Source organism: Ceratosolen solmsi, unplaced genomic scaffold, assembly GCF_000503995.2.
Source record: "Ceratosolen solmsi marchali unplaced genomic scaffold, CerSol_1.0 scaffold4, whole genome shotgun sequence".
Taxonomy (NCBI): Eukaryota; Metazoa; Arthropoda; class Insecta; order Hymenoptera; family Agaonidae; genus Ceratosolen; species Ceratosolen solmsi.
In genome coordinates this window covers 1,084,419-1,226,974 of record NW_011948449.1, presented here as the reverse complement: position 1 = coordinate 1,226,974, position 142,556 = coordinate 1,084,419, and the positions used below count along the sequence as shown (strand labels likewise).

The 142,556-nt window shown below is 25.0% G+C and overlaps 13 protein-coding genes and 1 long non-coding RNA gene across 25 annotated transcripts in view; 7 read left to right on the top strand and 7 right to left on the bottom strand.

The window, feature by feature from the left end:
* LOC105366477 (dual specificity protein phosphatase 12) overlaps window positions 1-16,859 on the bottom strand; it is a 20,298-nt gene extending 3,439 nt beyond the window's left edge. The window contains 6 exon segments of the mRNA XM_011504933.1: window positions 2-90; window positions 264-442; window positions 6,266-6,437; window positions 6,777-6,901; window positions 9,387-9,503; window positions 16,632-16,859. Of these exon segments, the coding sequence (XP_011503235.1) occupies window positions 2-90; window positions 264-442; window positions 6,266-6,437; window positions 6,777-6,901; window positions 9,387-9,503; window positions 16,632-16,652 (703 nt within the window). The 5' untranslated portion in view covers window positions 16,653-16,859.
* Window positions 9,972-12,454, top strand: LOC105366476 (mucin-2-like). The gene is made up of 2 exons (XM_011504932.1): window positions 9,972-10,143; window positions 11,644-12,454. Exons 1-2 carry the CDS (start codon window positions 10,041-10,043, stop codon window positions 12,336-12,338), a joined length of 798 nt encoding a protein of 265 aa, XP_011503234.1. The 5' UTR covers window positions 9,972-10,040; the 3' UTR covers window positions 12,339-12,454.
* Window positions 16,860-43,707: 26,848 nt separating the features above from the next.
* MYPT-75D (Myosin phosphatase targeting subunit 75D) lies at window positions 43,708-52,925 on the top strand. 3 transcript variants are annotated; one of them, XM_011504929.1, is made up of 8 exons: window positions 43,708-44,513; window positions 45,656-45,919; window positions 46,313-46,615; window positions 46,875-47,017; window positions 47,322-47,447; window positions 47,764-48,057; window positions 48,287-48,458; window positions 52,388-52,925. In XM_011504929.1, exons 1-8 carry the CDS (start codon window positions 44,504-44,506, stop codon window positions 52,711-52,713), a joined length of 1,638 nt encoding a protein of 545 aa, XP_011503231.1. In that variant the 5' UTR covers window positions 43,708-44,503; the 3' UTR covers window positions 52,714-52,925. The 3 variants fall into 3 exon arrangements, with proteins under 3 accessions (XP_011503231.1, XP_011503233.1, XP_011503232.1); XM_011504931.1 differs by having other exon boundaries at window positions 43,709-44,453; window positions 45,666-45,919; XM_011504930.1 differs by having other exon boundaries at window positions 43,709-44,453.
* Window positions 52,926-57,935: 5,010 nt separating this feature from the next.
* LOC105366473 (putative adenosylhomocysteinase 2) lies at window positions 57,936-72,035 on the bottom strand. Of its 4 annotated transcripts, XR_913010.1 has the most exons (13): window positions 71,610-72,035; window positions 67,198-67,245; window positions 66,318-66,402; window positions 64,351-64,461; window positions 64,030-64,223; window positions 62,271-62,595; window positions 61,671-61,821; window positions 60,624-60,776; window positions 60,392-60,557; window positions 59,979-60,225; window positions 59,554-59,674; window positions 58,592-58,715; window positions 57,936-58,439 (listed from the first exon to the last, which is right to left on the bottom strand). XR_913010.1 is itself a non-coding variant. In XM_011504928.1 (12 exons), exons 1-12 carry the CDS (start codon window positions 71,697-71,699, stop codon window positions 58,433-58,435), a joined length of 1,698 nt encoding a protein of 565 aa, XP_011503230.1. In that variant the 5' UTR covers window positions 71,700-72,032; the 3' UTR covers window positions 57,936-58,432. The 4 variants fall into 4 exon arrangements, 1 of the variants encoding a protein (XP_011503230.1); XR_913011.1 differs by lacking the exon at window positions 64,351-64,461 and having other exon boundaries at window positions 71,610-72,032; XR_913012.1 differs by lacking the exon at window positions 64,351-64,461 and having other exon boundaries at window positions 64,030-64,211; window positions 71,610-72,032.
* A 3,595-nt stretch (window positions 72,036-75,630) lies between these two features.
* On the bottom strand, window positions 75,631-84,849 carry LOC105366472 (uncharacterized). The gene is made up of 5 exons (XM_011504927.1): window positions 84,418-84,849; window positions 81,875-82,129; window positions 79,222-79,329; window positions 78,515-78,652; window positions 75,631-76,120 (listed from the first exon to the last, which is right to left on the bottom strand). Exons 1-5 carry the CDS (start codon window positions 84,494-84,496, stop codon window positions 75,912-75,914), a joined length of 789 nt encoding a protein of 262 aa, XP_011503229.1. The 5' UTR covers window positions 84,497-84,849; the 3' UTR covers window positions 75,631-75,911.
* Window positions 84,850-88,853: 4,004 nt separating this feature from the next.
* Window positions 88,854-92,759, top strand: Nasp (Nuclear autoantigenic sperm protein). The gene is made up of 5 exons (XM_011504926.1): window positions 88,854-89,101; window positions 90,320-90,624; window positions 90,748-91,057; window positions 91,609-91,828; window positions 92,137-92,759. The coding sequence occupies exons 2-5, from the start codon at window positions 90,320-90,322 to the stop codon at window positions 92,598-92,600; spliced, it is 1,299 nt and encodes a 432-aa protein (XP_011503228.1). The 5' UTR covers window positions 88,854-89,101; the 3' UTR covers window positions 92,601-92,759.
* A 2,234-nt stretch (window positions 92,760-94,993) lies between these two features.
* On the bottom strand, window positions 94,994-101,777 carry rempA (intraflagellar transport protein rempA). Its single transcript, XM_011504925.1, has 15 exons — window positions 101,502-101,777; window positions 101,162-101,409; window positions 100,725-101,043; window positions 100,420-100,639; window positions 100,038-100,331; window positions 99,635-99,843; window positions 99,164-99,540; window positions 98,856-98,988; window positions 98,310-98,591; window positions 97,986-98,189; window positions 97,494-97,780; window positions 97,035-97,407; window positions 96,422-96,692; window positions 95,606-96,140; window positions 94,994-95,361 (listed from the first exon to the last, which is right to left on the bottom strand). Exons 1-15 carry the CDS (start codon window positions 101,763-101,765, stop codon window positions 95,049-95,051), a joined length of 4,329 nt encoding a protein of 1,442 aa, XP_011503227.1. The 5' UTR covers window positions 101,766-101,777; the 3' UTR covers window positions 94,994-95,048.
* Window positions 101,778-102,587: 810 nt separating this feature from the next.
* Window positions 102,588-106,501, bottom strand: LOC105366468 (synaptonemal complex protein 1). Of its 7 annotated transcripts, XM_011504921.1 has the most exons (8): window positions 106,467-106,501; window positions 106,078-106,164; window positions 105,049-105,888; window positions 104,666-104,874; window positions 103,573-103,770; window positions 103,310-103,520; window positions 102,990-103,211; window positions 102,588-102,914 (listed from the first exon to the last, which is right to left on the bottom strand). In XM_011504921.1, exons 4-8 carry the CDS (start codon window positions 104,707-104,709, stop codon window positions 102,744-102,746), a joined length of 846 nt encoding a protein of 281 aa, XP_011503223.1. In that variant the 5' UTR covers window positions 104,710-104,874; window positions 105,049-105,888; window positions 106,078-106,164; window positions 106,467-106,501; the 3' UTR covers window positions 102,588-102,743. The 7 variants fall into 7 exon arrangements, with proteins under 7 accessions (XP_011503223.1, XP_011503222.1, XP_011503224.1 ...); XM_011504920.1 differs by having other exon boundaries at window positions 104,666-105,888; window positions 106,058-106,164; XM_011504922.1 differs by having other exon boundaries at window positions 104,666-105,902.
* Window positions 106,502-106,626: 125 nt separating this feature from the next.
* LOC105366465 (uncharacterized) lies at window positions 106,627-107,352 on the top strand. The gene is made up of 3 exons (XR_913009.1): window positions 106,627-106,799; window positions 106,886-106,940; window positions 107,144-107,352. It is a non-coding gene; the product is annotated as an uncharacterized LOC105366465 (long non-coding RNA).
* A 1-nt stretch (window position 107,353) lies between these two features.
* On the top strand, window positions 107,354-107,800 carry LOC105366500 (hexosaminidase D). The gene is made up of 2 exons (XM_011504957.1): window positions 107,354-107,359; window positions 107,423-107,800. The coding sequence occupies exons 1-2, from the start codon at window positions 107,354-107,356 to the stop codon at window positions 107,798-107,800; spliced, it is 384 nt and encodes a 127-aa protein (XP_011503259.1).
* An 84-nt stretch (window positions 107,801-107,884) lies between these two features.
* Window positions 107,885-112,503, top strand: LOC105366467 (synaptonemal complex protein 1-like). The gene is made up of 7 exons (XM_011504916.1): window positions 107,885-107,914; window positions 107,987-108,182; window positions 108,318-108,632; window positions 111,321-111,518; window positions 111,586-111,781; window positions 111,880-112,101; window positions 112,177-112,503. Exons 2-7 carry the CDS (start codon window positions 107,989-107,991, stop codon window positions 112,345-112,347), a joined length of 1,296 nt encoding a protein of 431 aa, XP_011503218.1. The 5' UTR covers window positions 107,885-107,914; window positions 107,987-107,988; the 3' UTR covers window positions 112,348-112,503.
* On the top strand, window positions 109,426-110,299 carry LOC105366466 (centrosomal protein of 112 kDa). Its single transcript, XM_011504915.1, has 2 exons — window positions 109,426-110,050; window positions 110,225-110,299. The coding sequence occupies exons 1-2, from the start codon at window positions 109,689-109,691 to the stop codon at window positions 110,226-110,228; spliced, it is 366 nt and encodes a 121-aa protein (XP_011503217.1). The 5' UTR covers window positions 109,426-109,688; the 3' UTR covers window positions 110,229-110,299.
* A 1,402-nt stretch (window positions 112,504-113,905) lies between the features above and the next one.
* not (ubiquitin carboxyl-terminal hydrolase nonstop) lies at window positions 113,906-121,450 on the bottom strand. The gene is made up of 7 exons (XM_011504914.1): window positions 120,716-121,450; window positions 118,048-118,180; window positions 117,488-117,703; window positions 116,273-116,699; window positions 115,223-115,657; window positions 114,805-114,954; window positions 113,906-114,716 (listed from the first exon to the last, which is right to left on the bottom strand). The coding sequence occupies exons 1-7, from the start codon at window positions 120,833-120,835 to the stop codon at window positions 114,659-114,661; spliced, it is 1,539 nt and encodes a 512-aa protein (XP_011503216.1). The 5' UTR covers window positions 120,836-121,450; the 3' UTR covers window positions 113,906-114,658.
* A 10,620-nt stretch (window positions 121,451-132,070) lies between these two features.
* On the bottom strand, window positions 132,071-133,687 carry LOC105366463 (protein yellow). Its single transcript, XM_011504913.1, has one exon. The coding sequence runs from the start codon at window positions 133,462-133,464 to the stop codon at window positions 132,151-132,153; it is 1,314 nt and encodes a 437-aa protein (XP_011503215.1). The 5' UTR covers window positions 133,465-133,687; the 3' UTR covers window positions 132,071-132,150.
* Between the last annotated feature and the right edge of the window lie 8,869 nt (window positions 133,688-142,556).

The following is a 142,556-nucleotide window of genomic DNA, read 5'->3' as shown; positions in this document are numbered from 1 at the left end:
GCCGATGGTAGAAGTCGCGGCGTTTGGGGTGGTGTTCGTCCACTTCCTATGCTATTCTGACTATTTGTCGATGACTTCCTTCGTAGATTTCTGCAGATAAAATAGTTTCTCGATCAATCTGAATTACTTTCCTTGGTATCTTTGAAAGTACAGACACTATTGCATATTTACATCCTAGATAATTTTTATATTAATTTTTTATACGAATACAGTCAGCAATTTCTCAAAACACTTTAAACTATGGAAATGGCACAGTAGGTCACCTTTTAGATGATTGACGACATAGGCCGGTGGGACAAGTTCGACCCATAACACATTTGCCCTCACAGACCTCGCGGTTATGCGCGAGACCTTCGTAGCTGATGAGAGTTAGTCGACAAGCCTCACAATCCTGGGCAGATAACGCTAGGCTCGGGTAGCGCTCTCGCAGTCGCCGTCTCTCCTGTATAAAAGCACACTCTTATGTAAAATTAGAATAAATTGTTGATAACTATCTAATACGTTCATAATGAAAGAAGAATTTCACTCTTCTAAGCTGAAATAATTAGTTGTTTTTCTTTTCATAATCATGTATTTTCTATTTTTGGTGTTTTTATTATGTGCGGCATAATATATACTGATGTTACAATGTATAAGCTAATTTTTAATGTATACTTTTAAAGATTTTTGAGACTTTTTTCATAATTAAGGAAGACACCGATTATATAAATTAATAAGATTATTATTTATATTATGTAACAATATTTTTGTGATAGACTTCACAATAAAATCCTAAAAAATAATAAAAATTAAATACATGGTAATAAAAGATAATTGTTCAGTATATGTTCTATTAAATTCTATATTATTATATTATTATAAATTTATATTCAATATAAATTCTATATTATAATATGAATTTTTATAAAAAGAACTTTTTGTAGATAAGTATGAATATAGAAAACTTTTGAGTAAAATATAAACAAATTTAAAAAATAAAATTTTATTCCCATTCAGTATAATTATATATTTTAATAGAATCTTACTTATTTATGTTAATTTTTGTATTACTATAATATAAAACATAATACAGTAAACACTGATTACAATTACTAATTTGTGATATAAATCAATAATAAAACATGCATATATCAAAATAATAAAATATTTTTTCATCTCAATGATTGTTTTAAAAATGAAAATTTGATTATAAAAGTTAAAATTATTCATATATATCATTAAAATATTTATATAATTAATATGTTTTAAGCATAATACAATAGAATCTTTTATGATAGGGTTTAAATATTTTGCATTGTAAAGTTCGCAACATTTAATACAGTTTACGTTTTTTAATAACTCACAATTTAACCATTTTAAATGCTTTACTTAAATGCTTCTATAAAATAATGAAATATAATTTAATATATTTCGAAAAATATAGAATTATCAAAATAATTTAAATTGAAAATAAAACAGTATGCTGAAGCTACTATTGAATTTTATTAAACAATAGTCCTCAGATACATGCATGGTAAATAATGTATACGAATTTTATGAATGGTAAGTGTGTAAATCCTGATTGTTGAGAAAACTATCTATATTAACTCGAGTCTCGTTTAAAAAATACTATTATAGCTAAATAAGAAAAAATATTAAATGGAAATATAAGAACGAGAAATAGATAATAAGATAAATTTATGTCTTATGTGATGGATAAATGATAAATTTTACACAAGAATACATATAGTTTCATATTTCTGTAGAGTTTTTCAAGATTTGAAAATGAAAATTGATTTAATAGAATATTTTAAGTCAAATATTTAAAACATAATCATTTTCATTATGAAGCATATAATTTATAAAATAATGCGGTAATAAATACCGCAGTAATAATTTTCCTTTTAAATACCCACAATATATGATGAACTTTATTTTATAAAATCAAAGAAATTAATTAAGCATATTTTGTTCCAATAAATAGATATTTTATTAAACCCCTTTTTTACAATTATTTGCTTTATTGTAAGGGATATAAAAGAAATATGTCGGTATACATTATTTCGGTATTAACTACAAAACATCATTAAAAAAATTTAATAATATTGAATTGAGTTAAATAGTGTCATTTGAAACAGTTCTGTTGGAAGAATAATATAATAGTAATAAGTTTGAAAGCCAAATTAAAAATAAAATTAAATATATTTACATGAAAATTTGAGATACATTCGAAGAAGAAGAAAAAGTTGAATCTTGATATAAATAACGAAAAAAGACAAAGTACACAAGGAACTAAAGAATGGCAAAATAAATGATGTCGAGTATAGAAAAAAATAATTCTGAAAATATGTAATACCGAACTAAGAATATAAGGAAAAATATAAATCGATTTAAACAAATAAATAGAATTTATAGAAAAAGAGAACTACCAACATATTTTAAGGCTAAAATAAATAAGAATATCGATAAAGTATGTACGGTTATATAATAAAAATCCATTTAATAAATTTGACGATAAGAAAGTATTTTTAATGAATGGAAAAAATAATAAGCCTTATATATTACAAGTTTGATGGTTATTTTGTGCGTCTTTTAATCAGTAAAAAATTAAGAAGGTGAATAGCAAATTTGTTACATTCAAAAAGTTAGTTAAGTGATATGGGAAATATGTTTAACATTTGATTTGAACGAAGAGTGATTGAAAAAAGAAGCTAGAATGTTTTAATGAATTTCATACAATATTAATATGAATATCGGAAAAAAGTCTGTCAGAATAATATACAATTAGAAAGGATACAAACTAATAGGTAGTTATTCAAAACTTATTATTATTATGATTATTATAATATTATTTCAACAAGAAAAAAGTACAATCATAAAAATAAGTTATAGAAATATATTCCGTAATAACAAAATTAATAGAAATAATAAAATATTTTAAAATATTAGTTATTTTAATCATTAAGAAGAGGAATATTTTGCATAGTATGAGAAAAAATAGAAATGGTAAAAGTGCTTATAATTCTATCGCAATTCTAAATCACGTAGAATTCAAAATTGATCTTAAGAACCGATGAACATCATATACAATTTAGCTATACAAGTGGTATAGGCAATGGAATTGATGCTGCTTTATACCGTAGAAGCTGTGTATAATATCCATGTAACGGGCAGTGAGTCGTATAAGTTTGTTTTCTCAAGTTTTTCGATTAGCATAATAAAAGAACTCTATGCTCTAAGCAACGTATAAAAATCGACAATATTTAACCAATGTAATTTTTGATAATTCGTAATTAAAAAAATAAAATATTTTTCAGGCCGATGTCAGTGTTGGTAAATAAAATAATGAAATTGGCAAGTATAGTCATAGAATGAAATTTCGGTAAAAGCCATGATTCTAAGATATGATTTTGCATTCAATTCTAATAAATGATGAGTTTGGTGCATTAAAGAAAATAATAATATATTTATACAACAGCTCATAAATATTAGTCACGTAAATAATCCAGTCTGTTTAACAGATACTTTAAATATAGATTTTTGTAACTTCAACTCTTACAAAAAGAATGAATTATATTTCTAAAAAATTAGGATACACTTAAAAATAATGTGTCAAAAGAATCATTATTAAGAATGACAATAAGTTTACAATACTAACAATTGATTAGATTTAAATTAAAAAGACTTGCTACCAGATAAGGAAATTATAAGTAAAACTTAATGATTTAATTGATAAATAATTTGGTCGAGTTATTCGCACTATGCAATCATATTGATTGATAGATTAAACAGAATAACAATAAAAGAATTATCGAGTTTATTTCATTTAAGATAATCTTGATCAATTAAAAGATTAAATTTACTTCTCAGCTTTTGATTTACGAAACAGTTTTTCTCATCTAAGATTATTCTGGTCGTCCATTAATTATATATCGTTAGTTTCACCTCTTGATTAGAATAAATATTTACGTTACTTAAATATATTTTTAAATAGATGAAAATATTTTATTCAATAGATCAAAATTACTTTTGTGCTTTTAAAAATAAAAATCTTAATAGTATTTACTTGTATAATATTTTTGCAATCATAGAATAATAAATAAAAGTTGAGAAATATTATGTTTTTTACATACAAACAGAATTATTTAGAATTATAAAAATATTCTTAGAAAAATATTCATTTGTACAAAAGAAGAATTATTATTAAGGATGAAAAATTGACAAACAAGTGTTATTTATTGAAACAAGTAACGCAAATATAAAATAAGTTACGTAATATCACATGTTATGTATGTTGTTATGTAATAAATTATATAATAAAATAAATTATGTTAATATCATATGCAAGTTATGTAATATCTTGTAAGTAGTTTGGTACATTGTAGTACAGATCCAAGTTATTACAGTATTATTTTCCTACAAATATACTGCGATGGTGCATTAAGGTCTGTATTTTTTTTAAGATAAAAAAAGAAGTGAAGTGACCTGTAAATATTAACATTGAATCAGAATGCGAATTATAATTTTTAGGCTTTAACTACTTCATTTTTCTTTATTATTATATTTTATTTTTCCTTTATAACATTATTATGACATTAAAATTTAAATAAATTATATGTAACCGTTTCATTTTTAAATACAATCGTATTTGAATTCACATATGTGATATTATTATTCTATTATATTTATTGAATTATATAACTAATTATATTGTCACTGAGAACAAATTGTATTAATTTGTGATTTGTTAACTATGCGAAGGATTAGCATATTTCAAATATAAAACATCTAATGTACTTTTTTTTTTTAACTAATATTCTGTTTTTAAACTAATAATTAAATTAATAATTAATTTAAATTTAATATGATAAAGTTATATATTCAGGCACTAAAAAGTGTATCAGTTTTTATGCAAGAAAAACTAGTAAAAAATATTTTTGTTATTGTATTTTGTAATTATTTTAAGTATATTGGGCTTATATGACTAAATAGTATTAAAAACAAGATGCTATAGTATAAGTATAAATATGTAATTAGTATTTTAATAAATATATGCTACCAATATATATTTTAACAAAAACAACTAAGATTTTGAATGCTTTTTTATTACTAATACTGAGTTTACAAAATTTATACAAATTTATCCTTACATATCTATTGTATTTAAAGGCTATTCAAAATTTCATCGTATTATTTAAAACTTCTTAGAAGTTGTATAAACTTGTAACCGATTGAAGATCACAATTTACATCTTGTGTCTTTGAAAAATGACCTAATGCATGGAATTAAGGAATTAAAATTATTTATTTATTTATTTATTTATAGAGCATGTAAATTTCATCGGAACTTCGTGCATAAATGAAAAAATAAGAGGAGCGAACTAAAATATGACTTAAATAACACAATTTTACAATTGGTAGAAAAATATCAAATTATTTTATTAAATATGGCAATAATTCTAATATATACATTTATTATTCTATTATATTATTCCCCAATAATTATATAAAAATTTTTTTTAATATAATAACTTTTATTTGGTATTATATTTTCATACTTCAGTACATTGTAATAAATGAAAATTTAAATTTCTATAATTATTTTAATTAAAAATTTTGTTTTTATAATAGATTAAAAATTAAAAATACTAGAAAAGGTAAGGAATAATTTTTTAAAAACAAGTTCATAATAGAGTTAATAATAAAATCTTAAGGTTTTAATATACATAAGCATTTTTTGTTTTCAAAAAAATTGATTTTCGTAATGTTGAAAATATTTTTTTTAAAAAATAAAAACTTGATGATAGTAATGAATGAAAATACACGTATGATCTATATTTTAGAATGGTACACGATTCACTTTATTTATTGAGGTTTATAACATTTATTTTACCTATTAAATTATTGGTAAAAAGAAGGGACAAACAAATATATGAATAAGAAAAAAATATGAAATTGACTTAAAAATAAGCAATTAATAAACTTGAAACTAATACTTAAATTTTTAATTTAAATATTTGAGTGATTCTTAATTAGAATGAAGATTTACATTAGAATTATATATAGAAATTTAGATGTAACCCTGTATGCATCCATTATATTTATAATTAAGGAATTGAGTATTAAACACGTGGTTAAAAGAATAAAACAATATTTTACATACGTATTGTTAATCATAAAAATAGACATTCTTTTTTTATTGCAAACTAATTATAGATATATGTGTCAAATACTTTGTTTTATATAAACACTATTTTTTTTAATGAGACAAATGCAAATTATATTACATCTTGGAGTCGATTGGACTCGAAATCTTCCAACTGCTGTTGAAAGCCAATGTTGGGATTGGCAACAGCTCTTCCAACTCTCACCACTTTTAAGGCATCCTTCCACGAGAGATTTGTCGTACTCGTGATATATGCGACGGCTACTGTCACGCTGCGTGACATTCCTGCCAAACTATCGAATCCAACAGATAAACAAGGAAACGAAAAAAAATTATATTATCAAGGGAGTTATCAGATGCCGTTTATAAGTGTATTAAAATATAAAAATTGAAGCACGATAATTAATTTTTTTACTAAGTTATATTGTATAAAGCAGGTTTGTCGCTATGTTAGTCAAAGCATATATGAAAAAACAATTGGAAATTTTGAAATATTAAATTGCTTAAAATGTGTTTTAAAATATTGAGATTTCTATGATTAACTATATCGCATACATTCAAATGATAATTAATAAAACATTAGTAATTGGCGAATTAATTTTATTATGTATTATAAATTTAATTATTTTTACCAATGTATTAGAACGTTTCCACCGCGTAAACGAGCTGAATGTATGAAGTCGTTGCAAACTGAGAAATATTGAGACAGGTTTTGATCTGGCGTATCGGCGGCCATAATACAGAGATAGTGTTTATCCTGGCCATGAAAAAGTATATGTAGATTATGTAATATTATATTTAATCATATTACTTACAAATTAATTAAGGAGTCTTGCAGTCTAATCATTGATATTTGATCGCTTTTATGATAAGGATTTATTCATTCCTCTCGTTTCATAAATCTATCATTGGAAAATGAGAAATAATGTTTATTTATATTTAGCGATGTACGAATAGTATTAATTAATTTAATATCTGAATAATTCTTTAATCAAGAATAGAAAATAATGATTTTAGATATTAAAACACATATTTATCATTTGCCATTCGATCAATGTACTCTTCTATCAAATTTGTTATGATTTTCTCTGTATACCTATATATATATATATATATATATATATATATATATATATATATATATAATAAAGTTCTGATCTAAACATTTGTTTCTCATTGTTATTTTTTCGATTTCATGCAATTTAGTAGCTATACTAATTAGTAAATTTATTAAAATATATGGGTTATTATATTTTATTTTCGAATAAAATGCTTAGTAAAAGTTACAAATTTTAATTTTTTTTCTTTACCTTATCATTGTACGAATTACCTATGAATTATGTCCATTCCGTAAAATACTCGTAAAAAGGGTAGATTGTTATAGATTAGCGTTAGGGAAATGATTTAGTAGCTTGTATTAAATTACTTTTCTTTTAGTTCTGTTAATGTACATAGTAAATAATGACATTGAACATTTTATTTGTTATCTTTATTTTGCTATTAAAAAAAAAACTAATAAGAAATAAGGTGAAATAAATCTGTACTAGAAAAATAATGAACTTAGGAATTCATATTTTCTCTTTAAGCGTTGAACTGAACTTGAGTAAACACTTTTATTGCATAGTAATTCTTCATGTATGCAAATACAATGTTAACGAGGTGTAAAAAAATAAATGATTGAATATTTTTTGATATTTTAAAACGACCTTTATCATATTTTATATATTAAATAATTTTTAAATTAAATATTTTAATATAAAATATTTTATTTATTATTTATTCCTGGGCAAAAAAATTTGATATGAAGACATTTTTTGTGGTAGCATTTCCAATGGATCTTTTTAATAATTTCTAACCAAAAATTTAACGATATATGTTAATCAAAATATTTATTTGTACTTTTAAAGTGTATTGTTCTTTTTTATAAAATCGATTTTATAAATGGAAATTATTTTACAATTTCAATTTAAAAAATAGAATCTTTTGAAAATATATGTTTTTAAATAATGATAAGTTTTTAAAGTAATTTTAATAATTAAATGTAAGCTCTTTAAATGTTTGATTTTCTATCTGATTAATATTGATTTTACAAATACCCATTGTGATTTTAATTAAAGTTTTTATTTTTTTTATTTAATTTAATTTTTATTAATTTAATTTTCAGTTCAAAGATATTGTATTATATATCTAAATGACTAAACTAAAAATATAAACATTTTGATTTGCATTAGAGAATACGTCTCCATTTAATTTTAATTTCATGTTTCCATTCATTGTTTGTCATTTTTAATTACATCCTTATATATACTCATTTACGCTTACATATATGTATTGAAAAAAGTTTAACTAATTCAGCGCTTTTACCAATAATTCGATTTTTATAGAAAATATTTATAAAACTTTGATTACAAAATTTAATTATTAAAAGTAGGAAAATGTCTCATTGAAAATTGGGGAAGTAATTGTTTAATAAATGATTTTGATAAATAAATGTAATCATTTTTCAGACAAAACTTAAGCGCAGAATTTTCGATTGATTAAATATTATATGAATGTATTAAATATTACAAATACTCGCAAGATAAATTAGCAAAATTAATTAAATATCTCTACAAATTGTTTTTAATATTTGTAGCAAAAAAATGTTGTCAACTACAAATAAATTTAACAGCAAGTACGTTATCTTCTGCTACAATTATTGTTTACATTTAGTATTATTTCATTTGTAGATAAGGATAGGATAATCACAAGCGTTCTGATAATCACAGGTCGATACGGTTGGATAAAATCATAAAAATAGTTAAATTGCATTTTACCAGTAAATTTCGATGAATCCGGTTGAATCACGCTTAGGACAACCAGATTTTTTATATTACTTTTTAACATTATATTGTGCAAATCGATATGCTATTGACGGATACGTATTGCTATCTAGATTTTATTAAAAATACCTTTTCATATGATTTCTCGTTTTCTTTATTTACACGTCATCGTTAGTTAAAACTTGTTATTTTCGATCTTCAACTATATTACCCCAGTACTGAATTTGTTATTGAATTCGTAAAAATGGAATATCTTGCATTATAACAAATATTTCGGAATATTCTAACAACGTCAAGCGTGTGTTGAGGTACTAATCAAAGTAAAAAATCTGATTATCCACCCTTATGTATAATGAGAAGCACAAAGTTAAGACGAATAATAGTTATTGAATTGAATTGAAGAGACGTAAAGAAACTTACGGAGTGCAGCTGTCGGGCAGCATCGTGAATTGCGAGGATATGTGTGATCTCGAAGCGTTCGAGCTGGGCCGAGTCCTTGCTGTCTCGATAGTTGCCGACATAGAGACCAGGTAGCACCTGCAAACAGCTTCCGCGTAAAGCCGTAAGGATCCCCGGATGACACTTGCTATCGGGAACGGAAGGGTGAAGGAGAGCTCGTATTGGAGCGGTTAGAAAGAGGGAGGGAGCGTATCATGTGGTGCATACGCGCCCAGTAGAAAAAAGGTCAGACAAAAGCGTAATTGAAATATACATCCAGCGATAAAGTTGTGCTCGCACGGGCACGGCTTTATTGCCCTGCGCTTGTCGTTAGAAATATCAAAAGTCAATTTATCGCTTCTTTTAATGCCTCTCTCACTCGCTCTCCCTCGCGCCACGGATTAATGATCGTTTTATATTACGTATCAATTCCCCCCTTGGTCCCTGTTTCATTTTTCCGTGCCTCTCTCCCCCTGTGGCTCCTGAATCCGCCGCCACCGTGCCCCCTCCTATTCGAGGACTGCCGCCATGACCGCCCCCTGCCCCCTGCAATGATTTACGCGCTTATCGCGGAGCGGAGACGCAGTTCGCACCGGCCTTCTCAAGCACTCGGTCAGCATCTACGAAGCGACGAACATGGGCTCACGTACGCGCCGCCGTTGGCTGATCTTCGCCATCCTCGGCGCCCTCGCAGCCGGCCTCGGTGACGCCACCCCACCACCCTCGTCACCCACTAAAGGTACTCACTGGAAGTACTCGGCCTCCGATTTGGACGCCGGAAATCCGATTGTCGTCACTATGGCTATACAATTGGATCGCATCCTGGGGCGGGATGATGCTTTTGCGCGCTTCTAAACTGTGTCCTCGGCTTCATCGACCCGCCACCAGTGATTTCTCCTCGCGCGATCGCCTCAATAAGGGATGTCTTCTAAACGAAAGTGTACTTGCGTCACAATCATAAATAAAGCATACGAGTGTAACCAGATTTAATACGGTGTCACAAAAAAATTATTTTATAATACAATTTAAGAGATTATTAATGGAGATACACCTATTCAATTGAAGCCGTTAATCAAATGTAAATGGTTGGCGAAAAATATTTGGCGCAAAAACACAGGCATTAATGCTCCCCTCTCCAATGCTTAATTGGCCGGGAACTTTTTTTAACGAGCTTTATTTTTTCTATATTTATCGATTCCGTCTACCATCCGGCTTTAACTTTTAGCTGACGTTTACTCTACGCGCACATATCGAAATTATCGCCGGTTTACTTTCATTAAATACATCCACATCTGTGGCTTCAATAGTATCTCCCCTCCTTTCGGCACTACCCACCTGACTTTTCCATGGATCACTAATTCAAATCTCATTGTTTTATATTTGAAATGAAATTATTACGAATTATTCAACAACTGTACGTTGAAATTTATTGATAAGCAGCAAATCTTTCGTGTGAAATTGAATTAATGATTAAACCTGTAATGTTTAATTACTTTTGGAGAATAAATTGCCGAGTCGATTTTCAATAATCATTTAAATGAACAAAATAAAATGAAAGTAAGAAAAACGCTGGTTACATGAAACACTGTTTTTACGGGCTAATATAATACGTGGGCACGATTTGTGGATGTAGATTCGGATGATCGAAACGAGCTCCAAGAAAAAGACTTTTCAATTTATAATAAATATTGCCCGATTAATTTTTGTAATGAATTAATTTCAAATTATACATATTTGAATGAAATGCAACTAACATTCAATAATAAGTCGAATGAACCGAAGAATCATTGAGTATAATATGTTTACATAATTTGAAATTCTTTAGAATAAATATTCTTATATGAAGTAAATAAATATTAGATATCGAGAATTTGTCCAGCAGTTCTACTCTTAAATTAAATTAAGGTTATGTCTGTTTATAGTAGGCCAAGTCCAAGACTTTGTTTTTAAATTAATATAAACACTTTCACAATATTTTTATGTCAATGTAATATAAGAACATTATTAATAACTCTTCGAATAATTTAAATATTTCAGAGTTCGATATTATTAATAATGAAATAGAATGATCGTTATTAGATCAATATTTTCCTTATTGACCTTCGCACTTTATGAGGTTGCTTAAGAATGCAAAGTACTCAACCGTATTTGGCAACCACGAATGAAAGCCGACGTTTATCTGTTGAAATTATAGCTACTCGAAGAGCTTCAAACTAATGTAGTGTGGATGAATTTGTAGGTAAAAGGACGCAGAATGAAATAGAAACATCAACTATCGCGATCACGTCATTACGAATGTACCACCTGGATCCACCGTCAAGGCGCCGCTTCCTTAGCGCTTCACTACCTTCACCAACGCTGACTGTTGGCACTTTTGATGACACAGAATCAGCAATCGTCCAGGAGCCAACCAAAATATCTCAAATTGAATCCCATCAATTTAATGCCATCAAGGAGGACGATGTTTTCAATTGGCTGCACGGATTGACGCAAGAGCGTAAGCGCCTCTTCCTTGATAAAATCGGCTGTACATCCTGTACTTGTCCACGTAGCTGCACCCGCCGGAAATGTAAGAAGACCGGACACTTAACCCCAGAATCGAGGAACCTTGAACCGCCACCGCCTCCGCCTCCGGAATCTGATATCATCACAACGACTAGTACATCACCCCCACCGCCTCCCACAACAACAACTCCTGAGCCGATGACAACAATCAGGACGACGACCACTAGTACGACTACTACAACGCTTCGACCTACAACAACTACCACCACGACAACAACTGAACTACCACTTAGTAGCTCAAAGTCGACTCCAAAGTTGATCGAACCAATACCAACCCCAAAATTCATCGATTACTCTTCTGTGCCCACCCCCAAGAAAGAGAAGTCCAAATGCCGCAGGAAAAAGAAAGGCGGTAAGGGAGCGAATTAAGGGGTATGGGAACATGACCTCTTCGCCTGTTACTTTTTCGTCTTTCGATTATTGTATAGAGCATCTGCTATTTTAATCGTGCACGCTGATTCTCGAATAAAGGGAAATTTATCTGACTAAGCCTCCTTTTTTCCTCTTTTCGATTCTTCTCTATGTTTTTATCTACATCGTTTATTATATATTTTCTGTGTTTTCCCTTATTTTATTTATATTTTTTTATTTTTCACCATAGTGATAAGCACGATTTAATTTTTAGAAGAATATGACTGATTCAAGACACTTTTATCAACATCAAATTTTCTAGAATCTCTGACGTTGATGTAATGTTAAAATATAAGTGATAGGTTTACGTTTATTTTTGCTTTTAGTTGTACAATGTCCCAAAAAAAATTTCCTTAAGAATCAAATTTATAATAGTTGAATAATTTGTAATTATCAAATTACATTCTGGAAATGGGAGAAAGAGAGAGAGAGAGAGAGAGAGAGAGAGACATATAATTTTCATCTCATTATCTAAAGATAATAATCTAAATATTAACTATGACTTTGTTAATCAGCTATTCACATTTGCATTATTATGTATATATCACGAAAATAGATTCATTTTTATGTGTTAATTATTTTGTAGAATATCTGATATTTCGGTAGTATATTTCAAATTTAAAATAAAAGAAAACTCGAATGATAATGTATAAGTCAAGTATGATTAAATTATTACTACCTTGAATCGCTTTCGTTTTGAAAAGACTGTCTATTAATAACTCATTAAACGATTAAAATTCTGAATAATATTCAGTTTATTGTTTTTATTAAAGCATTTATTTTGTGGACTATAAAATAGAAATTTAATATTTTTTCGCATTGATCTTCACTTGCTCATGCTATCATTAAAATAGGAGACTAATAAAATTGAAAACAAGATACTAAATATTCAACAATCGATTTGTCATTTCTTATGATTAAATTAACTATGTTATTGCTATGATTGGTATTACATCAAAGATTATACACTTGTGTATGTTTTAGCCTTATCGGCAGGGGGGAGGAAGAGAGAATAATACTGATTGAAAAATGGCATTATAAGTTACCTTGTCACGCGGGACAATTGTTTTTAGGTTAATTCTATACGTTCGGCAAAAGGCGCCAATTTTAAAAACAAAGCAAAGTATTTCCAGTTGTGGACGTAATTCTCGATGCGTTATTGCGATAAGAGATGCCACTTGTGGTTAAATTATAGTTATATATATGGATATCAAAAGCTAAATTAAGTGTTTTTCATCGCGGTAATGGCATTTCTTTTTATCTCTTTATCGGAGAGTCGATGGTATATTTGGTAATTTTAAAAATGAATTGCTGATTATTGTTGTTAATTTTTTAATGTTATATAAATTAGTTATTAATTAACTTTAACTTAAATTTCGATTAAATATGAATTTAATTAGAACATAATTTACTCAATAGACCAAACACTGATTTATGACAAGGTTGATATTTTCACATGAACAAACCTTACATAATGTTTAGGTAAAATTTCATATTTAAAGTATAGTTATTCAAATTAGTTATATATAATATGATTTTATTATCGAATATAATAACGATACATTATTTAATTGTCCTTTTATGATAATATTTTATAAAGTATTAAAAATTTTCTTTTTAGCGTAAGGTACGTGCTTTAGTTACATATTATTTTTTTATTATTGGTCAAATAACAATAATAATTTTATCACTTGATAAGATTTATTTCATAATACTATTTTGTAAGTAAATAATTATATTTTTATTTAAATTTTTAATTTATGTATTTATTTATTTTTCTGCGGAAAATTCTTTTACTATTAAATTAAATTTAACATCAAATAAACTTTCGGTGAATTCTAATTATGATGAAAATAAATTATTGTGAACGATGATTAACACATTTGAACTAAACTTAATAGATAGATCCATTAATATAATATTACAGTGTAAAAAAGTATATTTTAATTATAAAGATAAAATAATAAATTTGAATTTCCAAATATTAATGATGAATACGAACTTCATTAGATTATTAATTATATTAGATTATATTAGATTATGTTACTAACTAAAAATATATTTTATTTGGTTTTTATCAAACCAAATTTTAATTACTTTTATTTGAAAGCATTATTCCGGTATTTGATTTTAATTGAAATAACAATGAATAATATAAATACACATATATGTAAATATAAATGTTTACGTATATATATATATATATTCATAATATAAAATCAAACACTACGATCGTGTCAGATTGTAATAGTTTGTGAATAAGTTTTAAGGAATGTATGTACATTATTCTTCTTCTATCGTATACATATCTAAATAAAGTTAAAATTGTCAAGAGCGCATGAATACTATATTAACACCAAACTATTTTATGGTTGATAGATTACTTTTACGTATTTCACAAATAGCAAGAGATACTGTTAAAATGGCTAAGCCTAACATTTGTTCAATTAAAGTACAACCTAGCTATAAATTTTCTACATGAGCAATATCAATCATTCATACAATGTAGATATGAGACTTGAATTAGTGTCATATATGCTTGAATATGGCTTTATGTGAATTAAAATGTATCACATAAGTCATGCATGTATATCTTAAAGTCAAAATTCACTTTCTCAATAATTTAATTTTTTAACATAATTTATTTTTTGTTAATCGTGGTGTATTTATTTTATAGACAGATCTTATTCCTATAATCGTTTTTATTGTATTAAGTGCCTTCGTCCATAAAATCGTTCAAAATCAAAAAAATGGTGAATTACTTTTTTATTGTCATTAATAAATTGAAGAATTGTTTGGAAATACTTCTTCTAAGAAAGTTTTTCAAGGCATTCTTACTTTGAAAATTTGTTACATGGAGTTCATGAAATGAGTTTCAAAGTTGATTATTAATAGTAAATTAGGTCGAGATAGAGTAGGAAACGATATGATATATTAATACCTTAGATACCTTCGTAAATAACGTTAATTACTTTCATAAAATGAACGAATTGAATCCATATAAATTTAAATTTGTCAATGAATTCAATTACCTGAATATTCAATTTCTATATAAAAAAGCAATAGTATGGAATTTCCTTTAATGAATATAAATAATTGAAGTTTAATTTTTTTTATAAATGTCAACTTTACCAGTCATATTTTTGAAATATATACAATTTCATTCTGAAAATACTATTAAAAATTTTTCATCTTACTTTCCTACTGTTTCTTATTTTTTATTTACAATATGCCACTATAAGTATTTCACATTACATTTATAACATGAATGCAAAATTGTTATCAATTATTTTTAATAATATTTCACTAAATTCAGTAATTTCAATTTTTGAATAATTTTTTAAACTGTTTTTCTATTAATGCAATTGAATGAAAAATTTTTTTTTTACATTAATAACAAAAATGTATCGATAATATTGCTATAATCGATCATTTATTTTTATTTTGATCTAGCTAAAAATAAAGCACTTAAATAATAATTTATTATCTAATAAATATTTCTTACTACACTTCCAATGTATTAATGAGAAAAGAAATAAGAAATGAATAAGAAGTTTTACATGTATTAATAACCGTCTGTAATTCTAATTTCACTATTGTTATTATTTTTCAATGTTTTACAATAAACTCTATATATTTTAATAATTTAACATGATTTATATTAATAGATAAATAGTGTATATTGATTAAATAATGTATAATTATAATTATAATTATTATAATTTCATTATAATAGAAATATAATGCAATATATAGAAGTATTTGTATTGATTTGGCGTTTTTAAGTGATTTGTTAATTAATAATTGAAAGACCTTTTATTGAACTGCTTTTGATAAAAAAATTAAAATTAAAGAAATATGAAATGTGGTATTTCATCATAATCAATTACACTTATAAATAATATTCCATTTTAATTAATATAATTATTTAGGTCCTTATTAAAGATAATATTATAGTAATTTGTAAAATATTTCTGTTTTAGTTTTAGTTTACGATTAATGAGAAAAAACTGAGATATGTAATAAAGTTTTATAATTAAAATATTATTTCAATTTTTGAGGTATTACAAGTAATATAATATTACTTTACTTCGTTTAACTCTCTGAATAACAATTTAACAGATAGTATACTCTGTTCATTTTTGGCTGGCAATGTTCCTTATTGAAATATAACAAAATTTTACGAAATTAAGATTTCAGATTAAGATAGACTCTTTCAAGTTAGTTCTTATATGGGTAACGATCTCGTACCTTATTCATGCCATTGCCCATATTGGTTCAGTAAGAATGAGCCTTGTATGTAATCGAGTTGTTTAATCGATTCGCGTGTTTCGACGCCGGCGCCCCGGCGGGGAAAGTTTCCACATTTTCCACACAAGATCTCCTCCTGTCTCTAGCCTCAGCAATGAGCCGCATTCATCTATCGATGACAAATACTAGCTTAGTTATATCTTAGTTTGCTTTTGCTATGCTAGTTTAAGTAATACACTTACTTAGATGATATTATTTCCAGTTAATTATGATTTCCATTGTGCATTAAATAGCTGTGGAATATATAATATTTAAAAGCAGACTTGATATAATAAAGTTTAAAAAATCATATAGTAAAATGGAAATATATTTCATTTAAAAATAAGTTATATCAAATAAAGTATTACTACTAATATTATATAAGTATTAGTACTAATATTATATTAAACGTATAATGCTTTGATGTATTGATTGATTATAAAATAAATATTAAATATTTTAGAAACTACTGATTTGCATAAATTACTAATTATTGTATATTATTATTGCATTATTATTACTTATTACATAATAATCAAATAGTCATGATATTTTGAAATATAATGTGTATAAATATAGAATAAGTTTTAATTTTTGCAAAAAAATTTTTAAATAATTATGAGTAAATTACAGAAATAAGTTTCTTCATGATGAATTGTGTTGAAACACAAGTATATTTATTTGAAAGAACATTTGACATTACTATAGATACATTTAAAGATTACATTAAAAATAGTTATATATATATATATATATATATATATACTATATATATATAGTAATAATTCTATATATATATAGAATTGATATTGATTATAATAAATTATAAAAACAACTTAAGTAGGTTTTTTTCTTAAGGCAGAAAATCTCGACTTAAATATTTGAAAAATACAGAATAGAATTTAAATCTCTATATAAAATGATTCATTCAAAATATAAACTAAAGTGACGAAATACGTTAATATATTTCATAAATAATTTTATAGACTATTTATTAATAAATTTTTTTTTAAATTACAATGATTTTATTTTTACACATATATTATTCATTATTCCATTAAAATTGTTAATTAATTTTTATTTCTAATGTCTCATATTACAAAAATATACAGGCATTAATCATGAAAATCCAAAATATCTATCTTTTAATTAGAAATAAAATGTTTTCTAAAGATTTGTATATATTGTTATGATTAATTTAAAATTATTTATAGAAGTCTAAAATAGAAATAAATTAAAATAATATAAATATTAATAGACTGTAAATGTAAATGATCGTTGATTAAGTTAATTTAGTGCAACTGATATTTCAGGTTATATTTTAGTATAATTATATATATATATATATAAAATATTAAAAAGATAAATTATATTTTTTCATTTATTGAATTAGTTGATAAAAATGATTAGATTTGTTAAAATATTGAATTTTATAATGTAGTGAAGATAAAATTTTTTATTATTTCAGAAATATAGTTAAAGGTAATAACAGAATGGTAATAATCACAAATATAGGTAACAATGGTAATAGCACCAATAACAACAAGAATAATGAAATAAAATGAATGATAACAAAAAGTATAAAAATGTTATACTACGTTTAAAATTAAGATTAAATCAAGTTTTAAAGATATATATTAATTATGTTTTTAGTCAAAATTTAAATTAAAAATATGATTTTCAAAAACAAATAGAAATAAATAATAATTACAATAACTTGTCAAATAAGGTTGATTTGTTTTAGGTTTCAGAAAGGCATTCTTTATAGAGATAACTGAACTAATAAAAACGTATTTTTGAAAAAGAATATTTAGTAAGTATGAATATTTATACAATAAATTAAACCAATATGAATATAATAAAATTGTGAATATATTTGGATTCGGGAAAGAATATCTATAAAAGAAAAGAAAAACAATGAATAATACTCAGTGGATGTGAGATTATGAACGAAATCTTATTCTGACGTATGTAAAAAATTAAAAATCAAACATCGAAGCATACGTTAGAACATTTGGTAGAGAAACAATAGTGTCTATAGTTACATAGATTTCCAATAGATGACGAGCGCTTAGTAGTGCCGATTGAGCTGTAGAGAAAACAAGGCGTTCAAAAGTTTCGTTAAAATTCTCCACTGACAAATACGACCGCCATAAATGACTTACCTTTGCAATTAACTATACAGATTTTTTATTGGCCAGTCACTTCATTGGCATATTTAACCAATTAATTAAACATGTAATTTTTCATTTGCAACTTCTGACTTAGAGATGAAATGCCAGTTCGTACCATTGCATTGTATATATTTTAGACATATTTCGTTTCTTACTACATTCACGTTTTGTTACAATCTACAGTTCAAAAAACTTTTCTGGCTTGTTATCAATGAACCTTGTGTGAACTTTTTAATTTTGTACCATGTAGCCGCGTATGTACACTTTAAAACAACACGAGAATTCACCGAGGGTACATAACTACAATTATTTATGAATTAGTATATTAGTATATACAAACCAACTTAAATAAATATTAATGTTTTTTAATTCCGTATTTAAATTATTTAATATTGTCTTGAAAAATTTATTAATAAATTTTTATACATATAATTTTTTTTTAATACCGTATTACATTTGCTGCTATTATTAAAGTGCGTTTTACATGTTCCAAATCATAACCATATAATAAATGAATAGAATTTAATTTTGTAAATACACGAAAGCCTTTCTATATATTTTTATAACTCATGTAATGTAATACAATAATTCTATGTTAGAAAATAGTTTAAAGCAGTTATCTAATTCTTGATTTATGAGTTTATATCATATTATGCATCTATCCTTCCACTAATCTTTTAAAAGTACCATAAGCGAATTAACTCGAGCCTCCATTAAGCTACATCAACAAATTCAAACAAGTTACTTTGTTACTCATGTTATCCACGCGATAATCGTAATTCGATTCTCTTATGCACTATTGGCATTGTGCGACTAGGAAAATCGTGTAATATTGAAGCTTAGTTTTTATATTGTATGTAAAGTATGATAACAAAATGTTATCATAGAAACTGTTAGAGGAACAGTCAAATAATGAAGTACAGGGCTCATTTATAATATGCTAGTATTGCATCGACCTCGCAATACCATGAGCTTTTCTTTTTATAGAAAATCTGAAGAGATTTCGTGATATAAACGAAGACGACCACATATACAATATTATTAATGAATGGATCGAAAAAAAATATGATACACAATTTATCATTAAGCGATGATTGAATATTTTGAACTTACGTTTGTACGTTTGTTATACAGCTGCGTTATATACTTTTATTTTCTTTTTTCTTTTTATAAATTTATTTTTCTGACAACTTTTATTAAAATATCCGTATAGTTATTTTTATAAAAATTGAATGATTCAAAAACCATTTTGATTGATTTCAACTTATTTGCAAATTGAAAAATTTTTAAACTTGATATTAAATATAGTTTTACAATTAATTATCATATAAAATAATACAATGTATTACGATATATTATTATTTAATATACTTATTTTTTAACATATATAACATTAAATAATTTTGTATAAAAAAATTTCAATTTTATTGTAACTAATCGAAGTTTGTTATAAATAATATATACGCATTATATAATATTACAAATATGAGACTACAAGTTGAAGATTTTATTTATAATTTTTCTTTCTAATCAAATTTTTGAAATGTGAAAAGTACCCATTCATTTTAAAAAATACAATTCAAATTCCTAAGTCACAATAAAAACATGTACAATACTTTTACATTACATACTGAATTGATAATAATTGTATTAAAATAACTTTTGCGTTATATATACAATATTACAAAAATTTTAAGGTCCAGATAAGCTTTCATATTAAAAAGCATTGATTAAGTTTCATATGATATGGTGTCGACTAAAAGTTACTTAAGTTCCATATAAGTATTATGATTAGAGAATTAGATATAATTTTAGAATGGTAAATGCATCTCTATAAATGTACGGAATCAAATTTAATGATTATGGATACACGAATAGAAAATATAAACAAAATAAATTAATAATTTTGTCTAATATATTACAAGATCAGTACAATACAAAAGGTTTAGGAATAAATATTTCAGTTTTGTACTGACATATAGCTAGTGCAGAAAATAACGAAAATCGAGTAAGGTACAATAAATTCGAATATTGGAAAAGAAAAAAAAATCTGTAACTCAATTAAATTATTTGATAGGCTATATTTAGAATCATTATGTATTATTTTATTTTTAAAATAAATTTAAATAGTTTCATTTTTTTATTATAATATACTATAGACCAAGTTTCTGTACTTTTTGCAACTTAATAGAAGTAAAAAATAGAAATATAGGCCCATAAAGATGAATACAAATATAATGAAATTACTTCGAATCTTCAAGTATGTATCAGTCAAATCTATATATTTTAAATTCTAGTCAAATTAAAAATATAATCTTTCATCTTGAATAACAATTATTATATTATTCTATAAATAGACCAGCTTTTAAATAAGCAAATATTAATATTGATAAATATTTGCATAAATATTATTATGAATTTTCAATTTTACATAATTTTTTAATTGGTAAAAAAGTATTGATTAGTTAAAAAAAATAACACTTTCACTATGAAAAATACATTTGCTGGACTAATCATATGGTATTTAATTTAAAAATTAGTAGTGACAGTATTTATGTTTAAAGTTTTCCAAATAATTCAAAGATAATCTTTAATTATACTCTACTTGTGAATCGTGAATTGTTGACACGATTTAATCTATAATACATATATAATCGATTAAAATTTAGAATGATAGATTATTTCTAAATTTGATGATCACTAAGTTGATTTTTATATTTAATCTAATAAATGGTGAAACTTAAAGCAAACAAATCAGTAAAATGAACATATGGACTTAATCCATCGATACGTGAGATGTTTTGGACTGGATGCAAGTTCCTTAGGATTGTAAGTGAGGTCATGTGGCGTGGCAGTTAAAGCAGGCGGCGAACCGTCCAATCGGATGAAACGCTGATCCAATCGGACGCCATTGCATTATCACGATTCGAGGGAAGTCTGAATACCCTTTAGGCTAATGGAAAACCAGTCAGTTTGCTATAAGCCGTCAGAGCACGGAAATCAAGGCATATGAAGCTATAGATCCGGAAATGTTCTTGGCAACGATCACATTGTGACGGTGGTGCTGTATTAGATTTTTTTATTTTTTTGTTATTTAATTAGTTTATTATTTTTCACTTTAAAAATACAACTTACAATATTTATACAAACAGTACCTTGTCATTTCATGGAATAAAGAAAGTAAAAAAGTTTGATAAATGTCTACTTCGAGTCATCTTCATATTTTGCATTTTTAGAATAAAGAATAAATAAAAATTATATTAAATACATTCAAATACAACATTATTTTATAATAGAATGATTTCAATTTGTAATCAAAAAAGGTTGAATTTGCAAAGGATTAACAGTAATCGAAATATAGGAGGAAAGCTAACGGAATCGTATTTATATTTTTAAGAGGAATCAAATTCCTTTGGTCCATAACATTTAAATTATCAACATGATCAGATTTTGTTATTCTTTCAAATTAAGATTTTATTTTCTTCTACCAACTAAACAAATTATTCATATATACCTACATAAAAACGTGTAACTACTCAACATTATCTTTAACGATTTACTAAATAAATATTAATAAAATTAGTAATAGAACGGAAATTAAACTTAATAAATTTATTCAATAGTATTAGTAAATAAATAATAGTTTAAGTTTACCTTTCACGTGCAAAATTTAATTAAAAATTTAAATATGAAAAATTAGTATTTTATCTTCCGTTTTCATGTAAAACTTATAAAAACCTTTTAAAGCAAAACTAATATAATAATAGGATTAAAACTATATTTGATCAATTTTAAATTGAGTTTTCGACTGTATGTATGCTTACTTTACACTTCTGTTGTTATGATTTGTTCTCTACTTTAGGAATAAATATGTGAGAATCGTGTCTTCAATTGAAACATACTATAGTAAATATCTGATTGGGAAAAAAATGAAAAATTTGCATCAGTGGTTAACCCGAATTGAATATAGTCTTTATATTTTTCTTTCATTATCTCAACATATAACAGCTGTTTTTTACGTTATAGTTTACTCAATCTTAGAATATGCATGCCATACTAAAATTTATTTTAATTTGTTTAACATATATAGTTTATATATATAGTTTATTATACATTTTATTATTTTATAATATCCATCGCAAAAATACGAATAAATAATATCGTTTAAAAGTAATAAATGAATAAATAATATTCTAATTATCTACATATTTTTCATTTTATAATCCGAATCATTTTAGTATTTGATCTTATTACAATTACATAATAAAATATGAATATCATAATGATTATATATACAAATTATATAATATAAGGATAAAAATAAAATATCATTACTTCATTCATGCACGTGTTATACTTTATTAAATTTCAAAAATGTATTTTTAAACTTTATATAGGTTGTCTAAATTATAAAATGAAAAATGTAGGATTTGATTAGAATAGTTATTTTAATTTTTTTAACATTCTTAACATTCTTTATTTACATTCAATACATATATATGATAATTGGGATTTCCCATAAGTTATTACTTTCAGATTCCAATAATTAATTTCAATCAGGAATTAATTAGTTTTTTATTTATATCATTTAAAAAATATATATATATAGAATAATACTTCTGCTCATAATAATTATATTTTTTATTAAAGGTTATTTATTAGGCTATTTAATTATATCACAGAAGGTTAATTCAATAAATTATGATTTTAATGTAATTTGATCATCGTTTATTAAACTATAAGATAAATGATGAGACAAATGATGTGTAGAAATTTTAAAAAATAAATTTGAGCATTATTACTTTAAACATTATAATTATTGTAAATTTCATATATTTGTATCATTAACTAAATCCATTTTTTTTAAAATAAATGTTAACTTTCAAACTAAGGTTTTAAATCTTACTCAATTATCTAAATAACTGTATTAGGTTAAAAAATTTATATTTAAAAGCATACATACGTCCATATTATTTATATATAGCCATATTTTTATAAAAATTGAATTTATCAATATTACAAATGTATCAGAAATTATAAAAATTTGTTAGAAATATGAAACTATATTGTAAATTATTAAGCGCGGTGATTAAAACAATTAATATATTATAAAAATTTCAATTTGAATCATTTTTAATTTAAATACATTAATTCTGTAATAATTTTGACCTTTTTCATTTTTTGATATAATTCAAATAATTTTTATAAAAAATATATTATTGCTATAAATAAATTTTCAGTTTTGTTATAATTACAATCTAACAATTTTCAAGCGTATAAAATTAAAAAAAATTATTATGCTATGGTATATATTTATTCATTGATTTATAAATATTGACATGTTAAAATTACTTCTAAATTTTTTATACTAATTGAAAATTATAGTTTCTACACTTTATATTTCATATATATAAACGTAAAGAATATAAAACAAAGAATAAAAGGAACGTAAAAAATTTCTATTTATAAATTATAAAATAAATAAAATAAATAATGTTGCATAATAACGAGACAATAACAGATACAATAGCTGATACGAATCTTCAATTGATTGGTTTTCTTTTTCTAGGAAATATATTTTATAACAATACTTTAAAAATTAATTTTAATAGAAATTTATTTATATAAATTTTCGAAATAAGCTTTTCTAGATCTTAGCAATTTAAAATACTCAATAAATTTTATTTGAAATATTGACGATGATGGTATGTTAATAATTGAATGTATAGATTAATAATATATACTTTAAGTATGAAAAATTTATATACTCAGTGAGTTTATAACTATTATATATATAATTTTTATAAATAAATCTATATTCGATTATATATTTACTTAAACATTATCAAATTTTTTAATTAAGTTATTGTTATGTTTGACGTTGCATAACACAATTATATAAGGAAATAGTTTTTAAAAGCTTAATTTAAATATGAAATTTAAATAAAAAATTTCGATAATCATGTAATTAATAAAATACTGGTCCTATTTAGGTAATAAAAGAAAATTAATATTTTAAATATTGAGTCCTATGAAAGTACTTTTTTAGATTATTATGAAAATCTATAATTTCACTAAATTCTCGATAGTCAGTAAGATGTTTTCTACAAAAAAAGGAAAATAACAATATTTTACAGATTATGATTGCTCACAATGTTTAATATTAAAAAAAATAGTAAATCTACATTTAAATTACTTCTTCCTTTATTTACTATTCACGTCGGCGCACTTTATTTTCATAATCAATTTTGTTATACAGCTGAGATTTAATTTTTTTTAAATGGCATTCATTCGTCAATTTGTTTGCTTTTACTCCTGATAAGGAATTTACATCTCAATGAAAATTGAAATAATGAAGATTAGAACAAATATATATATTTATTTATTCAGGTTTATTTTTTACTTAATCTCATTTCATCACCCCGATGCTCTGGAAGTTTCTTTCGAATGAAAAGGAAATAATGTGCAATATTAATTAAGATATATTATTGCTATTTTCTAAATGTTCATTTTTTATGCTTCATTAACATGTCTGAGTCTACACTATTAAACTAATCACATTACGCTTCTTTCGACGTCACAGAAGCAATCATTAATTTACGGGATTAGAACAATAAATTATGATTAAGAATTACGACATTCGGTCGTTCATGCATACATGAAATCAAATCGCAAAGATTTACCGATGTCAAATGTCCTGATGAAAAAATGACTGGAAACACGGCTTAACAAACTGTCGTTTGTTGCCACTCTATCGAGCTTTGTTTAACTAATTAATTCATCTTTTAAATTCGCTTAATCAAATCAACTATAGACTTCTTGTTTTATTTTAGTTTATAATTCCAATATTTATCATCATTAATTGGGACTATTTCTATTTTAATTCCTAACATATAAATTCAATTAGAAATTAATTCCAAGAAAATGCATTTTGCTCTTAAAATTTTTGTTTCTTTTAATTACATCTTCAGTATATTTTTTGAGTAATTTCATATTATATATTATTTATTTATAAAAAGATAACAAATCTCTGAAGAATTCAATTTTTAGTTATAACGTCTAATTTTCTTTTCATTCTCTACGAATGATTTCAAATGAACATAGAGTTATTCAAATTTTGTATTAATTATTAAATTTTATTGAATTTTATTTTAGGACCTCTTAGATAAAAAAGATATCCGTGAAATACTACCTTCTATATAAAAAAATAACTTTTAAATTCGTAACAGCTTGAAACATTTGAAATTGTTGAAAACAGTTTGAAAATTTTAGTTTTTGCTAAAGTATATAATCTGCATTAAAAAGAATACTGCGTGTTGGAAAGGTAAAACATTCCAACGTAGCGTTAAATGGAGCATACTCCATTTATTTTCGCGCTTCTTTACTTTAAATTATTCTAAAGTTGAATGTTCTTATTTTACCTCTCGCTAAACACATTATTCTATATCTTTTGATTCATATTCAATTGCGAGTTTCACATTCGTACTTCATTAGAAATTTATTGGCAATTTATCAAAGATACAAATTAATTCATATGTATTTATGCTATTATTTATCATCAATAGTCTTTAAAGATCGTACAAGTTTTTATTCTCGTAATTAAGGAACCTAATGGATTCGAAAGTTTACTTGCAGAATTATTTGATCTATAATCGAAAATATTTTTTGTATTTTCTGTACAAAATTTTATAGTATTATTATTTAACTTCTCTATATAATTTCATCATGCTCATTGGCATATATTTATACTTTTCATTTATACTCGATAGAATGAAAACATTATAACGATTTTCCAGCTTTTCCATACTCAAATAGTTTTAAAAATACCTTCACAGAATTATAAATATTAGTTAACATTCACATATATATAAATATTTAAAAATTTGTAAAAGATAAAAAATAATATTTAGTATTTAATAAAAATATTAAATTATGAATTATTTTTTCAATTTATTGTACAATATTTATTATATAAATAACCTAAAAATTATAGTTTATAATAAAACTATATTATATAATTTTTTCTTTTAGTATTTATTATCTTAAATTCTATTTTTTTAATTTGCCAAAAATATTTAAATAAATTTTTAAAAATTTCACATCAATTGTGATAAAGATAAATAATTATTTTAAATCGCATAGCAAATTAAAAATATATTTAGGTATATTATATAACCTTTTTAAAAACAGTATATACTTTTGTTCCGTAGTCTTTAGTTGTATATAATATCATACCAAAGACTAAATTAGTAATAGTTTTCATTCCTCTGCACTTGCATTTATTTTTTTTTTATACTTTTATCTAAAACAAAATATAACAATGATAAACAATTTTCAGTTTACATATAAAATATTTACATATATTGATCTAAATTCGTACTCTTACGTTTATGTGATCTTAGCCCTGTTAATTTAATGCATTATAAATTTAATCGAAGTTGTATAATGTAATTAAAAACTTAAATGTATTCAAATATAAAATGTAAGAGCTTGATATATTGATTAAATTGGTTAATTTGCCTATTAATAGATATCACAATTACCCAACTTGGAATAATACATTAGAAAACAACTAAGATAAAAACAAAATAATTTTTTTATTATTAGATTTAATTGATAGTTACGAAAGAGATTCTAAAGTCGATAAAAAAATTTAGAATATACATAAGTTAAATGAGTGTCGGCATCTCTAAACGTACGAAGATAAAAGGAGAGCAGAAAAATAAAACTAATTGATGATTGATTGGTACAGAATACTGTTATAAATATAAATTATTTTCTTTAAAAGAACGAATAGATTCTTTTTCCTTGTTTTTCCTCTTTTTTTTAAGAGATTTTATTTTCCGTCTCTTTTAAATTTTGAAGATCTAAAGTTTTTAAAGTTTATATAGTTTCATTCTTTTTTATTGAAAAAAATTCTTTTTCTTATGATTACAATGAGTTTTAAATAAGATTGTATCCTTTTTGTGAATAATAAAGCCCTTTATCTTTTATATGTAGTTATTTGAATGTATAATTTGTGATCGAAATTGTATTATACTTAAAAAATGAATTTCGTTTTAAAATAATTTCAGTTGAATATAATTTTTACATTTAAAGTAAGTGACAATCACTAAACACTATGAATAAATTTTCCTTAATAATCTTTTTAACTTTATTATAGTGAGATTACCTACTGTTTAATTACTTTATTTTTATAGAAGAAAATTATTTTTATTTTTAATAATATCTATAATTGATTTAATTAATACAATTTCATCAAATTAAGAAAATTACTGCATTACAATATTTATTATTTCTTAAAGATTTCAATATTTAATTTAATAATTAATAAAAAACTAAATCATAATGACATAATTTATTTTTTATTTTATTATTGTCTTTTACAAAATAGAATAATTGAATATTCATATCAAATGTATACATTTATATATAATTATGTAGAATTTTTATATAAATAGTTCTTTTATTATCAATCGGACAAAATTGAACAAAAATCAAAGATTATTTCAAGGGAAGAACAAAAGGTAAGACTGCTTTATATATATATATGCATATATTCACAAAGCCAGAGTAAAACTTAATCGAACCTATATTGAATAAACAACTTGCGAATGTATATCTAAAATACTCCATTTACAAGTTTAAGCAAAATCATGTATGTATTTATCCACTCTATAATTCAAGGACATCAAGTTTATCGTTTCTTTACATTAGCAACTTACATATATTTACCTCTGTTTTTCTGTTTGATTTCTATTGTATTTTTTTATTTTCTTGATTAATATGAATAAATTTAATATGTAGTTAAGGTGTTTTCAGAAGAAGTGATGCAAAATTTATCTTATCAAAAGAAATTATTTATTTATTTAGTATTAATAAAATGAAGCAGTATATTATTTAAGAATTTAGTAATTAAAAAAAATATATAAATTATTGAGATAGGTAGATAATAATATAGGTATAAATGAAAGATCAAAAGAGTAATTAGTTATGGTTTTTATTTACATATGCCCAATAGATTTAAATAAAAACGTTAATAAAATTAATTAATTTCTTTATAAAAGAAATATATAAAATTATGTTGTAGAATTTAGATCATAATAGTTATATGTTATATTATATGTTATATTATATATGTTATAAATATTATAAATCATATGTTATATTATAAATATATTCGTGATCAATGAGACAATTTATTACGAAATTTGGTCTTAATATGAATAAGCAAATATGTTATAATCTTTACTAATTTTATGAATTTTATTTATTATATTTTTCAAAAGTGATTCGAGTTTTAAAAAGTTTTGTTTTAATTTTAATTTGTCAGTAAATAATTAATTTCGTTTACGTTTATCATTACGTATAGAAAATAATCGTTAATTTAGAAAAACAAAATTTAATATTCAATCTATGGTAATAAAAATTAATTATGTACATATGTATACATGTATGTGTATGTATGAATGCCTATATATGCATATATTAATTTAATGAATTATATTGTTACTAAATGAAAGTTATTTGAACAATATTCAATATATAGTGAAGTCTTGTACTATTAGAGAATTTTCAATTGTTAATTAATTTTAATATTACTATTTGAAATAATCGACTTAAGCCGATACAATTAAAATTTTAAAACATAAAAATAAACGATTAGTTCATATAAAGTTTCTCTAAATTTATTATTTTATCTGAAAATGTATTTAATATTACTACTTCGACTACAATTTAAATTACTACGGTATTCATTGAACTGAACAGTAATATAATATTGAATTAATCGATAAAAATAAATACTATATATTTATGCGAACTTAGATTTGCTTAAAATAATTATATTATATGTTGTTACAAATTTACTAATCGAATAATTATATAAAAAAGATAAATTACAAGATTAATTACATTGTGTCCTAACAAACCGGGTTTTGGATTGGACGCAATTCAGCGTAATATATTAGATGCATATCATAAAATATGATTGATATTGTAATTAACAAAATTCATCAACCAAAGTTGTCCCGTAAATTACTTGTGGGCTATATGCTATTAAAGCGATTACTAGGGCATCTATTAGTTTGAATGAAGAAAAGTATTACAACGAGATGACATCAATCATGCAGATAAAACCTTCGTTACTGCATTATATATTATGGATTTTTTTTTCTTTATACGATCACAAAACTAGCTTATAATAGATATGTTTACTATAGAAATTGATATAATCATGGTTTGTTCATTGATTAATCAAGGCATTGTTCATTTTTAAGAAGCTTAATTTTATTTCTTTTCAAATTTACAAGTGGTCCTTTTATATTTTGTACAATAAAAATTCAATTATTTTTCTATGATAAATAATAATTTCTTATATTATAGTGCCTAATTATTTTAATTTAAAAAATAATAGTTTTATTATAAATGTTATTATTCGATTATTTTTATAAAGTATTAAATGACACATTTTCTAGCCATATATTGTGTATGCATGCACGTGTGTGTGTTAAAAGATATTTAATTTTATTTATTATATATATTCTACTTATCATTCTATAATAATTATTGAAAATAAACAATGATGTCGTAACATAAAAATCACATAAAATAATGGTATTGCAATTAAAATAAACAATTGTAACTGAATAATCATTTGTTTCTCATCATGGTTATCAATACAAGAATCCATAACAAATGAATTCGATTCAATATATTCGGTCATCATACCATCTGATTAATGAAAATTACAGTTTGTCATTAAATTGTAAGTTCATGCCGTCTAAAGATTACCGATTGCCAATACAATAAGCAAGTCATCATCGGTAATTCGCATAGAAAACTGCGATGAAAGATATCGCGGAATGGTCGTTAATCTAATAAGAAGTAAGGTAAAATATAACTTGCCAATCGTACTCGATCGCTGTCAGCTGTAAATATGCAGAATATTTGCTTCATCAGGTAGTGATGCAGTAGTAGAGAAAGAGGCACGAGATATCTAATGTTTCTGTAGTAGAGACACGGATCAGACTTAATTCTTATGATAATTGAGGCCAGTTCGCACGGGTATGCTTACGATGTTAGTGCATGCACATGCACTAGAGTGATTAGTCAAAAGTTGAATAAGGATGTACGAGGGTGTGGGAAGTGCGCAGGCGCCGCTCAATAAGAGCTCTTGAAGCAGCCCTGCTTTAACCTAGAAAATCAAAGGGGAGAGTCGCGCCGGTTGGGCCAACCTATGCTGCATACGCCAATTGCGCCACTTTCTTCGGCTAATCCGAGGCCTAATCATCGAATCAACAACACCCTGTCGATTTTGAGATTCCAGATAAAACTACAGCAATTTGTTTATCTGGTGTTGCAAGTTTTTATACTATTCATTTATGAGATTATTCCTATGTGTATAGTATTTTTTATTCATTCAATCAATGTATCTTATAAGCATGCAATTAACTTTATTTGAATTTCCACGTACTTTTTAATATAACAAACGTTTTTACTTTTATGTCTAAACCTAACTAAGAATGCTTCAAAACTTTTCAATAAAGATATTAGATATTTGATATTATTGGTTTCTTATGTACATGGCTTTATTTAAACAAATTGAAATTGATACTATACCTTAAATATTTTTAATGCAAAGGTTTAATAAAAAATGATATGACAACTTCGTATTTATATTGATAATTAGATTAACATATATATCCTTTTTTTAGAGATTATAAATAAAAATCTATAGTTTAATCATACATATAAATATTAAACTTTTGAATTTAAGTGTGTGGTAAATTTAGTATTTTAATGAAATACTTTTATCTATTCTTTAATTTTTTAATGAATATAAATTATACATTGGTTTTTGTCTAAAAGACTAATGCATTTCATAAAAAAATATATTTTGATTATTATTTAAATATGAATATTTACTTTCTTTATGAGACTAAGTACATTGCTCGTATATTGATCACTCTATTTAAACAAAAAAGAAAGATAGTAATATGTAAGCAACTACTTTCAATTTTTTATATTTTGATTGAATAATTTTTGAAAAAATTAATTAATCATTTTTTTCATTTCAAATAGTAAACGAAACTTTTTATATAATAATATTTCATTAATAATCGTTTAAATAAGTATAAAAATATTAATTTTATTATGTTATAAAATACTCTTTACATTCATTTTTAAATATGTAACAGGTTTAAATATTTGATAAACTTAATTATTTAAATGTAATTTTGTTACCTAATTAACTTGAAACGATTAATATAACAAACTAGTTTCTTAACTAAATATTGTATAACTTTATAATTAAATGTCACATTATTATTGTAAGATTTCTCATTAAAGTAATAATTAAGTGAACAAATCTTACTTAGTATTGGAAAATAAAAATAAATCTTATATTATTAATCACAAGCATTTACAAAGCATTATATATTTAAAGTTAAATAACTTTAAGGCATTATAATTTTTATTGGCTACTTTTATTGAAGTATATTTAGTTTTCGCATAAAAAAATTAATTTTGTTTTTACGAACAACAGTATTTAAAAAAATTTAAAACATGAAATTTTTGTAAATATATTTTTAAATTATTAAAAAAGAAAGGACTTGATAAGAAAAGGAATGTGTATTCAATCTTCTAGCACTTCCTATTATTAAAAACCGCTTAATAAACTTCGAAGGTCGAGTGCGCGCGCCTCTTGCTTTATTTTTATATCCGCTTGTCGACTACCATAAAATTGTCAAATTAGTTTTATAGATCATATTTTATGAACTACACTATTTAGTTCAGAAGATACTGAGCTGCAGATTACATTCTTACTAATTTATTCTTGCAACATATATAATTAAATAATTCTGCGTAATAGTGAAGGATTATAGTTTTCTCTTATCAACGGAGTTTCTATTATGCTTACAATATATTATAACCAAGCACATATGCTCTTATACTATTAAAACAGAATCTTCGTTCAAATCCTCTTTCTCTCTCTTTGGTTTACTTATAAATACTATTTTTTATCTTTTAAAATATCTTTTCTTTTCCCCTTCGACGTCTTACTCAACTAATGAACAAATTTTTACATCCTAAAGAGTTAGCATAATAGATTCACCGTCTGCAATTAATGTTATTTTGAAACAAAAATCAAATGCTGTACTGTAAGTGTATCTTCGATAAATCAAGTGCAGTACAATGTCTTGAATGTTATGTTGCCAAATTAAACACAATAGTTTTCTAATTCAAAATTATAAATATAAATATATATATATTATAAGTATTGACAACTATAACAATTTTTTTTAATACAAAATACGTACAAATATAATTAATAGTAGAATTAGAATTAGAATTAGAATTAATAATAGAAAAATTATTTCACGTGCAAAAAAGTCATATATCAACGTTCGTTTAAAATTTTTTCCAGATATTATTCTTATTAAATTAAATACAATAAATAATAATAATCAGAACATTTGAAAGCTTATAAGAAATAGAACATTTATTACCTTAAGAGAAGATATTGTTCTGACTGCAGGAAGTTCGGATGTGCGTGATTGCTTTGACTTCGTGACTGCATATAGCAGATGAAACCAGAATGTGCCACGCAAAATATCAAGACAGCAAGTTTTTTTCCTAAACACTAGTAAACCAAATACTACCTGCAAAAATCATAATGATACATCATAATAATACATAATAAAAATACATAATATATTTTGACAGAAGAGATGTTGAGAGGCTTATCATGTTTTTAAATGGTAATGATCTTTGCTTGCAACCTATCTTTGCTCTTTTGAAGCATTACATTAACTTTCTATATATTTTTAGACTTTTTTGTCTTTTAAATATATTAATTCTCTTGTAATATTAATTTTTAAATATAGTGTAAATATTTAAAAGAGTATTAATAAAATTGATTAACATTTATGAGTTAACAAATTGATTTTTTCATTTATTTTAATTATATAGTTTATGAATTTCAATTAGTAAATACTTTTAGAATCGCTTTAATTCCATGATATAGAAGAAAAATACAAATATTATAATGCAAATAATAATGCGAAAAGTATTAAAATTTGTAATGGTTACAGATTTTTTAGATACAATACTTTCTTTGAAATTAATGTTATTTTTACTTTATCATCACTTTTATATTCATACTTAGGCACTTGTTTCCTAACTCGAAGAACAAAGAAGCCGCAGTTTTTAAGTAGTAAAACTGTGTCATTATTTTTCCAATCGTTAACAATTGTAATAAAAAATTTACATTATAATTTGCGATGACGAAAAACTATTAGCGTATATTTTTATGTAAGGGTAAGAAATAATTACGATGCCAATATTACATATGTTGAAGTAGTATATATACTCTTACTATATATACGAACCTCGATAATTAGTTATTGAACCTGTTAATTTTTTAAGTAATATTGGTTAAAATGGTCCGATTAATTAATTTATTATTTTTATACACTAAATTCAAAACTTTTAATCGATTGTTTTTATTAATAAAACTCTTCGAGATAGTATTTTTTAATTTGATTTATTATATATCAAACATGTAACCAATTTTTATGAAAATCAAATAAATGCGCTTATCACAATTGAATCGCGATTTTCTGTATAAATCAGTTATTGTAATAAAGAAAATTTTTTAAATTATAAATTAACGTATGTATTACAATATGTATATAAATATTTTTCATATTTATTTTATATTTAACATTTTATGTGAAATGAAAACTAAATTTAAAATTTTAATCTACAGTAAAGCTGGATAAAAGATAATTAAAATGATTATTCATCAATACTAAATATTACTAATAATCTTCGAATATATTTGTATTATTTCTTCGTATTAATTAAAAATATAAATTTATTTGTAGTAAAATTTGTTGTACTGATTTATGGCAACTGAACTAAAATTAATAATATAATTCAATTAATAAAAAATTAATAACATAATTTGAAAAATTAAAATCATATTTTTAAGTTTTAATTTTCTGAAAGTAATAATAGAAATTGTAAAAATATTATATAACTTTATATCTGTACCCATTTAATATCACAATAAGCATATAAATCGTAATTTATATGCTAAAAAATAGATATTATTAACGTTAAAGATTAAATTTGTATATAAATTGTAATCCAACAGTAGAATTTTCCCAACCCTCACACATGAGAAAGATGTAAAGTCTACTTATACTGCTATATCCTTTATTATTTACATTTTATATTTAAGTTAATAAGTAGAATAGATTAACTAGAGAGCTGATTTTAATATTTTTTAGCATACACTTTATTTTTTAGCAACAACTATATTTTATTTGTATCGTAAGAAACATTTAATCCTCTTTCACTTGCACACATGTAGTTCAGATCCGAGATATACCTAAATTTATTTAATAATTTATAAATTAAATTAACTAATTAAATAATAAATTAAATAATAATAATTTTAACTAATAATTGGTACAAAAACAAGAATATATGTCACTAATTACAAGAATATAGTTACAAGAATAATAGTCACAAGTTATATGTGTAGTAGATTCAAAAATTCTTAATTTTTATCTGGGTTGTTAAATTTTTTGGAAAATAAGGGTAACAATGTAAATGAATTTAAAAAAGATATATTTATCAGCCTATTCATTAATTTATTTTTCTAATTAAAAATGTTACTACATTAAGAACAACTTAATATATAGATAGCCATTTATGTGTTTTCACAGTTTTTCAAATTTTTAATTTAGGATTAGTTGGTTTGTCAATTTGTTACAAAAAATTGTCTGTATAATAATATGAGTTTACACCATAATACTTTATTTTAAACTATAATTTTTTTTTCTATTTCATTTTGATATTTCAATTATTCCAAACCACTAAGCCTTATGGTTGTAACATTAATCTATTTTTTTAAATTTTGTTAATTCATTAAATGGTGCTTTTAATTTATTTCTGTTTATTTATTTTAAATGATAAAAAGAATTATTATTACTTAAAAGTACTGATACCATCATATTATAGATATAAAGTCCGTTGTTGCACGCGACGAAATATACTATCTTTCAAACTAATGAAAAAATGAACTTATATAGGTAAAATGAATAGAATACAGTTATAGTAATAAATTATATTTTATATTTGATGTAAAACAGTTGATAAATGATAAGACTATTGTACTTTTTTCATTAATTGAGACAATTTTTATAAAAATACTATATTTATAAAATACAGTACAAGATCTATTTTGTTGATTGCTTATTAATTAAATGATTTTTTATTTTATTTTGGAAAACTCAATTATATTTTTGATATTGTTTAATATATTAGACTATTTTAAATTTATAAAAAGAAGTAATTAATTGAAATTATTAATATATTCGATATTATGTAGAATATATAAATACAATGATATTTTTATGAAATTTTTGTTTTTCTTGGATCTTTTGGTGAACTGTCATTTGACAAATGTAAATAACTATATTTCTTGTTGTTTTTCTACATATTTTTTGTGCTCTATAAATAAATACTTTAAATATTGAGTTTATAAAAAATATAACAGTATACATGAAAATGTTCAGTTTTTAAAAAGTTTTTAAAAATTGTAGATATTTTTTTAATTTGAAATCTTGAAAAATTTTTATATTTTCAATATACATCTTGCTAACTAAAACCTATATTTTCATTTCTATACTGAGTTATAAATCTGATTAAAAAATTGAATCATTGAATAATAAATAATAATTGTTATATGGAAAAAGCATTTTATATAATCAGTTGCGCTAAAAAATCATTTTATAAATATTATCACTATTTTAAAAAAGTATTAATTAAGTAACATATTATTAATTTATTAAGTTTAATTAATTAATTAACAGAGAAATGATAAGTATTTAATACCTATTTATATTTATTAATTAATGTATTTGTGGACAATTTTGTTGTTGTATTGGTAACATATATATAATTTATATTTATATTCGATTATTGATAATCTATTATTTATATTTAATTTATATTCTAACTTATACAAAATTTGTTTTAAAGATTCAAAAAAAAATATTCTTTTGAATTATATCATTTATTTTTTTAATTTTCAATGTTTTATTATAATACGATTTCTTAAAGTAATTACTATAATTAAAGACTTTCCGGCATCTCATGAATTTCGTAAAATTTTATATTTAAATACTTTTATTTAGCTGCATATTAATTAGGCATCATAATATGGTTATATGATTATTATTTTAATACTTTGATTGTTAATGTTCTAATTCTGAGATTATTGAATTATAGATTTAAATAATTGGTTTTAATTAGCATTTGTTAAATGGTATGATATAAAATTAAAAGTCGTTATATGATACTTATATAGAAATAACATTACATCGTCAGTTAAACGACCATATAATGAGAACATATATTTTAAAAATAAAAAAATTTTAAAAAATAAAAATTTGTTAATAATTAAAAAAAGAACTTGCATTGAATGTAATATAAGTCTAAAACAGATGCTTATTAAAGAGCCATAAATCAACAGAAAAATACATTTTTAGAATTAAATTTGTTATTGATTCATTTGGTATATTAACAAAATTTCCAACTGTTGATACATCAAAATCATGTATTAAAAAATTTTAAATCAGCGAAATAAGCATTAAATAATATTTAATCACATTTTTATAAAAATGACGTGTCATTTATAAAGTAGTAAATTCCCGATTAATCTATATAAGATTTAATTTAATTCGGCAATTTAGTATTATATAAAATTTTAATCATCAGGAATTAAGTCAGAAAGATAAGCTGTGACATGATCATAATGTAAAATAAAAATTGCGAATGATTTCATGTTAAATTCACGTCCTATCAGCTTCTTTAATTGTAGCGCGCTCTCATGAAAGATCACTAACCTCATTCGCGTATAACTAATAAACTTCGCATAAGGTGATGAGATAAGCGGCTCTGATAACTTACGATAAAGTTTTGCGATAATGGTAACTAAGAGGAGGGAAAGGATGCGTCTTCCCGCATCACAGCACTACTGACCGTGCAGAAGTAGTTGTTTGTGGAACTGCCAAAGGTCGCCGGTAGCGAAGAACCTAAGGTCGTATGGGCTTTTACGAACTTCGTGCACCCAATTTTGAGTATAAGAAGTATCAGCTTTACCACCAAGACCTAGTAGTAGTATTGTTTGCGCATCAATCGTCTTTTACTTGTCATTCGTTATGCTAGGGGGGAACGAGGTAAGGTGAATGTAATAGTCCTAGATTTTTTAAAGAAAATACAAGTGACCAGATATATCATCTCTAAATATATTAGATGTATCACAAAATTGAATCATTCTTAATCAACTATTATAAATAATTCACAATGGCTCTCGCGTAATGTTAGATCTTGCTTTGTCTTTGTATTTAACAAATGCCTAAACTTTCAAAAGACTACTTTCTACTGATAATTCCAAGAGATACTTTTCATTATAATGATCTGTTAAGGTAATATTCCATTAAAAAATTATTCTACAAAGATGGCAGTTGAAAGTTTTTAAATTTAAAAAGAGTTTTTATTTATTCGGAATTTTTGCAAAAAATAAATTTAATTTGTATCATTTTATTTATTTAAGTCTATGTTTTATAAATCGATGTTTGCTTATAGTTTGAATGTTTTTCCTTACCAGCCCATGTAAAAATATAAATTTATAAATCGTAGAAAGGTTTGATAATTTTTTGGTATTTTTCTCAATTACAAGTTAATGTTGGAAAGTAGAGTTTTATATTTACGAAGTAATTTAAAATAAAAGTTATGAACAAATGTAATGTCAACACAAATTATTTTTAATTGTTACTATCACGTTACTTTTTCTTTTTGAAAATACAAAATTCTAGTCCAAATAATAGAACTTCGTCAAAAATTGAAACAGTTTACTGTTTTGACAATTTTTAAAGTAAATAAGATGCCTTTAGAATTGTCATTTTCTTGTATTAAATGTTAAATATTATTAAGATTTCGGTAAGTAAACTTATAATCAATATTGTTAAATTTTATATTGGCTCTGATATACCATATTTACATTATGAAGTATTTATATTTTTTCAATTGAATTATGTTCAATGTGATATAATAAATTTTGAATTAAAATTTTACCAAATACGTACAAATTAAATTATTAGTAATATAAGCGTAGTTATATTAAAAATGATTTCGTTAAAAGTCCAATTTTATCGTTTATATATATATACATAAGCTTTTTTATTTGTCTGATTTATTCGTTGATACGTTATGTTTAATTTTTAATTTTTAATCATTTTAAATAGATTTTTTCATATCGTAAGAGGTAAATGCTGATAATAATGACCAAATTTGTATTATTTCAATGATTCATACAATTATGATGACGATATTGTAAATCGCGATAAAATAATAAAGAGCCTTGTTTGGTTACAGCTTACATTACACACGTATTGTATTTACATTGCATTGTTGTAAAACAATAATAAAGTTTGCTTATTAAAAAGCCTTTAATGAATTAGTTATTTGTTTAATATTTTCAATTTCAATAACCATTACATTAATAATATTTGAAAATAATATAAACGAATTAGTATTTTCATTCACGCTACATTTTGATATCTACATAAAAAACCCAATTATTAAAGACAATATTTTTATAATAGTAATTAAAATTTCAGTGCCTCCATCGAATTTTATAAAAATATATTTGAAAATATCTTAATCATATAATTTTATTCAAATTATTATTTATATAAATCATAAGTTTTAAATATTGTACTAACGAATATAATAATGTAATTTAAAGTAAATTGTTTCAAAAAATCATAAATGAAAATAAATCGACTATTTCTTCGCTAGTGATATTTGTCGAATATTTATTTTAAATTCAAAGAACTAATTACATTTTAAATAAATATAAAATAATTTTTTTAGTTCATTACCACAATATAATTGTGATTTATACATAGAAAAATAAAGTTTATTAATTTTCAATTAATTTATAATTTTGTAGTCACGTTAATTTTATGTAAACCATATAATTTAGTTGGAAGGTTGATCTGTTCAGTTTCAATGTATTCATCCATAAAATAGAAGAATAATGACATCCCGACGAGACTTCAACAATGCAGGTGGTATGTTATATATCTTAATTATATACTTTTCTTAGTTTATGCTCAGGACATCATAATAATTCCTATTAATAATTTATAGCTTTAGTAAATAATAAATACAAATTATTTTTTATTTAATTAAATATGAAATTTGTCTTGTTATTAGAACAAAATTATTATAATTATAAAATAATCTAAAATTATTATACATAAGAACTTAATTACTTCATATTTTAAACCAAATCATATTGATTATTATATATAAATATTGAAAAAATTTGTATTCAATACTGGGAAGTTATTAAAATCTGAAATTTAATATATATAAATAACAACAAAATTTATATAGTATTATAAAAATACAATGCTTATAAATATTTTTGAAAAAATGATGTAATCAGAATAAACATAAATTTTAATTGTAGAAATAAAGTAAATTTAAAATTTTTAAACTATTCACTTTTCGTTTAAAACTGGAATGTATTAATATTAAATCACTCATGGAAATAGATTTAAACTTTTATATTTTCATATATATAATAATGTCCATCGTATTAAAAAATAAATGTATTTAAAATATAAAATATTAATAGTAAAATAAAATCTAAATAGTCTTCCGTATTTGACATATTTAAATTAAAAAATATTATTAAATAAATAAATAAAAGTCAACATTAATTAACATTTAATAAAAAGCCCCTCTAAAAGAAGAATCAGTAAAGGATAAGATTGAACATTTTCGTCACTGACCTCGTGATGCCTTATCAGTAACAAAGAAGCCAATATATACAAGAGAATTATATTTCCTTTTATTTTATTATGCACACCTTAAACTTTTATTAATAGAAAATTTTTTAATTATGTTATCATTATTTCAAATAATATTGTGTTAATGGTAATATATATAACATAGAATAAGAAAGAAATTCGAAACATAACTTGTATTTTATTAATTTAAGTAGTAATCGCAGTTATAATAAAAAAACTTTTTTTTATGATAATAAAATCATATTTTATAACTATAAATTAATAATTAATATTATAGTATTATTTCTTTCCTACTATAAATGTTCCGATTAGCTATTTTTAATTGATTAAAGATAAATAAGTTAGTTACGATGTGCTTTCAATTCTTATTATCACGATATGTAATCATTGAATTTATTTGCGTAAAAACAAATTTAAAAAAATCATTTCTCAATTTTGAAAATGTTTTTATATGCTCACAAATTAATATATAATAAGTAATAAATGAAATAAATAAGAGAATATTATAAACGTCATCAACAATATTAAATTTAAAGTTTTTTTTACTATATATTTAACGAACTGCAATTATAAAGAAAAGATTTTAATTCCCCTCTTTTTGAATAAAAAAATAACATCCATAAATAATTAGCTATCTTTTTGTGTTTTTTAATAAAGTATGTTATTTAAAAAAATTTAAACTCAGTACTGTATATATAGATTTGGTCAATATTTTAAATTATAACAACAAAAATTTTAGTTTTTATAGAAACATCTTATAATGTAGAGTTAATGTACTAGCAAATTATTAAAATGGTAAAAATAATATTAAATCAAGATTTTATCTATTTAATTTATAAAAATAGAACTATAATTAAAATATTCAATATTATTATTACATACAAATATTATTATTATTTGATACATTTAATTTAGAAAAATATATTTTTTACTATTATTTTGATGAGTATATATATAAGCAAACAATTTATTTAATCTGATTGAATTTTTCAGTTATTATGTATATTATCAATATGCAGTATGACAATTTTATTATATAAGAATATCAAATTTTTTCCTGGCCATATGAAGCAAACTAATTTATTTAATAAGTTTGAATATTTAAAAACTCCATCCAATTTTCTGAGAATGCTGTCGACAGTACCAAAAAACACTGCCAAGTATATGTTAAAATAATTAATCATGTTTAGAAGATTATTTGAATACGTCAAAATATTGTTTAAAATTGTCATTTACAATTTTCTTCTTTCATTAAAAGTAAGGTAAACGTTTGTTTCTCTGAGAACGAACTTAGAAAGTTTATTAAAAATCATAGAAATACTAGCATTTCTATGATTGGAAAAGCGCGCAACATCGATGCAGAGTTGAAAGTACATAGAAACTTCGGGAATATGGAAATATAAAACATTTTGATTGAATTTTATTTATTTCAGAAAAGTGCGAGTTCTACATTGACAAAAATATAAATTGAACAATGTACAAAACATTGTACTTCATACAATATTCTTCCTGTTTACTTTTTACATGATGCATTATATATTTCTGTTGCGTTGATTATCCATTATCAATTTTTTGGTAATTTTCCTTTCTTTTTATAAAAAAAGCATTATATTTTGTTTTTTAATGTTTTTATTTTCTAAATATGTATTTTGTAAAAAAGTAAAACTATCATAATAAAACTTTTCATTTTCTATTACATGAATTTGTTATTTTTAAGTCAAATTTATATATAAATTTATTTATGCAAATCAAGTTATAATCATGACGTATTATGTAATATAGTATGTAAATAATAGAATTACAATTTTTAATGTTTGCTACATCTATTTGAAAATAAATTCTTTAAATCAAATTTTATCTATTTTTAATATTAAATTTATAGTAATAAAAATATTTATTCTTTTTAATATTTATTACAATTTAAAAGAAAAAATTTACTATTTATTATTAAATAATTATTTAATTAATCATTAACATGTTATTAATCGAGTCAACAAAAAATATTTCTTTTTAAATAAATATTAAATAAATTATTTTTCGGCTGTAAAAAATTTGTATTAATGGTGATATTAAAATTTATTTCTTTAATTTTATCATTTCTTCATTATTAAACCAAAATATTAAACTGTTTATATGATAATTATTATACGCTGTTGATAAAGTATTTGCTATACAAAAATAATAAATATTAAATAAAATTTTATTTGCATAATAACAATACCAGGAAATTAGTATTTAATAATAAATATAACAAACTGTAAGATTAATTTTTTCAATCAAAATATATTTTAGACTGTAATCATATATGAATATAATATAAATTTTGCGTGTCAAAAAGGTCAATTTTAGAAAAATTAAACTTTTAAGTATGCAACTGATTATATTACTAAAGGCTAATAGAAAATTTTAAAACAGTCGATAAGCAATCAGATTAAAAAATAATGAAAAATCAATTACCTGTTTTTGATTTTTCAGCCTTATTTCTGATATTTATTATTTTCATACAAATATTTTTTATTTTTAAAGAACTGATTATCTTAATAATATAATTTTAATATTTCTTACATATAGCTTATGTGTTAAACTATTTCATCTATCTTTAAATCGTTACAAGGCATATATGAGGCACTTTTATAAATTCATATTTATTTATAATTTTCATATGTAACTGCTTTTAAAGTAAAATTCTTGATACTCATTTTTATAATATAATACTCGATTAAATATATAACCATATAAAAAAAACATCGATATCATAAGCAATAGTTTATTTTATAAAATTTACAATAGTTTATTATATTAATATATTTTAAAAATTAATGAATTCAGAAAGTATTGCACTAGGAAAATTATATATGTTAAGGAATATTGAAGTAAAATAATAAGATACAATTATTTTCTTTCCAAGGATGGAATTATAAGATATTAGTAATATAATTCAACTTGATACATTAGTATCCTTTATTACTTCTTTAATCTAAATTTAAAGTACAATTTTCTAAAGGCAGTCACAAAATAACAGCTACACAGGTACGAAGACGAGAACAATACATAAAACAGAATTGAAAAAATGTCAATAATGTCAAAATGAAGCTTGCTTTTCTTACTCATGCATGAGAAGAGAAAAAGGAAAGAAACTATGGCACATTCTGTATCTAATTGTACAGAAACAAGAGACACGTAGATTCACTAGATTAAATTAATATACAAGATGTACGATAGACAGCGGGTCTATGGCTCAGCGCTTATATACAGGAATAAAAACAAGAGATGCATCAAGAACGCCACCAAACGAAGTGCTTCGCAAACGTCGAAGAAACACCGTTTGTTGAATTGAGGTTGGAACTTGAGAACTGTTTCGTAGCAAGTTGCTGGATGTGTCCGACCTACAGGTAGTTTAAAAATGGCGGTGATAGTATATTTGTCGTCGTTGCTTGCGCACGTGAATGCGTGAATGATGAGAGTTTTACATTTTGGATGAACGAAACACATTGTGCCTACTGCGTAACCGTGCGGGTCTCATGCGCATTCAAGTCACATAAGCCGGTTACTCTCGGATAGCCTAACCTAAAAGCGCACTAGAGCCCAAAAAGACAGGTTAACGGACTGTGTGATGTTATTACAAAAGCATCTCATCAACAATGAATTAAGACTTCGAATTGAAACTGTTGTATTCAGCTGACTTTCCGAATCAAGTTTGTGAGCTGGTAATATTACGAATAAATATGCATAATGAATGTTGAAAATGTCTTTATGAATGTACTTGAGTAAGTACAAATCACAGAATTAATTATCATTAGGTTGTGAAATTGTCAACTTACCTGAATTTTTTTTTAATTCACTCTATAATGTTTTGTTGGTTCTTTTATTCTAATACATTTGTAAAGTGATAGTTTATTATTTGATAATTTTTTATCATTCTTATTCAGTTTTTATAATTTTGAATAAACTTTGAATGAGATAAAGTTGACACTTATTTTAAAATTGCATATAAATTGTTATAAAATACATAATTATATTTTCTTTTAAATTTATTAAAATCTTTTAAATATTTTCTTTTAATAGTTTCTAAGTATATTTTTAAATAAAAATTTAATACGTATTTTAAACTTCTCAATCAATATTATGATAGTGCTTTCAAATGATTTAAAAAATAATATATAAAACATTCATTTATACTAATAAACATGTTTATATACAAGTAATTTTTATATTATTTTGATAATATTGACAACTCATAAATTGTTGAAATAAAATTTTTTACCTTTTCTATTTGGAAAAATAATTTAAAAATTTCATTTTCAAACTCAATATATTTTTTATGAAAATTCAATTATTATTATTTCATTATAATATAAAGCTTATTAATTATAATATATAATATATAAAGCTTATAAACAATTAAAATTATTAATAAAAATATTTATACTCTTATTTATCTTTATCTGTATTATCAAGTTTTTAAACAAAAACAAATATGTTATTTGTCAATGCATACTACTTGCATGTAATATTTCTAAAAATATTAAATTTAAAAGATGATTAATAATATTATAGAAAAAATGTAAAAAATTTAAATAATTACATTAATAAATAAAAAATAAAACACATTAAAATGTTGAAGGTTGTAATCATTATTATGCAAATTTTGAAAATAATGTCTAAATAAAATATTCTGTATTTTTGTTCTCGTAAATTATTAATTTTAATTTTATAGTATTTGATTATATGTAAATATAAATATTGTAACTTACTTATAATTTATAGTCCCTAGAAAAAGATAAAATCTAAAACAAAGTACTTTTAGTTTCTATAAAATACTATATCATATATATATTATATTCTAGTTGAATACAATTAATTTTTTCTTATTCTTCTAAATATGAAATGGAATCTGCATTGTTTACAGGTAAATACAGTTGTAAAAATAACAAATATTTAAATATGGAGCATGCTGATCTAGTAACAGAAATGGTACATGTCGAAAAACTAACAACTCAAGAGAGGTTACATTTAGCTCGACACAGGCGTCTTCAACAACTAAAAGTATGGAGACAACGTGAAAAAGAATGGCTTCGCCACCAAATTAGACATTCCAGTAGTAAAAGACACATCTTTTTCAGTGACAGTGTAATGTTACTTGAAGCTGCAGCAAGAAATGATATTGATGAAGGTAATAAAGAATTATATTTGTAAAATAAATTTTTTTATACCTTTAGAATATCTAAATACCTTTTTCATTTATAATAGAATAATTGTTTTTTTTATCTAATTTTATAATATTAAAATAATTTGTAAAACAAATAATTTAACATGTAAATAAAAGTATATAATAAATCTTCAATTTATATATACTTATATTGGCTCAATTTTGTGTTTCTATAGTATATAAATTTCATGATTTTATTTTACTGAAAATAATCATAAAACATAAAATTTTACTTTTAAATATTTTATTATCAGAAGTGTTTCTCACATAATAATTAAATGACAATATTGTATCATTTTTTATTTCATACGCTATCTACTATAAGCTAATTTTTTCAACTTATAAAAACTTTGACAGTGCGAAAATTACTTAAGAAAGGAGTTAATCCAGACTCAACAAATGAAGATGGGTTAACTGCATTGCATCAGTGCTGCATAGATGATAATGAAGAAATGATGAAGCTTCTTGTTGAATTTGGTGCGAATGTAAATGCTGAGGATAGTGAAAAATGGACTCCTTTACATGCTGCTGCTACTTGCGGACATTTACATTTAGTTCGATATTTGATAGCGAAAGGTGCTAATTTGTTGGCTGTTAATGCCGATGGAAATATGCCTTATGATATTTGTGAAGATGAAAAAACTCTGGATTGCATAGAAGGTAATTTTTATTTATGGTTTGAATCCTCTATTATTATTAACTTCAATAATTTATATAAATAATTCTTTCAATAAAAACAGCAAGGTTTTATCTCTTTTATCTATTATATTTTTAAGCTTTAATTAGTTTTTTTAAATATTAGTATTTTATTTATTTTTTATTTTAAACAAATATATAATTAATATTTAAAAACTTATTTGTAATAAAATGATTAAGGTAATTTAAAATTTGAATTTTAATACAAATTTTCTTTTCATAGGCGAAATGGCTCGTCGTGGAGTAACGCAAGAATTAATTGATGAGACTCGTGCCTCTATAGAGATACAAATGCTGAGAGATTTGCAGAGAGTAGCATCAATAGGAGGTGATTTAGAATATAAAGACCACCAAGCTGCTACACCTGTAAGTATATATTTTCTGTCAATGTTAAATTGAAATCATCTAATAACAGGACATAAAAACGTAATTAATAATAAAATTATATTATCAATACTACTTTTATGTTACTTGGATATATATATACAAATTTTAGAATTCGTATTTAATTAATTTTTTGTAAAATTCTTATTTATTTCTTGATTCTTGTTTCATATACCAGTGGCTTGTATATATATACAAATTTAGAACATGTTATCATAATTCTTTTTGTTTATTTGTTTATTTTTAATAATTTGATATAAAATTCATATTTATCTCTTGATTTTAGCTTCATGTAGCAGCGGCAAATGGATATGTAAGAGTTGTTGAGTTTCTTCTTGATCAGCATGTTTCTACAGATGTTGAAGATAACGATAAGTGGCAACCTGTTCATGCTGCTGCTTGCTGGGGACATGTAAGAATCTATTACATAAATTAATTTATTTATGAGTTTTTCGTAATTATAAATATAAATTTTTGTCAAAATTCTTAATTTTTAAATATTTTTTCAAAGATAATCATAAATTGAATATTATTTCATATTTTCCGATTTTTATATAATACATATTTTTAAACATTTATCAAAATTATTTTAATATTTATTTATAAAAAAGATTAAATAAAACAATTAAATATATACTACTGAATGAATATAAGATCACTTCTTATTTCAGCAAATTACTTCAGTAAATTCAGTAAATTCTCTTCTAATTTGAAAATGTGTATTATAGTTGGAAGTTTTGGAGCTGTTAGTTCAAAATGGTGCTGATTTGAATGCAAAGAATAAACACGATGAGACGCCGGCTGATATATGCGAAGATCCGGAAATTCGTGAGCGAATAATGGAACTAAAGACTGAACAGGAGAGCAAAAAACTGCGCGAAGCACAGAACAGGCGAGTAAGAAGATCACAAAGCATCAATACAAGGACACAGAGTGTGCGGAGAACTTCCATAAGAGATAAAGTTCTTACGACAAAAAAGGATGCTCAAGAAGAAGCAAGGCTAAGGCTGCAAGCCCAACAAGTTAGTAAATATTTATAAATCTATTGCCTTCATTATGGTTATAAAATTTCATTTTTTTAAATGAAGTATAGGTGCAATGCAATTATAGTGAAGTTTTTTTTTCATTGATTTTGCAAATAAATTAAAATTTTTTAATATAGTATATTAAATGACTGTACACATAATATAAATATTTTTTGTTTAATAAGTATAAAATGTACGTATTTATTTATTCATAATACCTATGCAGCATACTTTTGGAAATCCCACAACTAATCTATCAACATCAGAAAACAGTATGGGAGGTTCAGATAATGCAAATGAAGAAACAGATTCGACCGCCTTGACGACTACAGTTCGAAGAGCTCCAGAGGGCAAAGACAACGATTCGTTTCTAAACGAGGAAGTCGATAAAGACTCAGGTAGATATCGAAGTTATTTCTGCTTGCATTGGTTGTGGTTCAGTAGAGTATTATGGTGAAAGCTATTTTAAGCTTCATGTAAAGCAGTATGTGTTATTTCGTTTTTCATTTATTTTTTCTATTTTATTCTTATTTTCTTTATATGAACAAATATAATCAATATTGGGAATCTCAAAGAAAAACCATATATTTGATTATAATTAGATAAACAATTTCAGTCTTTTTATACCAATAAAATTTTTCTTATAATTTTTGTGAAATTATAAGAGTAGTAAATATATACATGTATATATATATATACATTTTTAAATCTAAAAATTGGTAGATTTTTTATTGTTACACATTTTTCATCAACCATTTACCTGCTATTTCTGTGTTTTCTCTGTGCGGCACTTTCATCTCACTCGGGTGTATAACAAATTGTTCGAGGTCAGTTTTTTATGTAACTTTCTTACTTCTTTAAATTTATATTTGTTTGTGTATGTGTATGTGTTTGTACTTTCACACACACACACACATATACACATTTGTATATATTTTATAATTTAATATACATAATCATAAAAATAATCTTATATTTTCTTTCTATTGATTATTTAAAACTTATTAATGACATAAAATACTTATGCCTATATCAAATGGTATTTTATTCTATTATATAATTAATATTGATATTTCTGAAGTACTTACTATACAATAAATCTACAGTATTAACTTAAATAATGATTTTATGAAGTCAAGAGGAAAAAGTTTTCTCAGCATTAAATTAAAATGATATTTATATATTTTGTTATTTATTTAGTCATTTAAGAAAGGCCTTCTTAAATTTTATTTATTTACAACTTTAACAGCAAATTTTTTAAAAAACTTTTTCAAATTCATTGTGATATATTTCATATTCTATATGTTAAAAAAAATTAAATTACTATAATATAAATAATAAAAAATTTAGAGAAAAAGTTTCATTTTTCATTATTTAAATAAAAAAAAACATTTTTTGCCGATTTCATTTATATATTAATTAATTTTTAATAAATTTTATTTTAAGCTAATATAAACAAGAATTTAAAATTAAAAATATTCTTCATAATTAAAATATTTTTTAAAAAAAGGTATTAAAAATTTTAAGAAAATATGAAAATTGTTCTTTAGCTACTAAATTAATTTTAAAACGCTTTACTTGTAAATGTTAATATTTTCAAGATTTTATTGGGTGTATTAGAATTTTAAGTAATATTGTTTAACGAAACTACGAAACAATCAAATTTTGATTGTTCAATAAAAAAGATTGGTTTGTAATAATGATTTCTGTTATTTATATTGTATGTTTCGGATAGTTAGGAAACTTTATTGTAAATTAGCTATAAAGAATCTACTGTTCGGCGTTCTTGAAATTAAGGTTAAGCGGCCAAAGTACCAAATAATGATATTAATCTATGAACTGTGTACATTTCAATCTGTATAGAAATTTTTTATAATAGAATTGTGTGAGCAGAGTCTTTAAATTTTTAGTTCAAAAATAATCAATTTTATTAAATATGTTAATCTGAGCATAAGGTATTATTAATTATATATAAAAATAAGGCTCTTTTATTGAATTTATTTTGTAGCGAAATTTAGGCAGAAAACATTATGTACCACATTCCTTAAGCATTTTTTCACCATTTCAACTTAAAAAACTTATACACAATTTAGAATTTAGAATTTTATTAAAGTTTATTAAATCTAGTTCTGTGGTGAACGTATTTCTACGTATATGCGTTGAATATCATATTACGTTGTTATATATATACAGATGCGAGCACACTTAAATGAATGCACTCACGCACGTATCTATTTATTCATACAAACCGATGTATAAAATATAATAACAATTTATTATTTAATTTAAATTATCATTTTTAATAAAGAAGATATCATCCGAGAGCATTTTATTCATCATAGGATTCAATTAAACTAAATCCAAAAAAAATGTTAAAAAATTATTTATCCAGTTATAATAAATTAAATATTGCGAAAGTATTGGAAGCTAAATTTAAATAGAAAATAATGTTATCAAATCGTGATGATATCAAAAAATACATAAAAAATATATATTTTTTTTTTCTCTGCTATACTACTTTTAAAATCCCTTGAATATAATATATTAGTTTATTACATTTTTTGATTATTACAAATTTAGTTATAATTCAACATATTTTTTTAACAAATATTATAATCAAGCTCTTATTCTAAATATATTTTTAAAATCTTTATGTAACTTTGTTTATTACAAAAATTATTCTAAAAATTTAAACTTAAAAGTTTCATTTTCTGTTTTACTATGTCCTCTAATAAGGCACAAATTATTTTAAAATCTATTCTTTTAAAGAAATGTTTTAATATATAATAATAATTATTTCCTAACAAAATATCAAAAATATATGCTCAAGTGTATTCATTGTTAACAATGTTTTAGAAAGTATAATTTTTAACAATTGGCTAATGCATGATAAAAGTATACAGTTATATATTGTAATCCAATAAAATGTTTTTTGAAAATTACACGAATTGCATGACGGTGGTGGTTAATTCTATTAAGTTGGCAATTACAAAAAATGTAATAAGTAGATTTCTAATATATTATAGTCATTGTAGTTAAATATATAAATCCACATTTTGTATAGATAGCACGTTTTATTTTATCTAACGATTTTACATATTTTTCATTATCTTTTTATAATTTGCAAAATATAAATAAAATATAAATATTTCAAGATCAAATTCTGTAAAATTTATTTACTCTAAAACTGAAATTAAAATATTAACATAAATGTTATATAATTTAAACTCATAAATTTCTATTTGAATTTTCTATGTATAGACTACTTATTGTTGGTCACTTGAGTAAATTCGAAGAAATTGTTTAAATAAGATTTATATCTAATATAATTTGAAATCACCATTTCAAATTACAAACTTAAAAAATATATTTTTCTTTCTAACAAAATAATTTGAGATTTAAAAAATTTATAAAAAAAATATGAAATATACATAACATACATAGATCATTTTATTTCATAAGTAAATTTAAAAAATAGTTATTTTAAGTTTTATCTTATGTTTAATTTTTTAATAAATTAATTTCGTAATTAACTTATAAATAAACTCACAATTATAATGTCTTATCAATAATACATAAATTTCATTTTATAAATGTTATATTTTCCATATTATTTCATAATTAAATACAATTTAAAGTTTTAGCGCAGTTAAAATGAATTTAAAAAAATATAATATATTGTAAAAACGAAATAATGGTTAAATAGTTATTAATTGTTACATTTAAGATTATTCATTTATAAATATCGTTTATAAATATATATTTTGATACATCAGAAATTGAAATTCTCAAATTTATTTAAAAAATTAATATCTAGTTTATATATTAACAAATTCATTAGACAAATACTCATAATTTACACGTAGATATTATTCAATAAGTAAAACAATTTAATAACATTTTAAATTTTAGTTTTTCCACAAATTTTTGTTCATTAGCGTGCCTCGCACTATAAATAATGATATAAATTACCAAATTGCAAGATTGAGCATATTTTTATTATAAACAAATCACTCCACATAAAATCGAAATGCATTAATATTTATAGACGCATTTTCCTTCTCCTTATAATCTATAACCTTATATATTTAATGATTAATATTGTTGCATGAATAGGTGAATATACCTCATACATTGAGATCTATGCTCTCAAGTAGGTAAATTGCGTGATTATATCAGAAAATGCCAGAGATTAGGTAGTGTTGTCTTGAGTTAACAACAGAGCGCGAGCAAATAAATAAAAATTGATGAGTTCGCCGTCTAGTTTGGAGTCGTCGTTTGACAAGACTTAAGCAGAGCACCTTCTGTTTTGCCTTGCGGCATTCAGACATAGGTCAGGACGATTCGCACCAACAGCAACATCAACACCAGCAACCAATTTATGCAGACGAGGCTAATGGTAAAATCAACATCCACGTTTCGGTGGTATTCGTTAAGTCTCTGTCTGATCTAAAGAAGCAACGGGCTCAAAACCGTACGAGCATCGTAGGACCTACGCAGTCTGGACAACAACTCGATACAAATGGGAACGGCCTCCGACCTACTTCAGTGTCCACCACATCCGGGACCGATGACTTTCGTAGGTTTACTGGCAACACAAGCGAGATCATCGGCGACAGCTGTGACGACAAGAACTGCTGCATCCTTATGTGAGCGACGCTTACAAATCTGAACCTCTTTTCTCTTCTTTACAGTATATTCAAGGTTTTTAGTAAATTATTTATTGTTCGATCGTATAATTCATTTCATTTAACAATATTTGGCAAATATGCTGTGAAACATCATTTGTAAAGAGCGTTCTCAATTCAGATCTGCTGTAATACATATGTATTATTCGTTCTCATCTCCTAATTAGTGTTTCATAGTTATATTCAGACTTCTGAATTTATAATTATTTCTTACATTTTCTATTATCTTTGTTTATATTATTTATCTACGTTTGTAAAAACAAATATTTACAGTAATTAAATGTAATATTAAATTTAGAAACATTTTCAATGACGTATATTAAAATTTTCGATGTTTCTCCATAGATAATATAAGTCATAAGATATTAAATTTTTAGATATATAAATTTATTGATTTAATTGTAAAACTTGCTAAATACTGAAAGTCAATTTAGAATTAAATAGACTTATGCTTTTATAATTACTTTAATAATATATTTTATTATTTAGCTTTGAGCATAATAGTTTTGTACATTCTGTATATAATTATAATAAAACAAAAATAATTGAGAAACACTATTTAATGAGTATTAAAATTTACAAAAAAATAAAACAGTTATGCACTTATAAAGAATAAGTAAATTTTTAAATATTTCGATACTTTTTTTAATAAAAAAAGTAAAGGATAAATTATTTAAGCGTATATTATGGTGTATAAAGTGTTTACAAATAAGCGATGAAGTCATCTTTGTATTTTCAGTCGCATGCATGCGTACGTAGAAATATTACGTAATGCGTGATTCTTAAATGTTTCATTTTAAAACAAATGCTTAAATTGGTCAATAGATTAAATCCTAAATATTATGTATATTTTTATATTTATATTTGTATGACATCTTTTCGTAATTTCATTTAAGATGTTATTTACACAAATAAATTGTTTATAAGATTTATAAAGTTAAAGGTAATATTATTTAATTTAATATAATTTTAAAGATTTCATTTTTATATGTGAATCTATATATTCATCAAAAAACTAAACATGACATACATTGTACAACATATATCTTACTATAGATTGTATATCTATAAAAAATTCAAAATTCGATTTAAATTTTTTAGCTCGTTAATTCTTAGTGATTTAATTGATTTAATATACTTATTTATTACGTTAAAATATTAAAAATTTGTTATTTATTTTAATTTTACTTTTATATTTCAGTATATAATGATAAAACATTGACCAATTTATACTTATTGTTATAGTTTTCATATTTATATTATATTAATTTTCATTCGTAATACAAAATATCCATTACAAAATATTCATCACATAATTTTTGTAGAAATGTCTATATTTTTTAGTTTTTACAATAAATGTTTTTAAAAGAAATTTTGTGACTGATTCTATTTGATTTAATTTTATTGTATGCTCGTATCGAGCATGACTTAAAATTTCGCGCATTTATTTAAAAGAAAAAAATTAAATAATTTTCCGTAATTGCTGGTAATACATATGAATATCCATACATATCAAACTACAAAATAATTTAACGACATATAACAAGCATTCAGTCAATTTGTTAGTAATAATAATATAGGTATATATTATAAAAATAAAAATATTTAACCTTAAAAGTCTGAATTTAAATGAATAAATTACTCGAAAATGAATTAAAAAGATTTAGTAATTAGTCAATGGTTTAATTATAAATTTCACAACAAATATAATTTTTTATAAGCTTTTTTTAAATGAAATATTGCGTAATATTGCTACATCCACCACATGAAGAATAAGTGTACCTAACGTGATTAATCAGTTTATATTTAATATTTAAAATTTTATACATAAATATTATATAATTATAAATATAAATTATATAATTCTTGTAAATGTGTAAATAAATTGTTATTTGATACTTCAACACTTTGTACGATTATAACAATAATTGTAGAAATTAAGATTCTTATTTTAACGTTAACAGTTAAAACTGCTTTTTAAATTTATATATTTTAGAATTCGACGTCAAAATAACTTATAAAGTATGCAATTATTTTAAAATACATAAATTAATAGATTCATAAATTATATACTTTTTTTTAATCTCGAATAATTATTTTATATATTCAAAATAAATTCTGTTACAAAGTTGAAAAATTAGTGGATAAACGTGTATTGAATTTTTCTTGCGGTATATGTATTTACAATTTTATATATATATATATATAAACGAATTGAGATATAAACTTTAAAATTTTATACATTTGAGATTAAAAAAAAATGTATAAGAAATTTGAAAAGTAAGATAAAATATATTTTCGCTAATAGTTTTTTTTTTAAAGTATGTTAAATTTTTATCGACTTCAATAATTGTAATAAATTGTACACTACATTACAAAAATTAGTACTATGGTTGTTATTATACTTCATATATTCATATAGTTAACAATTTTATTAAGTTCAGTTACGCTGAGATTTATTCCTTCGGTACTTTGCTACTTAATACTAAAAAATTTTTCATAGAGATTTCATCTAGTTGAAATTAAATATTGTTAATTAGGTTCATTAAAATTAAACATCGTTGATCATTATTTCGCTGTTTTTTTGTGTAGTGGATGTAAGATCGGTAAAATAAATTTCATTTTAATTTATTAAGAATGCATAGTTTAAGAATAAAATAATTTTTGTAATAAAAAATATATTTTACTTCAATAATACATATTTTAATTACAAAAGATGAATTATAAAATAAAATGATTCTGTAATAATTGCATAATCTTTTAATTTACTTTATTGTACGAAGAACGTAAAAAATTTAATCCATTTTACATTGTTCTAGTATACATATTTTTCATGAAACTAAAGTCTTATTGTTTAGCAATATATAAAATCGAATGTTGCTTAATTTAAAAAATAGTTTATTTTTTATTGAATGTACATTTTATAAACATGTATTTTCCGGATGTTAGTATTAAATACTTCATACATAAAAAATATTCATTGTAATACTTTTAAAGAAAAAAAATTTGAATTAGTTTGAATTAGCATAAAAAATAACAGTATATTTTAAAATAAACGGTATATAGTACTGTAATCTTCGATTTGTTTAATGTAAATAATCAATTACTGGAAGGGCTGTAATAATACTTTCAGATTTGGATTTAATTGGCTGGCGCAATTAAAATACTTATTGCAAATTTTATTTAATATGTAATATATAAAAATTTATTGTTATTCGTCTGAGAAACGAAAAGTATTTAAAGCAAATAGCGTATGGACCAAAATCATATATCACTTTGGAAGTGAGTATCGATAATATAATAAATTATATATATACTATAAATGTTCCATATATTTAGAAAACTATTTGATTCTAATGCGCTCTTTATAAAATATATATGTACTTCGTGAATAATATATTCATTTTTATTGTCTTTAATTATTAAATTCCTTGTAGCAACGAGGGAGATACTTTATATATAATAAAATGTATACATTATGAATTACTAATATTCAATTAGATTTTTATTATTTATATGATCATTTTCATGCTTATTTTAAATTTTTATATAAATGGCGATTGTAAAAATCATGTAAAATAGTTTTTTCGAATATTGATTATTTACCAACATATTTGTGTTAATTAAAATAATAATCACGAAAGTCTAATGCTAATGAATAAAATTTTGTATTATGAAATTTCTTATCGGTGTACAAATAAACTGCATTTATTGTAAAATTTTTTTAAACAGTATGAAAATTGTTACTTAAAATTAATAATGAAACTTAACTATTTCATTTTATTTTTAAAATAACATGAAATTTTATGTTTTAACACTTAGAAGATTGCTGATTTTATCAATGTACTACATTACTACATTACAATAAAAAATATATTTAATTCCATTTGACACTAATTTTAAAATACGAAAAAATGTTAATAGATAATTTAAGGTTTTAAAAAATAATAAGTAAAATATGTCTTTTTTAAATCTGTCATTTATTTACGGTCTATAATAGTATTTTACAAAAATACTAGTAACACAATTGCATGTTATTTTCTTAGTTTTTCAATTCTTTTATTTCCCATACGTAATTAAGACCCACGTGAGTTCAAATTTTTACAGTATTAAACCAAAAAACGATAAACATGTAATAAATTTAAGTAAACGAAAGATAGGATAATGACATAAAAGCTTCGAAAAAATATTAGGCCTTTTTCGGTTTATATTTTACACTTTCTTCTTCATATATAAATAATAGGAACAGCATTTTTCTCTATCAATTTAAATATCGGCAGCTTATTTTGAAATTAAAAATTAATTTTTGTATATACCATATTTGCATAATGAAATCATATGAATTTCTCTCGGTAACAATCTATGTCGAAATCTAATTATAGTCAAATTCTATTAATATATTTTTAATTTATATCTCTCGTAGTTCATTGCTGTTATCAAAAAAAATTTCAGTGTATTTGCTCTGTGTACTCGCAATGAGTAGCTGAAAATAATTGCACAAGGTGACAATTTTTCCAAACATTTTGTTTTATTATGTTTTATTTAGTAAATAGTTTTTGTGTAAGTTCACATTCGTTCGTCAAGAGCATACAATTATTAATGCTATTTTTGTCTTTTTTTACCGTTAGTTATTTTCCTTATTTCTTATATGAAACTGGAAACTTTTTATTTACTGAGGCTAAAATACAAATCTAATTTTATTGGTGCAATGTAAAATGATGTTCAGAAATCAATTGATGTATTTTAATGTTCTGATTCCTAACTAATCCAAATCTTGAAAATCAATTTTTTTATTATTTTTAGTTTTTGAAGAGGCTTTATATTAAAAAAAATACGATATTTATTTTAAAAGGTACAATCTAATTCATTCTGTTAATTTTTTATCATCACTACGGCCAACTATAAGATCGTATTCTTCCTATTATGTCTAGTTATGTACATATTGCGATTGAAGAAGTGATAAACAGATTAGTAATTTCTTTACCAAATACTCATTATAAATGCAAACAATATAACTAGATTTTTTATATCTACAATTTGATTAATTGCAAATCTTATTAATTGAAAATTTACATAAACAGAATAATATTTACAATCATTTATGGTACCATTAGTGTTTACTTAACTTTTTAAAGAAAACTATTAATTAAAATTAGTTTCTTCTGATATAGTTTAAAAAATAAAATATAGTATAAATCTGCTTGATACGGCGTATAGTCTTGAAGATTTTTCTAGAATCGCCTATTAAAAACACAAGCAATCAAAATAGGGTATTACGATAAATTAGCTTTTCACACTTGCGTCCTGCGTGACATTTTGCTTGTTATTTATTTAGAAAATAGTTTATATTATTTTTAAACCTACGTTAATTTTTTTCCAAATATTTCGAATGATCACAATTTATTCATCCAGTCTAACAGTATAGCAGGTACGTACAAGCTAATAAAATTGTATTTTAATTAGTAATTTATTGGAATGATACACGTATTTTTGAAACATTATTCTAATTTCGTTTTCTTTTTTGAAGTAGTATTTGACAGATAAAATGAAAGAGTTCCCTGCTTTTTTCATTCGCTTGATGTTCAGCTTCACTTTATGGTAAGTTTCTTTTTTGTGTTTTGTTGATGGATCAAAATGGTGATCCTACAGATCCACACTTTTATTTGTCCAGCCCATTTGCCAATTTAGTAGCTGAAAGCAAATATTTCGTTGTCAATTATTGAAATGAGTAAGTTATAAATAGCTCAAAATACGTTGTGTATTATCTTCTCTTTCAATAAAAATGAATTTAGATTAAATGCAAAATTCACAACAATAATATAAATTTGTGATTTTAACCCTACCGCGATACATTATATTTCGTATATGCTAATTCGCCTATACTTCATTTTGTTCATATTTTTCTTCTATTTATTACTTTGTAAAAATTTTTGTTTCAAGCGAAACGCCAGACTTTGAGAAAGGCATCTGTAGACATAAAAATATTTTTATAAAATTATTTATTGATAAGTAACAATTATTTTTAAAAGTGTGATTTAATGCATGATTTTTAAAATTTATTTAAGTAAGTTGTTTGAATTTATAAGATCAAATAAAAAATAATATATATAATCTAGAAGTATGAAGGAAAGAGTCATATTAAATGAAGTAATTGAATAAATTAAATCGAATATTACCATAAAATATAATTTCTGGACAAATACTGCACATGTAAATATTGATTATTAATTTATTGTCAAAAATAAGTATTAGTTGATAGCTTAAATTTTTTAATTATTTGTTATCATTTAAATCATTTAGATTTACATAATTAATATGAATAAATATAAATTAATATAAATGTTAACCATAGGAAATATTTTTTACATGTGCTAATGGACTAATTAAAGTTCTAAACAAGTATTTTGAAGTAAAGTAAAAAGGTTAAATACTTATTATTTTTATAAAATTGATACTTGGTAATAAGCGAATAAATATTGTTTGAATAATTTTTTTAAAAATCGCTTATTAAAAAACTCATATTAGTAGTTTTTATATTTTTAAATTTTCTTTCATTGTTCAATTTTTTAAAAAAATATTACAGTTTATTTATTTTAATTTTTATACTTTCACTCGTCTACTTGATTGAAACTTTTAAACAGCCATTTAAAGAAACAAATGGTGCACCATCATACGTTCATCTTCCGTGGAAAAACAAATATGGAGATAAAAGAAAAAAGTAATAAAAAAATAATTTGTTATAATAAAGATTTGAATTTAATGTAGTGATTTTTAATATAAAAATAAATGCATAACTTTTACATACCGATAATAATTGGGTTTAAACGGTCCGGCTTTATTTAAGCCCATATATTTAGCTTGTTCATCCGTTAATTCTGTTAAGTGAGCATCAAAAGTAGGTAAATGCAGAGAAGCAACGTACTCATCTGTAAACACATTTAAGAAAAAAGATGTCATCGATATGGTTATATTAATGTGAAAATATGCTCAATTAATTGTATAATAATATTTAAACATTGTACGTTTCATTTATTGTCAAACAATATAATTATTAAAAACTCTAAAGATTAAAAAAATTACCTTCGTATTATCTACGATATTAAAAAATTACACCTCTTATAATCTACTTAAGAATTGGAATTATATTTCAAAATGAATAGATTAATTTGTAGTATTATATAGGTATTGCCTTAAAATAAAAAAAGAGAAAAACAGAATTGGCATACTAACCCATCTTTTTAGGCAGTAAATAAACATCACTCTTGTAGCGGCCTTGAGGGGCATTAAAGAGCTCGATTAGAGCGAGAGCTTGAGTTGCAGCTGTAATGGAAACTACGAAGGACGGAATACTAGAACATGAGAGATTCACCAAACGACCTTCGGCTAAAAGTACGATCCGTTTGCCATCCGGCCAAATTACGTGGTCCACCTGGGAGCGGACCTTCTCCCATGTCAAATCTGATGTACGTAGACTGTTCTGTTAATACAATATTAACATGCATTTAGTGGAAGTGTTTGTAAGAGTTCTGCCATATTTAATAAGATTGAATGAGATTCGTTCATTCAACCTCGTCCTTATAAATATTGATTGAAAACGAAGATATACGATTCAGAGCTAGGTTATACAAACCACTTTCACTCACAATTTCAATTTCAGTATTACTATGGCCCATGTTGCAAACCACGCATCCGTTTTTCATTTTATCCATATGCTCACGTGTTACAACATTTTTGTTGCCAGTTGCAGTGATAACGATATCCACGTTCCTTATGACTTCATTAAGCTTGACAACGCGAAAGCCGTCCATGCTGCACACGACAATCAAAAATAGAACACACGTCTAGACTCGCAATTATATATGACTATAGACTTGCCTCGCTTGAAGAGCACATATAGGATCGATTTCTGTGATATATACGATGCAGCCGAGACCCTTAAGTGCCTGACAACAGCCTTTACCAACCTCCCCATAACCGCAGATGACAACTTGCTTGCCACCGAACATCACGTCCGTCGATCGCTTCAAACTGTTTGGAAGTTTGTCGATATTTTAATCGAGTATTCGACAATTCATTTGCTATTTTCAAGATTAGTTTACGCGCTTATCTATAAGTGATCGGATATCTTGCGGAAGTATATTTTCATTAATTCAATATTTATTACACGATAGCATTAATGGACCCAGTTAAAAAAAGATATAGAAATTATATATTGAATTAAAACTTAATTGATAAACTAGATCATACTTATACTTTATATATAATTATATATACAATTCTAATAGATCAAATTCACAATTAATTAAAACTCGTTCAATAAAAATAATTTTATATAATTGTATTCTAGTGTAATATTATTCGAAAAGAATGTTTTCAATATATTATTATTTATATCATCTCGTTAAATCATCGTCATTTATCATGCAAATTTTATTTTTGTAAGTTGGCTAACTACATAATTCCAACCCAGAAAATTCAACACTTATAAGGGCCGTATATGAATGAAATATAAATATATTCACAATACAATAAAACAAAGAAAATTTATTTAAAAAATGAATCAAAAGCTTCTATACCTTTTTATTTATACAAAGTTTAAAAACTTTTTAATTTGACAATTGCATATGTGTATATATAAATAGTATTTTGAAATATTTTTATTAGAATTTTATGATTATCTTAGTAAATTATTATTTTAGTAATTTATTATTTTTATTTATGATATAACAAAAGTCACATTATATTTTTATTATAAAATATGTCACACTGAAAATGTATTGAAAAATTGAATTAAGTCATAATTAATCAAAACTTATTTAAGCAATTACTTCAACCCAATTTTCATTTAAATTTATATTACATATTTATATAAAAAAGCAGTTAAAAAATGTTGTTTTAGCATTTAATCAAAAGTAAGATTACCTGTCAATGATGCTTTCGCGACAGCTGTAAAGGTTATCAAATTTCGTTTTAGTTACACTATCATTGACATTCATAGCAGGAACGGATAACTTCCCTGCTTTAGACAATTGATACAGTCTGTGAACACCCGTTACGCTTTCCTCAACAATTCCTAATCCACAAATAAAATATATATTTATCATAACTTATATCTTATAAACTTTATAAATAAAGATATTTTAAAATTTAGTGAGAGTTAGTAAATATTGATAAAAGAGCACTATAAATATTTAGAATTTAACTAGTAAACTAACGATGTTTAGAAACTTAATTATAATACGTATTATTTTTATAAACAAATCATTATAAGTAGTTGTATAAACAAATTTATTTGATTAATTATATTTTCACTTCATTTTAAGCAACTTTCCTAAATTAAATACATACAACAATAAATATTTTTAAAAATGTATACATGTAACTAATTAATCATAAACTAAAATTACTGATTTCTTAATTACATTTAAATTAAATCACTATGCTTCTTTATAAAAATTTCTTTTATATGACAATAGGGCAGATTTTTTAATAGTCAAATCAGAAGGTATATCATTTACTCACCTTTAATCATCTTGAACGTGGCATTATACTTTTTGAGCATGAGATGAGTAGCGTCGCCACCGTCATCGAGGATCATGTTGGGTTGCCAATTCTCGGCGGCTATGCACTTGTCAATGCACCACCAAAAATCTTCCTCGGTTTCGGCCCGCCATGCATACACGGGGTAGCCTTCGTGTGCCAGTGCAGCTGCTACCTCGTTCTGCGTCGAATAGATGTTGCACGCAGCCCATCGTACCTGCGCCCCAAGTTCCACCAGAGTCTCAACCAGAACGGCCGTCTGAGCATTTATGTGCGTGCAGCCGACAATCTTTGCATTCTTCAACGGCTGTGCGGACAATTTATCTTGTGTGAGTCACGTAGCTCACCGCCTTTCCTTTTCGTTTAAACGAGAAAACGTAGTGTGGGTATAAGTGTGTATGTGCGTGCTCAATAAAGGAGCTATGGTGACGTTTTGTCGTATGAGACAGTAAAGAATATAATTAAAAGTTCGAAGTAATTTAGACGTCGCAATGAAACGATAGTATATGCTTTTCATATGAATTTACTTCTTTAGAACATTAAATCAAAATTAATTAAAGTGAATTTAGTTTTTTAATTATATAAAGAAAAGTCAATGTATTATTTTTATTTCGCTCTTGCATATTCCTTAATTTTATTAACAAACAATAAAACAGGCGGTGAGTGCGATTCGACACAAAATTTGTCTAATTAATTATTATCTCATTAGTCTTGAAAAAAATCATCAAAGTATACACACACAATTAAGAGTTCTTTAATATAAAATAGCAGTGTAATAATTCAAAGACGAAAGTAAAATTCTTAAATAAGATTTAAACTTTAACAATTATGGACTTTTTATTATATTTATTAACTCGTTTTAAAAATTACAATCAATGTTTAAATTATATTATCACTTTAAACTTTTTCAGTCAAATACATTATTTTATATCCTTTAATTAAAAATATTATAAATAATATATTTTCCTATAAAAATAATTCATATTACTTATGAAACATTAACAACTCTAAAACAGAATCTTAAAAAGTAGCAGGTTTCAGTATTTTACTTGATAAATATAATTATATAACTTTATGAATTTTAGAATTTTACTTTGTAACTGAAATCTTAAATTTAACGTAAGTATAAATAAAATATTTCGATGGATTTATTGCATAAAAAAAAACTTTCCAGGCCACAAAACCTATTACTATTTTAATTGATTTTATTATAGAATAATAATAATATTATTATTACAAATGACAACATTTTATAATTTAAAATTCTGGTTTTTTTCAGTTTATTAAAATGATTAACAATCAAAAATAATTATTAATCAATAATAATAGTATCCCGATTAAAATTTGGCTTGTGAATATAAGAATGTTTTTATTTTTGATTAATTCCATCTTATTTCCAATGTTCCAAATTTCTATCAGAATCTCTCAATACTATTCATACTACCTTATATTACAACTGAAAAAATACTGACCCATTAATCCGTCGCAAACGATATCCTTAAGTTGCTCTGTAGAATATTATAAATAAAATTCATAATTATATCAATATCGATCAAATTTAAATGAATCATTCGTTGTTGTATTTTTGATTCTATGGAAAAATGCCTTTAACAAGATAATTAGATCATGCAACATAATACTTACAACTGATAATCACTACAGAAGAATTAAGTGGAAACCCTTTTTTTGAGTAGAATCATGATTATAACAGTTTTAGTTATTTATCAGGTATCTGACTTACCTTGTCATCGCGGGCCCGTTTTCGAAGTGCCATAATGCCTGGCATTTCCTGCTCGGCAATTTCGATCTCTCTGCGTCCAAATGCATGTTGGTCGATGTTCCGCACACAGAAATCCGTGAAGCCTTTGTCAGTCTTCTGGATTTTCTCGCGTGGTGATACATCGTCCTCCTCGCTGCTGCTCCCTGTATAAGACGCTACAATTGTTCACAGCCGAATCCGCGATGTGAGCCGTGGCGCACACGAAACAGAGAATGAACGCATGATTAGTGCCTTCAACTAGCTAAACTCCTCATGGCAGAAAAACAGTCGCTCTTTACATACTCTTGTTTTCTCCCTCTCTAGACTTCTTGCTTTTCCCCCTGGGAGTTCCCTCGTAAGCGAGTTTTTCATGGTCGATACGAGGGGAATCCGGAGTCTTGATCAATCTTACTGCTACGTAAGTCATATTCAAACTTATTTCTGCTTTTCTTTTAACATCGAGGCGCTTTGAGTTTTTTAAAATTCAACTTACGCGTCATGAAAAGGCTTATTTGTATTCCGAAAATTATGATAAAAGTAAAGATCTCGTAAAAAACAGTATTACTCTATTTTGTATTAAAAATTTAAAATATATACATTATTTTCATTTAGATATAATTAATTACTTTACAACAATAAAAATATTGTATCGCTTAAATAAAAAAGAAGAGTTTAACTGAAATACAGGTTAAATTTTTTGTTATTTTGGATAAACAATTACTACATATTACGAAAACTTAATAATTTTTTTATCTGAAAATTTATATGCCAGAGAGAGAGAGAGAGAGAGAGAGAGAGAGAGAGAGAGAGAGGGGGGAAGGGAGAAAAAAAGAAGCATATGTAATGGAAAAAAAGGAGGATGAAGACACAATAATAAAATGAAACATGTAGGTTCCATAAGTTTATAAACTAAAGCATGGTATAAAAATATTTTTGGAATTTAATTAATCAACTATTCTACTAATTTATACAAACAACTAACTTTTAATATACCCATTGAAACTAGAAGTAATAAGATATCATGTCAATACTGAGGTTTTTAAAATAATTTTAAAATATTCTAGATAATTCTTTCAATTACGTTATAATTTTTATATAGTTAATAGAACAAAAGTAAATTCAATAAATATTTGAAGATAATTTATTTTTAACAGAAAGCAGTAAAATAAATAAAAACTTTAGTTTAAAAATATTAAAGTTATAAAATATTAATGTTTATATTTCTAAAAATACTTTTAATTATTTTTCTTTATACCTAAAGTATAAATAAACAAAGTTGAATATGTGTTAATTCAATTTAATTTATTTTTTAATCACATACAATACATTATAACTATTGAAATTGTGCTTGCAAACATTGAATATTCAAATTAATTTTTGTAACGTTTAATTCTTTCAAAAATATATGAAACAATAAGATTATATATTTTACTATCGGTTCTCTATAATTCCCGATTATACAAAATGTAATGTTTTGTGAAGTTAAAGCATTAAAAAATAGTTTTCTTAATATTAACTAATTGTATTATAACAAGAGTAACTGCAATAAAATTAATTTTTAGAAATATACACGTACCCATGTACAAAATTTTTTTCATTTTACTTAAGATATCGAATTCATTAAATTTTATTATTTTTATAGAAAATGATCTTTCATACTCAATTATTTTAAATAAGATATTTCTAAAGATTTTATTTGTAAAAACATTTTATATTATTTTACTTTTTTATAATCATATTAATAGAGAGAGAGAGAGAGAGAGAGAGAGAGAGAGAGAGAGAGAAATTAAATGATATTTAAATCCATAAAATTACTTGCTTTAAAAATGTTCATCAGAAATAAAGTTTAATTTAAAAATACATAAGTAATATTGACGAAACATTTAAACAACTTTTTAATACGTTATTAAAAAATATGATATATTTGATCGAACACTTTGACTTGTATTAACTTTTATAATAATAATGATAACAATAGCTTTAATAGCTACAACAATTATAATAATAAGAAGAATAAATTAATAGCTTATTTCTTCCCTATATAAATAGAATTTACCTAGCAATAAAAAGTGTGACTAGCTTTTCATACTAGGTGCCTTCACATTTTGTTATTAGTAAATAAAATACCGACAAAGATATATAAGACGAGAGCATCGTCTATCGTCTATTATGAAGTATTGTCGAATGTGGAAAGGAATTAGCTCAAAAATATTTGCAACTTTACGGGAATAATTGAAAAACAATTAATGCTAAAAATACGGTAACTATACCAGAGCTATAGCTGTCAGTACTGCTTGCAGATAGCGAACGACTCCTATATCTGCCGGCCTTTTTCAATGCTCCAGATTTGGACTCCTGAAAAAATTGAGATACTTCTGGTCACGTATTTGCAGATGATCCGTTCTGGTTTTTACATTTTGCGATGCTTGGCGTGCAGGATTGTACTCATATTTTATCATGCATTTATGTATGTGAGTGTTAGGAGCACTCATAAATATGTATTTGCGTTCACATATGTTGTTATGACATAAATCCTAAAGTAAATTCGGGATCTATGCTGTACATTGCATCACAGAATATTAAGATAACTCATTTTCATTAAACTATATCTTGTTAATTTTTCTATTCGAACAATAAATTTTATTTATCTTTTTACAAAGTCGAACAGTCGAATAATAAATATAACCTACTTCAACAGTTCATCAATAGTGCTATTTTCAATCAAAGTGTATATATCATAAGATTTATGCTAATATAAAGGTATTCAGTTTAAATAAAAAATTATCGTTTCTAAAATTACTATAGTATCTTAAAATAATTTTTCATAAATTTCTAAATATTGACGATTTTATTAATAACATTTAAAAGTAATAGTAACATTAAATAGATAATTTAAAAATACAAAACATCAATAATAATACAAAATATATAAATATGAATTTCATAATGTAAAGAATAGATCTTCAACGAATACGTCATTGAACTGTTTAACTTGTCATATGAATAATTTTCGTTTGTTCAATTTTTGTGATACGTATAATGTATACGTGAACACAAGCACACACTCAAGCATGCACACGCACACCTCACAGATTGCAAAATATATATTATAAAATTTAAATGTTTTTTATGGTTCATAGTATTACTTACTAATTTCGATCTTGCGCCGTGAAAGGCACTATTCGTTGCCTCTAGGCTCTGAAATCACAATAACGACCATTTCATAATTTAAATTCCATGGTCCATAGTCAAGTTCGAGTTCTGGTGCACTTCGAAGCATTGTTTTCAAAAGTCTCTAAAGTTTTAGTATAAGTAAATTAGTTCGATTTTTTTATTACAAGTTTAAATTTTGATAAAAGTAGCAGTAATGATCATTTTTAATTGTAATAGTTCGATAAGATTGTTTTAAACGATTTATTTAATGCTACATTTATACAAATAGGTAAATATAACAATAAAAATATAATTTACTTAGATAACAAATTATATTTTTTTAGCAATGTGAAGTTATTTGAACTTTAATGGAATTATTTTAGCTTATTTCAATTAATTAAGAGCGTTCCTAAAATTCTTATTTTTAAATTTAATTTGCATCTTTTATAACAAATTAATGTACATTCATATATTTAAATAAATTACACATACAGAACTTATTGCAAAAAAATATTTAAATTTTTAAGTATTAATTATAAATATCATTGCCAAATTCATGTTATTTTCATGTTTTCGGCTTATTATAAATCATTAATATGAATATACGAATAATACTTTAATTTAATAATACTTTAATCGCTCTCTCTGTGTGTATGATACTTTATTATACTAAATATGTATATATGCACAAGGGAATCGATATGTAACCAATGATAATTACTATAATAAAAATATTGAAAACGCTTCAGTTTCCAAAAAGAAGTAAGAAAACTTATTAAATATATATACAAATGAATTATATATAACAAAATGCATGTAGCAAAATCAATAGTTATAAAAGCGCTCTGATTAATCTGACTATGGATTTAAAAAAAAAAGATAAAAAAAGAAAGGTGATGAAAGAGACTAATAGATAAGAATTTGAATAACAACTTGTATTCGGCATAAATAAAAACTAACTTGTAGTTTTGACACTGCAGCTAGGTAACTAAAAAAATTAAGAAAATTACTTGTAATTGCAATTAGAACAAAGGGGGTGTTTTTTCTTTTTTTTTTTTAATTTAGAAAAGTAAAGGTGGCCAGAGAATTTTTAAAAGATTTACTATTTCTGTCCAGTGTCTTTAGTATATATATATTGCATTTTAAATAATCTGTATTACTACTGCAATAACAATTGACATATGTCTGATGTCATCATTTTTTTTCAATAATGTAAACGTTAAACGAATGCGCCATTCTATAGATAAATTTCATTCTATCAAAAATTTAAATCAATGAAATTTGTTTAACTTCATTATTATAAAGCATCGATTATACATTATTTTATATTTTTTTGTTTCACAAAGTGTCCAAACTTCACATATGATTTATTTTATTTATTATATAATTAATTATATAATTTTACTTATAACATGATTACCAATACAGAAACAGGATTATCCTCTTTAGCCACATTAATTCTATATAACAAACAAAACCTAAAAAGTAATTGGCGCGCAATACTCATATCTAATACTCTCACCCAACTGTTGTCTATTTAATCGATGACACGCAAAAAACGATTGAGTAATTTGGTTTTAATACCGAGGGTCGAATAATCAAAATGTGATGAAAGAAAAAATAGCCGTTCTTTGTTCTCATTAGCAGTTTTTCTGTGCACGAATATCATGCATTGCATTATATTAAACACATGTACATACATACAAATGCATTTTAATTTCTTTGCAGTACGTACAAGCATGGTATCCGAAATCTTAAGATTATGCAACTTCTCCATCAAGGATGTTTCGGGCATGATTTTATAAAATTAATGATTTTTATGAATACTGAATATAAAGCATTAAATAATGATGTAAATGGATTGAAGTAAAATAATGAATTTATTTCCTCTTTTATTTGTGATTGCGTTGATGATTATTCAAATACGCTGATTCTTCCAATAAAAATAAAAGAATGAAAATTTAAATATAAATTTAAAGATATTGTTATTATGAATTGTATTATTATAATTTTCAATTGAACTAATTTTTACAACAATTTAGTTTAATTCATACAAAAAATTATAATTTCCTCTTAATCTCAAAATAAATTCGTGATAATTATTTTGTTTAAAATTTCAATATATTTATATCTTATATAAATTAGAACATTAAAACGTAAAAATTAAAAAGCTATCTAATATACAAGATGATATTAAAAATTCAATAAAAATTACCTAGTTGTATGAAAAATATAATACTGATTTAATCAATTCGCTGATCATCAATAAATTTGATTTATATAATATTTATGTTAACTGTTAATATTAAAATACTTAAATTTAATAAAACCGATTTTGATTCAGCCATGAAAAGTCTTAACGGGAAAATAATTAAAATACTAATAAGCTCAAATTTGTATTTGAAATTTAATTGGTCAATCAAATATCCCATCAACCAATTCAATTTTAGTATCACTCGACCAATCATTAAAAAATATTAATATGCGGTCTCGAAGTTAAATTCAACGGTTTTACGATTTCTTTAAAGAAATAAAATTTGATTTGCAATCAACATTCAAATACAAAATTGTAAAATAAACAAATTAAACAAATATAATTAAAATATGCAATCAACGTGAATGATAAAACCATCGTTTAAATACAGTTTATATATAGTTAATCTATATTTCACCTTCATTGACAACATTTTAATATTACACAAATATTTGAATATATTGTATATATTTTCGTAATAATCGAGCAATGTACTATTTAATTTTCCTAACTTAAAAATAAGAAAATTAAATATTAAATAAACAAATGGAAATTAAAATAATTTAGTTATACAATATGATTTTATTTTATGAAGAAAAAAAACTTATATTCTTGTATTAAATATTAGAATGAAAGTTTTAACACTATTTTATTAAAACATTTTGATTGGTATAATAATTTTAGACAATGACTTTTATATTAATAAACTAGTAGCTCAATGATACTATTTATATATAAACATACTATGTAACATGGAATCATCATTTAATACTATTTTTACAATTAATAATAATTACTTTTTATTTTAATAAAATTATACATAAATATTAATTGATATAGTTAAGTTTAATTCTTAATTATGAATTATTCTTCAACAAAAACTGCTGGCAAGTAAATTGGTAGAATAACTGAATCAATTAAACAAATTGACAATAAAACCTAATACCTGTAAAGAAAATAAATATTCACTGATATTATATAAAATAATGTGAACTAAATATGGTTTATACTTTTTATAGTAATAAAAAAAACATATAATATAATTTAATCTTAATACTCTTTCAATTGACAATTTAGGTTAAGTTATTTGCGATTAAAAAAAATGGAAACAGCTACTTTTTGTTTATTAATAAGCTATATATTATATTTAAATAATACATTAAATAAATTAAAATAAATTCTAAAAATAGTATAAAATAATTTTAATAATGATTATAAAATTTATTAGATTAAAAAAGTATGTTTTTAGAAAATTCTATAAATCTTCTATAAAGGATGTTAACTAGAAATATATGAATAGATTCAAATGATGCAAATTATAATAATTATAATAAAAATAACTTATATGTTATGGTTTAAATTATGAAAAAACAAATCAATATTATATTAATACTTAAATAAAATTATTTTTAATACTTTAGTAAACCATACGTACTTATGGATCCAAAGTATATATTAGATTATCTATAATGAGTTACTTTAAATTTAATAATTTTTAAAAAAACAAATCAACTTACATTCCAAGTTAATATCGGTTAATCAAAATGTTAATAACAAACATAAAAAATTAACAATTTAAATCTTTGACAAACTAGCCCAAATTTACTTTAATTTAAAATATATAATCTACTAATATGAAAGAATAGCAAATGTAATAATAAAACTTTTTCATCTTCATAAATTTAAACAGTGTAGAAGTAAAATTAAAATAATAACCAGCATAAAGCAAATGGTAATCAAGTTCATGAATTAACAAAAGCTTTATATAATTATCATCAGATTAATCAATATGAATGAAATGCATTGCAACAATTCACACAAGCATCCTATTGAGGTGGGTGGATAGGCAAATGGGATAGGATTATCAAATTGGTTCATAATAATGGCGAGTTGAAGTAAACCTTTAAAAACCGAAACCGAATCAAGCACGAATCAAGCGGCAGAAAAAAAGCGAGAAAATGACAAGCGATATGGGTCACGAGTTCTCTGACGTGATAGTGAATTTATCAATAAAGTTAAGAAAGCAAAGCGGCAACGAGAATTATTTGGCGATTTTTGCGCGCGCGCAGTCACCTAAACGGAGAAGACGCTTACGTGTGTGAGAATGAGAGAGCATAAAGTAGAGCAATGAGGTAATGGATGTAGACTCTTGTACCTTCGTGCCGGAAGATGAAGGGTCAGCGACAACGGGCCCATCGCTCACCGATCCTCTTGGTTTCGAGTTGGAGGCGGCGCTGTCGGCCATCTCACTGAAGCTTCTCCCTTATACGTTAACCTATCGCACGTGCCTTTTATTCCCGTAACCACGCAGCTGCACTTACACTCAAAGAAAGAATGATTAGCTCACAGCTGATGTTCGTCGTTCTCAACTAAACTATTTAATAGCTCTGACAACTACTTTGGCAATATGATCTTGAGGAGAAAGAGGAACGTAGAACGAGAGCCAGGAAGAGAAGCACAACGCTCACTGCATTCCTTCGAAAAGACCTTCTTACGCTTGCGCGCAATGAAAAACTGTGCCGGAGCAACTCTTTTCTGTGTGTATGCGCGCGCCCTTATTCCGATCTCATTGCGGACAACTTACAGTGGTGTCTTCAATGCCCTTGACGATTTTGATCAAATTTAAGCCTGCTAAATTGCAAAAATAACTGTCGCTTGTATACATGAATATTTATTTTATATTTCACTATCAAGTTTTAATTATTAAGTAGATACAAATTTCAATTAATTTTATATATAAAATATAATTTGATGTGCACAGATCAAATAAAAATATACTCTGACGTTAGTTAATTAAAAAATAAGATTATACAGATTAATATTTAATGTCACATTTTAATAAAAAAAAAAGATGATACACTAAGATAATTGTATTTTCAGAACAATATTAATTGTTAGATATATATTTCTAAAATTGATGAATAAAAATCAGGTATATATATATAGGTTTATTCTGATAAAATAAAGAAATCTAATTTACTAAATATTTATATATCTAAATATTAAACTATTACTATTTTTTATTACACAATTATCTATTATGTTTATAAAATATTTAAATAGCGAAAATATAATTAAAAATATAGTTTTTTATTAATATTCTTAAAAAATTATATGCCATTTAAAAACATGTATCTAGTTGATACATACTTCAATATAAATTTATGTTTATTTGTTCACTATAATTTCTATACAATTCTAAAACATTAAATGAAATTGTGTATACATTAAATTTGATTTCATACTTTTAAGAACTGTTTTTATTATCTAACTGGACAATTTTCATTAATATTTACTTTATCACGTGATAATTAAAATTTATAATTAAGTACCATTGTATAAATTTTAATTAATTTAAATACATATATAATATGAAGATTGTTATTCCAGTTTTTTTAAGTTTTTATTATACTAATTCAAGATCAAAGAAAATAATATATATTATTATATATAGAATAAAAAATGAAGTCGATTTTTGACATACTTATATCACAAATAATTAACAATTAAATACAATTGGTTATTATTTACTAAAAATAATATACTATTGAAATAATATTAAAAAAAAGTTAAAAATAATTTTAAATTAATTAACGAATAAAAATACAATATAAAAATTATTTAATCAACTTAGGTTAGTTTTTAAATTTAGCATATCAGATACGAAAAAGGAATATATAAAATAATTATTATAAATATTGACCCAAATTGAACATGATAAAAATGTTAAGGTAAATTTATAAATTTAAAAAGTTTTTATATTTATATTATGTATAATTTATATTATTTACATTTAAGAATATATACATAGCTTACGAAATAATCGATAGCGAAAGCTGATTTTTGCAGTAAGGCGCTGTTACAATATTATTAATTATGTTATCTGCGTCTGTATGGTTCATGTCCATCTCTTTCTCACGTTCCTTTTTCATTTTTATTTTAACATTTTTAATAGCAATGCAAATTTATACATGTTTTATGCTACTAGAATACTTCAAACATGTATATAAAAATGAGTTGCTACTCATACCAAAGACAATAACATTGTTAACTTAAAAAAAATTTGTAAAATCTAGAAATATTATACAATCATGTCATTTTTAATTTTCAATTTAATTTACTAAGGCATTAATTATATCGCACAATTCTCATAAAACTAAGCTACGTTTTTATTCTGTTTGTTTTTATATTAACAAGTTATGTACATTGCTTTTTTGAAAATTACAAGAACAAGTAATTAATTCATTCGTATATGAACCAAAATTAATCATATAGAATATGATAATCTTTGCAATATATATATATATATATATATATATATATATATATTGTTTCTTTTTTAATTACTTTTTGTTAATACTATATTTTTATTTAGTTTATGTTGTTTAATATTTATATTGAAATTGTTTGTATGAATGTATAATTCATAACTTAAATACGACTAATATATTTGTATGTCTATAAATATACCTTTCAATATTATTTACGTTAAAGCTATAGTTTCTTTTTAAAGACTCAATGTATATAATTCTATATAATTTATAGTTTGAGGCTGATAAAATTATAAATACTTATGAATACTCGGCTATTAAAAATATTATACAAAATATCATAATAAACATTAGCTTATAAATATAGATAATATAAATATATTATAGATATAGATGTAGATATATTATAATTGATATATAATACTAATCTATACAGCATAATATAAATACAGATATAATAATTCTAATGTATTCATAATGACAATAATTTACCAAAGTTAATTCATAAAAAGTATTTAATGAAAATTAATTTTCAGTTATTAATCAAAATTACGTGCTTGAAATATTTTTCTTTGTAATACAAAATTGTCATTCTAAATATCTTCATTAATAAAAATTTTATTTTATCTGAATATCTATATGGCTTTTATCAAACATAAAATAGTTCTAAAATATGGAAAATATGTGCGTCTTTTTTTTATAAAAATGCAAAAATTATAAATTTTATTTCATAACAAATTATCGTTGAAAAGTGTTTATATTGGTTGTTTCTATGCAATAACTAAAATAACAGTAGTTGCTGATAATTTAATTATTTTTACTTTTTCGTATATACTACATGTAAATCTTAATATTTAAAAACAGTATTTAAGATAAAATATTCAATAACATTTACGATTTTGAGCCTTCCAGATTTGTTGCACTTTCCACAAACTGTTTGAATAAATTTGATTAATTATTCAAGATAATATCACAATAATTCATATAAAAAAGCAATTACAGTACGAATATCACATTTGTTAATGTAATTTATAAATAGGCGTTCATTACTTTTTTAATTTCATAGCTTTCAAATAAGGTACGCGAAAATCTATTCGTTACATATTTGATTATTGTAATAGCGAACAAGTATAAAACGATAATTAAATTAAATTTAAATAATTAACAAAAATTAAATAAATAAAACAACGATCTTATTAATTTTATAATGAAATAATAAATAGGGTATTAACAAAATTCATTTTTCATGATGTTCATGTTTTAAATTATTTAATAACTTGATAGTAAATTTATGTTTAATTCTTTTATGAATTACAATAATTCTAACAGTATCTCAAGTTCGTATTTTTATAATTTTATTTATTAAATTAACTTTATAACTATTTCAATATTGTAAGGTTGTATCAATTAAAAATCAGTTTAAAATTTATTTTATAATGGTTGAAAAATACATTACTTTTTTCAATATCTTAATACACTTTTTTTGTAAATGAATCTATAATTGTTATTAAAAATTAATAATTACTTAAATGCAATTAAATTTTTACTTTTTTCAGGTAATTTTATAAGCTTTGATGCAATTATGAACAAAATTCATTTGCCTTTCTAAGTTTTCTTTGTATTTATGCTATTATTATTCTAAAATTATTATTAAAAACACACACCAGAGCAATAAATATTTTTATTTATTGACATTTTTGTTAATATTGATAGTTTAATGTAAATATCTAATAGTGTCAAAATACTTTTCAAAGGTATTTGAAATATTTAAATAAATTTGAAACATTCATTCAAATTTACAAGATTATATAAAACTGAAAAATCGAGTTATTAAAAAGTCTCCAATTATTTCACGGATTAAATGTAAAAACAAAAATTTGTATTAGCTTCTTTATGTGTGTAGAAATATTTTTATGTATCGTATTCAACACATCAATTAATAATTTTATTATACTATTGTCCGAAAAAAGTTGTTACACAGTTTATTTAATAAAAAAACAATAACATAAATTATACTGTGATATATGAAGAAGATTAAAGTTTCAATTGAAATAGTAATTCGGGGGAGGGGGAAGCCTGTCACGATAGACGGTAATCCAACACAGAGATGAATGTCGGTTTATACCTCAAAGGCTTCACGCTGCTACGCAATCATTGCCGATATGGGGCTGAAGCGCATAATCTTGCTAAGAAGGATCCAAGCAACAGAGGCCAGTGCGGAAAGAACCGAAGTCCATGCTCCAAGAAGCAACGACGCGTCGAGCTTTGAGGACACTGCGGTCGACAGGGCCACCGACGACGCCGTCTTCCGGTCCATCGGGTAGAATACGTCCAGTTACCCGATCCTGTGACCGCTTACAGTGTATTATTGTCAGCGTAAACAGGGCGAATGTTGCTATCAACATAAAATAAAGAATATTTTTATATTTGAAGAAAAAGGTATTGATAAAATTTTTTTTTAGCATTTGAAGTAAATGTAAAATAAAATTTTTTTCAATAGCACATATAATAATCAAAATGCAAATTGCACAAAAAAGCTTCTCCAAAAAATTAATTTTCTTTTACACAAATAATTTAGCTAATTATTTTTTAAACTTGTATACTAAATAAACTATTCTCAAATAAAATTTTCAAACTTTAAACTACAAATTAACTATTATGACTTCGCTAATATCTATCATTTAAAAAAAAAAATTTTTTATTCGTAATAAAAAATAAATAATGAATTAATTTACTTATTTCAACCGTATACATATTTGAATATTCTTTAACAAAAAATTCCTAGTCAATTGTAAATCTTTTACTTACATTATCAAATACAATTTTTTAATTTATAAGTTAAATCGAAATTTGGTAAAAATAAACCAAATGATGAATTCAACAATGTAATAATTGTTTATTTTTACTTTTATTTTTCTATGTATGTTAAGGAAGTAGAAAAGGTATAAAAATCCTAGTGATGCATCATGTATTAACATATCTTTTTTATTAGTATCGAGTATTAATATATTTTTCCATGGAACGCAAACTAACCTTTATCAGCTTCTGTTCATTAATTTATATTCAAGTGTTGATAACCTTGAATATTTGTTTAAATGTCCAATGACTAACTTTAAGAAATAGTATTCATTTGTTATTAGAATAGGTTTATTTTCAATCGAATATTACTTAAAAAAAAAGAAATTCGAACCATGATTTCGTTCATTTTATTGGTTTAGAATTAATATTCGTAAGACAAAACATTTTGATAATTACGTAATGTAATCGTCAATTGAAGGGCATTTCATAGTATGAATTTAAATTTACTCGACTATATAATTATATCAAATCATGTATTATTAAAAATTCTAATGAAAAGGATTAATTAATATAAGAAGTAAAAAATAGTTTTTAAATAGTTTTACAATATGAATAAAATATTTAGACTTAGTTCTATTCAATTCGATATTTAATGTATTTGCAAATTTATGTTCTATTTGCAAAAATATATTATTCTTATTTAAATAATTTAAATTTATTCTGTGATATTATAATTAGGTAATATGATTTTGATTGTTTTATGTATTTATTAGATGCAACAAAATTAAAATATTTTATTTGTTTGTTTTATTTATTTATTTAAAATAAATAATTCATTTATTGATATAGCCATGTAGCAATTGTTAATAAAAACTTTATAACACATATACTTTATTGCACATTAAATAAAGAAATATTTAAATGAATTTTGTATGCTTATTATGTACTATATATATTTATATTTCACTATCAATAATATTTTTTAAAATTTGTTGACTTTATTTATATATATATATATATATATATATAAATAAAGTCAACTAATTTAAAATACAAATATATATATATATATATATCCTAATTAATTTTAGTTTATTAATCAAGCTTTATTATTAAATGTTTTACATAATCTCTTTGAGCAATATAAAACTTTTCAAATAATTATAAATCTTTCTTTTATAGATAAATTAAATTGAGTCAAAACAAATTAATGTTGTTTTATTAAATTTAATTAATATAAGCAGTATTTTTATACAGTGATTATGATCTAATATCATTTTGATCCAGATACATAATAATTAAAAAATGTACAGCTTTAATGTCAGTAAGTGTCTATCAAGTACCACATCAACAGGTAAGGGCCAAGGTTAAGTGAAAATGTTCTAAAGCTAAATGATTTTCAAATATTTGAATCTAAATTAGTTAATTTTATATTCAAAACAATAAATAAAAGAATATCAATAAATATTTAAAGAATTATTATAAGCTTATTATTTATTTTATTCGCAAATAAAATGGAGATTAGTACATACTGTTAAATTAAAAAAGGTATTTATTAAAATAAATTACAATGTTATTTAGATTATAGAAAATTGTAATTAATAATGTATTCAGTTAATTTTTATTTTCGTACTGAAATCCCAATTATTAATTTAATTAAAACCGAAACTTAGTTTAATGAATTTTTGTAAATGCTAAATCTAAGTAATAATGTTATTAAATGCATTATAATATATGTCATTGGATTTTAATACAATGCATTTCTATAATTTAATGCATATATAAAAGAATGTAAGCATATGGATTATTAATGCAATAATGTAAATGACTTTTCTTTTATATTTTATAATTTTTACTCATTAACTTTTCTAATAAATGTAATTCACTCCTACCAAGAGTAACATTTATATAGTTAATGAAAAGAACTAAATAATATTTATTGAGGTATAGATGCTTAGTTCGAACGCGTTGAATGAATATATAATGTTACCTGCTAGAAGATACATTACACCAGTCACCAGTACAGCCGAAATTTGATGTCTGCAGAGTCCGAAAAATCCAACGAAAACAGCTGAACCAAGAATTATTAAACACACCAAGGAGCAAGATATGCTCAGATTTTGCATTCCTGTACAATAAATTTATTGTTATAACTGTTAAATTATTCAAATTAGTTTTAATCATTTCCCTTTATTTTTAAAAGTAAATTAATTCAGATTTTTATTTAGTGACAGATACTTTTTATGAAATTACATCCGTACCATTCGATATTCGATATATCCGTATGCATTCAATAATAAAAGCTAAGTTTAATTATTAAAAATGTTCATAATTGTTCTTTGTAAAATACAGAAATACTCATCTATATTACATATAAATTTTAATATATTTAGAATTTTATTAAAATTTTAAATATTCATGAAGTTATAAATTATATAAATGATAAATGCAAGTTTTATCTTTAAAAATGTGAAAAAAGTTATTTATAAAATGGGATTATATATTAATAATAATTAAATATATGAATCCATTTAAATCTTGAGTAGTCGTGAAAACAAGTAATTACGAGAAATTTAATCACCGAATACTCTCACTCAGGGTATTTAGAATAATATTGTATATACAGATTGATAATAATTAAAAATCAAAAGGCCAATTTTATCTCTCCGTAATAAGATTGATATAACACTGACTTACGGTTCTGCCAAGCAGCGCGCATTTCCTCGTGCGCCTCATCTGGCGTCAAGTAATTGATGCATTTTTCTTGTGGAAAGCCAAGCTGCGCCAATAATTGAATTTCTTCATCTGTAAAACATCGATGATTTTAAAAATTTGAGCTTTAATACATATTAGTACATTCAAAATCACACTCCTGTATATTATTATCGTCATGAACTGATTCATATTTTATTATTTACTTCTGTCTCCATTTTTAAAGAGTTTTAAAAGAGTCTAGTTTTAATAGAGAAAATTGCAAAAAATAAAAATATAGTATTTGAAATTAATAATGTATTGATATAAGTAATGGATATTATGCTATTATTAATTATAAGAAAAATAAAGATTATTGTGCTTTAAAATATAGAGTTTTGAAATTCGAAAATCAGTACGTATAATTAAATAAAAACAAAGTATTTAAACATTAAGCATTCATGTACATCAAAAGAGCTAATTATTCAAATGATATTTTATTGAAATTTATGTCTACATCGGAATAAATATTTTCAGTACAGATTAATTATACCAAACAGTACACTAACAAACAGTATGCTATTTCAGTATATTATTAAGTAGTATTTGAAGTAAACTTATAATGCATTATATACGAGCAAAATCAAACCGATGACACAAACATCGGTCCGTAAGGTACCTCGACATTTCAATGCGCACTTCAATTCTGAAGATTAATACGTGATATTACCGTTAACAATTTTCAACCTTCCTTGGAAGATACACACATGATAAATACAACCTAGACCCAGTGAACTCTTCATTCAGACTTGATGCCCTGGTATCGATTTTTTATTAAGTATATCACACGTATCGTTTAGGGATTCAAGTATTGAGTTCCGAATTCTAGAGTCGCATAATAGTACAAACATTTTTCTTTTAATAAATTTCCTTGCATATAGTTTTAAAATGAAGTAACTGTTTAATGTCTGGTCAGCAAAGATATTTGAACACTCTTTGCAAAGACATTTAGACAAATATTTAATTTATTGAATAAACATATTACAAATGTATAATTTATTATATTCGATTAAATTGAATGAAATTGGTTTTTAACTAAATTAAAAAACTAATCATATCAAATTCTTTATATATATCAAATTACTTTTATTTGTTACATATAAATATTGAAATTGGATTTAATAATTTTTGATAATATAAAAAAGCTTTAAATGTAAATAAACAAATAGTAATAACATTTTTTTTCAATTATAAGATAATTATTTCCTTCTATTAATAGTAAATTGTTTCCCTAATCAAATTATGATTTAAATTAAAATCTCTGTACTTTACATATAACTTATGTACAATTAATTTTATAAAAATAACAATATAGATTTATAAATGAAATTTCTTATATTTATAAATTTTTTCGAGTTGAATAGTTTTTAATTTAATTACTATTTGTAGCACTTATACATTCATATATTATAATTTCTTTATGAATTCCAAGAAGAATTTCTATCTAGTAAGGCACAGATACTTCCAGTATGGAAATAATATATTAAATTGAACTGTATGAAATAAGTTAATTTTTATGGACATATACATTTCTAATAATTAGAAATGATTATGGAATTTTTTGTGAATTTGATAGAACAAATAAATACAAAATATTTTTAGACCTACTGAAATGGTACATTATATAACCATTATAAAGTGATGAAAGATACATTTAATATACGTATTAAAAGACAATTTATATTGCCAAATTTCTATTATATTGCGTAAAAAAAGAAAAAAGATAGAAATTTAATAAAATATCGATTATATAACTTTTTGAATACTATTCCATCTTAGACTATGCAAATTAGTAAGTTATTTATATTATTTATTATTATTATTTTGACAAGGCAAAAATCTTAAGAAAAAATTTGAAATTATAGTGAATGTGAAATTATCTACTAATTATTAATTTCTTAATATTATATTGGCTTGTATATATTGAAAACTATTTTTTAAGACAAATAAGAACATTTAGATAAGTTTTTTGGTTCATTGTATCAGTATGGTAATATATAAATTCATTTGTTTGTATTTGTATAAGAAATAAATAATAGTTGCATTTATTATAATTAATAAAATCGTTCATAAATTTATATTAAATTTAGTATATAAGTTCATGAATAAACTTATTTAAAAGAACTGATTAAAATAATCGATAAAAAATGTTTAAACTAAACTAAATTAATAGATTTTGTATATATATATATATATATATATATGCGTGCGTGTGTGTGTGTGTGTGTGTGTGTGTGTGTGTGTGTGTTATTGATTAAATGCTTTAATTTAAGAATTTGGAGTAATTTAAATTATTCACGATGTATTTATTTTTTGAAATGAAACTTTACTTTTCAAGAATGTAAAATTCAGTTCCTTTCATAAAAATTAATTGGAATATCATTTTGCCAGAAAAAAAAATAATAAACAATATATAAACATAATGTAATGAGTTCAAAACATATAAAATAATAATAAAACGTTATTACATAGGTATGGACATATATTTATGTATTTTTTAAATTTCAACACTTATTAATAAATAGAATACAACATTATTAAAATAACAATTTATACAATTATTTCATATATATTCTATTAAAAAGAAAATCAGATGTACCTGTGAGGGACATGCACATGGTCCAGATCCCGCCATGCATAGGTACGAGAAAAGCTGGACTTGGCCTCATTTTTGTATGGTGAGATGAACTGTGGCCCAAGATTCGTTCCGTAGACCAGGGCAGGGCATCCAGTCGGCCAACTTTTCCGTCCAAGAACCAGTTAGGGATAATGTTTGTCCTCTCAAGTATCTCTTTATCCCAATCTACCTCCTCCCAGTGATCTGACATTATTGCCAAACAAAGAAGACCTGTCGCTACAAATGAAAGTTATTCATTTTATAAAACGTTAAAAGTTAATGAATAAAGTGAAAAATAAGGTAATAACTATAACCTCAATTTTAATTTAGAAAATAAATAAAAGAATAATGTGTTAAAAGAGTAGTTTTTTTAATTTTCTCAAAACTTAAATTCAGTAATTTAACAGTCTTATTAAAGTGAATCATTTCAAATATAAAAAAAATTAATTCAATATTCTCAAATTAGTCTGACAAAAAAAAAATTTTAATATATATTGTATACGGTTATATATTACCTATTATATAATTTATGTAATTATGTTTCTAAACATTTATTGTATATAATAACAAGATTTTCAATATAATTAGAATTTTTCTATAGTGAGAAATTAATTTAAAAATTACAAAATATAAATAAAAAATTCGTAAATATAAATTTGACATCTTTCCCTCATAAATGATGGATAAATGAAAAATTTTATCTAAATGTCAGTATTAACCAAGTTAAAAAAAAGTATAATTATTATTTATATTAATATTATTCTTGACGTAATTTTATAGCAATTAAAGTATGAAAATATATAGATCGATTCTTCTAATTTATTATGAATTTTTTAAATTTCGATACTTTATCTTTTATTTTATATTTATCTTATATTTTAGATAAGATTATCTAAAAATAATTGAAATTCAATTTTAAATAAACGAATTTTTTTTTATTCGAAAAAAGTGACTAAAATGTAAAATTCAGGTTATATAATTGATAAAAAATAATATTTAAGCAATTTCAAATTTACTTAGTTACAATGTTATTAAATTTAATAACTTATTTAACATTATACCTTAAAATTATAAATAAATTGTTAGATTCTGTTATAGAACTAGACTTACAGAAAATTATATTTTTTCAAATTTAAATATTATATTATAAATATTGCATCGTAAAGAAGCTTCATAAAAAATATTAAAGAAAATCTTAAATAAAGTAATTTACGAAATTTTAATGAATTAATTCAAGATATTTTTCCTTTAGGAGTTAAAATTAATAATAAATTTTAATATATTTTGTTATCTTGTATCAGTTTTAAGTTTATTTTTCAAAATATATTTGTGTATCTTACTAATTAAAGTAACCTATATAAAATGTTTAAATGATTTATAAATTTTGTTTAAATTGAAGCAATAATCTAAAATCTGTTTAATATATTATATTAATAACTATAACAAATATTTTTATAATTCTCTAATAAAATAATTTTTAAAATTTGCATAGTAGTTATATTTAATTACAAAGAATTGATTATTTTTTTACAAGATACGAGTTGCAATTAATAAATCAAATCAAGAAATGAGATAGTTAAAAGGATGGTCGTATAGTCTAATATATTGTATATTCTATGTAAGGAATATAATTATTATATCCTAATAACAATATAAGTCAACGAATTAATTTTGAATCTAAAAATAGATTGTTTTACCCGTACATACATATATATATATATATATATATATATATATATATATATTATACGTAACTACTAATCTAAATACATAATTGATGAAATGAAAGCTTCCATTTTTTTGATATTTCTGTAAATTTTTTAATGGCATTACCTTCAGCTCAATGAAAAAGTTATCGTTTTTATAAATACGAAAAAAATGTAGTAGAATTTCCAAACAATCTTTATGTTAAACTATAATTTAAAACTATAACTTAAACTATAATTATTTGAAATCAAACAGTAGAGTAACTTTTTACACTTTTTATGTAAATATTCTTTTTATATAATTGAGCACAATAAACACATATATGTTTTTACTTCATATGTGTAATATAACAATAATTAATTTAAGCGAAAAATTATTTTTTTTTAAATCATATATCATTACACATTAAATAGTAAATAGAAAAATGGTATATTGAATATTAAAAATCCTTAATCAAATAAATATTATTTTATTCATTAATCAATTTTAGTTATATATTCATTGGAAATCACTTAGTAATCTGTACTTTATTTATACAAATGTATTAATAAGTTGATAAAGTAAACAAGATTTTATTGATAACGATGTTTTTTAAATATACCCATGGAAAACGCACTACATATATACATATTTAAATAAATAAAATAAGTGTTTTAAGATGAATTTAACTTAAAAAAAAGGCAAAAATAAAATAAAAGGAAGTTAATAAAAATCAATTGATTGTATTCGAAGTTATAAAACGAATTTATGAAACAAAAATAAAAATGAAAAGTAGATAAATAATCAATAAAGAAAATGAGGAAGTTGGATTGACATACCAGCACATGTCAGAGTAAGGGTGGCAAAAAGAAAAATTAGCCTTGGTGCCGGGCTCCTGGGTAGCCTCGTGGGTTCCATAAGGAGTGGCTGCCGTTGTCGCCTGTTCGTCCAGGCACCGCTGAGCCTCCTGGGCCCTCTGCCTGCGAACCAGCGGACCTTCAGATTCGTTACCGCGGACTGTGCGCCGCGTGCGCAGGGATAGGGACGAAAAATAGACTAGTAAATTGGCGAAACAAAGGTGAAGAGTAAAAAGGGAGACAAAAAATGAGATACGGAGACAGAGAAGAAGTATGAAAAAAGGAGGAAAGACACACAGGGATGAAAAGGTGTGCCTTAGACAATCGAGAAACGCGTACTACTTGGCCTCGATAACGCAGGGGGCGGCGAACTGCGATTAAGTTACCCCTCTTCCTTGACGTCGCGGCGCCGACGTCGATGCGCGGACTGACTACGCGTTATATTTTCTGTAAGCTCGTTCGTTTACACGATTTATCAACTAAGGGCTTTTCCATCAGTCGAATACAATTTCATCGTTAATATAGCCTGTACATAATCAACCCTTACTATTAAGTCATGTCGTCATACTGCATGCGCATGATGTGAAATATTATATTTTCGACTTATATTTTAATTGTTAAATTTGTTAATTAGTTTTATTGTTTAAATTGTTGCTTTTAGAGTTCTTCCTTTTGTCGAAGATACATTTTTTATTTGTATAACTAAACTAATCACTTTAATTAGGGTAAATAATTTTACAATTTTGGTTAAATTACTTCCTATACAAAAAAGTTACTCAGCATTTATATGGAGCTCAAGAACATTGAACTTTTAGCCTGACTGAGAAATGGGCGATTAAGTTAGTTCGTGGTGACTTATGTATAACGTAAAAATAAAAGAGCGACCAACTATTATTCTGATTTTATAATAATTATTATAATATTATTTTCATTTTTTTTAATAATTATTATCATTTATATTACTTTTTATTATTCCAATGTATTATAGCATTTTAAACTTTTATTCCACTTATTTAATTAATTTTAAAATATCTTACATATCAGCAACCCTTTATTTAGTTTATCTGTTGCTCGTTAAATCTTTTAAATATAATAAATTTATTCGCTTTAAAATAAATAATCAATAGAGAAATTTTTAATAATTATTAATTACATTAATTTATAATATGAAGAACTATTTTTGTAATATCGATGCGTTTAATTTGTTTTTAAACAATAACTATATTGTTGGACATGTCATTTCGTATTTAATACAGAATTATTAGAAGCTTTCGGAACTATTTAATTATAAAAATGTATGAAAATATGTATTACAATAAAGTAATGTTCTATTCAACTTCTAAAATTTCTTCAACTTCTGAATTTTTATGCTTCTTTTATCAGTGCTAGTAGTTTTCGTATGTTATCACATATGCCAATAAGTATATTATTAACATTCTATAATAATTACATATTAATTGGCATATGTTGTATAATAAAATACATAATTTTGTTCAAAAATGATATTTTTCTTCTAGACGTTTTTCTGAATAGATTTAATACTGTTTTATCTACAAATCATACAAATATGTACAAATACAAATACAAATTAATAAAATATGTACTTAATAAATAACAAGTATATTTTACATTTACTTCAATCTATAAGACTAATTTCCACTATCGATGCAATATTTGCAAATAAATATTAATATGAATGGCTAGCAAACAAATTAAATTTAAATAAAAAAATATTAAATAATTTATTGTTTCTAACGTGATAGATTTAACATGATAAAAAATTATGTAAGAATCCATGATGGCTTAATAATGTAATGATAAATTGATATGTATTTCAAAATGTTTTAGTTTATTCAGAAATATAAACCTCAAATTTAAATTTATTGGAATGGGAAACGTTTAAGATAAATTTTATATTTATATCTGTAATCTGATACAGATATTCATCAATATTTATACTGTTAAAAAATATTACATTACCCGTTAAATAGATACCTGGTGTAAAAGAAAGTATAATGTAAAGTATGTAAAAGAGTATAAAAAAATTCTATAAAAGAAAATTCATTATAATAATATTTAGTTAATCATTATTGTTAATTATTATTAATTATACAATATGTTAGCAGTTGAAATTAATTAACTACTGTAATATTGTAATGTATAGAATTTTGTATAATTTATTTTTAAATTTAATTGCGATTGATTTGGGAAACTGTTAGTACTATTAAAATCATTTAAGTTTTAACTGGAAAAACTATGAAAAACTTAAGAATCAAAATACTACAATTAATATAAATGTAATAAATTAGTTTGTTATATAATAAACTAGTCCAAGAAAAATTATTTGAATATCAGTATTTGAATATTATTTGAATTGAGTAATATTAATGTATCCATGAATTCAATTTGTTAAGAATGTTAATTTACGAGAATTCATTGTTTCTAGACATCTCAAAATCTTATCTTACAATAGACTAATAAGAAACTATTCATAAAATAAATATATTTATTTTTATATCTTTTTTAAACTGATAAATATTTACCATAAATTATTTTCTATTATATTTTATGCATTTTATTTTCTAATTAGTTTTAATAAAGAAAATGTTATGTATTTTATTCTAATTAGCAGCTTCACCGTTATGTTATTTTATTATAATTATTATTACCATTTTATAATTCTTCTAAATAATATTTACAATTTGATGTAATATTATAGACAATGAAAGTATAATTATATAAAATTCTTTAATATTTAAGTTTTTATTAGAAAACTCTATAAAAAAATTGAATTTATGATAAAAATAATTTTGTCTTTTCCTTAGTAAATGTAAAGAATAATGTGTATAATTATATCTAATTTTAATATTTTAAATAAAATTATTCTAAACTCTAAATACTAATAAATTATTAATACAATTTCGAGTATCATTAGAACTTTAATAAAAATCATTATGAATCTAAATAATCATGTCTAGTAACTGAATAATTTTTTTTAAATTTTTTTTTATAAATTAATTTTTTATAAAACAATTGTACAATTACATAATTCAAGAATGAAACTAAATCGCAGCGATTTATTAAATCATTTTCAGAATATCACTTTATTATTTTTTATATTACAGAAACACAGTATAATTTTTCTTCGTCTTTGAAAAAGAATTTATTTTCTATTGTTACTTATATATAAATATTAGTTACTATTTTATTATAGTATTTTATCTTTATATTAATTATAATCTGCAAAATATTATTTTTTATATTAATTTAAGAATTTTTTACATTAAATTGTAATTGTACAAATTTTAAGACATGTTAGAAAATAAAAAATATTAAATAAATAATAATTTAAAACAATTTAAAAATATATCAATTAAAAATCAACATTATTTATTTTCAGCTTGGTTGAAAAATGTTTGTAAAATACTTAGATTTTTTTTAGGTGTTATTATGTTGATTAAATATTTATTAAACTAGATTGTACATACTAGTTGAATCTACATGAATTTAGTAATATACTATATGTCAAATATTAGAATTTTAAATAATGTTGCCACAGCAGATATAATCACAGTTGATGTAAATAAAAAAATTACTCATTTTTTGTATATATAGAATGCATATAATATAATTAACAATAATAAATCGTTTACAAGTATAACATATAACATAATCTTAACGTATATTAATATAACGTAAAATTATTATTTGAAAATTACTTCCCTATCCTTTCATGCTATAAAATATATCACCAAGCAAAAGAAAGTTCAATGAAATTCTACAATTAATATTTAATATTTAATTTAATAAAAAATTTTTACAAATATCTAATAAAAATCGTACTAGTGTCGCGTGTAAAGTAGGCGTTAAAGAATTAATTATATGAAATTATAATACTATACAAATATAAATATATGTTTGTAGAACTTTTGTATTTTATTTTTTCATTTTCAGAGAGTATATCGTCCTATTCTAATGCTTGATGATCAAAGATTTATCTTGTCTAAAAGATAAAACGCGAGAAAATGTTATTGCAAATTAAAAAATTTGAATTTATATACCTTATACAGTATTTTATAAATCAAAATGATTGATTAAGATTTACTTAATTATGTTTTGTATTTTCTTAAAATTAGTTATACTTTATATATATATATATATATATATATATATATATATATGAATTATTTTAAATGACTATTTCTTAAAAAATAAGATTTTTTTAATTTGCCTTCCATTTTTAAATACATTTATATTCTTTTTATTTATATTGAATATCGTACTACTTCTTGGTAAAACGATTAACTAAGCATTTACATATTATCCTGTAGAATATTGAAATCACATGCTTAGTTCTAAGAAATAGGTTTCACGTTGGATGGCGCTGCGCTGCCAGTTTTGTAAGTCCCTTTTCCCAATTTCATGTATCATACGCACTACCTAACATATTTATAAAAGCTTGATTCTTGATTCTTTAATTGAAATTTGTAAGTTCAGTTCCAAGTTAGTGCACAACATAGTACTCAGTTTATGAATACAAACGCTGTATCTTAATTTTCAAAATCTTGGTTTATTATTATAAAGACGTAAACAGTGGCTACTGCATCTTAATCGTGTAGCACGGTACGTTACTGTGTGAAAGCCGTATAGCTAAGGATTTTCACTCGTAAGAGACAGACAAATGATTCTATTAATTTTTTATCTTGACAGAGTAGATTTTTTATTGGTATTTTAATTCTGCAATTTTCCACAAAATATGAAAATTGAACTTTACGTTATGGCTTTAATAAAATGCATCTTTATAGAGTGTTACATTTATTGATTTTTTAAAACTGACAATTTCAAAAAGAGGTTAGGATACCGCCACGTTCTGTGATGCTTTTGATACTTTTTTCAATCGATTTTTGTTGATTTATTTATACTTTTCAAGTATATAGAGTAGAAATTTTATTTCAATTAATTTATTCTCATTATTAAATATATTATATACAAATTTATTATATAAAGATAAATATCATTGCCTATCAATATTTTATTTAATAATATATAAACGCATAATATTTATAGTGCCCTTTTTTTAGGTAGATTCAGTTAAGCAAAACAATGTATAAAATTATTTAGTATGAATAAATAATATTAAACCCCAAAACTACACAAAAGGCGCGCGAAAAGTGTAGCAAATGTGAATATTCATATGAAGGACAGATAGGCGTATATACAATTGTGTACGATTTGACTTATGACCGTTACTCTGAGAAGTTGGATTAAAAGGTTAGGTTTATTTACATGGGAATCGTTGAGAATAAATTAAGTAATATGGAAATCATTAGCTTAAGCTAAAATGATATCGAATTTTCAAAATAAGCAAATGCGAATATTTTTTTGCATTTAAAAATTTTTTGTAAGATAATTTATTTAATAAAATAATTATTTATTTCTTCTATATTTACATTATTTAATAATCCCATTTTATTGATTTATATTGGTATATTGTATCGATTTATTGGTTTTCTTTATAAATAAAAGGTAAAAATATCTGGCCATAGAATATATCATTATTAATTTGACATTGAATCAAATATAAATTTGTTATATTTATTAAATATGTTATATATTATATAAGGTAAATTAATAATTATTATACAATGAAATAATTTGTATTGCATAATTATTAATAAGTTATCTGATATTAAAAATAATATAATAATATGTTGAATTATGTATGATAAGTTTTATGATATATTACATTAATATATAATTTAGGAAAAACTTATATTTTAAAATATTGAGTAATGAATAGTATGGACAATAAATGGAATTTTAAAGTCCATTAATCCATAAAAGAAGAAAGAAAATTAGTAAAAGTAAACAAATTAATTTGTAGATGGCGGATATCTCAGAAATGACAACCTACAATGATCCAGCACAAGCGATATCCCAAGGGAAAAGACACCTTCTAGTACGAGACTACAGTATGGCTGTGACAGCTTTGGCTCAAGGCTGTGGTATGCTTGCAGTTCAACATGGTGAGATATCTGATGAACTTGGTGAGCCCTACCTTTTTTATGGACGTTCACTCCTTTGTCTATCACGTGAGGAAGCTGGAGTCTTAGGAGCAGGGGTGCCTGGTACTGATGATACTGAAGAGGAAGAAGGTGAAGAAGAAGGCGAAGAAGATGAGTCTAGCGAGTAAATTACTAATGAATTAATATATATTTTAGTATCGTATTTTACAATTAAACTTGACTAAACATAATATGTTATAAATAGAAGATAAAATAGTAGATAAGAATAATGGTTTTATGTACACAGAAAGGACAAAGAAGACAATGAAGAACAAAAACTCACTGAAGGAACTACCTCAAAGTTGAACTCTGATGAGAAGCACGAAAATCGCACAGTTGAGCAGATGCCAAGCTCTTCTTCAGCAGTTACATTGAATAATATTGCAGAATCATCATCGTCGTTATCCAATTCCAAGAATTATATTGCAGGCTCCAGTAAAATATTAAATGGTAAAGCTTCAACATCAACTCATAATGGAGACTCACTCGAGAACGGTGATGATGATGCAGATGAAGATGAGAATGATGAGGATGATGATTCAAGCAGTAACTTACAGGTGTGTCACATTATTTTTTTTTTAATAAAATAGCTTCAATTAAGAAGTAACTTATAGGCGTATAATATTATTATTTTATTTTAATATAATAACTTAAATACGTTTAAGAAAATAGGAAAAAAGCAAAAAAAATTTGTTTGGTATTTGTTGCATCAAGGCAAATTCTTTTATTTATTTTTCTTATTTTAAAAACATAGAAACTAATGTTATCTCTCATAGTGTGAGGATTTTATTTATTATAAAAATAAACTTATTTTACCTTTTTTGTTGTACTTTTATGTTATTACAGTTAAATAAATTTTTATTTATCTTATGTAAATATTATTATTGATATTTTAAACTCATTTCAATAGTTCTATACTATATTAAAAAAAAATTTTGTTAGAAATTAATATAAATTAAAAATTCTTAAATTTAATTGTTAATATTGGTTGTAATATAAATTATAGTTTCCAAAAAAATGTAATATATACATTTAATCAATTAATTAATATATTCTGTATTAACAAGAAAATAAAAATATTTAAATTACATTATTCTATTAATACTAGCTTGCTTGGGAAGTACTAGAACTGGCTAAAATAATATTACTTAAGCGGGGACCATCTGGATGGAAGCACTTAGCAGAAGCTCATAGACTTCTAGGTGAAGTGGCAATGGAAAGTGGAAATCAACCTGGAGCTTTAGCAGACTTATATGCTTGTCTTGATTTGCTTCATCGAATTGAATCAGTAGATCCAAGAAGTATGGCAGAAACACATTATCAATTAGGTGTGTTTAAAATTTATTGATATTATTGTTACTAATTTATACTAAATAAAAATTCGTAAATTTTATTGCTAATATTTTTCATAGCATTAATTATAATTTACAACAAAGAAACTAATACCTAAAAATATATGTATAATATAATTGTTGTTACTAATAAGTTAATATAATTTTGAAATAAATTTTAAATACCAAATAATAAATAATGTTATTGAATTATTCATTGACATATAAACAATTTTAACAATTTCAAAGTTTTTATAATAAACTTTTTATTATTAGAAAACAATATAAAAATTAATATTTATCAGGTCTTGCATACTCCCTGGGTAATGAATTCGACGCGAGTATTGAGCAGTTCAAGAAAGCAACAAGCTTACTAGAGTCTCGTATCCAAGATTTAGAGATGATGACGGATTCCCCGAAGTCCGACGATCCATTTTATACGATCGAGGGTGAAATCAAAGAACTGAAAGAGCTTCTTCCAGAAATCCAAGATAAGATTACGGATATGCGTGATTTCAAACAACAGGCGTGCAAACTGTTGATTCAGGGTATAAAGAACCAAGTAGCTAGTGGTAGCTGTTCAAACGGTGCTGGACCCAGTGGCGAGTGCGGTCCATCCTCATCATCATCGACGAGCACTTCGGCTGTATCTCGAGAAGTTAAGCCCGCAAGTGACATCTCACATCTTGTGCGTAAAAAAAGAAAAACCGAGGACGAGGAGGCAGATGTCACGCTTTGTAAAAAGCCCACTCCCGAGAAATCTGCGTAAAGGAGACTCAATATATCAAAAAACTATTCTTATCGTTTTCCTTTGTTTTGATCGATCATTAAGCCTTTCTACGATTTTATGTGGAATGCTTTTTAAATTTGTATTGATTTTCAAACTGATTGGTGAATGCATAACATAGAATTAGAACAATTTCTTAAAATTGAACTTGAATGTTCTTATGGTATGAAAACTATTATTTCTTTTTTAGATCATTAAATGTAATGTATTGATTATAAACGGTTTTTAAATTATATATATAATAAAATTGAAGTGGACTTGAAATTTATTTGTAATAAACATTTTAAGTCAACATGAAACATTTAAAGTTCGGTTTAAAAAAAATGATCTACGTCAAATAAGTGAGGCTGTCAAGCATTTTACCTTGATCAATAACAAAAATGTGATTTAAATAATTAAGAATAATCAGAATTTTATCGAAACAATGAAAGATAAACTGTAAAGTGTAGATTCTAAGATTTAATTAGATCGTAAGTCCAAAGATGTCAAATGAGTGTTTTATGATATTTTGTAACTCAATTTCTGTTTGTGTTGTATTTTTATTAATATTAAATAATTTGTAAGCATGGATAGATTATGTAATTTTATATACTAAAATTTTGTAATGCAAATTTTTTTATTTCAATGAAAGATATTTATATGCACACGTTTCTTAATATAAATTAAAGGATAAATATTACTTATTGAATTTAATCATTTAATTAATAATATTTAATATACATATAGAATTTTATATTTTAGTTTAACAATTAAAAATTAATTCACAAAAAAGAAAATTATACATACAAAAAATCTTTAAAATAAATTCAATATTATTTTTTTTGTTATTCAAGTTATAATATAACTGGAGATTAGTAAAAACACATATAAAAATATACTTTTGATGCTTATTAGAAGATGATATAAATTTTATACATTTAAAATTATACTCAATTAGAAATCAATGAAATTTAATGGTAAGCATATAATTAAATTTTGTTCCTTATAACAATGTATAGATAAATTTGTATAACATTGTATAACATAGAATAGAAAATATGAATATTAAGTAAAATAATTTTCCTATAATAGTTGTCTACTTTTGGTTAAAGTAAATAGTTTGGATAAATTTTACTATTATTTAATACAGTAGGAATCATCACTGACACTTATTAAAATATATTTTTATTGCTGAATTTTATTATACGCTCTACATCTTTTTTAAATTAAATCTATAAAATTTAAGAAAATCAGAGTGTTTAGAAAATATATGTTAAAAATAAATATTTGAACAATTAAAAAATCTAATCAAATATTTCACAGTCAAATTATATAATTCAATATATCAATACCCCAATAATACAAAATTTTACCTTTAACTTATAACTAATGAATATGTAAATATATAATTTAAAAGTTTTTAATTATAACCAATAAGTCTATTTAATAATATTTCGTATCTGCATAATTTTAAATATCTAAGCTATTAATATTCATGTTAATATAAATATTTAAATCAGTTATAAAATATTGGAAATACTGGAAATGTTTAATTAAATTGAATTGTTTTATGTAGTGTACAATAGAAGTACAAAATTTTCAGAAATACAAATATTTGTCATGATTAGTTTTATAAACAAAAGCTCGTGGTAATATATTATTCAATATTCAGATTTTTCTTTTTCATTTAAATACATTAATACAATTTCTTTAATAATTTGAATAGTTATAAATTTAGAACTGTTATAATTCAAAGAAATAATACTAAAATTCATTAATAATAATTCATTAACAATAACATTTCACAAAATATAAATACATTTCATTATAATCTATTATATTATATTTGGTTATTGTAAGATGTTTAGAAATTGTTCATTATTCTAATTAATTGTTGATGAATTATATAACGAATTAATATGAATTAATATTGATATTAACTGACACAAGTATAAATAAAAATTAATTTTAAACTTTTGCTTTTAGGATTAATCTGTTAAATACTTTTGTAGACTATTAACTTAAAAAAAATTAACTATTTCTATATAGCATCCAGTTTTAATAGAAAACTTAAAAAACAATGTAATTTTAAGAATAATTATATAACTTAGATAACTATTCGATATTTATTTATGAAATTAATTGCGTTTAAAATAAATATAAAAATTTTGTATTAAAAAAAATTAAATTATTTTTTATATTTTAGATTAATAAAACATTTTTACTACTTCTATATAATTAAGAAAAACTTAATTTTTTACTTTAAATCAATAATTATTATTGAAACTGAAATGCATTTAAGTATATTTAAATATTTAAATATTTTATTTTGTTTTGCCATTTTCTAAATTTATGTTACAAATAATATCACTTCTATATCTTCTCTTATATTTTCAAGAACTGTGCATTTAAATTACAGCTGTTTAATATTGTTTTTGTAAATATTTTAATTTACTCTCCTAGCAATTCCTCAATGTCATCTTCTCGTTCCTCGGATTCTTGCTTTACAACATTAATCTTAAAACCGAGACTCTCGAGTAAATTGGCATTAATGTAATAACTTAAATTAATCCCAGGTATTAAACGATTTAGCTCTTCAATTGCAATTCTGGCCTTTTCCATTTCACCGATACTTGCATAGTGTTGAGTTATCATGGAAAAGAGATCACCTCGGCGAATCGATTGTTCAAGCTCAACTCCATAGGAATCAAGTAAATAACGTATATGGTTTATTCCCATCTCTGTTTCTCCACTATCAAATAATCTGAAAATAAATGATTTCACAAATAATTTTTCTTTTAAATATTTGTATGTATAATATATTAACATGAATTTTAAATAGTTGAAATACATAACAATAATGAAACCTTAAATAATTAATTTAATTTTGAATTCTTAATTATTAGTTTATTAATAAAAATACTAATTTATTTCTTTGTAGAATGTTGTAATGTTGGAGTTCAAAACAAATTGGATGTTATTTTAAAACGTATATTATAGAAAAATACTTTTTGATTTCTAAATACTTCTTGATGATCAACATCCTGTCATTAACAATCTTAACGGCCCTCTTATGCGTATCTGGATCTTTGGAGTCGATTACCTTGGCAAGACACTTACTTGCCTGGTTGAGCGCATCGAGTGCCTTTTCATAATTCTGAAACTCATCGATTTCGACTTGACCACAAGCAACGTAAAAGTTGGCCAGCAAATCCATGGCTTTTCCTTTAGAGTAAAAGTTAATGATATTTTTTAGTACTTCGGGCTGATTCTGCCAATCTAGAGACTGCAAGTAATTTCCAGCCATAACGTAAATCTCGCGCTGTCTTGAAACTTGTGCGAAAAAACAGATCTTTTCTGTATCACCGGATTTAAGAAGAGCTTTCATTGCTCGGAACTTATTACCGGCTTGAGTGAATTTTTTTGTTGCTAGATGGTAGTTGCCTTGATTCAATGCAATTTCACCAATTTTTTCAAGAGTCGCTATGCGCACCTGTTCTCTGTCCAGATCTTTCTCTGTCTTATCCAGTGTCATTTTTTCCGCTATCGATACAAAATGTTTTAATAACTAGTTTTTAAAATATTTTATATCATAAATAAATGTCAATACTTTATTATTATAAATCAAGTTCGGATAATTTAAAATAACAATACCGTTTAAGAAGATAGTGTTTTAATAGTAATTTAAAAAGCTTATCGATATAAAAAAAATCGAATATACATTATTAATGTATAAACTTCAAAGTTATATATACATATTTTCTAATCATAAAACAATATTTTAATATTTTATTATCAAGATAAACTGAGAATAATTAATATACCTAATTCTTCGGATAAAATAACACCATAATCTTGAATAAGTTTCAGTGCCTCTGTATAATTTTTTCCAGTAGCTAATAAATCAACAGCTTTATCGATTTGTGAATTTTGAACAAAATATTCAGCGCATTTTTCGATAAGTTCTGGATCAGAATCAGCGTTCACATCCATGGTTATCAGTTGCAATGCATTGAACTGTTGTGTTTTGAATGCAAGTTCAAGAGCCTTTTTCAAAAATCCTGCCTTATGATAAAGTAATATCGCTTTATCTACCTATAAAGATATATAATATAAACAAAAATCAATGTATAGTTTTTAAATTTATAGATTTATTGACACAACAAAGAAATGTTTCGAAATTTAAAATTAAAATTGAAAATTCAATTTAAAAAATTCAAATTATGTACTTGTAAAATATTAACAAAATGTATAAAATATTGAAAAACTATTCATACAAAATAAACCGTAAATTAAAAATAATAAATTATATCAGTATTTTTTACATACCCTTAATAAACTTATTTTAAGCTTATAATACTAAATGTGCCTTGTTATTCTTTTATTTAATTTTATATAACAAAAAATTGTATTTCATCTGTGATTTTTGTAATGTACCTGATCAATTTCTTCATAAAACTTGGCGACATCGATCTGTGTTTGTTTTGGTGCCATCATTGACAGTGGCCAGAGCTCATTGAACAGATTGTTTTCCTTGCAGACGCGTATTGCATTGGTGTAAGCCCGGGACATTGTGTAGAAATGTATTGCTTGAGTGAAATTTCCCCGAGCTTCATAGTATGTTGCTAGATGATAAATTGAGGCCGCGTGTTTACTCTTGACGACGAGGTCGCAAGCTTCATCATCACGACCAAAGAAGCATAGCAGCCGCGTCATTGACAGAGTATCCTGAGCCTGTTCGTACAACTCAAGCGCCGCTTCCATGTCATTCGTCGACTCCGTATACTGCGCGTGCCAATTTTTTATCTCTCTGATAATATAAAGTATAAATATTATATGTTGATAATTATAAATTTATTAAATTTTATTATAATTCAATAAACATGTACAACGTACAAATCGTCAGAATTTTTTAAATAATTTTGTAGTTCTTTCGGAGTGCTAAGTAGCATCCTAGGTACTTCGAATCTATGACAATCGGATTTTGTGTACATTTCAATAGCTTCGGAAATTTTGCCTTCAAATTCTAGAGACTTCGCGTAATTATAATAGCTCAGTTTCTCTCGAATTTTATCCTCGTTTTTTGCTAATTCAATGGCTTCTTTAAATTTATTACGAGCCTCCAGTAAAGATCCTAAAAGATCGAATCTGTTTGCTTCTCGAAATAATCGTTCAGCATCGTTCTATAAAAATAAATTATAATTAATTTCAGTGATTAATTAGTATAATTACTTCTTATTATTATTTCTTAATAATTTACAATCGATATTAGTAAATTTTCAAAAAATTGAATTTTAAAAATGATTTTAAATAACACGAATATTAATTTAAATCTATGTTCATAAAACTTTATACATAAAGCATCATCTCGACATACTGTATACATACATAAAGCTTCAGCTCGACAGCAAGAATCCCAACCTTTGCTTCCAGGTTGAGGTTTTCATCCAGAATCGCCTCTCGGAGTGCTCTCACGCTCCGTACCTGCTTCATATGCCCTAGGCACAATATCGCCATATCTAATTGCTTCGTTTTTACACACATTTTTGCTAAACTTTTCCACACAGCTTCGTTCTGTATTGTCTTAATAGCCTATTAAATTCAATAATTAAAAATAAAAAGGTTAAAGAAAATAAATATATATAATAATTTGTAATAAGTATCATAGCTTAAATTAATTTATACTAATTTAATTCTGGAGCATAATTAAACCTTAAAAGCTTCGTCCATATTGGCAACACTAAGGTAGAAACTGAAGTCAAGAATAGCTCGTTTAATCGTTGAATCACAAGAGTCAAGTTCCTCGAAATCACGCATTAAGAGACGTACTGTTTTACTACCAATGGATTTTTCAGAGTCCAATATTAAAACGAAGGGCGACTGTACTCCTAGAAGACGACAATTATCGTCCTTTATGGATCGAATATCATGCACAACAATTCCATGTTCCGTTGTTATAAACATCGTTATTAAAACAACGTTAGCGATATTTACCTGTACAATTATTTTTCATATTTAGATATATACACTAGAATATAAAATTTCATAGCTATTGAATATCAATAGTACATAAATGAAAAATTCAAGCTGAATAAAATACTGAACAAATTTACACGAATTAAAATATTGTACTATCAGTACAGATTTAATATCGATACCTTTATAAATTATAGTCCTATTTTTTTATATTAATTTATAATTAAACTTAAATAAATATCAATTAAATTTATCAATAAAATAAATTTATTATAAAATTACTTGATCATCAATTAATTCATTTGTTGATTTAACATTTATACTTTCTGGTTTTTGAGCTTGACAAATTAAGAGCCTTGGATCTTCATTGTCCCAGCAATGGGCTGTTACTAATCTACCCTTACATTTTGCAACTCTGAAAATTTTGAAATTTGTTATTGAGAAAAGTAAAAAGCATTTGTACGTGACAGATAATTTTAAATAAATAATTAATCAATGTATTACAAAATAATTAGTTAAATCATTAAATATTTTTAAGTTTAAAAATTTAAGAATATTATTTTATATCATCTTATAAAAGAAAAATTTACAAAGTAGATTCATCTTCGATATCATTTTTTGAGAAATCGAATTCATGAATTTGATCATTCTCAATATCCCATACATAAAGTATTGGGCTGGGCATCAAATTAGCCATTGCCACAGTTATGGATACATATCTGCAATCTGAATTGCATTTCGCCTCAATAATTTCGGCAAAATCATTGATAACCTCATAAGTAGCCATAGGTCTTGTATGAAGTTTTGCCTCCCTTTTTCCCAGATTCCAAATTTTTAAGATGCCATTCAACGAAGCCACAGTCAAAAAATCACCGGTCATTTCCATTATTATAGGTTCACCTTCTGCTGACAATGTTGGAAGGGTTTGTATTATTGTTCCATCTTCAATTGATCTTAGTTGAATTATCTTCAGTATTCAGGTAATTAAAATAAATTTATGAACTAAATTGAAAGCAGATATATATGATATAAAAATTATATCATCGTCTGAGTGTACTCACTTGTGATGTTAAAACAATCAATATAGAATCATGAATGAGAAGTTTTTCAGTATTACAACTAAAGCTCAAAAGTACTGTTGTATTTGGTGGTCTATCTTCACTGACTTTATAAACTACTACATATTTACCAGAAGATACTGCAATATAATTTCTATTCACAGCAACCAGTTGTATCTGAATATCTGTTTTTAAGATGAAAAATTGATTTTCTAAAAACAAATAAAATGAATAAATTAATTCAATGTTAAAAATAAAATACTTTATAATAAAATTGATTGAAAAAATAAAAATCATACCCATAAATATTGTAATAAATTCTTATAATTCTTTATATCTCTTACTGAGATATTTTGGTTCTTATATGATAAAAGTTATATAAACTAAGATAATAAAATATCTTCACCTGATTCTTGTATTTCAATATGCAGTTGCATTGGACTCACTTGACTGGCACAAATTTTATCATTGTAGACGGCACACATTGATTGTTGATGGAGAATGTAAACATTTGTAATGCAATTTACAGCTAATAAAGGACTTCGAAGCGAAATCGCCCCCCAAGTTATTTGTTTTACAGTGCCAGGAATAGAACACAAATTTGGGAAGGTAGGCCAAGAATTTTCATCATTTTCTACACCTTGAAATTTACGCTTCCAGAAATATATTGTGCCTAAATTTGTACCAGCAGCTAAAGTATCTAAAATCAATATTATAAGGCACATGATATAAAATGTTATTAGAATTGCAATTATAATAATTATGATTTGTAGAAATTGAATATTTGCCATTATGTTTACAAAAAGATAAACTTGTACACACTTCCTGTGATTTAGAATAATTTTCTGAAGAAGAATTATTGGATGGAGTTAAAATATAAGTATCTCCAGTGTGCAGATCCCACATTCTAATCATTAGTTCTCCAACTAAAATTGCCAGTGTATTAATACCAGCCCAACATAAGGATGGTCCATTTTTAGTCATATCACTTCTAGCACTTAATTTCACCTACAATTAAATGTATGAAATATGATTAAATTATTGATAACTATTTAAAGAAATTCAGAAAATAATTAATCTTAAATTTGTTTACCTTTGTCAACTCTGTAAGTTGACCTGTAACAGGATCTGTTTGAAAGTGACCAATATGTAAACCTTCACTCATTATAACAATAGATTCTCTCGTTTGATGATGTAATAGACAATAAATAGTAGCTCCTTCAAAATTCAAAACTTGACTACATTGGCCTTCATTATCTACATAATAAATAATACCATTAGCAGTTCCAACATAAAAAGCATAATTATCATGTTTGGTAAGAACTGAAAGAGGCATAGCAGTTCTAGGCCTCCAAGAGCTAAATAAATCTAAAGCTCTCTCATCTCCAGCTACAGCTGCTTTTGCCAGACTACTAAATTAAAATAGTTTTTTATTTAATTCATTAATAATATTTCAAATGTTATCTATACTTAATAACAATATATAATTAAGAATCAAATATACTTTCCATATTAATATGATAAACGTACCTCATATCAACTGTAGGTTTAGTAGGTGAAATTTTAAATGTAATATGAGTCAATGACTGGTGTAATATATGATGAAAAACCATAAATAACTGATCTTCTTCATCCACTTTCCATCCCACCAAAGAACTACTATTATCTCCTGATACTAAGTGACCTCCATACTGACTCCATTGTAAAATTGATACTGGGTATTTATGAGGAGTGACAATATTTCTAAATTCACTTGACCCTGTAGCGTAACACCATAACTTCATTCATAAAATTAAAAAAAACATTTAAAAATTAATATTTAATTAATGTTAGAAATATTAAATTATCAATTATTTCAATATTATTATACACAAATTTCTCCATTTTCCCATGCAACAGCTAACCACTTCCTTTCAGGATGCCAAGCAAGAGCTGTGATTGGAACCACAGAATGTCCAGAGGCTTTAACCTCGGATAAATGTTCTCCTTGATCGTCGTAAACACTAATAAAGCAACCTTTTTCTTGGGAGTGCACAGCAACAGCAAGAAGTGGCAAATTTGAATGCCATGCTATAATAGAACTCACTGATGTCACATCAAGGTTTTGTACTCTAGTGTCAAAATACAATGACATTTTATTGTTTGTATTTGCTTACAATCATTAAAGATAGATTCATATATATATATTAAAAAAATTAAATAATGATAAATAAATAATTTAAAATAAAAAACAAGTAATTATTAAAGTAAAATTATCATAGCAACCGTTGCTAATCAGATACCATTCGTATAAACAAATTCCTCCTGAGAAAACGAAACGAGCATAATTAATAGGCTGCGCGTGCAGCGCCCACTTACTATTTCCTATTCAAATAATGAAATTCGAATTCGTTGCATTTTCATAATAAAGATTAATAATAAAAACGTTTATTGTAATTAATTATATATACATAATAGTATAATTTTATCATGAAATTTTATTTTTTTTAAATTATCTAATTTGACTTCATAAAGATTATACTTTCTGTAAAAAAATAAGTATTATTTTATGGAATTGTTTAATACTTCATATACGTATAATATGTTAACGTAAAAGTTTTTAATGTAAAGATCAACTGCCGCACATTTAAATGAATTTATAAATTTTACTTATATTGTCATAGAAATTTTTTTTGCAATATTTATCCGATAATGCCATTTGTAATGAATCGTATTTTTTATGAGGTCGTGTTTGTAGATTATTAATCTTTATATTCCGTTCTTAATGGCGTAGCATTTTTTTAGTTAATGCTTTTAAACATAAGTAAATAATAAATAAAACGTGCTAAAAAAGTAAAATAAATTACAAACGATATAACAAAATTTATATATTTATTAAATATTTGATTAATTCCTGTTAATTTATACAAAATTAAAAAATTTAAGACATCACAATATTATCATTTGGTATTAATGAATAATGTGAGAATTACATTCAAATGAAAATGTACACATGTGCGCTTACACGCGCGCGCACTTTTTCCTGAATTCAATAACAAAAGAATTCGTTATTCTTATCCTTAAAAATACTTGAATAAAATGATAAAGATTCTTCCCATACTCTTCTTATATTTTATGGACAATTTTTTCGTATTGCCATCACGTTTTTTTTTAATAGCGCTTTCTCTTGTTGATGAGTTTCGGTTTGCTGACGCGAAGCTATCTCAATATTATTTCTCATTTTAGATAATTCTTCCATTATACTTTTATGCTGCTCTATGAGCATTGATTGTAATTTTCCATCCTATCATAAACAATTAAATCTTTAAACGCACTATGGTATTCTAAGAAATGTATAAAGATTGCACGAATACATTACATCTTGAGTTTTTATTTCAACCAACTGCTGAAGCTCTTTTATTTGTTCGCACAAAGAATCGATTTCATTTAGCTTTTGGGTCAATTGTACCTCTTTTTGACGAACCATTTCGTCTCGCGAATTTATTTGTAACTCTTTTTCTTGCAACATTTTTTCGTATTCTATTTTCGTACATTCAAGCTTATGAAGCCACTGTTCTTCGCTTACTTTTACAAACTCTTTCTATAAAATAAATTTTAATTTCCATTTGAATATCATATATTTTATTTTAAACGAATGGTAAAAATTTGTCACATTAAATAAATAGAATCTTTGCTTACTTTTTCTCGGTTCAACTCTTGTAACTTCGTTTCAATTACAGCGATTTTATTATTCAAATCCTCATTTTCACTTCGTGCATTTTCCAACTGATGTTTCATTTTCTTGAAATGTTCCGTCATTTTAATCTTGTATTGATCGACGATTTCCTTGTGATGTTTTTCGAGTATGGTTTTCAGTTCGTGCACCTCCATTAGCCTTAAACACGCAAAGCTTTTCTTTCGTTCGAAAATATTTAGAATTCTCAGTAACAAGAAATACTCACTTGTTTTTTAAACTTGTAATTTCTGTCATCAATTGCTTAATGCGCAAATGTAAATGCGGTATTTCGTCGGATGTTGAAACGTTGTGATAATACATTAATTTCTGCTTTAATTTTTCATTTTGATTCTCCAATTCTTCCACAATGGTACTCAATGTTTCTATTCGATTTCTGTAAGTCCTGAGTAAGTTCTTCTCACACCTTGGAATTTCGAACTACCTTTAATTCTCAAATTATATCTTAGAACTATAAAGTATACATATACCAGTATGGGTGTTTATACACATCTCTCTCTCTCTCTCTCTCTCTCTCTCTCTCTCTCTCTCTCTGTGCGCACGTATGTTTTTTTCAGACTGTTTTTATAACTGTTTAAGTTAATCGAACGATTTATTCTAAGATTAAAATACAATTTTCAACCACGTATATTTATATATTTTGAACATATTAAGTATGATATAATTTATTCTAAATAATAAAAGAAAATTTTTCTAAAATTTAGTTGGACATTTATAATATAGAACCTTATTATTGCTATTCGACAAAAAGTAACTATAAATTTTCATTAAATAATAATGTTATTTTAAGACTTTTATTATGTCATTTGGTTAAAAAAAATATTGTCTAAGTACTAATATTAAGTTAATTTCATTCATTCACTAAAAACATTACTAAGATTGAATTAAAACTCTCCGATACATAAAATAAAATAATGAAATAATTATCACGATGATAGTTTTAGCGATTAATGTAATTTATTAAAAAATTATTTTCAATATATTGGAGAAATTATAGAAAAATAACAAAAGATTAATAAAGAAACGATAATACATCAAGATAAAAAATGTTAAGAGACAATAATAAAGAATAAAAATTAAATGCAATAATTTACAAAAAAACAATTGAGGCAATAGCATCAAATAAATAAAAATCAATAGAAAATAATTATAATATATGGGTGGTAGCAAGAAAAAAAAATTTTACAGTAATAAAGTATTCAGCATAAGCGATTCTTAAATTCGATAAGCCTTCGATTTATCCGATTAAAATCAAAGAACATTCATCCATATGTTCAAATGAAAATATCGAGAGGTAGAACCTGCTACTTTGCTCATGAAAGTGAACTGTCGGCGACGAGAGCATATCTCCACGGGGAGTACTCGAATGTACTTCTTCATGCCTCGGAAAAGTTCTGATCCTGCGTATGTCTCGGTTTAGGCTCTTACACCTTGGCTTGGGCCAACTGCGCTGTGGTTCGCAAAGAGAGGGACTCGTCTCCGTTAATTCGTTACACGACGAACTCGTTACCTAATGCATCAATTCAGTTGTAGCTATTGAATTTGCGAGCACTGAGCTACGAAATGTGATAGCCTTTTTTTAAGTTTGAAAAATATTGTAAGCGGTATGGCGGAACGTAACAAATAAAGAAAGGAAATCACGTTCGTTTTCATGGGCTCTCTTACGATTAGATTAATACTTAACCACAAATTAAAAATGGTACAATGGCATTTTAGGTTGTGGTTGAAGGGGATTCGGTAATAAAATAACGAAGTGGCGTGTACCAAACGATGGAACTTTGAGAGAGGCACAAGCCTGCCGTTTTCTGGCGGTTTATTGAAAGGCACTCTCAGGTAACCATTTTTCAGTTGTCGATAAAGCTCCAGTAGATAGTCATTCCTGAGGCTGCGCTGGTCCTCGGCATGGTCGAAACGCTCAAGCCAAAGCCGGCAATGACGGGAGTCGCTTGATATCGCCAAATTCAACAGATATGGTTTAACCCGATACAAGATGTCCTCAAATTGCTCATCGAGAATCTGTGCGTGTCGGTCGTCGAACTTCGACATCTTTCGCCCTCGAATGTACTTTATTTAAAAGAATTTATTAACTTCGTGTAGCGACGCCTCCCGACATTATGCCCGGAAACAATAAGAAAGAAAGGCTTCTGAATTTAATGAATGGGTTTTCCTCCACGAACGCGAGAATACGTGAAAAATTCAGACATTCATTTTTTTTAACGCTATATATTATGCACATGCACATGCACATAATTAAAATATACAATATAATTGTGCCTATAGATATTATGTTAAATATATTTTTAGTTTTCAGATTTTTAGTATATTTTTTTGTTATTTTTATGATATAGTTTATAAATTGCTGCTTATCTTGATTTGATTCTCTGCCGTTTTTTTCAATTTCATTAATTTTGCCTTCATGGGATCAATGTTTGTGCCAATCCATTCATCTAACATTGCCGTAAAATAATAATGTTCCATTTGAACGCGTAAATAACTCTCGAGTGTCGATAATTCAATTAGCATACTGTGAATATAAGACTATATGTAAATATGACGGAATTTGTTCAATTATTGTTAAATGCAGATATAACAATAATTATATATTAATACAATTATTGTTATATGCAGATATAACAATAAGCATACTGTAAATATAGATATTATTCATTTTTTATTAAATAAAAGAATTTTACTTTATTCATATAATACTAACTTAGTAAACACTGGAATTAAACTTTCTAGCTGCATTGGATTTGTGTAATTTTTTCCAATTTGCCAATGATTCATCCACGTTAAAATCCTAATAAATTAATTACTATTTATTATATAAATTGTACGAGTTATTTATGCTGTGTGTACATTCATATAATTTAAGAATAATTTAAGAATCATATAACATTCAGAAATGCATGTATACGCGCGTGCGGGCGCACCCATGCACATACGTGAAAAACACAATACAAAAATAAAATATATGTATATTAACTTTCATTTCAATACATTTAACAGATTTTTTATTTATTTAAATCTATGTAAACATAAGAATTGAATGAAAGAATTGATTTATTATTTGTATGTTTTTGAATAAAAAACCTGTCTTACTGCTCACTATTTACAAGTCCATGAAATTTAGTTTTTTTAAAAAAAGAAAATTTTAGTGCGCAAGTCCCAATTTCATGTTCTTTCTGTCCTTTATACAATTATATCGGTTATTATATATTTTTGATTCTTCAATCTAGTAATTTTAATTGTTGGCATTCATTTACATAATATTATTGAATTGTGATTTTATTATGAATAGTAATTATTCCCAAAATAATCAAAATGAACGTGAGCAACATCGAAAGCGTCATTTTCAGGATTATACATATGATAAGAAAGTTAGACGTAACAAAACAACTACCATTTTTGGTCAGCACAGGTAGAAGAATAGAAGTATATAAAATTTAAAGCTGCAACTTGATAATTTTTAAATGTTGTGATAATATAAAAAATATATGAAAATTATATTTTAATTGCAGGCTAGTTCATATTGATTTGAAAGGTGCTCCTCCTCGAGTCATTTATTTTGAAAAGGTTAAATACACATGCATATCTATGTAATAATAATATTTTTGTATCATGTATTCATTTATATTTTTAACTTATGTATTAAGCTTTTTCTTTGTAATATAACTTTCTTATTTTTGTATAATATTTATTAATTAATAATACTTTTGAAATGTTTATATATATATAGATATATATATATATATATATAATTATAAATTTCACTTCAGCTATTTCCATTGTTGAAAGAATGGGGTGCTACAGGAATATTACTTGAATGGGAAAACACATTTCCATATGTTACAACACTTTTACCAATAGGCAGCAGTGGTCCGCATAATACTTTAAGTGGATATACTGCAGACGAAGCTCATCAAATTTTACAATTAGCAGTAAATTCAGGGCTGTCTATAATTCCACTTATTCAAATTTTTGGACACATGGAAGTAAGTGACTTAATATTATTATATTATCTTTTTTATTAAAATTTTATTCAATTCAATTTGTAGTTTGTTTTAAAACATTCAGAATGGAAAGTATTAAGAGAAGTGCCAACGTTTCCCAGTTCTATATGTCCTTCCAATCCAGAAACTCAATCTTTGGTGAAATCTATGATCAGACAAATAGTGGAGTTTCATTCGGATATTAAATATTTACATATTGGTGCAGACGAAGTTTGGCACATGGGTCTTTGTCCACAATGTACTAAAAGAGTTGGTTCAAGCAAATATGGGAAAGCTTCTTTATTCTTAGATCATGTAATAACTATAACACAATTTATCAAAGAATCATATCCTTCTTTGAAAGTTATTATATGGGATGATATGCTAAGAACAATAGATTTAGAAATTTTAAATGGTATTCTTGAACCTTTAACAACTTTCTAAATTAAATAACAAAAAAATTAATTCTACTTATAATTTTAGATTATAGTGTTGGAAAATATATTGAACCAATGATTTGGCATTATAATAGTAAAGAAAATTTTTCTTTACAAACAAGTAAATATTTTTAATTATAACACCCAATTAATATATTAATAAGACATTTCATACTAATTATTCTATTAAAAGATATGTGGGATAAATACAGTATAATATTCCCCAATATATGGATTGCATCAGCTTTTAAAGGAGCTACTGGTTCATGCCAACATATTCCTACAATTATACATCATATTAGTAATCACGAGCGATGGATTCAGGAACTTAATACACATGTAAGCAAAATCAATAAATTTCAGGGAACTGCTTTTACTGGATGGTCAAGGTTAGCACGAATATGCTAATAATATTTTTAATTAAATCAATTAGTATTTATTTATAATTCCTAATTTACATTTAAAAATATAATTTCAATTAACTAAGAAAATAATCTAAAAAAAATTCTAATATATAATATTAGTAATAAAATCAAAGATATAGTATCAGTAACAATTCTCAGATATGATCATTATGCAACAATGTGTGAACTTCTACCAACCGCAATTCCATCATTAGCAATCTGTTTAAAAATTTGGATTCAAGGATATTCTGAACAAACCTATGAGCAAGTTGCACAAAGTCTTGGTTACAATGATTATCCTTTACATGTAACACCACAGCCAAGACCTATTCCAGTACCAAGTAATTTAAATTTCCCCGGTTGGCAGATTGCAGTGGGCATAGAATCGTTTTTAAATTATAAAACTAAATTTCATGGACTTGTAAATAGTGAGCAGTAAGACAGGTTTTTTATTCAAAAACATACAAATAATAAATCAATTCTTTCATTCAATTCTTATGTTTACATAGATTTAAATAAATAAAAAATCTGTTAAATGTATTGAAATGAAAGTTAATATACATATATTTTATTTTTGTATTGTGTTTTTCACGTATGTGCATGGGTGCGCCCGCACGCGCGTATACATGCATTTCTGAATGTTATATGATTCTTAAATTATTCTTAAATTATATGAATGTACACACAGCATAAATAACTCGTACAATTTATATAATAAATAGTAATTAATTTATTAGGATTTTAACGTGGATGAATCATTGGCAAATTGGAAAAAATTACACAAATCCAATGCAGCTAGAAAGTTTAATTCCAGTGTTTACTAAGTTAGTATTATATGAATAAAGTAAAATTCTTTTATTTAATAAAAAATGAATAATATCTATATTTACAGTATGCTTATTGTTATATCTGCATATAACAATAATTGTATTAATATATAATTATTGTTATATCTGCATTTAACAATAATTGAACAAATTCCGTCATATTTACATATAGTCTTATATTCACAGTATGCTAATTGAATTATCGACACTCGAGAGTTATTTACGCGTTCAAATGGAACATTATTATTTTACGGCAATGTTAGATGAATGGATTGGCACAAACATTGATCCCATGAAGGCAAAATTAATGAAATTGAAAAAAACGGCAGAGAATCAAATCAAGATAAGCAGCAATTTATAAACTATATCATAAAAATAACAAAAAAATATACTAAAAATCTGAAAACTAAAAATATATTTAACATAATATCTATAGGCACAATTATATTGTATATTTTAATTATGTGCATGTGCATGTGCATAATATATAGCGTTAAAAAAAATGAATGTCTGAATTTTTCACGTATTCTCGCGTTCGTGGAGGAAAACCCATTCATTAAATTCAGAAGCCTTTCTTTCTTATTGTTTCCGGGCATAATGTCGGGAGGCGTCGCTACACGAAGTTAATAAATTCTTTTAAATAAAGTACATTCGAGGGCGAAAGATGTCGAAGTTCGACGACCGACACGCACAGATTCTCGATGAGCAATTTGAGGACATCTTGTATCGGGTTAAACCATATCTGTTGAATTTGGCGATATCAAGCGACTCCCGTCATTGCCGGCTTTGGCTTGAGCGTTTCGACCATGCCGAGGACCAGCGCAGCCTCAGGAATGACTATCTACTGGAGCTTTATCGACAACTGAAAAATGGTTACCTGAGAGTGCCTTTCAATAAACCGCCAGAAAACGGCAGGCTTGTGCCTCTCTCAAAGTTCCATCGTTTGGTACACGCCACTTCGTTATTTTATTACCGAATCCCCTTCAACCACAACCTAAAATGCCATTGTACCATTTTTAATTTGTGGTTAAGTATTAATCTAATCGTAAGAGAGCCCATGAAAACGAACGTGATTTCCTTTCTTTATTTGTTACGTTCCGCCATACCGCTTACAATATTTTTCAAACTTAAAAAAAGGCTATCACATTTCGTAGCTCAGTGCTCGCAAATTCAATAGCTACAACTGAATTGATGCATTAGGTAACGAGTTCGTCGTGTAACGAATTAACGGAGACGAGTCCCTCTCTTTGCGAACCACAGCGCAGTTGGCCCAAGCCAAGGTGTAAGAGCCTAAACCGAGACATACGCAGGATCAGAACTTTTCCGAGGCATGAAGAAGTACATTCGAGTACTCCCCGTGGAGATATGCTCTCGTCGCCGACAGTTCACTTTCATGAGCAAAGTAGCAGGTTCTACCTCTCGATATTTTCATTTGAACATATGGATGAATGTTCTTTGATTTTAATCGGATAAATCGAAGGCTTATCGAATTTAAGAATCGCTTATGCTGAATACTTTATTACTGTAAAATTTTTTTTTCTTGCTACCACCCATATATTATAATTATTTTCTATTGATTTTTATTTATTTGATGCTATTGCCTCAATTGTTTTTTTGTAAATTATTGCATTTAATTTTTATTCTTTATTATTGTCTCTTAACATTTTTTATCTTGATGTATTATCGTTTCTTTATTAATCTTTTGTTATTTTTCTATAATTTCTCCAATATATTGAAAATAATTTTTTAATAAATTACATTAATCGCTAAAACTATCATCGTGATAATTATTTCATTATTTTATTTTATGTATCGGAGAGTTTTAATTCAATCTTAGTAATGTTTTTAGTGAATGAATGAAATTAACTTAATATTAGTACTTAGACAATATTTTTTTTAACCAAATGACATAATAAAAGTCTTAAAATAACATTATTATTTAATGAAAATTTATAGTTACTTTTTGTCGAATAGCAATAATAAGGTTCTATATTATAAATGTCCAACTAAATTTTAGAAAAATTTTCTTTTATTATTTAGAATAAATTATATCATACTTAATATGTTCAAAATATATAAATATACGTGGTTGAAAATTGTATTTTAATCTTAGAATAAATCGTTCGATTAACTTAAACAGTTATAAAAACAGTCTGAAAAAAACATACGTGCGCACAGAGAGAGAGAGAGAGAGAGAGAGAGAGAGAGAGATGTGTATAAACACCCATACTGGTATATGTATACTTTATAGTTCTAAGATATAATTTGAGAATTAAAGGTAGTTCGAAATTCCAAGGTGTGAGAAGAACTTACTCAGGACTTACAGAAATCGAATAGAAACATTGAGTACCATTGTGGAAGAATTGGAGAATCAAAATGAAAAATTAAAGCAGAAATTAATGTATTATCACAACGTTTCAACATCCGACGAAATACCGCATTTACATTTGCGCATTAAGCAATTGATGACAGAAATTACAAGTTTAAAAAACAAGTGAGTATTTCTTGTTACTGAGAATTCTAAATATTTTCGAACGAAAGAAAAGCTTTGCGTGTTTAAGGCTAATGGAGGTGCACGAACTGAAAACCATACTCGAAAAACATCACAAGGAAATCGTCGATCAATACAAGATTAAAATGACGGAACATTTCAAGAAAATGAAACATCAGTTGGAAAATGCACGAAGTGAAAATGAGGATTTGAATAATAAAATCGCTGTAATTGAAACGAAGTTACAAGAGTTGAACCGAGAAAAAGTAAGCAAAGATTCTATTTATTTAATGTGACAAATTTTTACCATTCGTTTAAAATAAAATATATGATATTCAAATGGAAATTAAAATTTATTTTATAGAAAGAGTTTGTAAAAGTAAGCGAAGAACAGTGGCTTCATAAGCTTGAATGTACGAAAATAGAATACGAAAAAATGTTGCAAGAAAAAGAGTTACAAATAAATTCGCGAGACGAAATGGTTCGTCAAAAAGAGGTACAATTGACCCAAAAGCTAAATGAAATCGATTCTTTGTGCGAACAAATAAAAGAGCTTCAGCAGTTGGTTGAAATAAAAACTCAAGATGTAATGTATTCGTGCAATCTTTATACATTTCTTAGAATACCATAGTGCGTTTAAAGATTTAATTGTTTATGATAGGATGGAAAATTACAATCAATGCTCATAGAGCAGCATAAAAGTATAATGGAAGAATTATCTAAAATGAGAAATAATATTGAGATAGCTTCGCGTCAGCAAACCGAAACTCATCAACAAGAGAAAGCGCTATTAAAAAAAAACGTGATGGCAATACGAAAAAATTGTCCATAAAATATAAGAAGAGTATGGGAAGAATCTTTATCATTTTATTCAAGTATTTTTAAGGATAAGAATAACGAATTCTTTTGTTATTGAATTCAGGAAAAAGTGCGCGCGCGTGTAAGCGCACATGTGTACATTTTCATTTGAATGTAATTCTCACATTATTCATTAATACCAAATGATAATATTGTGATGTCTTAAATTTTTTAATTTTGTATAAATTAACAGGAATTAATCAAATATTTAATAAATATATAAATTTTGTTATATCGTTTGTAATTTATTTTACTTTTTTAGCACGTTTTATTTATTATTTACTTATGTTTAAAAGCATTAACTAAAAAAATGCTACGCCATTAAGAACGGAATATAAAGATTAATAATCTACAAACACGACCTCATAAAAAATACGATTCATTACAAATGGCATTATCGGATAAATATTGCAAAAAAAATTTCTATGACAATATAAGTAAAATTTATAAATTCATTTAAATGTGCGGCAGTTGATCTTTACATTAAAAACTTTTACGTTAACATATTATACGTATATGAAGTATTAAACAATTCCATAAAATAATACTTATTTTTTTACAGAAAGTATAATCTTTATGAAGTCAAATTAGATAATTTAAAAAAAATAAAATTTCATGATAAAATTATACTATTATGTATATATAATTAATTACAATAAACGTTTTTATTATTAATCTTTATTATGAAAATGCAACGAATTCGAATTTCATTATTTGAATAGGAAATAGTAAGTGGGCGCTGCACGCGCAGCCTATTAATTATGCTCGTTTCGTTTTCTCAGGAGGAATTTGTTTATACGAATGGTATCTGATTAGCAACGGTTGCTATGATAATTTTACTTTAATAATTACTTGTTTTTTATTTTAAATTATTTATTTATCATTATTTAATTTTTTTAATATATATATATGAATCTATCTTTAATGATTGTAAGCAAATACAAACAATAAAATGTCATTGTATTTTGACACTAGAGTACAAAACCTTGATGTGACATCAGTGAGTTCTATTATAGCATGGCATTCAAATTTGCCACTTCTTGCTGTTGTTGTGCACTCCCAAGAAAAAGGTTGCTTTATTAGTGTTTACGACGATCAAGGAGAACATTTATCCGAGGTTAAAGCCTCTGGACATTCTGTGGTTCCAATCACAGCTCTTGCTTGGCATCCTGAAAGGAAGTGGTTAGCTGCTTTTGCAGAAGATTGTTATCAGAATATATAATTTATCATTTTGTTTTGTATGTTTCTTATTTTTTATGGACTTCTTTAATGTTTTACCATTTATTTGTTATATGATGTAAACTACAAATTATGATTTATAATAAATTAAATATATTGTTGGATTTTTATGGTAAGTATTAAAACTCGTATTTAAATAGAATTTTTTTTTATTTTCGTAAATTCTCTTGTCAGCCTTATACAAAATATTACAAGAGTTGTGTTGTCTGTCTTTAACCCGTTTTAATTATCTCCTCACTTTATATATCGATCATATGAAAATGTTTTATTAATGTTACAAATAATATTTTTTATTAACATAGTAAATAAATAAACGCTTATCTATATTTCATGGATAAATACGTAACATTTCATATCGTCTTATAGAAATCATTATAATACGAAAATATCTTGAAATTATTTTATCTTTGTATAAACAGAATTTAAACTATAAAATTTGATATTTATTGATGTGCCGAATAGAATTGAAATCAATTCTCTATAGCAAATGCCATACTTTAAACATTGTGTATCATTGAAAAAGAGTTTATGTTCACAATATAATAGCAAATTTATTGACCATATGAGCGAAATTATTCCCTAAAGCTAATCATAGTACTTGTCTACTGAGGTCAATGGAAAAATTCATTGCCCTTCTTTCCTCAATTTTTTCCATGTAATCGTAAAACGGAGTTGAAATTACAATTGAATGAAAGAGCAGTAAGAGGAATTTTGTACGAAATGACAAGTCACTTCGTATTATCAGTATTTCACTATTTCCAGATTTTTATTCTCATCTAAAATGAATCCACGTTGTTTATTCAGCAAACTTTGCACTACGTTGGTCACTCTATGACATACATAGATAAACAAACAATTTAGATACGATTTATAAAATAAGTACAAGCTTTTCTTTTTCCCCTAGAATAAGCAAGTAAATCTTATTTCATGTTCGGTAATCATTTGCTTTGCGTCTAGAATCAAATTTTTCTTGACTGGCAAACTTATTTTTAAATTATATGTAAATTGGAATTATATAGTCAAAAAATAATCATATCGTCAGATTTTCACACCTTACTATTTCGTCCGTACTCCAGGATTTGTTTGTGATAAAATAGTAAATACCTGAAATGGTAAAAAATAACTCAAATATCTTATTTTTTAATTATTAGTTTCTTAATCACAAGCAATGTAATAAGTTTGTTATCATTACCCTTCACTAGTTAATACATCTTTTAATCTAGCTCTTGTAATAAGATGATCATCGCATTTAAACCACTGGTCTCTCTGCTGACGTATAAAAGCAGTATAATGGCCAGTCTCCAGTGAACCTTCATGATTTATAACAGCAAATAATGAATACCTGTATTAGAAAAAAATGATAAATGAAGTAGTAAAAACCTGTCTTGCAACCGATATTTTATTTTTTTAAACATTAGATTAATAACATTTGAAATTATTAGTAATATATTCATAAGTATTTTAATATGAATAATTAATCAATCAATAAATAATATATGTATAGTGTTTTCGTGTATTATTTATGAATAGACTGGTTTCATTTTATTTGAAAATAACTTATTGAAAATTACTTGAAAATAACTAAGTTTATTTATAAAGAAATGTTATACCTGTTATCGCTGAAGGCCGCATCCTCGCCATTTTTGTGAAGTCCATTTGGTGCAGCACTGTTGTTATTGCCATTCCTTCGATGCGACATGAAGGGTGTCATGTCAAGCTGCTCTGGAAAGGAGATAAAGGTGGATATTTTCTTGTCCTGAATGCTTGAATGCTCGAAGCGTTTGAGGTGAAAGCTTGCAACGATGGGCAACTGCTTCATGGTCAGTTGCTTGGTGCTCTCTTGATAGGTCTGGCAGTTGTTACATTTAATCTTGGCCGAGGAACCGAGGTGCTCTGCTCGTGTGAAGCGCTCCAGGCAGTCTAGGAGAGACGTGGGCGCTCCACCACCCTCCTTACTCAGTCCCGACGATGGACCACCGCTACCAGCTGTTGGGCCCAAATCTAAGGATATGTCCCAAAAAGGGTCGATCGTTGTTGAAACGCCACTACAAGTTTAAAAAATTAGTATTAGGCTTTTATAAAATTTCGTACGCAAACTAATAAATATTTACAATTAGTGAATAGCATACTCCATTATTATATAATTGATTTTTGTTGTATATTTCATTTTAAAGAATTTGTTTGTTGACTAGAAAGCATAATTATTTTTATCAACTAAAATGAATTAATTTACTTCATTTGTCATTGAAAATAGAGTAACGGATTTTTATATATAAGTAACGGAAATTTTGAATATGTTAAATAATATACCTATGATAAAAAAAATATTAAAATAAACAATACTATGTTTTTGAGGCTTATAAAAATGAAATTAATATTATTTTAAAAGGTTTATATACGATAGCTGTTTCATGCATAAATATGCTAGGATAATAAATTAAAACCATATTTTCAATATTTTCAAATCTATTTCAAAATTTTAATACAATATATTTTAGTAATTTAATTTACATAATTTAGATAAATAATAATTATATTTCTTATTATAGTATAATAGCAATGTTCTTATATACTAACAACGAGCATAAATAAACTATATTCAAAAAGGTAATAATATAAGAATTTCATAATTTTATCCTGTCATAAAGAAAAGTACTTACTTGCAGGCCTGGCATACAACATCGCTCTGCAAGCCTCCAGTGAATATTTGGTCAATGATACAATTGCAGTGATGTGGGTTATCTTTGACGATGAGGGGCGCGACTTGGGAATACTGTTCACAATGCCTGTGCAAGACATCAAGGGTGGCAATAAAGAATTCGTGAGCATCCTGTTGCTCATAACCGGCGAGGTGACGTGCGTGCGTCCAAATAAGATGGAGAAGTTTGTGGAGAATGAGAGGCGCTTTGTTACCGGAGTAGAACTCCTGAAAGAGGCTCGAAACTTCACAGACGAGACAACGATTTGGCTGCGGGCAATGGTGTCTGTCTGCGAGAAAGTAGTCGCGCAGTAGTGGCGTGTGGATCAGTGCTTGTACAATGCAGTTCATAAAGCACGTGCTTCCCAGGTTTATTAGGCCGCGCAAACCTATCAGTTATTTTATTTATAATGTTGAGCTTTTGAACATTAAGTCGATTAATCGACTAAATAATTATAATTAAATTAATTATAATTTAAATTTAAAACTATTAAGACTCTATATTAAAAAAAAACACTATTTAATAAAATATAATAAAATAATTGTATTATATGTAAATTAAAAATGGCTTTATATGACAATGTATTGTATAATACTGTAAGAGATTTATTAAAAATAAAAAACTTTTACATTAATAATAAATGTACCACACTACGTTTTTTATTTCGTGTTATATAATAAGGCTTATAATGCAAAAAATTACTACAATAATAATCTATATTATAAAATATTAAAACTATATTTCAATATAAATAAAAACTATACATTATTAAAAAGTTATCGTAATAACTGGTATTACCCATTTTAGTTTATAACTAAATATTGTTTTCAATTTCAGTAATTCATGTATGACTAGTGTAACCTCAGATAGAAATAATCTTTAAATTAAAAATAAATAAAAATATAGTTTTACAATATAAGAATTCCTCGCACATAAACTAGTTAAATGTCATGTTATTTTTAACCATCATTAAAAGGCATTGTTTCTTTAAATAATTTCAATTGATATACAAAAATATTGACTTATAATGCTTGGGCGGCGGCATAAAGATCATGGTCGTATCAATACTACATTGAAGTAACTCCTCTCAGCCGGTAAGATTCCATACAATATTTGCACACAATCCTAAATATTTGTTGCATCAAATATATTGTATTAAAAATATTGGGCGCTTACCGATGGTGGAGTTCTCGACAACGCGTCTTCTACGCGGGTTCTTCTTTAAAAGTTCGACTTCGTAAAGAGAAGGTTCCCATGTCCTATAAAATTCTCCAAGACTAAGAGACTTTGCGGTCTCACTCCATTGGGCTTTCGCCACTACAAGGAGCTCTCGATCGTACACGTAGTCACCACATTGAAAGCACAGGATATTACCGTAGCACAGGTCTACCGCTACAAGACATTATTATGAGCAGTTTTCATTGTTTTTTAGCGAATCTTTAAATTTTTTTTTATTAATTCGCTAGTCTAATATAAAAATTTTAGTTATCATTGCGAATTTAATAACTTGAAATATTAAATATATCCTCAAATTTGATGCTTACTAGTGATTTCAGTTTTGTAAACTGGATATTTTCAATCAGGACAAATAATCTTGAACGCACTAATTAATATTTATGAAAAGTAATTTAATACCTCATAATTAATTTAAAATTTATAATTGTGTTTTCATTCAGATCAATCCTAAATTTCCAATTCTAACTTTAACCAAACTATTTAAGAAACATGAAACTCACCAAGAAAATGCTTTTTTGTCTTGGCGTGCTCTTGAATATGGCCCTTAACGTAGCAGCCGAAGAATATACAATGCAAACACGAATGGAGTCGATCCTTGTAACTTTTACACGTATGACACAAGCAGCTTACAGCCTGTAAAAAATTATTATAACATTATTGCGATACGTGATGCATGATTATTAATTACTAATTACTTTGTACCATCACTATCTTTTCCTTCTTATTAAGTTGAATCTTTTTGTCAACAATTTCATTTAGAAAAGTCGATCGGTCCTTGTAATTTATACTATCTAACAGCCAACGAATATTTTACGTAAGCGTTTCTAAATGATCGATTCACTTGCTTTTTCTACTCATCAATATCAATAATTTTTTGTTTTATAAAAATTATAAAAATGCAATATGAAAATTTATCAATAAATTAGTTCTTTTAAATAATTAAAATAAATTGATATCGTGTAATATTAAATATGATTTTGTGCTTTATATTTATATATAATTATATTATATTTTAAATATTAAAAATTAATGTATATATATAAATTTGAAATCATTAACTATATTAATTAAATATAAGATGTGTTACTATTTTAATTTAAGAACAATGTTTTTCGCAATATATTATTTTATAAATATTTATAATATATCATTGTAATTAAATCCATCTATTATTTTAGATAATATGTATTTTATGAATAAAGTATGTATCTGCATAGGTAAATATATATATATATATATGTATATAATAAATACTAATAATAAAAGTTTTATGAATAAATCAGATTTGTATATGCACTGGCGTTCGAAAGAGACATTATTTAACAAGTGACCTTAAAACGAAACTCGAGAATTTATAATTAAATAAAAATGTAACTCATTTATATCCGTTTAAGGAAATTCTTGGTATATTTAAAATGGATAATTTGGCATTGCAATTCAAGGAAACATCAAGAGACTTTTACAAACGAGACAGGGGTCGTTCGAAATACCGTTATGGTGTACCTGAGCAGCTATGAAAAGACAAAAAAAGAATACAGCCAAACAAGGTCTGTCGACTTCGCAGATCTGGTGCTGCAAGAAAAATGCCGGTTTTTCATTTCTTCTTAAATACTTCGTATACTCCATAGATTATTAATAATTCACCGAATGTCTTAAATTATGATCTAATGTTTAATAGTGCATACAGCTTATTTCGTGCAGGTACTACATTTATGATAAAATCGATCAAAAATTTTTTGCTATTTTTTGAACGCTATTAAATTATGGATAATCATTTAATTTACTGATCTCTGCACTCAATTATTCGTCAGAAATACATAATTGCATATTTGATTTTTTTTTAAGATGAATGATAGATCTTTCCTCATTTATGGTTGGATAAAATCGATTTGTTTTTTCAAATATTTTTTTTCTGAGTAATTTCTTTGAAACATAATTTTGTAAGATATAATATTTAAAGTTAGTTTAACCATTAAAATGCATTAATATAAATTTATATCTTTTTTAGCTTAGTTATAAATTGAAATATGTTCATTAAATAATCTAATTAAATATTAATACGTCTATGTTTATTTCAAAGAATGGTAATTTATATTCCAAAAAATATTAATTCGAAAAGATTTAAAGATTTGTATTCTTACCTGAAGAAATTTGAATCTTAAAAAATAATTGTTTGTAGTATTTGTATTAATTATTGAGCATATATAATATTACTTAATAATAATAAACTGATAGTAAATTAAATTTAGCTATTCTTATTATATTTCAATAAATATAAAAAATTTAAAATAAAAAATAGTATTCATATTTGTAAAATAATGGTTTATTCTTAAATAATTGATTTATTTATTCCAAACGAATTAATTATCAAATTAAAATACATAATACAATACCTTTTAATCAAGTAAAATAAACAATTTAGAGAATGAAGGATTGCTAACTAATAAAATAATGCTAATTCAAAAACTTTGTAAGAATAAATAAATTTAACTTGAATTAGAAATTTTTCTCAGAAAAGATCTTACCTACAATTAATTCGTAATCAATTTGTATTTAGAAGTCAGCTGGTGGTGGAAGGAATCGGCTGCTTTTTGTTAAAAGTAAAATAATACGTAAGTTTAGTAAATGCTTAATGTGGATATGTCTTTACTTAAAATATCCAATAATCAAAAAATAATTATTTTTAAGTGAAAATTCCCTTTTTGTTAATCGATATTTACGATGAAAAAAGTTACCTCGCTTATGCATATGTTGGATAAATTATTTTTGTATTTAATTGAATGTGTTGTCAATTTTAATTAAGTAAATTATAGTAAAAATAGAATAATGCTTTTTACAAGATCAATAATTGGAGCAGAAATGTAATGAATGTGAAATAAAAATAAAGCATTAAACAGAAACTTGAAAAGATTCCTCCTTTTAATTTTTGAACAAATTAATAGACAAGAAATGGAAAATGCCCATGGATTTTGGTGGACATTTGAGCCTGAAGATTAAAAAGCAACTATGAAATAGCATTTCAGCATTTGCTTCGACAATTGTATTTTTGAAACAATGCTTCCTGCTTCTGAAGCAGAGCGATTGGCGCAAGGAAGGTGGAAGAAAAAAGATCCGGAGCACGGAGTAAAAAAAAATAAACAAAAGGTGTCTGGAATTTTGGGCTCTTACCTTCCTGACGCGTGCCTCGTTACTGGTACTAGTTACGAAAAAAGAGTGTATGACTTTGTAGGGCTGTATGCCCTTGGCTGCCTTGAAGTTATTCAAGTGTATGCAACCATGGTCGCTCATCTCAAGCCTAGTCCGTAGGATGGGTTGTTACGGCCTTGGTGGCGGTGCTCGAAGCCGATGACAGCCAGACGTCCCCTGAACTCAGGGCCAGGCTTCGGTCAAAAAGTCCCTGTAGCCGCTGTTGCCGCTGCTATTGCTGTTACTGTCGCCCTCAGTTTCGCTCATCGGCCGTCACACATGCGCCTCCGTTCACAGGACCAAGGCCTAACCCCTTGCTCGAGGTTAGGTTACGAATCGGGCTTAGGCTAGGTCGTCGACACGGGCGGACGCGACGACGCCGGGGCTAACCTCGTACTTACTTCGTGCATGTACACACGCCTGTATGCCTCTGTGTATTGCCGCTGCCTCGCGGTTCCCCTTTCCCCACTTGTTCGCTGACACCTCCCAGCGCTTGGCGCGACTCGCGGCTTTTTAAACAAGGGACCCCGGATCCTTGATGTTTTTCACGCTTTTCGGAAACCAATTCTCATGAGTATGACCGTCACACTAACTGTCAAATATTCAATATAGCAGCCATGCGCATGTTATTTCTGAACAGCGCGTACGTATCTTCTCTGTCAAAATATTGCTGTTACACATTTGGCCAACAGTACGTGCCGTACAGTATGCGTAGAGTAGGTATATAATATGCATGCATCTATATATATATATATATATATATATATATATATATATATATATATATATATATATAAACTGCTGGAAACGGTGGCTGCTACGACTATATTGCAACGGCAACAATGGCAACAACGAAGCGACTACGACGCGTTGACGGGAGTTCGTGACGCGTGATATGTTGACGCACGATATTCCTTTGTACTGCTATGTATGCGTAAAGATGGTGGCAACGATGGTGGAGGATGAGAACATGTGTCTACATGCAGAAAGCAGAATAAGCAATTACATGTCCGTCTTCTTTATTTATTAACACTCGATTTCCTTTTTTTATTTGCTGTATTCTCTTTCTTTCTATTGCTACGATCTGCTTCTTTTCTTTGACTCGCGTGTTTTGTTAATATGGACCGGGGTATCTTCGATGATGTCTCGTTAACAAACGATACACTGCTTGCTCCTCTACAATAAAGATTAGTGGTTACGTTAATTGAAGGATGACAGTCGCCTCTGAAGTCCCATGATGCTGCGATCGGCCATGAAGATAAGCGAAGTAAACTACTATTGTTTGAATATTTCCCCTTTCGCGTATATAGATTTAATTACCATTAGCTGCGAGGGTAAAATCGAGGGAGAAGGCATCGGCGACATCTCCCGGTTAAGGTTAGGTCTGGGATAACATGCCCTGATTCATCGCTATTAAGATACCAGTACATAGTACGCCGATTTTCAACTCATTTTGGATTCTATTTGATTTTATTATAATTTCACTGTTATATTTATGGTACAATTATTATTCTATTCTGTTATCCATTGTCGATAACATAGATATTTAATTGTACATGTTAATATATTTTATAAACTATATTTTTTCTATAACATATTGATTTATACTATATCGAAAAAAGATTATAGTCTATTATTTATTTAGCATTCATTATAATATTCGAAACTTTGTTACACTCTCTACTTACCACATGGTGTTTATTATTTATTTTATAAATGCTAATTACTAATTTATTTCACTTGTTCTCCTATTTTAAGCTATCCATAGAAACAAAGTATGTACATTTCAAAGATTTTAGCACTTGTAAAACATTTTTATTTTAATAATTAAAAAGAATTATTTAAAATTTAAAATTAAATAAATTAAATCTAAATAATTCAAATGTGTTTCTATTTTATTATAAGATATATATTTATTATACAACTATGTTATTATAAGTTAATCAAGCGTCATTGATAAATATTAACAAATAACAACTATTAACAAATAGTTATAATAATAAATGATAATTTCAGCTATTTCTTAGTTTGTACATTAATTTGATAGATTTTAATGTAAAAATCTGTATTTATAATCTATAATTACCAGCAAGAAATATACTAGTACAATTCTTACAACTATTGTCAGTAATATAAGCAAAATTAGGAGCTTCACATTTCATGTAATTGCAGAAGTTTATTAAATAAATCTTTGTAAAATTGAAGATTTATAAAATATCAGATTAACTTTCGAATAAAAAATCAATAAAAGCTATTTGTAGAGGATTTAACTTATTGTTCACCAATATCGAAAAGAAACTAAATATCTGTTTGTAATTGCTGTTAAATTAGATAACTAGAGTATTGTACATTTATTTAACTAGTTTGTAAAGTACAAACTCTATACAACACAACCTTTTAATATTTAAATATGATTTTGATGATGAACTTTGATGAATTTTGATGATTAAGATGATGAACAAATTATTTTAATAAAATTAATTGTCTCTGAGGAAGTATAAATTCCTAATATTTTCTATATTTTTATATTTAAATTTAACTATTTAAAATATTAGTACAATAATGTCACTAAAATTAAAAAAATGGAATTATTTTGAGACGAATACTATATCAATTATATATATCTAAACTAATGGGTCAGTGACAATTATTAGCAACGAATTATGTACGAATGCGTTTTAAGATAGAATTATTAAACAAAAATAATAGATATTTAAATATATTATAGAAATTAGATTATTGTTCGAATCATTTTAATTAATCACATTGAAGACTTACGTTTTCATATATAATTTAGATTGTTTTTCTTTACATTAGATTTTTTTCATTTACATAAATTTAAGTTAAAAATACTTTCAACGTTTTTTTAGTATTTGGTATCGTTGTAAAGTTTTTAAGAAGTATTTGTAATTATGCAAAGTTTATTGTATAAAAATAATATTATATTCTATACAAATTTTTAGATTAACCTATATTGAAATTTAAAGTTTAACTATTATTTATGTAATTTGCATCTTTCATTTCTATTCTATTTACTATTTAATTATGTTAGATTTAATTATATTAGAGAAATAATTTAATTATATGCATAATGTAACGTATAATAAAAATAATAAGAATTAATTTATCATATTTTAATAAATGATAAAATGTGATAATCTATATTTATAAATTACATATTTATAATTTCCAGTGATATTGCGTAACAAAATTTTACCACTCAATGACGTAGGTTATTCTATATTAAATCTAAATAAAAGAATTTTTAATTAAATCTATTTTGTAACTAACTTTTATGATTATCTTTATGCACATGGGGAGAAAATTCATAAATATCATAATTAAAAATTATGTAAACAAAATTCTTCAAAAATAGACATATACTAAACAACTTTCATAAAGTCTTGCTATAATAACTGGTAATGTAGTTTATTAAAACAACATGTTGTACTACACACTCTTATTTGTACCATCTACATTTACAGCAGGGGTAAATGAATCAGAGAGTTAATATTTTTACTTTGTCGAATATCTCATGCTTATATTGTAATTCTTATTTTTTTTTTAAGAGAATCCTTTATTGTATATACTTTGTTGTACTATTCATTTTTTAATTAAAAAAAGTCTAATTTAACTAAATAAGCCTAACAAACTAAATCAATTTTATTGCATTATTCGCCAACAATATTAAATGATTATTAAATGATAACATTTATTAAGTAATGTTATTGCAGATTAATATTAGATTAGATTAATATCAGTTTAGGTGTCACGGTATAATTAGTAAATTGTATTTTAATAATTAATTTAATTTTTGGTATTTTAAAATAAAGTAATGATCCCATATTAAGTATTTTCGTTTTATGCAATATACTAATTTTAAAGATTTTTTTCATTTTTCTTTTATTATTTTTTTTTTATTGTAATGATCTATTAAATAGTTATATGCCTTTTTGATTACAAGTCATATTTATAACCAAAGTACTATTTGATCTTCCGAAACAATATAATATTCCGAAATGCAAATGAGGCTGAATATTTTATTCCTTATTTTATTAAGTTTTCGTAGATAAAACTAAACAGCAAGTGTCCTATAGAAATTATTAATATATTTAATTACATAATAAATGTACGTACTAAATATTTACATATTAAATATAATAATAATAATAATAATAATATTAATAGCAATAATGTTAATAAAAATAATACTATTTTATAATGAACTACTTTTTGATTTTTGCTTTATTTATCAGGAGGTAATTTGCATTTATTATTAAGCATTTTCATTCACGTAGTTTTAAAACAAAGCATTGCTTAATGTTTGCAACCGACGACACTAACTTTTATTTACATTTATTATTATATAACTATATTTAAAATTAATTGAATTAAAAATTATATTGAATACTTAGATATAAATTAAAATGAAAACATTTTTCAATTATGAAAACATCCTATGAAATTCATCAGTTTTGGATTGCGATTCATTTAATAGAGTAAAAATATTAATAGATTGATCTCATATAAAAATTATCATTGCCATTTCACGTCTTCATATAAGAATATTTTTAAATAATTGAAAAATATAATAAAGTTCGGTATTATGCCACGTTTATAATTATACAATTTAAAATATATTTTATGTTACATCCACTTGATTAAATCAATCGATTAATGAAATTATTACTCAACAAATGCGTCATTAGTTTATTGTATAATTACAGAGGTTAATTCTTTATTCTTGTGCCAATTACAGTTAAATTTTATGTTAAAGTCAAATATTTTATTTTTTATAAAATATTGTAGTAAACATTTTTTAATACTTATTTTTTTTAAAGGTTATTGTTGCAAATGAATTTATAAATTGAAATTAAACTTTAAACAAGAAGATAATAGAAATATCTCCTAAAACAAAAGAAAATTTGAAATTCAATGTATATACTTTTTCTTTAATTCGATGAGTAAAATAAAAGTTTTAAATATATTTAGAGAATTTACTAAACTAATAAAAATTGAAACCAGTATATAAAATTTAAAACACACTCTTTGTCTATGCTTTATTGATACGTTTTTGTAAAAACAAAATATGTAATTTAATATGTGCAGTAGTAATTGATATCTAAAATAAATATATTTGATTAAATTCATTGATATTTATTAAAAACATAGCATAGGCATTATTTAAAATAAATACATACATATATAATAAATACAAAACACACACACACACACACACACACATATTAGAAGAACTATTTAAGAATTAAAGACACGTGTCTTTAATGTAAAAATATCAATTTGTATATTGATAGTTTCAATAAAGATTAATGTAGTTCATCGATTTGATATCAGTATCGACACAAACTAAAACTTTATAACAGTTTTATTTAGTGTTTATAAATTTACTCTAATTACGTTATTATTAATATATTAATAATATATAAGTCAGTCTTTATGTTGAAGTGTCTTGGTTGTTATAGGTTCTTAATTTGAAACATATTTTATATGAATATTAAATACAATTGTCATGTAAGACAGATAATTAGCATTTTTCAGTAACGCTTTTTTTAAAGAACTTTTTCGCGTATACTTGACCTACAAATAAAATTAATTTTAAATATATGATATTGACAGTATATGTATAATTGTTTTTAAGATACTTGTAATTTATCAACATTTTATTTGTTTACATACTTAATTGCATTAAATCTTTCTCATACGTAATATTAATTTTTAATTAATTAGAAAAATAATAATTAATAATATTATATTATTAAATAATTAGGAATAAATTTATATTTATTCTTAATTACATTTCAAAATTGAATACCGGATTAATGCCGGAAAAATATTTGTAATTATAAATTTATCCAAAAGAAAGTATCTATTTATAAAGAATGTATATTAATTCCAGAAAATGAAAGAGAGGAGGGGATAAAACTGAACTAGTAGCTTGCGAAAGTTATATGTAGTTAAAATGCGAAACTAAATTAGTTCCTCACATTACAAATGATGAAGTCATCCATTACGAATGCACCTGAATATTGTTTTTATCTCTTTCGATATTCTGTTAACGCAATTTTAAATATACTTTCAATTGTTTTTTTCTATTTTCTCGCTTTATTCTTTGTCTACAATGTATTAAATGCCTTTGAATATTTACTAACCGATCTGTACGTTTTTTATGCAATTTATATTTATGATCGTATTATTAACAGTATTTTTTGTTTTTAAGATTTTAAACTATTTTTTTATTTGAAGATATTATATATATTATATATAAATTAAAAAATTAAAAAATTACTTTTTCAATAAATAATTGTGGCAATATAAATAATAATTTATAGATTATTATATAAATGAATGTTTACAATTAAATAAAATAATATACGATTAAAATAGTAATGAAATTCACGACAAAAATGATACAGATCATAAAAAAAATATTTTTTTATGTTAGCAATTTAACGCAATATTTATAATTTCACGCATAATGAATAAAATCACTTTTCATAAGTATATGAATAATGATGCTGAAGTATTTAAACTATTGATTAGGGGATCGCTCTTTTGTTCAATGTCGCAGAAGTCGAAAACTCCAAACAATACAGTACAATGAATCACAATTTATTCTTTCCTTGAAAGGTATTTTAATGATTCAAAATTTCATCGGAAATAGATCATATTTTAATCGAAATAAAGTAATAAAAAAAATAGGAGAGAATAAGAAAAATAAGAATAAAACTGTATTTTTAATTCAATAATGTAGTCATAAGTTATGATACTTTAAATGTTTATAATTCATATTTTAATTGCCTGGTTCTAATAGTGATCCCTAGCTATTCTTGCCCAAGAGAAAGATTAGCAGCAAATTATTAGTAATGTCTGTACATAGATTTTTATTTTATAATAGAATTTTTCACTATATGAACGATAATTTTTCTTTATCTTGAATTGATACTAATGGTTTAATACGATTTTGGAACTTTCGATACTTGCAATATTGGAGAAAATGCTATACATGTGCAGAGAAAAAGAATAAGGCATTTATGATGGCACATATTTTTACTATATGGGAATATCTTGGTTGACTTACAAGCATAATAATGGTCAGATGTTTACGAGTTTCTTTTTTGTCATCGTTACCCTGATATGTATGACCTATTTTATCGCTATGCTTTCTATAGTTATTTTATCTTTATTATTTGCAGCACGTATTTAACAATTAGTTCAGTAACTCCTTATTATTTGATTAAGAACGAAGAAATCCTTCGTTACAAACACTTAACAATATTTGAAAATGATTTGATAAGAATTATTGATTAATAATAAAAAAAGCATTTGTAATATTGCATCTTAATACTGATGATTTCGATAATTCGAAAGTGTAATATTATTGCTAATATAAAAATTAGATTAAATAAAATCGTTTTTATTTATCATTCAATTACTACTTTTCTTATATATTACTTTTATTTTAAAATATAAGCGAAGACATAAATTTAAATTAAAAAATAAGAAGTAAACAATATATGAAATGTGATGGCAAGGCATTTTATTTAAATAGTATACATAATCGTTAATATAATTAGTTTAAAAATGCCACTTAAAAGGAGATTAAAGTGGTACGATTTTACATAATCCTGCCTTACAATAAAGAAATAATAAGATATTGTTTTAAGTTGGTTTAGTACTGGCGACTATCCGTGGCGCTTGACAAGTGTTGGCTATTCTTAATTTACTAGTCGAAAACTTACATAAACATCTTATTGATGATCATTAGACTGCGCTCCAACCTCCGGCAGATTTTTATATCATAACAAGAGTCGCCTTTATATAACTACTTGCTATTATTAGTAATAACAGATTTTTAATTTAGAGTCAACAAACCTTTGATAAAAGTTCATATATTACTATTCTAAAGAACTATCGTTATTTTGTTAGCCGGATTGGGAGACATGGAACTATGTTTGTTAAGTATACGATTTAGTAATACGCGTGCTAAACAATGCTCGTTGGAAGCTAAGAGAGAGTAAAAATATTGAAACCAATGACCGGAAGGGGGCACCGGTGCAGTTGTGTGTAAATGCACGCGAATTGGGACGAATAACCTATTGTACGGTACAGATCTTGTAAAGAAGATAAGATCATGATTTATGTCGCGGTGGTGGTTTAAATTGTGATGAACAAATTCTTTGTCTTTAAGTTGAATTGCAATTCAACTATCTCATGATTTGTAATGTATAATATAAGAATTATAACTAATTTTAAGATAATTAATTTGGTTTCATATAGTGTTTTTTATTAAGAAATATATATTCGTATAAAATGGAAAAAAACTGCCTAGAATATAAAGTTTTTTGACATTTTCTAATGACATAAAGGATTTAGATTTCAGTAAACAGGGTTACGGAGTTTTTTATAAGTAAGCGGTATTAATACAATTGCACAACTTAATTTGAAGACGAACTATAAAAAAAACAATTAACATTATTTAAATTGTTTAAAAATAAACTTTTTAAAACTCAATAATAAAAAAATGCTGGTATGATAAACATAAAATTTTGACATTTTTAGCACTTACCATTTTTAACATAGGCTGGTTACGCAATATCTCAGCCATAAACAACCAAACGATGTTAGGCGTTTTTAACTTTCTATTATTTGGTTAAACATAATTATAATCAATTGTGGTAAAAATTCTGGCTGATTGAGATATGTTCCTTCATAAACTTTGTAATAAAACACTTTTGTGTACAAATAAGGATTGTGATATTCTGGTAACACGTGAGTGATAATTACAATATAATTATGTTTTATAACACGTAAATTATTTTAAGAAATATTTTGAATATAGTAATTTTGTTATTTGGTATTCAGTCACGTTATTATTGATTACTTTTATAATGTCGTGGATAACATTGAATAAAATGTACAGTACAATCAAAATACACCTTACCTGTAATTATTCAAATGTATTTGTGCATGCACACACATAGACAGGAACACAAAACAGAAATAAAGAAGGAGGAGGGGATAATAAGAAGAAAGAAGAATTAAGGACAGACAATTTAATAAAAGCATTGAAGTTTGGTAGTTACTTAGATAAAATAAATTAGACTATTTAGACTCAATAAACTATCAATCACTAGACTATTTAGTCTCCATTTAATATTCCAAAAAATATTATACCGTAATAATGCAATTGGAAGTCAATAGATAATCGAATCAGCGTTAACAGCCTATTATTTTGAATTTTTATCTATCATTTTGCGTTATAAAGATGAATAAGTTCATTAATAATTCGTTTATATTTCTTTTATAATTCTTGTTTCTTTGAATTTTATTTTTTTAATATTTCCTGCCTAAAACAATAAGTCACTATATTTATCTGCATTTATGGCTCAAAATTAATATAAACATGAGTGGACTAAACTTAAAGTACTGTATTTTAATCGTATTTATACATTTTTCTATCAATTATTATAATAAATATTTTATTCAAATAAGAATCTCGCTTCGACTTCTTATTTCGTTCTATCTCATAATTACATTACTTCTCGGAAGCACAAAATGAATTTTTATTTTTCACTTTAACATTCAGTATGGGCGAACTGACAGTCGCCGGTAACATTGGATATTCGCGTGATCCATTTCCCCCAATTCATTCAGATAAATCTTTCGGCTGATAGACTGATGTGTTATGGATAAGAGAACTCAATCCAATGCTTTGCCTACTTTACTACTTTCCTCTTTCTCTCTTTTCATAACCTTTGTCGTTCTACTTTTTATTTTCAGATTTTTATTAAATTAAGAGAAGGTTAGTTTTTGCGCGAATAGCAATTGCAAGATGTATGACAAAAAATTATGGTATTTGTATCGATATTATTTGTTGGCTGTTTCTTTTTATTTTTGTCTTAAAATTGGTGTTCATAATATTATTTTTAGATGAATATTGATTATTCTTTATTGCCGTTAATTTAGCTATTCTACTGCATTAGGGTGTATAATTGATTTACAATAAAAGTTAGAGAAATGAATAATCTAAATTTAAATATTTATTAATATTTATGAAATATCAACGTTAATAGCATTGACAATAGTGTTAATAAAAATGCTATTAATAATTTTATCAAATAATATGTATAGTTCGGTCTATATGTATATGAAAAAGATTTATTAAGCGTGCTGTTTTCATATGACGGTTTAGTTTTTTATTTTACATATATTTTTCTTTCATATCGACGCATAGTTTTCAATTATAATTCAAAGCTGTAAATATTACTTTTCTTTTTAAAATTAAAAAGTCTTGATAAAGAGTCATATATTGTTTATACCGTTAGCTAGTAACAAGATTTTATGTAAGTTTTTTCTCTAATCATTTATAGATGAATATGTATGCACATAAAAACGCCAATTTCTCCTAAGCTTTTTACCAGTGTTGTTTAATACATTCAATACATACCAAAAAACACCAAAAAACATATCCAAAAAAAACTGTATACTTTCGTATTCAGTGTATAACGACATTATTTATTAGAACTTTGTATCATTCAATAAATACGTATTACATTTTCACATATTTAAAAATATTTATCTCGCTTAAATTATACTTGTTAAGGCCCCTTTTGTTAATTAAAAATTTATATTTTTATTTAATTTCACATGAATAATAATCAATATTCATAATTCAGTAGTATTATTAAATTTAATTCGCTCTATTTAAGTATTTCGGACTAATACATAATGATAATTTTAATAATAATATTTAGAAATACCAATAATTTTTGTAAGAATCATCTAAAATAGTAACGCAGAATTGTGTGTTACCTCATAAGTATCATTTTAAAATCCGTTAAGTATTATAAGCGTGAAATTAATATTGAATTTGTCTATAATCATCGAAAATATAATTAAATTTGAACAATGCCTAACGTCATGTCAATTGTCAGATACTAAAAACTGAATGCAGTTCCAAAATATTCAATACGACGAATTCCATCATTAATTGGATTGTTTTACAATTAGCTTTCCTTTTTCGATAGTTTCTGATTAAGATCGAGAGTGAAATCTGTTCATCTTGCCTCTTGGCCAACTTAACTCACTCGCGTTAAAAGCGATAACACATTATAAACAAGCGAATAGAGAAAATTGAAGCTAAGAGCAATTACACTACTCGTTCGGTTATACATTACTGAAATGTTAATTGAAACAGTAATAACATTGGCGACATTGACGATATCTGCTTGTGCGAAGTAACAAAATCAAGTCTTTCAGTTATGGAGTATAAATAATAGATTCACTCAGTGTCAGCACCTAATCACTTCTCTTGATTTTTGACTCGCATTCAACGAAACAATGTAGCACAATCCTCACGAGTTTATGAACATAAAGGAACATTTAAGAAACTGAGCCTAGTGCATGATAAAGACCATGAGGAGAGTCAGAAGACTAGCAATGGTGAGTTCTTTGTGAGAGGAAAAGGAGTTGACCCCAGCTGTAATGGTTGGTAACTCAGGCGAGCTTCCATTTTCAAAATATTGATAGCTTTTCATGTTTACTCTAGCCATGATAGCCCTGAAGTTGGGTTTTTCAATATTGAGTGAGTTGTCAAGGAAAGTGTGCAGTCTATTGGTGATGCACCAGAGTTGATCTCTTTCGTCGAAAGCAAACGATGTAGGCCACTGCATCAGGTGATGGTCTCTGGAAATTATGCGCTGTCCAGTGACAAAGGATGGATTTTTCGAGTCCCACATAGAGACTGCATCATCGGCGAGAAGACCAAAATATAGAATGCCAGTGTTGGACATCATCATACCATCGGTTTGTGAGGGTTTTCTACCTAAAACGCGTATATACTGTCCAATGTTATCGCGCAAGCTTTCGCTTTTCAGAACTTTCGTCGGCACTGCGAATATATTAAAAGAGGACAATGGAGTGTAGTACAGGGTTCGATCTCCACTAGTATTTGCCGGCGATAGAGCAATACCATTGATAGGTGTAGATTGAGTTACACGAGTCTGCTCGATGATGAAACCGATTGCATCGGGCTTGGCCTTCATGGATTCGTGACTCACTTTCCAGGATGTATTATTTTGCAGTGAGAAGACTATAATACCTGGATTTTTATCGTCAGAATCAACTATATAAGCTATGCCACCATCCTCATGATCGATCACAATATCATTTAAGAAGGCGGATTCGGGATGAGCAACTTCTATCGGGAACGGATAGCTACGCAGTACCGAGCCTCTATTTTTTATATCGAGGATGACAAGTCTTGGTGAACAACTCGTGTTCATGTTGAAGGTCATAGTGGTACTTCTGCCGGTGTCCAGTACCCACATTCTGCCTTTTGGGTCGATCTCAATGCTTTGAACAAACTGGAAGGCACTGCAATCACCTATGCGTTGCATGTCCCAGTTAGGGTAGGGCTCCAGTTTTGGGGCCGTTTGCCCATTAATTGGTGTGGAAGAAGTCACAGCTAAGGTGACAGGAACTCCATTTCTGTATCGAGGTATTGTTAAATACATTTTGTCCTTCCACAGCTTAATTCCTGTGATAATATTATTTTTCTCCACATAAGACTCATCCTTGTCAGCTTTAAGATACGCTTCCTCCGAAGGCCAAGTGTAGTTTAGATAATTCCATTGGAATTGCACGATGAATGGTTCGTGGGCTATGGTCGTACTGACCAATGCCCCAAATATTATCAGGTACATGAGCATTGTAACGTGGTTAGAAACAAAAGAACTGTTAGGTACGGTTCCCGAGCACCGGACCGTATTTTTTCACTTGCTTCTTTGGCTCGATCGGTAACGGACTACACGTAAAGCACGCAAGGTGAAGAAAGAGCGAGCACGTATTATAGACGAGGCAACCACGCGCATACGACTTCTATTCTTAAACGTGCGGCTCCGACGAGCCAAGTGTTACTCAACGTTCGTGTGCGCTTCAGAAAAGCTACGATACTGGGCGCTCCTCTCCCTCCTCAACGGCCTCCTTGCCGTTCGAGGAGTAGTACGGGTGGGGGTGTTGAAGCAATCGCTGTCGTTCCCTCCTATACGGAATCCATGGCGCGCCACGTTCGCTATTTGACTGATGACGAGGTCATACATGCGCTTGGCGTTGTGGTTCTTTTAGTAACGTCATTCTCCCTCTTTGCCCTAACCGTCACGGGGAGTGTTTGAAGTCTGCAATCGCGTTAACGGGCTGTCAGACCGGAACCCGCCTGTGCGCACACGTTTATCCCTTCCTTCTTTTGCCGCGGGTTGCACGCGCCTCGTTGATGCCGTAAATTACTACGGATTACGGAATTTACAATGATCCCCTTACTAGGTCAGTTTCTTACTTTTTTTTATTTACCGCTAAAACCTTTCATTGATTTTTGCATCAGAAATTGTAAATATTAAACAGTAATTAGTAATCAGTTATCGATACTTAAGCAATTTTTTTGAGAAAGCAAGCGAAGTATGAAAGACCTAGTTTTATATTCTCTATATAGTTGTACATAAAACAAATCGTATAACAATTTTGTTTTAATTAAAGAAAATAGAAAAAGATTATAGTGAAACAAAAACAGTTATTCAATAATGGCTTTGCAAAAAAGCAAACAACTTAAATGTATGTAACTAAACACTTGCATAAATACCTGATTTGTCTACTAAAGTAATAGATGTAATTCAGTCGATTTTTTATTGAGAATTATGCAGTACCTGAAATTAATGTAACTATTATTATTAAAGAAAAAATGAAGATCGCTTAACCTGGTAGCACGCGTCACTAGTCGCCTTGATATTGTTGTTGTCTGTATAGAATCTGACTCGGAAGAAACGGAGGCGAAAAACAGGAAAAGAGAAAGAGAGCGATACGCGAATAAATCTACGAAGCTATGGCGGCACGCACATTGGAGATGACCTTGACGGACGGAATGGGAGTGACGATCAGCTGCTGCCGACTGGTATTTTTAAGGCCCTATCTAAGCTCGCGATGACATAAGCGAGCCGTTATGTGCACGGTCGATCATTATTTTCGCGCCTAAGTTCTTTGTGATCATTCTAGTGCAATACGGTTTGAGTTTCCACACCTTTTATTTTCAAAAAATAACGTAACGAATGAATTTCTTTCAAATTTCTAACAATTATAAGAATAAAGCAAATATTCAAAATACTTTATAAAAATTAAATATAATTAGATTACAATTATATATATAATATATCATTAAATTATTGTTTTATTTTATCATTTTATTACATTTTATTCATTTTGAAATTTCAATTGATTTATAGTCTTTTATAATACTTTAATTGATAGGTTTTTCCTAATATTACGTGCTATAGATTGTTTTTTAAGATTCATTTTACAAATCAATAAAACTTTTATATTACTTTTTCAATTGAAAAAATACATGTTTAAAACTTCATAAATTTAAAATTTTATTAAATTCTATATTGTTTTGTAGTCTATTAAACGATCATTATAACTATTATAATTGTACATTATTCCAATCTATAATTATTCTATATGATCTAATTATATAATTTATATATGTACTACTTATATCATTTTACTATTTGATCTAATTATTATACAACTTTTCATACCCGTGCTTTGAATTAATACTAACTATTTAATAATGGTCAACATATTTTATTTTAGAATTTTGACAAATATTTTAAAGTTTAATGAATGCGTTAGATATTATTTTGCTTTTCTTACTATTTTTTTTCTACTCTAGACCTTGATAAATAAATGCTAGCTAAATTATATTACGTTGTTTCTAAAATTAAATAATTTACATCTGCGTATTCAACAATGTATCACAGCTTGTAAATTTTTTATAAATAAATAAGTGGCGTGGTTACACTTACGTCACACACACACGTGCGCACGCACGCGGGCACACTTCTAGCATTTAAATTAAAATGTAAATGTGAATAAAAAAATATTAAACAATTTAATATTATGTACATACTATATAATGTTATAAAATTCGATTTACTAATAATTTACATATGTAAAATTGCACTTTAATCATGTTTTCAATGTTTATTTTGATAATTGTAAAAAAAGAAAAATAGTAATACAGAAGGATAAACATTCTATCTTGTTCTTAATTAAAATAGAATTTTAAATTCTAATAAATATCCTTGGTGCAATGCGCATCCACAATTAAAAAATTCAAAATAGCCGTCAACAAGTGCATGGCATGTATTATTCAAGAGAATATCGTTGTCAGACGTGTGATCTCATCAAATTACATATAGCTTCGGAAAACGACGCATTTTTTTCGCACGCGGGATACCATGAAGGACACGTTAGTTAATTTTTTGGATAGAGCATCACTATTTATCTGTACTTACATACTTACGAGATGTGTAAAATACAAGTGTTTACACCGCTTGTTATGACAGTGCTATTATGTAATTGTGGATGGGCCTCGTTTTTGTGCAAATAAGCTCGTGTTCCAAATCTTCTCCGCTTACTCAATTCATCTTGCAAAAGTTCTCGTATCTCGCAAAAATTCCAGGCCGAATGTCACGATACTTACTGCTGACAAGAAGTCGTATGTGTTTCATACATTATTACGTTTGAGTGTTGCATTTCGATTGAAATAAAAATAATAAATGATAAAAGAATCTTTTTCATATCGTAATTGTAATTTGGATAAAAACTCTTAATACCTGCAATTTATGTTTAATAATTTCTACTATTATGGGTGTAAAAAAATTAATGTGTCATAATTTTATCTATTTCATTGCGTTTAAAACAATATGGGCAAAATATTTCATATAAAATAGTTTAGAATCATTTTTATATATTTGCAATTTAATTTTTATTATATTTTGTAAAGTCGCATCATTCGTATATAATTGTTTATGGAATTATCTTCACTTTATGATAGTTTATAGATGAAAGTTTATAGATAATTTTGCAGAATCAAAAAATAATCAAAATTTTCATCACAATATATACCTTTAGTAGTTAAAATTTATAAGTTTAACTTTTAATTTTTACATTAGTTTTCAGCACATGAGCATAACATCGACGTTTTTAAAGTACTAATGATCTATTTATATTTATATCATCAAAAGCAATTATAGATTTATAACAAAAAGGCTATTGTTACATTTATCTAGAGAAATTTTGAAAGGGTAAGTATTGGATGTACTAGAAAATCAGAAAGGTCGGTCATTTTTATCGGGATCATAGTGGCAATTGGTACAACCTTGACAAATTTTTACAGTTGCGAGTCGACATCAATTTAACAAAACACCGCTTCCACATATTTTAGCTATTTCGTGTTGATCAAAATTATTAAATAAATTATTAATGATTATTAATAATGGATATTGAATGGAGAAAAAAGTGAAATTGAACTTGGTGGATTAGTTATTCAATACTTTTGTGAAAAAATATTCTTCCAACCAAGTGTAAAGAACAAGAGAAAAAGCTTGTATTTTAATCAACTTCCATTATAATTTTTGAAGTTTGAAATCGATCCTAAGAATAATTAGGCTTTAATACAGTTAAGTTCATAGTGAAATTTAAACTAATATAAAGTAGAATGATAATTCACATTGAATAATGCTTATATAGCTTACTTCACGTTTCTATTTCTGTATATTATGCTCAATTAAAAAAAATGTATTTTTGAAATTCATATAGATTTAATACATTCGTTAGAATCTATGTGATTGTGTTTATTTCGTAACTTTTCAGATTCTTGATTATGTAATATTCATCTAACTCAATTGATAATATAATATAAAGAACGAAGTAATATTAGTGATAAAGACACAATAGATCCGTAAGAAAAGTAATAGGAATCATTACATTACCACAAGAAAAAAATGATTTTCTACGATACTTCTTTTATATATACATTTACTGAATTAATAATAGATAAAAGTTTACTTGAATTATTATCGAAATGCATGGACAAAAATTAAAATAGATCAAATTTTATTCAACTTTTTAAAGTAAATTAATTTACTGTTCGAATTAATAAAATTCTAATCACGAGCAAATTTAACCAATGGACTAATGCATTCACAAAGTATTTTTATTGATTGAATTGTGTATGCTGAATAATAAGCACAAAAAGTAGAATTTTATAACGGTAATTTTTCTGTGATAATAATTTTGTAAGAAAAACATTAAATCCGAGAAAATTTTTATTCTAAAAGAAGTATTTATACAATGCATGCATTTATAAGTTAGAAAAGCTAGATGTAAAATTGGAATCATTAAATTTTATAATTAACGCATTTTGTTTAGATTGGTATATGATGCATACGGTCTATGCTATCACATGAAAAAAATTAATGCCAGAGGGCCAAGGCATATGAGATATAGTTTAATAAAGCGCCGCCACGGCGTCAATGAGAGTTAATTAAGTGCAAGCAGTTACGCTGACAACGTTGCGTGATATAACACGCCGAGGTACCACCTTTAACATCCAAGCCGTAAAGCGCATAATAAAATCGGATCAAATTAGAACAATGATAATGGCCTATGCGGAGAAAAATAAGTAATAATTGTTACCTTTAAATTCGTTTCATATAATTGTTCTTTCTTCCTTATTTTTTATTATTTTTTTTGTGTTTGTAACATTTTTTCTTTTTCTATAGACTCTCATTTCCTGCAGTAGTTAGATTATGTTATTAAAAAAAATAATCTTGTAAATACCTAGTATTTAATTAAACGGTCTATAATGCAATAATTTAATCTAACAATCTTATAAATTATGTAAAGTTAATGTGAGCGTAACCTTAAATTATCGCCTCTATACAAATGACGTGTCATGTGCATAATGACGGCAGTTTGGTTACTATACCTCTTATCTTTTAGCGATTTACAAATGGCTTAAGAAAACCATCATCTTATATGTACTATATGACTACATATTAGTTATAAATGACAAATTAAATGGTAAATTAAACAAGGGGAAGGATGTAATGCTAAAACATCATAATGATAAATAATCATAATGATAAAACATATCAAGTAACGCTGTAAAGAATTGAAATTTAAGGTAATGACTATTTGTAATAAAATAATAATTAAAATTGAAAAACAACTTCTAGATTAAAATTTGGGTTAAAATTGTTGTTAATTAGTTAATTAATTATTAATAAATTGGGTGAAGATATACATTTTTTTATAATGATAGAAGTTTAATTTATGATATTTAAAATGTGTGAAGTACTTTAAAACAATTAAAAAATTTTTTATTAAAAATGTGTAATTTTTTAATAGTTATTAAATCATTAAAATATATACTATTAATTTGTCAATTAATTAAGTTTACATTAATTAATTACATTAATCTTAAAGAATAAGTATAAATATAAGATTTTTCAATAATGAAAATTTTAAAACAGTTATTTGCGATATAAATTTAAATATGCTTATGTAGTCTTAATTGTAATAATATGAGTATTTATTTTAAGGTATAGTTTGAATCTACTATTATTGATCTTTAATAATATATGTCGTTTTAAAGTAAAAAAAAAAACATTCTGTCAAAACGACCTCGGTTCTTTTTCAGTGGAATATTTGTAAAAAAAAACGAAACTGAAAATAATTCTTAATTCTTCAGTTTATTTAGTCAGAGTACTAGTACATTGGATAAAATAGGGCAGTATTTATCTCTAAAAATCTTGCTAACCCAAATATTTTTAATAAAGAAAAGGCTAAGGGGAAAATGTACCGCTTCGTAGATATATTAACTTATTTTTTTAGATTTCATATTTAAAAATAACATTTGAAATATTAGAAAAATAGAGCTTAAATTCTTATTAAAGTGTTATGGTGCAAAGGGCATGCCATCCATTTTTCTTAATCCAGCTTTGAAATAATTGAGTTTCAGCTATTGTTCGATGGTGAATTATTAATTAGATACTCAGAGGTGTTGATACTCTATTTATTTTTCTTTTTTTTTTTATTGTGGTGAAAACAACGGTGTTACGATATTTACAACTCTCTATTTATATATTTATAATCTTGGGATGCATCACTATTACCCTAGTTTCTATCAGACTGATATGGTCAATGTATGGTATGGTTCAATTAAGTAGACGCACTATAAAGACCAAGAGATACCTCGTAATTATAAGCATTTCAAATTGACAGAAATTGTGTTCTCTCTATTATTATTTCAGGATAAGAGATAAACTTCATCTATTCCTTCAACAGTATTATTATAGAATGAGCCATAAAGGGATCAAATATCTCCGATCGAGAAACCAATTTAATTTAAAATGCTACACTTGTGTAATTGTATTCTGACCAATTCTTTTTATTCCAGCTGAGTGATATGAAAACGATATGAACTTGTTAATTATATTATTCAAATAAATGTACATAAATTACATTATTTGCATTTTTTAAAATTTTTTTATTTTCATTTTGGTAATTGTATTAAAAGTACTTTCGGAAACTATTTATAACCTTGAACTGACCAAAATTATTATTTATTATAGTAGCGAAGGAAATCAATTTCAATTATTCTTTATTTATTTTAGATATTTATTATTTAATGTCTGTATTGAATTCAAATGTGGAAATATGTAGTTAATGATTGTTCCTTGTGCACATATGATGCATATATATATATACGAATGTCGAAATTCAGTGAATTTTTTAAATAAAGTGCTTGTCATTTAGTATCAATATAGAAGATTAACATTGTTTATGTAAAAGCTTATTGAGATATATATTTTTAATGAGGCCATGTTATTGAAAAATAGATCATCGAAAATAATAGATTCCTAGCGCTCTTTATATTTTTTAATTCTTGTTTTCATCATGGCACAAAAATGTCCATACGTATTCAAACAAACCGCAATTAATATTTTCATTCAATATAATTTTTTTTTAATTTTTAATTAATTATTCTTAAATACTAAATTAAATGCATTATCTAGTAAAAAGATAGACTAAATTTTACCCATTGTATGACCTGAAAACAAGCCTCTATCTCATATTAACTCCTGTAAAAGGGCATATATCGTTAGAGCAGATCTGAAAGGGATTCTTTAAATATATTAGTAGAATTATATATATAAATATAAGGGAATCTGCCATATGTAGGTAAAATTAGACTCTGCATTATGCTGTCATGGCATAAAATTGTTGGCGGAAGGGAAATATAATGCGCAGGAGAATTTTAATTTTAATTTTTCTCTCTACCCATATGATGTCGAGTATTGAGAGTATACATAGAACTATGCACTAAAAACATTGAAATAACGATCCAACTCTAGATTATTGCCCCCTTTTCTTGATATAAATTCGAATACTACTGGTGTAAGAAATTAGATATACACAATCGTGATGCACATAACACTAATATTGTAATGAACGTGACCTTGCTAAACAATTTTCTGGTTAATTCAAATCATTCTTAATCGGTAATCCAATCTTCACTGCGCATTTCATTATATTATTGAAAAATGTGACATATTTTATTTTCTATGATGAAGCAATTTTTATTTATTATCAGATATTATGCATATTTTTTGTACTAAATGGATACTTTCAGTTTCAAATATACCGAATTTTTTAAATAAAAGTTTATTTTATATCATATTTTTAAAATTATATAATTATAATACTAAATCCAATCTTATGCATTTATTTATTATTTGAATATTTTAATGTGCTTGGTAATAAATAAGATAAGTTAAATTTAATAGATAAATATTTACTTTTCGATTGAAAGTATTTAATTATTTATATTTTACATTCCATTCTTATATTTTATCACTTATAACTTATAGTACAATTTCTCTTTCAAAATTATTTTTAAGATAGAATTTTTTGAAGTATATTAAATATTATAATACCGGTAATTCTTAAAAATTTTTAATTAAGACATTACAATTGAAATTCTGAAAATTTTTATAATATATAATAAATATTGAAAAATTATTGATATATTTTTTATATATTCTTTCATAATTATATCAACGACTAGGTGTGAGTATGAGCTTCTTTTTGAAAGATAATAAGTAGAGTGTTATTTGTTAAAATCTACGAAAGCCAGCAATTAATTGGAGCTTAAATTAGCATATTGAAATTAAATAGTGGAATATAATGAAATAAGCTTTAGTTTTATTAGTTGTATTAATATTAGCTTATTCTTATGAAGATACAATCTTTTCTTCCAAAAATAAACTTTCATCGGTTTATAATTAAGGCAATATTAAATTTTAAAATTCATAAATTTTAAAGTCATCCACAGACTTAACTAAAAATGTTAAATAATAAATTTATTACGAGCATTTATCGATTTATTTTATTATACAACTTTTTTTTAGTTTTAATTAAATTATATATATAATTTTATTCATAAAATTGTAATAAAATCGTATCTAAAAGTAATGATAATTATTTTAAATTTTATACGCGATTCTATTATAAGGATATATTAGGAAGAGAATTAGCTGTAATTAATTTGTTTTATTAATATTATTTGTAAATATAAATAAAAAAAAATTGATGAAAATGAGATAGAATTTTGTCATATTCAAGCAACTGATAATAAAGATTGGTATTCACGGTTGAGTTGCTTCAATTTAATAAATTTATCTCTGAATCTTAGTATAAAAATGTAACGGTTTTGATATGTCGATAAATTTTGTTATGTGTAAAAATGTGTTTGTAATCGATATTATAGTATAGGTATAAGAGATAGGTATTATGGAGATTTAGTTATTATTATTGCAATCTTATTTACAAATGGGGGATTGGTTTCATACAAAGAAAGCCAAGCCTAGCAAAATTGGACTAGTGGAGGCCTTGAAACGCTCTT

What these genes read in the sequence shown, in the direction of transcription:
- Nasp (XM_011504926.1), top strand. Translation starts at nt 90,320, where the DNA reads ATGGCGGATATCTCAGAAATGACAACCTACAATGATCCAGCACAAGCG. An exon ending in ATTCAAGCAGTAACTTACAG is followed by an intron (nt 91,058 to 91,608) that starts GTGTGTCACATT and finishes TATTAATACTAG; the next exon opens with CTTGCTTGGGAAGTACTAGA. An exon ending in AGAAACACATTATCAATTAG is followed by an intron (nt 91,829 to 92,136) that starts GTGTGTTTAAAA and finishes AATATTTATCAG; the next exon opens with GTCTTGCATACTCCCTGGGT.
- LOC105366473 (XM_011504928.1), bottom strand. Translation starts at nt 71,699, where the DNA reads ATGGCCGACAGCGCCGCCTCCAACTCGAAACCAAGAGGATCGGTGAGC. An exon ending in CACGTTCAAGATGATTAAAG is followed by an intron (nt 61,822 to 62,270) that starts GTGAGTAAATGA and finishes TTTGTGGATTAG; the next exon opens with GAATTGTTGAGGAAAGCGTA. An exon ending in ATATGTGCTCTTCAAGCGAG is followed by an intron (nt 60,558 to 60,623) that starts GCAAGTCTATAG and finishes TGTCGTGTGCAG; the next exon opens with CATGGACGGCTTTCGCGTTG.
- LOC105366476 (XM_011504932.1), top strand. Translation starts at nt 10,041, where the DNA reads ATGGGCTCACGTACGCGCCGCCGTTGGCTGATCTTCGCCATCCTCGGC. An exon ending in ACCCTCGTCACCCACTAAAG is followed by an intron (nt 10,144 to 11,643) that starts GTACTCACTGGA and finishes ATGAATTTGTAG; the next exon opens with GTAAAAGGACGCAGAATGAA.
- not (XM_011504914.1), bottom strand. Translation starts at nt 120,835, where the DNA reads ATGAGCGACCATGGTTGCATACACTTGAATAACTTCAAGGCAGCCAAG. An exon ending in ACGAGGCACGCGTCAGGAAG is followed by an intron (nt 118,181 to 120,715) that starts GTAAGAGCCCAA and finishes AATTTTTTACAG; the next exon opens with GCTGTAAGCTGCTTGTGTCA. An exon ending in GATGTATTAACTAGTGAAGG is followed by an intron (nt 114,717 to 114,804) that starts GTAATGATAACA and finishes TTACCATTTCAG; the next exon opens with GTATTTACTATTTTATCACA.
- MYPT-75D (XM_011504929.1), top strand. An exon ending in AAGAAATGATATTGATGAAG is followed by an intron (nt 45,920 to 46,312) that starts GTAATAAAGAAT and finishes AAACTTTGACAG; the next exon opens with TGCGAAAATTACTTAAGAAA. An exon ending in ACCACCAAGCTGCTACACCT is followed by an intron (nt 47,018 to 47,321) that starts GTAAGTATATAT and finishes TCTTGATTTTAG; the next exon opens with CTTCATGTAGCAGCGGCAAA.
- LOC105366468 (XM_011504920.1), bottom strand. Translation starts at nt 104,709, where the DNA reads ATGCTCTCGTCGCCGACAGTTCACTTTCATGAGCAAAGTAGCAG. An exon ending in TTTCATGAGCAAAGTAGCAG is followed by an intron (nt 103,771 to 104,665) that starts GTTCTACCTCTC and finishes CGAAATTCCAAG; the next exon opens with GTGTGAGAAGAACTTACTCA. An exon ending in TTGAAATAAAAACTCAAGAT is followed by an intron (nt 102,915 to 102,989) that starts GTAATGTATTCG and finishes TGTTTATGATAG; the next exon opens with GATGGAAAATTACAATCAAT.
- LOC105366467 (XM_011504916.1), top strand. Translation starts at nt 107,989, where the DNA reads ATGTGGGATAAATACAGTATAATATTCCCCAATATATGGATTGCATCA. An exon ending in GGACTTGTAAATAGTGAGCA is followed by an intron (nt 108,633 to 111,320) that starts GTAAGACAGGTT and finishes CGAAATTCCAAG; the next exon opens with GTGTGAGAAGAACTTACTCA. An exon ending in ATTACAAGTTTAAAAAACAA is followed by an intron (nt 111,519 to 111,585) that starts GTGAGTATTTCT and finishes TGCGTGTTTAAG; the next exon opens with GCTAATGGAGGTGCACGAAC.
- LOC105366466 (XM_011504915.1), top strand. Translation starts at nt 109,689, where the DNA reads ATGTCGAAGTTCGACGACCGACACGCACAGATTCTCGATGAGCAATTT.
- rempA (XM_011504925.1), bottom strand. Translation starts at nt 101,765, where the DNA reads ATGTCATTGTATTTTGACACTAGAGTACAAAACCTTGATGTGACATCA. An exon ending in ATCTTTTTGTAAACATAATG is followed by an intron (nt 100,332 to 100,419) that starts GCAAATATTCAA and finishes TATTGATTTTAG; the next exon opens with ATACTTTAGCTGCTGGTACA. An exon ending in TTAAAAAATTCTGACGATTT is followed by an intron (nt 97,408 to 97,493) that starts GTACGTTGTACA and finishes TTATATTATCAG; the next exon opens with AGAGATAAAAAATTGGCACG.
- LOC105366463 (XM_011504913.1), bottom strand. Translation starts at nt 133,464, where the DNA reads ATGCTCATGTACCTGATAATATTTGGGGCATTGGTCAGTACGACCATA.
- LOC105366472 (XM_011504927.1), bottom strand. Translation starts at nt 84,496, where the DNA reads ATGGAACCCACGAGGCTACCCAGGAGCCCGGCACCAAGGCTAATTTTT. An exon ending in CCTTACTCTGACATGTGCTG is followed by an intron (nt 82,130 to 84,417) that starts GTATGTCAATCC and finishes TTTCATTTGTAG; the next exon opens with CGACAGGTCTTCTTTGTTTG. An exon ending in TGTAATGTATCTTCTAGCAG is followed by an intron (nt 76,121 to 78,514) that starts GTAACATTATAT and finishes TTATGTTGATAG; the next exon opens with CAACATTCGCCCTGTTTACG.